Here is a 144,179-nt window from a genome sequence, read left to right as displayed (position 1 = left end):
AGTCACTGGACTAAAAAATACGCTTGGACTCCTTGCAATGGGCAAAGTCGCAAACATTTCAGTCAAGGTTTGCGATGTAGCCAAATTGAACTAAAGCTGTTCAAAGTATTTGTCTGAAAACAAACATGCAATGGTTGAAACACTTGGACAGATGTACACAAACCCCGTTCTCCGGTAGCCATTTGCTCACATCAGGACTCTGTACCTCTCCACAGCAAATTGCAGCCCAAGTTTAAAGACCGTGAACTTTTGGGATTTTTGTAATTGGACTAGTGCAGTATTACACGGTTAGCAAAGCCTGCCCAAGACACAATTATAGGCCACTAATCTGGAAACCGGTTACTGAACTTCAGAACTGAAACTGGCCCCGACAGCACTGCCCACCTTAATCAGGCAACTGAGGAGCTGGCCACTTCACTGAGGGGACTGGATGTGCCAAGGTACCAGGTGGAGTCTGTAAATCTGTTGTCTCATTAAATGAAAGCAAATTAAAATTAGAGCAAAAAAATAAAATTCAAGCAAATGTTCAGAGGATTCAAACAGTTGATCAATAATTAACCACAGGAAGTGCTGTGCTAAATTACAAGAATAAGGAACTGATAGTTACTTAAACTGTTGAGATGTTATACATTCACTGGTCGGAACAATTATTTTTTTCCAATTAAAGGGCAATTTAGTGTGGCCAATCCACCTACCCTGCACATCTTTGGGTTGTGGGGGTGAAACCCACGCAGACACTGGGAGAATGTGCAAACTCCACACAGACAGTGACCCAGAACCGGGATCGAACCTGGGACCTCAGCGCCGTGAGGCAGCAGTGCTAACCACTGCACCACTGTGCTGCCCTCACAGTCACCCGAGGCTGGAATTGAACCCAGGACACTGGAACTGAGAGGCAGCAGTGCTAACCACTGTGCCGCCCCAATAAGACTTCTCCAATTCTTCTGAATTATATTGTGCAAACTAAGTGAAAGTTGTAGAGCTTCACATTGCAGCCAATTTGTAACAGAAAGAGGGTTTGATTTGACTCAACAGGGAAGAGAAACATATCATGGTATTAGTAATTTAAGAAAATGTGTTTTTTTATTGTTTATTTTAAATATAAATTTAGAGTACCCAATTCATTTTTTCCAATTAAGGAGCAATTTAACATGGCCAATCCATGCAGCCTACACATCTTTGGGTTGTGCGAATGAAACCCATGCAAACACGGGAAGAATGTGAAAACTCCACATAGACAGTGACCCAGAGCAAGGATCAAATCTGGGACCTCGGCGCCGTGAGGCAGCAGGGCTAACCCACTGCGCCACCGTGCTGCCCTATAATTTAAGAAAATTAACTACTTCTTGCTTGCAGATAAAATTCAATTTGGAGCAGGAGGCCACTCGCCCCTCGAGCCTGCTCTGCCATTCTATACAATAATGGCTGAGCTGATTGGAACCTCAACCCCACATTCCTGCCCACCCCCGATAACCTTTCACCCTCTTGTTAATCAAAAATCTATCCAGCACCGTCTTAAATATACTCAAGGATTCTGCTCCCGCTGCCTTTTGGGGGACAGAGTTCCAGAGACTCACGAATCTGAGAGAAAGTATTTCCCCTCATCTCAGTCTTAGGCCCCCCCCTTTTTTTTAAAAATCACCCACAGGATTATATTAAACTCTAATGGATACAAACACAATCTCTCCAAACTTTTCCCAAGACAACCTGCCCATTCCAGTAAACCTTCTCTGGACTGTTTCCAACACATTCACATCTTTCCTTAAATAAGACGACCATACTGTGCACAATATTCCAGACTTGGCCTCTCCAGTGCCCTGTGGAACTGAAGCATAACCTCCCGACTATAGTAATCAATTCCCCTCACAATAAACTATAACATTTGATCAGCTTTCCAAATTACTTGCTGCACCTGTCCTTTTATAATTCCTGCACTGGGACACCCAGATCCCTCTGCACCTCGCCAATCGCTCACCATTTAGATAATAAGCTTTTCTTATTCTTCCTGCCAAAATGGACAATTTCACATTTGCCCAGTTATACTCCATTTGCCAGATTTCTGCCCACTCATTTATCCCACGTGCATCCCTTTGTCTCCTGACATCCTCTTCACAATTTACTTTCCTAACTTTGCGTTGTCAGCAAATGTAGCAACCGTACCATCAGGCCCTTCATCTCAGTGATTTATATAACTTGTAAAAAGTCCCAGCACTGATCCCTGCGGCAACCCAGTCGCCAACCAGAGGAATACCCATTTATGTCAATTGTTTCCTATTAGCCAACCATTTTTCAATCCACACCAATGTTACCCCCGGCACCAGGAGCACCTTCTGGAAATCTAAGTACAGTACATCCACTGGCTCCCCTTTATACACAGCACACGATTCCTTCAAAGAACTCCAATAAATTAATTAGACATGATTTCCCTTTCACAAAACCACATTGACTCTGCCTGATTCCAAGTGCCCTGCTATAACATCTTTAACAATGGCTTCTAACACTTTCCCTCTGACAAATGGTTTTCCTCTGGCCTGTAGTTTCCTGCTACAGTAGTACTTTGGCCTGAAGTATGTTTTAAAGTCGGAATTGGATGTTGTCAAGCTGCCAGAGACTTCTACTTTTGACTCAAAATCCGCTAAATGTTTGTAACAGAGGGCGTGACGCCACACTGCGGGCTCGACGCCACACTTTCTGCATTGGTTATGCAGAAAAGAAAAATGACACTATCAAGTTCTTCATTTTATTTTCATCCTAAATGCACCATAACAAGGAGAATGCAATTGTTTCTGCCCTAAATAAATGTGTTGAAGGCGTTATAAATGGCACGTTTAAATTGACACTAAAATAGACCCTGGTTATGGCCATAAACTGCTGCCTGCTTTAAAGATGGCTGTTTGAAGTGATGGGGTTTGCATGAACGTGAAAGAGGCAGATGTGACACTGGTCACAAACACCTGGGGTCTTTTGGCTTTTGACTTGAACAGCTATGCGATTACATAGTCAGCTGCATACAAGTCGAGAGATAATTGCTTTAGGAATATCACTGGTGGAAATACTTCATGGCAAAGACTTGGGAGTCTAAATTACAATCTAAATTTTAAACAGTGGTCATAGCTTTCAAATTTAAGTTGTCTAACAAGACAGAAACATTTAACCCTGTTAACACAAGTTTTAGATCAAGACCCTTTAATAAAGGTCACTACACAAGCAGTTGCTTTATGTATATGCCCAATGCTGCAGACCATCACACTTCAACTGGAACAACAGGAACCAGACTGAACAAGGAAGAGGAGCCAGGCACGTATACACACTACATACAAAGCACTCTGTGGGGATAGCTTTAAACACAGTAGTACAGATACATTGAAAACTCTGCTTACAAACTGGCAATAGGTTGAACACCAGAGTAGGTAATTAAATGTTAATATTGGGGATTTCCTCATTCTGCAATACCGGTTGGCAGGTTAAGCAGGAGGTTCCGAGTTAACTAGCGGCTGAATATCAGAGGTGACAACAGAGTTATTCAGAGCCACCCCATTGCCTGGTTCACTGAGTTACCTATGGTTGCTCTGATGAGTGGAGAGGCGTCGCCAATGTTATTTAAACATTCCTGTTTGATGAAGTCAGCAACTCCCTGTGGGAAACTCTGGTAATGAGCCTTGACATTGTTCTTGAGAATGAGGCCGCTGAGGGACCGTGTCGGTTCATCTGAAAAAAAAAGAGAAACGACAGAATATTACACACTAGAATGGTTCTAATACCACGACATACCACTGGACACTCACTGCAGTGCCTTTCTGTAGCTGCTCAATAAAAGACAGCACTAACACATTACATAGGGTATGCAGCACATGCAGGCCATTCAGCCCAAACAGTGCACCCTTGCATTTACTCCCAACTCCAGCCCATTAAAACACCAGTAGTTTGCAATGTAGGGAGGGAGCACCCCTCACCCTAGAAAGGATTTAGCTGCAAGTCAGCAAGAACCCAGTGTCCTGCTGGGGACTTGGCCACATCTCCTGTGGATGAACCCATGTCCTGCCAAGCAGCAAATGAAGTGGAAGCAGGCACATTTTTCTAGTGAAACAGATAATGTAATTAACAAACACCTTCAGATTTCAGTCTGGTCAGAACAAAGATCAGGTAGTTGTTGAAGTCTGGATACTGGTTCAGCTGCTCCAATTTCTGAGAAGTGAAGCTCAGGATAACAAAGCAATGCAGTAGAGAAATCCTCCCCCTCGCCTGACACATGAACAACACGTGCTATATGGTGCACAAAACACAATTACACCCTTAAATTCTTATCCAGAAAATCATTATGGGTATGATTTATTTACCATTACAGCAATGTTACGTGTCTACAGGGTGAACAAGATTAGGATTTTTGTCATTTGGGAAGGATGGACGAAAGGAGGTGGCAGCACTCTTAATAAAGGACAAGTTCAGTACGTTCGTTGAGAGAGGTTCTTAGATTGAAGGATCAAGAAGTGGAGTCAGTTTGGCTGGAGTCGAGAAACAGCAAGGGGCAGAAACATTGATGGGAGTCATTTATAGGCCATCACTCTATAGTGGTAACGCATGTAATGTGTAATGATGGATGACTTATTATATATAGACTGGGTAAACATAATTAGCACTAATGCAGTGGAGGATGGGTTTGTGGATCAATATGTTGAAGAACCAACTAGGGATCATGCTATTTTCAATTTATTAGGTAATGAGAAAGGACTTTGTAGTAAAGGAGCCTTTGGGTAATAGTGACCACAATATGATTTGTGAGATATAGTTAATTCTGAAACTAGGGTTTGAAATCTGAAGAAGGGAAACTATGATGGTATATGGGGCAAATTTGGCAATGGTGGATTTGGAAAGTGCACTAAAAGATGTGGCGGTGTGCAGGCAGTATTTAAAGAATCACTACATGGTCCAACAAATATACATTCCTGTCCAGCTCGGACAAAGAGTCACCCAGACTCAAAATGTTAGTTCTGTTCGCTCTTTACAGATGCTGTCAGACCCACTGAGATTTTCAGCATTTTCTGTTTATGTTGCAGTTTCCAGAAACCACAGCAATTAGCTTTTCTATAAATATACATTTCTCTTGGAATCAAAACACCAACAGAAAAGGTGAATCAACTGCAGCCAACAAAAGTTAAAGATTGCATTAGATCAAAGGAGTGGCTTATAAATTTGCTATAAAGCGGTAAGCCCGAGGGTTAATAGTAATTTAGAATCCAGCAAAGTTTGACCAAGAAATTGATCAAGAAAGAGGACAAAGAAAATGAATGCAAGCTAGCGAGCAACACAAAGGCAGACTGTAAAAGGTTCTTTAGGTGCATGAAAAGGAAAAGATTATCTAGCACAAACGTGGGTTCATTGCAACAGGATAATTTATATAGTGGAGAAATTAAACAATTGCTCGTGTGTCTTACAGAAGATGATACATAAAATCTCAGTGAAAAGAGGCAACCAAAGTTCTTGCGAAACTGAGGCACTGAAATTATTACTGGTAAGCTAGTAGATAGAATGATAGAGAATAGGGCCTTCGAGGCTGCTTCAATATGATCATGGCTGATCCTCTCTCTTAATGCTATACCCCAGCGCTCCCCCCATACCCCTTGACACCCTCCGCACCACCCAAGTGAAGAGGTTTCCCCTAATTTCAGCCCTAAATGGCCTACACCATATCCTGAGAATGTGACCCTTTGTTCTAGACCCTCCAGCCAGAGGAAACAATATCACTGCATCCAGTCTGACCAGCCCTCTCAGATTTTATATGTTTCAATGAGATTCCCTCTCATTCTTCTGAACTCCAGTGAATACAGGACAAGTCCTGCAGGGCAGCACAGTGGATAGCATTGCTGCCTCACAGCGACAGAGACCCGGGTTTCAATTCCGGCCTTGCATGATTGTCTGCGTGGAGTTTGCAAGTACTGCCCGTGTCAGCTGGATTTCCTCCAGTTTCCTCCAACTGTCCAAAGATGTGTAGGTTAGATGGAGTTATGGGGCAAGGGCAGGGGATTGGGTCTAGGAAGGGTGCTCTTTCAGAGGGTCGGTGCAGACTTGATGGGCCCAATAGCCTCCTTCTGCATTTTAGGGATATCTATGGACAAGTTGACCCAATCTCCCCCCCTATGACAATCTTGCCATCTCAGGAATCAGTCTGGTAAACCTTCATTGCACTCAGAGGAGACCAAAACTGCACACGATAGACTAGTTGTGGTCTTGCTGAGGTCCTGTATAGCTGAAGTTAAGCCTTCCATGCTCCTGTGCTCAAGTCCTCTTGCAACGAAGGCCAACATACCATTTGCCTTCTTAACCGCTTGCTGCACCTGCATGCTTGCTTTGAGTGATTGGTATAAGAGGACACCCAGGTCCCTTGGTATGTCAACATTTCCCAATTTAAATAATTGCCATTCTGTTTCTCCATCCAAAGTGGATAATTCACATTTATGCACATTATACCACAGCTGCCATATATTTTTCCACTCACTATTCACTATTGCCTCACTATTCACATTCCCACCAAGTTTCATGTGATCAGCAAACTTATAAATACTACATTTGGTTCCCTCATCCAAATCATTGATACATATTTTGAATAGCTGGGTCTCAGAACTTGGAAGCGTTAGTTGGATTGAAGGTTCATAAACCCCATGGACCACATGAGCTACATCCCCAAGTGCTGAAGTAGTTAGTTATAGAGATAGTGGATGCATTGGCACCCACACACTACATTCACACAGCTGTCGGTGAGAAGTATCCCGTGGTGATTCAGGACAAATAGTTTGATCGCACAAAAAGCCAATGAGTGCTCTAAAGCAAGAACCAGAGCCTGGCAGGGATGCTGAACAGTCAGGTCATGGCAGGGATAAAGTAACCAAAAGCTAGCACTGTGGACAGATGCCCCTCGAGTGTTGCAGATCTTTGAACATATAGGATACTTGTTGTACTGCACGCTGCGTGGCTGTGTCTGGTGACTGAGAGTCTTTGAGCAGCTGAAGCACTTGCTGAAGACCCTGTGGATCGGGCTGCCATTCCATTGCGAACACCAAACCTGCAACAGAGGGAGAAAAAGCTATTGAGACACCATCACAAACCTGATTCAACCAAAATGCAGTAATCCACCATACCCCACATGGACAGTGACCCAGAGCTGGGTTCGAACCTGGGACCTCGGCGCTGTGAGGCAGCAGTGCTAACCACTGCACCACCGCGCTGCCCTTACAAAAGGATGTCTATCGCCAAGCTTAGGTGGTCATAATCAAGAGCTCAGCTGACATAGCTCTACAATGCTAGACAATCTAACCCATTCATTCTTCAAAAAATAAAAAAAAGGCTACCTCATCAATTCCAACTAACGATTATCATAAATACCAGGCATGATTCATCACAAGCTCTGCCTTCTACCAAGCTCGCTGGGACCTGTGCTGGATTGAGTGTGAACACCAGATGTGGACAGAATCTGGTTTCAGCGGAGGTCTCCTCACAGATGGAAAATGCTGAGTGAGGGCTTTCAAAGTCAAGAATGTGCTCGATTGGAGCAGAAACACCCACCCAGCAACCAAACTGCAGCACACCCTGCTCAGCAGCTCCAGTTAGTAAATTGTAACACATCCAAGCAGGAGGGGGATAGGTCACAAAGGCAAGAACTGAACCCGGAGACTTAAACTCCAATGTAACTGGTTTATTATAAGGGAGTGGGTGTTTATATCATATAATGCAATTCCATTATTCCACACACGCACTTTTATCAAGGCCCTATAAAGCCACATAGTAAACAGGCCCGAGGCCACCCAGGCTTCATCATTACTCTCACAAGTTTCTTCCATCGGTTTCCTCCGGGTGCTCCGGTTTCCTCCCACAGTCTAAAGATGTGGTTAGGTGGATTGGCCATGATAAATTGCCCTTAGTGTTGGGTGGGGTTACTGGGTTATGGGGATAGGGTGGAGGTGTTGACCTTGGGTAGGGTGCTCTTTCCAAGAGCCAGTGCACTCGATGGGCCGAATGGCCTCCTTCTGCACTGTAAATTCTATGATTCTAAGTTTTTCATTCCATACAACCAATCACACATTTTTTAAAGGCATGATTTGCTAACTTTCACAGGAGGTCTGCCTGGGCTAGTAGCTAGTCATCTGCCTGGGATAGTAACTAGTCGGAGTGGACATTTTCTACCAGGTTGTGCAGACATTTTTGAAACTTGGATTTGCACGCTCAACTGTTATCAATCTCTCAGTACCATGGGGTCCTACAAATCAGATGTTTCAGTCTCTCAGCCTAGCCCCAGAGCAGAAGGATGAGGCTGGTGAACATGTATCCCCGAAACCTCTTCATGAGTGAGAAATGCTCACTCGCCACCCAACCAACTATAGATTCAGAACAGGAACCTCGGGCAGTAGGTGCGAGACCCAGGTTGCCAAGAGACTGATGCTGAAGTGGATGTCGCACCCCCATCACCGTCCAGAATCACACTTCAGTTCCCCCACCCCCACACACAGACTACCTGGCTACAAACCCCACCCACATCCCCTCCTCTAGACACCCGGCTATACCCTCCCAAGCCTGTACCCCGCCCAGGTTTAACCTGCCCCCAGGTGATAACTCTGCCTCCCCAGCATTACCCACCCCCTCAGATGACCCTCTCCAGCTTTACCCCCACCCAGACCCCAAATTTCCCCCCCCCACTGACCCCCAGCTTTACCATCCCAGACCCCCAGCTTTACCTCCCCCAGACCCCCAGCTTTCTCCCCCCCCAGACCCCCAGCTTTACCTGCCCAGACCCCAGCTTTACCCCCTCAGACCCCCAGCTTTAACCCCCCAGACCCCCAGCTTTACTCCCCCCAGACCCCCAGCTTTACCTCCCCCAGACCCCCAGCTTTGCCCCCCCAGACCCCCAGCTTTACCCCCCCAGACCCCCAGCTTTACCCCACCCAGACCCCCAGCTTTACCCCCCCCAGACCCCCAGCTTTACCCCCTCAGACCCCCAGCTTTACCCCCTCAGACCCCCAGCTTTAACCCCCCAGACCCCCAGCTTTACTCCCCCCAGACCCCCAGCTTTACCCCACCCAGACCCCCAGCTTTACCACCCCAGACCCCCAGCTTTACCCCCTCAGACCCCCAGCTTTACCCCCTCAGACCCCCAGCTTTAACCCCCCAGACCCCCAGCTTTACTCCCCCCAGACCCCCAGCTTTACCCCACCCAGACCCCCAGCTTTACCACCCCAGACCCCCAGCTTTACCCCACCCAGACCCCCAGCTTTACACCCCCCGACCCCCAGCTTTACCCCCCCCCCCCGACCCTCAGCGTTACCCCCCCCCCCGACCCCCAGCGTTACCCCCCCCGACCCCCAGCGTCCCCCCCCCCCGACCCCCAGCGTTACCCCCCCCCCCCGACCCCCCAGCGTTACACCCCCCCCCCGACCCCCCAGCGTTACCCCCCCCCCCCGACCCCCAGCGTCCCCCCCCCCCCCCGACCCCCAGCGTCCCCCCCCCCCCCCCCGACCCCCCAGCGTTACCCCCCCCCCCCCCCCGAACAACAGGCCGCGCAGCCCGGGCCTCCCGCACTGATCAAAGCGGCTCTTAGCTCCGCGATCCGGGGGAATCGGGCCTCGGGAGGAGCTGCGGGGCTGGAGGCCGACACACGGACTGTGCGGGGCCGAGAGCGCTGACCGCGGGCCCGGGCCTCCCCACAGGCCCCGGGCCTACCCACCCACATTCTCCCTATCTTTACCTCTCTCTCACACATTGTGTTTACCTCTCTCATTCTCTCCTTACCTCATTCTCTCTCACACATTCTCCATTAACTTTACCTCTCTCTATCCTTACGCCTCTCACTTTGTTTACCTCTCAAATTCTCCCTTTACCCCTCTCTCACATTCTTTACCTCACACATTCTCTCTATCACATGCTCTCCCCTCTCACATTCTCCCTTTACCTCTCTCTCATTCTCCATCACATGTCTATCTTTATCTTTCTATCTCTATCTTTAACCCTCTTTCACATTCTCTCCATCATTAACCCTCTTTCACATTCTCTCCATCATTAACCCTCGTTCACATTCTCTCCATCATTAACCCTCGTTCACATTCTCTCCATCATTAACCCTCTCACATTCTCTCCATCTTTAACCCTCTTTCACATTCTCTCTTTACCTCTCTCACAGTCTCTCTTTACCTCTCTCACAGTCTCTCTTTACCTCTCTCACAGTCTCTCTTTACCTCTCTCACAGTCTCTCTTTACCTCTCTCACAGTCTCTCTTTACCTCTCTCACAGTCTCTCTTTACCTCTCTCACAGTCTCTCTTTACCTCTCTCACAGTCTCTCTTTACCTCTCTCACAGTCTCTCTTTACCTCTCTCACAGTCTCTCTTTACCTCTCTCACAGTCTCTCTTTACCTCTCTCACAGTCTCTCTTTACCTCTCTCAGTCTCTCTTTACCTCTCTCACAGTCTCTCTTTACCTCTCTCAGTCTCTCTTTACCTCTCTCACAGTCTCTCTTTACCTCTCTCACAGTCTCTCTTTACCTCTCTCACAGTCTCTCTTTACCTCTCTCACAGTCTCTCTTTACCTCTCTCACAGTCTCTCTTTACCTCTCTCACAGTCTCTCTTTACCTCTCTCACAGTCTCTCTTTACCTCTCTCACAGTCTCTCTTTACCTCTCTCACAGTCTCTCTTTACCTCTCTCACAGTCTCTCTTTACCTCTCTCACAGTCTCTCTTTACCTCTCTCACAGTCTCTCTTTACCTCTCTCACAGTCTCTCTTTACCTCTCTCACAGTCTCTCTTTACCTCTCTCACAGTCTCTCTTTACCTCTCTCTCTCTGACACTCGCTCACATCTCTATCTTTAACCCTCCTCACATTCTCTCCATCTCTCCCATTCTCACCCCCGCCCCCCCACATTCTCTCCATCTTTACCTCTCTCACATCTATCTTTAACCCTCTTTACCTCACATTCTCTCTTTACCCCCCTCACATTCTCTCTTTACCCCTCTCACATTCTCTCTTTACCCCTCTCACATTCTCTCTTTACCTCTCACATTCTCTCTTTACCTCTCACATTCTCTCTTTACCTCTCACATTCTCTCTTTACCTCTCACATTCTCTCTTTACCTCTCACATTCTCTCTTTACCTCTCACATTCTCTCTTTACCCCTCACATTCTCTCTTTACCCCTCACATTCTCTCTTTACCCCTCTCACATTCTCTCTTTACCCCTCACATTCTCTCTTTACCCCTCACATTCTCTCTTTACCCCTCTCACATTCTCTCTTTACCCCTCTCACATTCTCTCTTTACCCCTCTCACATTCTCTCTTTACCCCTCTCACATTCTCTCTTTACCTCTCTCTCTCTCTCTGACACTCGCTCACATCTCTATCTTTAACCCTCTTTCACATTCTCTCCATCTTTACCTCTCCCATTCTCACCTCCCCCCCCACATTCTCTCCATCTTTACCTCTCTCACATCTATCTTTAACCCTCTTTACCCCTCACATTCTCTCTTTACCCCTCTCACATTCTCTCTTTATCCCTCTCACATTCACTCTTTACCTCTCTCACATTCACTCTTTACCTCTCTCACACATTCTCTCTTTACCTCTCTCTCACACACACATTCTCTCTTTACCTCTCTCTCACACATTCTCCATCTTTACCTCTCTCTCTGACTCGCTCACATCTCCATCTTTAACCCTCTTTCACATTCTCTCCATCCCTCTCACATGCTCTCCTTACCTTTCACATTCTCTCCTTACCTCATTCTCCATCTTTACCTCTCACATCTCTATCTTTAACCCTCTTTCACATTCTCTCCATCTTTACCCCTCTCTCACATTCTCTCCATCTTTACCCCTCTCACATTCTCTCCATCTTTACCTCTCTCTCTCACACACATTCTCTCCATCTTTACCTCTCTCACACACATTCGCCATCTTTACCTCTCTCTCACACACATTCTCTCCATCTTTACCTCTCTCTCACACACATTCTCTCCATCTTTACCCCTCACATTCTCTCCATCTTTACCTCTCTCTCACACACCCATTCTCTCCATCTTTACCTCTCTCTCACAGAGTTCTCTCCATCTTTACCTCTCTCTCTCTCACACACACATTCTCTCCATCTTTACCTCTCTCTCTCACACATTCTCTCCATCTTTACCTCTCTCACACACATTCTCTCCATCTTTACCTCTCTCACACATTCTCTCCATCTTTACCTCTCTCTCACACACATTCTCTCCATCTTTACCCCTCTCACACACCCATTCTCTCTATCTTTACCCCTCTCTCTCACACACACACATTCTCTCTATCTTTACCTCTCACACACACATTCTCTCTATCTTTACCTTTCTCTCACACACATTCTCTCTATCTTTACCCCTCTCTCTCACACACACATTCTCTCTATCTTTACCTCTCACACACACACATTCTCTCTATCTTTACCTCTCTCACACACACACATTCTATCTTTACCTCTCTCACACACACATTCTATCTTTACCTCTCTCACACACACATTCTCTCTTATCTTTACCCCTCTCTATCTTTACCCCTCTCCCACACACACACACATTCTCTCTATCTTTACCCCTCTTTCTCTCACACACACATTCTCTCTATCTTTACCTCTCTCACACACACACATTCTATCTTTACCTCTCTCACACACACATTCTATCTTTACCTCTCTCACACATTCTCTCTTATCTTTACCCCTCTCTATCTTTACCCCTCTCCCACACACACACACATTCTCTCTATCTTTACCCCTCTCTCTCACACACACATTCTCTCTATCTTTACCTCTCACACATTCTCTCTATCTTTACCTCTCACACACACATTCTCTCTATCTTTACCTCTCTCACACACACACACATTCTATCTTTACCTCTCTCACACACACATTCTCTCTTATCTTTACCCCTCTCTATCTTTACCCCTCTCCCACACACATTCTCTCTATCTGTACCCCCCTCTCTCTCTCATACACACATTCTCTCTTATCTTTACCCCTCTCTATCTTTACCCCTCTCCCACACACATTCTCTCTATCTTTACCCCTCTCCCACACACATTCTCTCTATCTGTACCCCTCTCTCTCACACACACACACACATTCTCTCTATCTTTACCTCACTCTCACACACATTCTCTCTACCTGTACCCCTCTCTCTCTCTCTCCCACACACACATTCTCTCTATCTTTACCCCTCTCTCACTCTCACACATTCTCTCTATCTTTACCCCTCTCTCATTCTCACACACATTCTCTCTATCTGTACCCCTCTCTCTCTCATACACACATTCTCTCTATCTGTACCCCTCTCTCTCTCATACACACATTCTCTCTATCTGTACCCCTCTCTCTCATACACACATTCTCTCTATCTTTACCCCTCTCTCATTCTCACACACATTCTCTCTATCTTTACCCCTCTCTCACTCTCACACATTCTCTCTATCTTTACCCCTTTCTCTCCCACACACATTCTCTATATCTTTACCCCTCTCTCATTCTCACACACATTCTCTCTATCTTTACCCCTCTCTCTCCCACACACATTCTCTCTATCTGTACCCCTCTCTCTCCCACACACATTCTCTCTATCTGTACCCCTCTCTCACACACACACTCTCTCTCTCTCTCTCTCTCTCTCTATCTATCTGTACCCCTCTCTCTCCCATACACACACACATTCTCTCTATCTTTACCCCTCTCTCCCACACACATTCTCTCTATCTGTACCCCTCTCTCTCCCATACACACATTCTCTCTACCTTTACCTCTCTATTTTCTCGCTCTCTCTCTCTCGCGCCGCTCCCCCGGCCCCGGGTTTAAATTCCCAGCCGCCAATCGCCGCCGCCGCCCGTGCCCCACGTGACCGGGGTTGTCCCCTCCCAGCGGCAACCGCGCGTCTTCCCGGCCTGCCCCGCGCGCCACCACGGGGTTTCCCGGCCCTTGGCCCCGCCCCCGGCCATGCCCCTGTTACCATGGAGACCGGGCCTACTCGGCGGGCTGGAGCCTCGGGCCAGAGTGTGGCTGCAGGTAGGAGCCTCAGGGCCGGGCTGAGCCAGTCAACAACCCCCAGCAAATGTACTCTCATACCCTCTTATAAAATACTGAGTGTGGTAGTCAGCACTGTTTGTATATGAGGTGCTTTACGGTAAGGCCCCTGTACTACAGGTAGGGGGTAGATCCCTGCCTGCTGGCTCCGCCCAGTAGGCAGAGTATAAATGTGTGTGCACACCGAGCTGCTGCAGGAGGCAACACATCTCTGCTTAATAAAGCCTCCATTCCTCTCTACTCTCGTCGTAATTGATAGTGCATCAATTTATTAAGCAGAGATTTCACAGCGATGGACCTGCGCATCAAGCCAGATCGCCTGCAGCTGCACACAACGCCACGTCGGTCTTCGACCACAGGCTAGCTTGTTTTGAAGCCTACATCAGATCAGCGACAGAACAACCCTCAGAAGCACAGAAACTCCAGATCCTGTACACACGGTCGAGCTCTGATATTTTTCCCCTTATCCGGGACGCGCCCACTTACGCTGAGGCTATGGCGTTTCTGAAAGAGAACTACACCCGGCCGATCAACAAACTCTACGCCAGCCACCTCCTGTCCACACGGCAACAACTCCCCGGTGAGTCATGGGAAGATTTCTGGCGTGCACTGCATGCCCTGGTGAGGAACAGCGATTGCCAGGCAGTTTCGGCCGATGAACATTCCGAACTCCTAATCAGGGACGCTTTCATTACGGGCATAGGGTTGGCGTACATCCGCCAGCGCCTCTTAGGAGGGGGTACGCTCAACCTCACGGCGGCCAAGAAACTTGCAACCTCATTATCGGTAGCCTCCCATAATGTACAAGCGTACGCCTCCGACCGCACTGCACCCCCCTCCTGGACATCTTGGACCCCACCAGTGACCGCCCCAGCCAACTCCAAGCCTGCGTCGCGCGGCAGCCAGCCAAACCCGGGGTGCCTAAGTGCAATCTGCAAGGCCTGCGGGAAGAAGGGACATTTCACTGTGGTGTGCCAGGCCCGGTCGATCTTCGCTGTAACCCTGCCCATTGTTCCTACACACCCCACGTGCGACCCGTGGGCGCCGACATTTTCGTCCCCGCAACCCACCTGCGGCCCGTGCACGCCGCCATCTTCCTCGCATCAGAACACGTGCAGCCCGTGGGCGCCGCCATCGTCCCCCCATCAGACCTTGTGCGGTCCATGGGCGCTGGCTATCTTTAACGTCGCCCGCCACGTGGGCACCGCCATTTTCCCCCATCAGACCTTGTGCGGCCTGTGGGCAGTGCCATCTTTAATGTCGCCCGCCACGTGCGCCCCATGGGCGCCGCCATCTTCCCCATCAGACCTCGTGCGGCCCGTGGGTGCTGCCATCTTTAAAGCTGCCCGCCATGTGCACTCCGTGGGCGCCGCCATCTTCAGCGCCATGTTGGACGGCGCCTCAGGACCCCTGATCGTCGGGCACCTCATCGAGAAGCTCATCGGCCGCAACCACCGCCGACCAGCCCGGGGGCACCACACCAGCCGCAGCTCACCTCCATCATGCTCACCTACTCCATGCAAACCCGCAGTACGTCTATGTGGCGTGCCCGACGGCCGCCAAGATACAGTCTCCCTCAGGGACCTGGCAACAGCAGGCTACCCCCCTCCCCCAACTGCCCTGGCACCACCCATCCTCCTCCTAGCGCACCTCACCACCGCCCCCACTCCAGGACGATCCGTCCTCCCCTTGGTCCCACCCAGGGATGAAGATGAGGACTGCACTCTCCCGGAGTCACCGGCGACCAAGCCAGCACCTGCATTGCCACCGGGACTGTGGCGCTCACAACGGAGAATCAAGGCACCCAACTGGCTAAATTTGTAAACTTTCCCCAAAATGTACGCTTTAAAAATGCTCACATACATATAAATCGTTTTTCCACCACCCCTGCTGGACTCTTTTTTTAAACAGGGGGTGAATATGGTCGTCACCACTGTATATATTACGTATATGAGAAGTAATACGGTAAGGCTCCTGTACTACAGGTATGGGGGTAGATACCTGCCTTCTGGCTCCGCCCAGTAGGCGGAGTATAAATGTGTGTGCTCACCGAGCTGCAGCCATTTCGGCAGCAGCTGCAGGAGGCAACACATCTCTGCTTAATAAAGCCTCAATTACTCTCTACTCTCGTCATAATTGATAATGCATCACTGAGTCTGTGAACAGCACCCAGCAAACGTGCTCTCATACCCTCTGATAAAATACTGAGACTGTGAACACCCAGCAAACATGCTCTCATACCCTCTGATAAAATACTGGAAATTGGAAATAAAAACACAGAATGCTCGATCAACTCAGCAGCATCTGTGGAGAGAGAAACAGAGTTAACGTTTCAAGTCCACATGACTTAAGAGAGACTCCACAGATACATTTTATGCTGTCTGCTTTGCACTCAAATATCGTCACAACCTGGAGGGAATGCCACACTCTGTCCACCACCAACCTTCATCCCTGCTAAGTCAGGGGACTGGACAAAGTAGATCGGGGTTGTGAGGGGGAAACTGATACCCATTGGCGAAAACGTCACTTATCACAGAACGCCGACTTAAGGTCACTGACAAAAGAAAAAAAAATCACAGGATTGCCACAGCACAGAAGAGACCATTTGGCCCATCGGCCTCTGCGCCAGCTCTCCGAATGGACAATCCCTTTGTGCTATTCTCCCAGCTTCTCCCCGTAATGCTGCACATTCCTCCTTTTCAGATCACAGTCTGCCACTGTTTTGACTGCATTGATTGAACCTGCCGCTGCCACACTCTCAGACAGAGCATTACAGATCCCAACCAAACGCTTTTCTTCTTGTTGCTTTTGCTGCCTTTGCTGCTGTCTCAATCTCGATCAATTCACAAGCGAGAGCAGTTTCTGTCTGCTCTGCCCAGATGCCTCATGATTTTGAATACTTCTATCAAAAATCCTCTCACCTTATCTTCTCTAAGGAAACAGCCACAATTCTCCAATTTATCTTTAATAACTGAAGTTTCTTAGCCCAGACACCATTCTTGTGAATCGTTCCTGCAGTCTCTCCAATGCTTTCACATTTATACCAAAGTTTGGCACCCAGAACTAGATACAGTATTCCAACTGAACTGAGGCTGAACTAGTGACTTATGAAAGTTCAACATAACCTCCTTGTTCTGGTCTTCTATTACCCTATTAATAAAGCCTAGGAAACTGCATGCTTCATCAACTGTGCTCTCAACTTGTCCTTCTACCTTCAATGACATGGGCTATACACTATGCCATTACACCCAGGTCTCTCTGCTCCTCCGCCCCCTTTAGAATTGTACACATTTTATATTGTATCTCCATGTTTTTATTGCCAAAATGAATCACTTCACATTTCTCCACATTAAATTTCGTCTGCCCATTCCACCAATCTTTCCTTTTGAAGTTCAACAGAATCCTCCTCAAGCTTCACAATGTTTCCAAGTTTCTTATCATTCACGAACACCTGAATTTGTGCTCTGAATGCCAACCTCTAGGGCATGATTATATATCAGGAAGACCAAGGGTCCTAACACCAACCCTGGGAAACTTCACTACAAATCTTCCTCCAGCCTGCAAAACATCCATTAACCACTTCTCGAGGGGCTGAATGGTCTTCTGCTCCTAATTCCTACGTTCTCCCTGTTTCCTGCCACTCCAACAATTTCATATCCATGTTGCTACTGTCTCTTTTATTCCATGAGCTGTAACTTTGCTCACGAGTCAGTTGTACAGCCCTGTATCAAATGCCTTTTGGAAATCCATGTACACCACATCAACAGCACTGCCTTCATCAACTCTCTCTGTTACCTCTTCAAAAAACACAATTTTCCCTTAATAACTCCATGCTGGCTTTTCTTAATTCACCCACATTTATCAATGTGACTTAGTTTTGTCCCAGATTATTATTTCTAGAGGTTTTCCTACCACTGACGTTAAAATGACTGGCTTGTATTTACTGGGCTTATCCTTACACCCTTTCTTGAACAAGCATTTGAAATTCTCCGATCTTCGTGCACCACCCAAGTCTATGGAAAGACTGAAACATTATGGCCGGTGACTCTGCAACTCCCCCTCTCATGTCCCTCAGTATCCTTAGATACATCCCGTCTGGTCCTGGTGGTTTATCAACTCCAATATCATCCCCTTAAAAGGGAGGCAATAGCGTAGTGGTATTGTTGCTGGGCTAGGAATCCAGAGACCCAGACTCATGCTCGGGGGTCCCGGGTTCAAATCCTGCCATGTTGGAATTTTAATTCAATAAAAATCTGGAATTAGAAGTCTAAAGGTAACCATGAAACCATTGTCGATTGTCGTTAAAACCTATCTGGTTCACTAATGTCCTTCAGGGAAGGAAATGTGCCGTCCTTACCCCGTCTGGCCTACATGTGACTCCAGGTTCACAGCAATGTGGTAATGGGCAATGAATGCTGACCCAGCCAGCGACGTCCACATCCCAAGAACAAATAAAATGTTTTCAAAATAATTCTGGTGTATTGATTCATAGAATATTTACAGACCACAAGGAGACCATTCAGCCCATCAAGTCTGCATCGACCCTCTGAAAGAGCACCCTACTTAGGCTCACTCCCCCACCACATTGGATTGGATTGGACATTGGATTTGTTTATTGTCACGTGTACCGAGGTACAGTGAAAAGTATTTTTCTGCGAGTAGCTCAACAGATCATTCAGTACATGGAAGAAAAGGGAATTAAACACAATTCAAGAAAATACATAATAGGGCAACACAAGATATACAATGTAACTACATAAGCATTGGCATCGGATGAAGCATACAGGGTGTAGTGTTAATGATGTCAGTCAATAAATAAGAGGTCATTTAGGAGTCTGGTGACAGTGGGGAAGAAGCTGTTTCTGAGTCTGTTCGTGCGTGTTCTCAGACTTCTGCATCTCCTGCCCGATGGAAGAAGTTGGAAGAGTGAGTAAGCCGGGTGGGAGGGGTCCTTGATTATGCTGCCCGCTTTCCCCAGGCAGCGGGAGGTGTAGATGGAGTCCATGGATGGGAGGCAGGTTCGTGTGATGGAGTGGGTGGTATTCACGACTCTCTGAAGTTTCTTGCGGTTCTGGGCCGAGCAGTTGCCATACCAGGCTGTGATGCAGCCCGATAGGATGCTTTCTATGGTGCATCTGTAAAAGTTGGTAAGGGTTAATGTGGACATGCCGAATTTCCTTAGTTTCCTGAGGAAGTATAGGCTCTGTTGTGCTTTCTTGGTGATAGCGTCGACGTGAGTGGACCAGGACAGATTTTTGGTGATGTGCACCTCTAGGAATTTAAAACTGCTAACCATCTCCCCCTCTGCCCCGTTGATGCTGACAGGGGTGTGTACAGTACTTTGCTTCCTGAAGTCGATGGCCAGCTCTTTAGTTTTGCTGGCATTGAGGGAGAGATTGTTGTCGCTGCACCACTCCACTAGGTTCTCTATCTCCCTCCTGTATTCTGACTCGTCGTTATTCGAGATCCGGCCCACTATGTGTTGCACGTTTTACTTGAGTGTATTACGCGTTTATTGGAGTGTATTAACACGCCTCCGTTTAAAGGCCGTGTGCTTAACACTACTACAGCTCTGTGTATGTAATTTCAGCTCGGAGTCGCCAGGTGCCGTATTTAGACACCTCACAAGTATATCAAGGTCAGGTTCAAAGTAATAAAACTGTACACCGATTAGTAAGTTCAAACGATTAATATTTATTATAACCAATATAATAAATACGCATGCATACGCTAAAGACTAATACTTATTTCTACTATTAAACGACTAAATACTTATCTAAGTAGGAACCAGCAAGGTCAGGGGACAAGGCCTTTGTTCCTTTCTGGACTGCACCTTCTGTTCACTAATAGTCGGCTAGAGTATAAGCAATGCCGGGTTCACGTAGCGAGCGTCGTTTTGGCACTTACTGATCGATGGCTGGTGCTCAACGGCCGGTGATGAAAGACAGGATCTGGAGGCTGGGGTCGGAGTCAGGATGCAACAGAGCCGGAGCAAAACAGCAGATCTGGGCCGGAGTCAACAGACAGAACCATGTGCGGGGTCTACCTTTATAGGTCCCCCAAAGTCCGTGCCTCTTCGGGGCGGGCCTTTACCTGCCATGTATCAATTGGGTCTTTTCCCAATCGATATTTTCCAAACCCCCAATCTGAGGGTCTCTTCTCGATGGGTGGGGCGGTCTCTAGGGTCCTTTGTGATGGATACTTCTGGTGCCATTTCGTCTGGGCGTCCACTCAAAGTATCCATTCAAACTCAAATGTTTCTATTGTGTGGGCCCAGATCTGGATCACCTCATTACTATGCAAATCGTTGTTGCCATTTACACCTTAAGCTGAGATCTTGCACCTGGCCATAAACTAGTTTCGATACGTGCAGAATGCTAATTAGCCTTCTGCAAACTGCTTGTCCTGGCTAAGACTGTTTTCTCCCTGCAGCCTTAGCAGTTCTCCATTTTAGTAGCCCAGTGTCCATCTTAGGTGGCTACATATGTTCGTATCGTCAGCAAACTTGTAGATGGAGTTGGAACCAAGTTTTGCCACGCAGTCGTGTGTGTACAGGGAGTAGAGTAGGGGGCTAAGTACGCAGCCTTGCGGGGCCCCGGTATTGAGGACTATGTGGAGGAGGTGTTGTTGTTCATTCTTCTGATTGTGGTCTGTTGGTCAGAAAATCAAAGATCCAGTTGCAGAGTGGAGAGCCAAGTCCTAGGTTTTGGAGCTTTGTTATGAGCTTGGCTGGGATTATGGTGTTGAAGGCGGAGCTGTAGTCAATAAATAGGAGTCTGATGTAGGAGTCCTTGTTTTCGAGATGCTCTAGGGATGAGATGAGTGTAGGGCCAGGGAAATGGCGTCTGATGTGGACCGGTTGCGACGGTATGCGAATTGAAGTAGGTCAAGGCGTTCCGGGAGTACGGAGGTGATGCGTTTCATGATCAGCCTCTCGAAGCACTTCATTACAACTGACGTCAGGGCCACCGGGCGGTAGTCATTGAGGCACGTTGCCTGGTTCTTCTTTGGTACCGGTATGATGGTGGTCTTCTTGAAGCAGGTGGGGACCTTGGAGTGGATTAGGGATAGGTTAAAGATGTCTGTGAATACCTCTGCCAGCTGGTCCGCGCAGGCTCCGAGTGCACGACCAGGGATCCCATCCGGGCCCGTCGCCTTCCAAGGATTCACTTTCAGGAAGGCTGATCTGACTTCGGAAGCTGTGATGATGGGTATGGGCGAGCTATGGGCTGCTGGGGCACTCGACAGCGGATTGTTGGTTACTCTATATCACAGAATTTACAGTGCAGAAGGAGGCCATTTGGCCCATCGAGTCTGCACCGGCTCTTGGAAAGAGCACCCTACCCAAGGTCAACACCTCCACCCTATCCCCATAACCCAGCAACCCCACCCAACACTAAGGGCAATTTTGGACACTAAGGGCAATTTATCATGGCCAATCCACCTAACCTGCACATCTTTGGACTGTGGGAGGAAACCGGAGCACCCGGAGGAAACCTAGCACACACGAAGAGGATGTGCAGACTCCGCACAGGCAGTGACCCAAGCCGGAATTGAACCTGGGACCCTGGAGCTGTGAAGCAATTGTGCTATCCACAATGCTACCGTGCTGCCCCTAAGTGCTCGAACCGAGCATAGAATGCATTAAGTTCATCGGGGAGGGGTGCGCTGCTGCCAGAGATACTGCTCGGCTTCGATTTGTAGCCTGTTATGTTGTTTAGTCCTTGCCAAAACCGCCGAGAGTCTGTCTGTGACTCTAGCTTAGTTTGATATTCTCTCTTGGCATCTTGGATGGCTTTGCGGAGGTTGTACCTGGATTTCATGTATAGGACAGGGTCGTCTGCCTTGAACGCCTCAGATCTGTCCTTCAGTAGAGAGTCAATCTCGCGGTTGAGCCATGGTTTCCGGTTAGGGAACGTACGTACTGCTTTCTTTGGCACGCAGTCGTCCACACATTTGCTGATGAAGTCTGTGACGGTGGTGGCATACTCATTTAAGTTAGTCGCTGAGTTCTTAAATATGGACCAGTCCACTGGATAAATATGGACCAGTCCCATAACCCCACCCAACCTGGACATTAAGGGGCAATTTTAGCGGCCAATCTACCTACCCTGCACATCTTTAGACTGTGGGAGGAAACCAGAACACTAGGAGGAAACCCACACAAACACGGGGAGAAAGTGCAAACTCCACACAGACAATGACCTGAGGCCGGAATTGAACTTGGGTGTTTGGCACTGTCGATTGGATTTTGTTTATTGTCACGTGTGCCAAGGTACAGTGAAAGGTATTTTTCTGTGAGCAGCTCAACAGGTCATTAAGTAAATGAAAAGAAAAGGAAATAAAAGAAGATACATAATAGGGCAACATAAGGTACACAATGTAACTACATAACACCAGCATCGGGTGAAGCATACAGGGTGTAGTGTTAATGAGGTCAGTCTGTAAGAGGGTTATTTAGGAGTCTGGCCTACATGGCAGGCAGCAGTGCTAACCAGTGTGCCACCCGTGCTGCCATCTGGTGTGAATGGCATCTTCACACACAAATAATTCATTTAATACTTAAGCTGTTCCCTCTGCCTTCACAAATAAATTCCGTTTTGGATTTAAAAATTTTTTTTGATGGGACGTGGGTGTCGCAGGCTGTGCCAGCATTTACTACCCATCCCTAATTGCCCTCAAGGGGCAGTTAAGACTCAGCCACATTGCTGTGGGTTTGGAGTCAAATATAGGCCAGACCAGGTAAGGACGGCAGATTCCCTTAAAGGGCATTCGTGAACCAGATGGGGTTTTGACAACAATCGACAATGGTTTCATGGCCATCACTTGACTTTTAATTCCAGATTTTATTTGATTGAATTAAAATTTCACCATTTGCATTGGCGGGATTTTAAACTGAGACCCCAGAGCTGTACTCCTACTCTCTGGATTACTAGTCCAGTGTAAATCCCACTACGTTACCGCCTCCCCATCAACCCTAATGCTCATTTTCCAGCCCTTTTACTATTTTTGTGCCTGTAGAAGACTTTGGAATTTTCTTTTATGTTAGCTGTCACTCCCTTTTCATACTCTGTCTTAGCTTCTGCTATTTGCATTTCCACCTCTCTGATCATTCTCTGTTCAGCTTGGTCCTCAATTGCATTTACTACCAGCATCCTGTGGGCGGCACGGTAGCACAGTGGCTAGCACTGCTGCCTCACTACGTCAGAGAGTGGAGTTTGCACCTTCTCCCCGTGCCTACTTGGGTTTCCTCCGGGTCCTCCGGTTTCCTCCGGCAGTCCAAAGATGTACAGATTCTGTGGATTGGCCATGGTCAATTGTCTGTTGGTGTCGAGGGATGTACAGGTTAGGTTACAGGGATAGGGAGGGGGAGTGGGCCGAGGTGGGGGGCTCTTTCAGAGGTTTGGTGCAGACTCGATGGGCCGAATGGCAGCCTCCCGCACTGTAGGAATTCTGTGGTTCTATAAGAACACTTTTTCTTTTATCTCTTTGGTCATCCGGAGACCTCTGGATTGTTTGCCCTGTCTTCCCTGTCTTTCCCTTTCTGGGAAATATATTTGAGTTTGCCCAAACTATCCCTTTTTGCAGGCAGCCCATTGTTCAACTCCCGGGTTCTCTGCCAATCTTTCATTCCACTTTATCTGTCCCAGATCCATTCTTACCGCATTGAAGTTGGCTTTCTCTGGATTGCTCCCTGTCCTCTGCCATCGTCTGCCTGAAATGTGCCCTACAATGATCCCCAAATTGTTCCCCTGCTGTCACTCAATCTACTCGGCCCACCTCATTTCCAAGGAGCAGGTCCAGCGGCCACTCTTTTCTCATTGGACTGGAAGCATACAGCTGAAGAAATGTTTCCTGAACACAACCCAGGAACTTTTGCCCCTTCACACTCCTACTATCCCAGTATACATTTGGTTCATTCAAGTCCCCCATTATAACCACTCTGTGATTTGTTTGCATCTCTTTATAATTTCCATGTCAATTTGTTTCTCTACATTCTCCCCAGTGCTTGGTGGCCTGTAGTCTACACTACGCAATGTAATTGCACCTTTTCTTTCTTCCTTCAGGCAGCACGGTGGCACAGTGGTTAGCACTGCTGTCTCAGTGCCAGGGACCCAGGTTAACACTGCTGTCTCACAGTGCCAGGGACCCAGGTTAACACTGCTGCCTCACAGTGCCAGGGACCCAGGTTAGCACTGCTGTCTAACAGTGCCAGGGACCCGGGTTAGCACTGCTGCCTCACAGTGCCAGGGACCCGGGTTAGCACTGCTGCCTCACAGTGTCAGGGACCCGGGTTAGCACTGCTGCCTCACAGTGCCAGGGACCTGGGTTAACACTGCTGCCTCACAGTGCCAGAGACCCGGGTTAGCACTGCTGCCTCACAGTGCCAGGGACCCGGGTTAGCACTGCTACCTCACAGTGTCAGGGACCCGGGTTAGCACTGCTGTCTCACAGTGCCAGGGACCCAGGTTCACACTGCCTCACAGTGCCAGGGACCCGCGTTAGCACTGCTACCTCACAGTGCCAGGGACCCGGGTTAACATTGCTGTCTCACAGCGCCAGGGACCCGGGTTAACACTCTGCCTCTCAGTGCCAGGGACCTGGGTTAACATTGCTGTCTCACAGCGCCAGGGACCCAGGTTAACACTGCTTCACAGCGCCAGGGACCCAGGTTAACACTGCTGCCTCTCAGTGCCAGGGACACGGGTTAACACTGCTGTCTCACAGTGCCAGGGACCTGGGTTAGCACTGCTGCCTCACAGTGCCAGGGACCCAGGTTAGCACTGCTGCCACACTGTGCCAAGGACCCATGTTAGCACTGCTTCACAGCGCCAGGGACCCAGGTGTGGTGAATGAGATTCACACAGTGTTATAAGTTACCAATGTCACTCTGTTCCCATTGTATATATGTACCGATATTGTAAGTGCAGTTGCACTACCTGACCACCAGGAGGAGTAGCTCTGGGAGTACTCGAGAGTTTGTACTTGGCTCCTCCCTTGGCTCCGCCCAGAACTCCTCCCCCTGGAGATGCTGTATAAAGATCCGTTGAACTTTCGATGAACTGGCTGGCTGGCTCTGTTGTAAGTATATTAAAACCGCTATTCTAATCCTACAAGCATGTGTCCGTAGAATCGATGGTTCCATCACCGGGTTTGATTCCGACCTTGGGTAACTGTGTGGAGTCTGTCCGTTCTCCCCGTGTCTGCATGGGTTTCCTCCGGGTGCTCCGGTTTCATCCCACAGTCCTGAAAGACGTGCTGTTGGGTGAATTGTACATTCTGAATTCTCCCTCTGTGTACCAAAACAGGCGCCGGAGTCTGGCAACTAGGGGATTTTCACAGTAACTTCATTGCAGTATTAATGTAAGCCTACTTGTGACAATAAAGATTATTATTATGAGATAAATATACACTTGGAGAAAAATAAGTTAATACTAGACAGTCAGCATGACTTTGTCAAGGCAGGTCATGTCTGACAAATTTAATTGAGTTCTTTGACGAGGTGACACAGGCAATGGATGGAGGTGGTGCTGTGGATGTTGTACATTTGGACAAGGCATTTGATTCAGTGCCACATGGCAGCTTGGTTAGCATTAAAAATGTTTGGGATGGATGTGTCCTTGGCAGCATGGATTAGAAGTTGGCTCAGAGATAGGAAACGGAGGGTAGGTATAGATGGCATTTCTCAGACTGGAGATGAGTTGAAAGTGATGTTCCCCAGGGCTCAGTGTGGGTCCCTGGCTTTTTCTGATTTATATAAATGATTTAGAATTGGGTGTTGAGACCAGAATTTGCAGATAATACTAAGTTAAGGAGAATAGGGAAGTGTGAGGATGATGCTGAGTGATTTCAGAGGGATATTGACAAGTTGGCCAAATGGACAGACACCTGGTAGATGAACTTCAATGCAGTGAAATGAGGTAATGCATTTTGGGAGAAGAAACACGGGGAGACAATACAGGCTCAATGGTACAGCTTTGAGGGGAGTACAGGGGCAGAGGGACCTCGGGATTCAAGAGCATAATTCTCTGAAGGTGGCCAGACAAGTTGAAACAGTTGTTAAGAAGGCTTAGAGCATCCTTGGGTTTATAAATAAAGGCAGAGAGTATAAAAGCAAAGAAGTGATGCTGCATCTCTACAAATCATTGGTCAGACCACATTTGGAGTATTGTGTTCAGTTCTGGGCACCTTACTTAAGGAAGGATGTTAAAGCCCTGGAGAGAGAGCAGAGGAGATTTACTAGAATGATACCAGGAATGAGGAGTTTTAGATACAGGGAAAGATTGGAGAAATTAGGCATGTTCTCCTTGGAGCAGAGAAGATTAGGAGGTGACCTTATTGCGAGGTTCACAATTCTGAACAATTTTGACAGGGTAAAGAAGGATATTCTGTTTCCACTAGTATGTCAGTGACTGGGGGCCACAATTTCCAGATGGTCAGCAAGAAGGGCACAGTGGTTAGCACTGTAACCTACGGCACTGAGGACCCAGGTTCGCATCCCAGCCTTTGGTGACTGTCCGTGTGGGTTTTGCACATTCTTCCCGTGTCTGCGTGGGTTTCACCCCCACAACCCAAAGATATGCAGGGTAGGTGGACTGGCCACGCTAAATTGCCCCTTCATTGGAAAAAAATATAATTGGGTACTCTAAATTTATTTTTCACAAAAGGTGGCCAGCAAGAGAGCTCGGAATGAGATGAGGAGAAACTTCTTTATGTGCTGTGTGGGGGAGTGGTGGAGGTGGATTCCACAGGTTTCAAAACAGCTGGATATGTATTTGAAAGTGATAAATTTAGAGGATTAGGAGATAAGGCTGGGGAATAGGACTAGCTGGGAAACGGGACTAGCCGGGAATGGGACTGGCTGGGGGAGATGGGACTAGCTGGGAAATGGGACTAGCTGGGAAACGGGACTAGCCGGGAATGGGACTAGCTGGGAATGGGACTAGCTGGGAAACGGGACTAGCTGGGAAACGGGACTAGCTGGGAAACGGGACTAGCTGGGAAACGGGACTAGCTGGGAATGGGACTAGCTGGGAAACGAGACTAGCTGGGAATGGTACTAGCTGGGAATGGGACTAGCTGGGAATGGGACTAGCTGGGAATGGGACTAGCTGGGAAACGAGACTAGCTGGGAATGGTACTAGCTGGGAATGGGACTAGCTGGGAATGGGACTAGCTGGGAAACGGGACTAGCCGGGAACGGGACTAGCTGGGAATGGGACTAGCTGGGAAACGGGACTAGCTGGGAAACGGGACTAGCTGGGAAACGGGACTAGCTGGGAATGGGACTAGCTGGGAATGGGACTAGCTGGGTATGGGACTAGCTGGGAAACGGGACTAGCTGGGAAACGGGACTAGCTGGGAATGGGACTAGCTGGGAAACGGGACTAGCTGGGAATGGGACTAGCTGGGAAACGGGACTAGCTGGGAATGGGACTAGCTGGGAAACGGGACTAGCTGGGAAATGGGACTAGCTGGGAATGGGACTAGCTGGGAACGGGACTAGCTGGGAATGGGACTAGCTGGGAAACGGGACTAGCTGGGAAACGGGACTAGCTGGGAATGGGACTAGCTGGGAAACGGGACTAGCTGGGAATGGGACTGGCTGGGACACAGGACTAGCTGGGAATGGGACTGACTGGGAATGGGACTAGCTGGGAAACGGGACTAGCTGGGAAACGGGACTAGCTGGGAATGGGACTAGCTGGGAATGGGACTAGCTGGGAACGGGACTAGCTGGGAAACGGGACTAGCTGGGAAACGGGACTAGCTGGGAATGGGACTAGCTGGGAATGGGACTAGCTGGGAATGGGACTAGCTGGGAAACGGGACTAGCTGGGAAACGGGACTAGCTGGGAATGGGACTGGCTGGGAATGGGACTGGCTGGGAAACGGGACTAGCTGGGAAACGGGACTAGCTGGGAAATGGGACTAGCTGGGAATAGGACTAGCTGGGAAACGGGACTAGCTGGGAAATGGGACTAGCTGGGAATAGGACTAGCTGGGAATGGGACTAGCTGGGAATGGGACTAGCTGGGAAATGGGACTAGCTGGGAATGGGACTAGTTGGGAATGGGACTAGCTGGGAATGGGACTAACTGCGAATGGGACTAGCTGGGAAACGGGACTAGCTGGGGATGGGACTAGCTGGGAATAGGACTAGCTGGGAATGGGACTAACTGCGAATGGGACTAGCTGGGAAATGGGACTGGCTGGGAATGGGACTAGCTGGGAATGGGACTAGCTGGGAAACGGGACTAGCTGGGAATGGGACTAGTTGGGAATGGGACTAGCTGGGAAACGGGACTAGCTGGGAAACGGGACTAGCTGGGAATGGGACTAGCTGGGAAACGGGACTAGCTGAGAATCGGACTAGCTGGGAATGAGACTAGCTGGGAACGGGACTAGCTGGGAAACGGGACTAGCTGGGAATGAGACTAGCTGGGAAACGGGACTAGCTGGGAAACGGGACTAGCTGGGAATGGGACTAGCTGGGAAACGGGGCTAGCTGGGAATGGGACTAGCTGGGAATGAGACTAGCTGGGAATGGGACCAGCTGGGAAACGGGACTAGCTGGGAATGGGACTAGCTGGGAATGAGACTAGCTGGGAAACGGGACTAGCTGGGAAACGGGACTAGCTGGGAATGGGACTAGCTGGGAATGGGACTAGCTGGGAAACGGGACTAGCTGGGAATGGGACTAGCTGGGAAACGGGACTAGCTGGGAAACGGGACTAGCTGGGAATGGGACTAGCTGGGAATGGGACTAGCTGGGAAATGGGACTAGCTGGGAAACGGGACTAGCTGGGAAACGGGACTAGCTGGGAATGAGACTAGCTGGGAATGGGACCAGCTGGGAAACGGGACTAGCTGGGAAACGGGACTAGCTGGGAATGAGACTAGCTGGGAAACGGGACTAGCTGGGAAACGGGACTAGCTGGGAATGGGACTAGCTGGGAAACGGGACTAGCTGGGAAATGGGACTAGCTGGGAAACGGGACTAGCTGGGAAACAGGACTAGCTAGGAATGGGACTAGCTGGGAAACAGGACTAGCTAGGAATGGGACTAGCTGGGAAACAGGACTAGCTGGGAAACGGGACTAGCTGGGAATGGGATTGCTGAGAATGGGACTAGCTGGAAATGGGATTGCTGAGAATGGGACTAGCTGGGAAACGGGACTAGCTGGGAAACGGGACTAGCTGGGAAACGGGACTAGCTGGGAATGGGACTAGCTGGGGAATGAGACTAGCTGGGAATGGGACTGGCTGGGAAACGGGACTAGCTGGGAATGGGACTAGATGGGAAACGGGACTAGCTGGGAAACGGGACTAGCTGGGAAACGGGACTAGCTGGGAATGGGACTAGCTGGGAAACGGGACTAGCTGGGAATAGGACTAGCTGGGAATGGGACCAGCTGGGAAACGGGACTAGCTGGGAAACGGGACTAGCTGGGAATGAGACTAGCTGGGAAACGGGACTAGCTGGGAAACAGGACTAGCTGGGAATGGGACTAGCTGGGAATGGGACTAGCTGGGAAACAGGACTAGCTAGGAATGGGACTAGCTGGGAAACAGGACTAGCTGGGAAATGGGACTAGCTGGGAACGGGACTAGCTGGGGATGAGACTAGCTGGGAAACGGGACTAGCTGGGGAACGGGACTAGCTGGGAAACGGGACTAGCTGGGAAACGGGACTAGCTGGGAAATGGGACTAGCTGGGAACGGGACTAGCTGGGGATGAGACTAGCTGGGAAATGGGACTAGCTGGGAAACGGGACTAGCTGGGAATGGGACTGGCTGGGAATGGGACTAGCTGGGGAATGAGACTAGCTGGGAATGGGATTGCTGAGAATGGGACTAGCTGGAAATGGGATTGCTGAGAATGGGACTAGCTGGGAAACGGGACTAGCTGGGAAACGGGACTAGCTGGGAAACGGGACTGGCTGGGAAATGGGACTAGCTGGGAACGGGACTAGCTGGGGATGAGACTAGCTGGGAAATGGGACTAGCTGGGAACGGGACTAGCTGGGAAACGGGACTAGCTGGGAATGGGACTGGCTGGGAATGGGACTAGCTGGGAATAGGACTGGCTGGGAATGGGACTAGCTGGGAAATGGGACTAGCTGGGAACGGGACTAGCTGGGAAACGGGACTAGCTGGGAAATGGGACTAGCTGGGAACGGGACTAGCTGGGGATGAGACTAGCTGGGAAATGGGACTAGCTGGGAAACGGGACTAGCTGGGAAACGGGACTAGCTGGGAATGGGACTGGCTGGGAATGGGACTAGCTGGGGAATGAGACTAGCTGGGAATGGGACTGGCTGGGAAACGGGACTAGCTGGGAATGGGACTAGATGGGAAACGGGACTAGCTGGGAAACGGGACTAGCTGGGAAACGGGACTAGCTGGGAACGGGACTAGCTGGGAATGGGACTAGCTGGGAAACGGGACTAGCTGGGAATGGGACTAGCTGGGAAACGGGACTAGCTGGGAATGGGACTAGATGGGAACGGGACTGGCTGGGAACGGGACTAGCTGGGAATGGGACTAGCTGGGAAACGGGACTAGCTGGGAAACGGGACTAGCTGGGAATAGGACTAGCTGGGAAATGGGACTAGCTGGGAATGGGACTAGCTGGGAACGGGACTGGCTGGGAAACGGGACTAGCTGGGAATGGGACTAGCTGGGAAACGGGACTAACTGGGAATGGGACTAGCTGGGAAACGGGACTAGCTGGGAATGGGACTAGCTGGGAATGGGACTAGCTGGGAAACGGGACTAGCTGGGAATGGGACTAGCTGGGAAACGGGACTAGCTGGGAAACGGGACTAGCTGGGAATGGGACTGGCTGGGAATGGGACTAGCTGGGAAACGGGACTAGCTGGGAAACGGGACTAGCTAGGAATGGGACTAGCTGGGAATGGGACTGGCTGGGAAACGGGACTAGCTGGGAATGGGACTAGCTAGGAATGGGACTGGCTGGGAATGGGACTAGCTGGGAAACGGGACTAGCTGGGAATGGGACTAGCTGGGAATGGGACTAGCTGGGAATGGGACTAGCTGGGAAACGGGACTAGCTGGGAACGGGACTAGCTGGGAATGGGACTAGCCGGGAATAGGACTAGCTGGGAAACGGGACTAGCTGGGAATGGGACTAGCTGGGAATGGGACTAGCTGGGAAACGGGACTAGCTGGGAATGGGACTAGCTGGGAATGGGACTAGCTGGGAAACGGGACTAGCTGGGAACGGGACTAGCTGGGAAAGGGACTAGTTGGGAATGGGACTAGCTGGGAAACGGAACTAGCTGGGAAACGGGACTAGCTGGGAATGGGACTAGCTGGGAAACGGGACTAGCTGGGAATGGGACTAGCTGGGAATGGGACTGGCTGGGTTGCTCTCTTGGGCACCAGTGCAGACACGATGGGCTGAATGGTCTCCTCTCTGCTGTAAATAGGGGCTGGTTTAGCGCACTGGGCTAAATCGCTGGCTTTTAAAGCAGACCAAGGCAGGCCAGCAGCACGGTTCAATTCCCGTACCAGCCTCCCCGAACAGGCGCCGGAATGTGGCGACTAGGGGCTTTTCACAGTAACTTCATTGAAGCCTACTTGTGACAATAACGATTTTCATTTCATTTCATTTCGAATAACAAACAAACATTACCAACAGTTTTTTGAAATCTATATTGTGCTGTTCATAGATGTTTGAGAGCCTACATTAACATTTTATTGTTAAAATACCGATTCAAGCAAATTACTACTTTTTTCTCATTTGACTTTATTCAATATTCAACTTGAAGAATTTACAATCATATACGAAATATGAAGCTGGTGATCACAATCGGATGCTGAGAAGCATTGTCAAGCCACCAGTCTGAGTTTTGGAAAACAGAAGGGGGGCTGGTTGGGGTGTCAGGAAAGACTGGAGGATGACAGGCTCTCAGTCCCGAGAACAGGTAGCTTGTTGACAACTTCTCAAAGGTATGTAAAGCATGTGGCATGGCGCGAAACATTTACTCCCCTTGAAAGTAATGGATGAGTAAAAGAAGAGAGTTGGTGACCAGCTTCAGGAGGTCACAGAAAGACCAGACACAGTCTCAGTCAAAGAATGAGGTACAAATCCTGGAATTGTGTCCGGAAAGGTTGGAGAACATAGATTTCCATGGAACACTGAGGTTGACAGGCCCAATGGCTTCCCTTATCCCTCCTGCTCATCTTCTTTGATTAGATTTGCTAATCTGGTGCCTTCATGGGGCTGAGGCGAGCAGCAACAGAGGCTGGTTTATGTTATGTGTCGAGGTTCTCTGTTACCTCAGTCCACTGAGGTTGAAAGGTCACCAGCGATACCTCCCAATCCGAGCCACTCCTCTCAGTTTTCTAACAGCCATTCGTTATTGAGCAGTTCTTCCTCTGATGGCATGAAATGTTTCTCATAACCGGAGATAAAAGGGGCTCCTCCCCCCAGTAATCTTGTGCTGCTGGGTGTCTGATCCACGTGGCTCTCACCCAGAAAACGGGAGGCCTCTGGAGGTTTCTCCACACCTGGAGATGGAGTCTGTGACTCGGGAGTTTTAATTGTGGTACAATGTTGATCTTCCATGCTGGGCTCCCTGTCTGTTTCCAGAATGGAATTGTTTCTGTTTATTGACGGAGCCTCAAAGTTCTCATTTTCAATCTCTTCCACTGCTGCTGGCACTGGCTCATCCAGCAGGTAAGGTTGGTTTGGAATGTAATTGTCCTGATGATAGATAGAGAAAAAACAAAGATTAGAACTCATAGTTAACAGCAGTTTCTCCTTGATTTTGTCAAAAAAAGGTTCAGTCATAAAATGTTGTAAAAGCTCATTTCATAATGGTTCAAAATCGCCATTATGCAAAGTGTAATCCGGTAGAGTGTGGCTCTCTGAGGCACCTATAATTCGGAATTTTCACACAAACATTCTCTGGTGCAGAGAGTCCAGGTTCCAGCCCCGGGGTATACAATAGTGGGAGGACACGAGACAGTGGCTTTCTCAAGCTGTAATGTGTCTCTGAGCACAAAGACCTAGACCGTGGAATGTGCCAGTTGGCAACACTTGGTTGTCAACAACCCTTTGTACTGGAAGGTTACAGAGACCAAAGAGCATATTCACTGGCCCTCCAGTAGCAGTTGACGTTTGTCTCGCTGGGCGTCCCTGGGAACAGCCCGTAGAGCATACAGTCCTGTGTCACAGAGTTACCCAAGATGAGTCTCGACAAAAACTACTGCATCTCTTTGCAGACCTTCTTTGCAGAATGACATTCTGGAAGGAAGTGGATAATGGTCACAGCCACCTTGAGGGTATCATGAGGCGCCCTGTGCATAAAGGATCTGACAGGGAGTGCCCTTCCTACCACCTGCCAAACTAATTCTTGGGCCAGTTTGAACTGATAGCAGAAGCTCATCAGTCAACAGACAGTGAGCTGAAGATGGCAACATCATCCATGTACAGGAAGGCTTGGACCCGAGTTCCTTCCCTGCTTGGGGTTGTCAGTCTCTTATGCCCTTATCTTTTTTTTAAAAAATATTTTATTGAGGTATTTTTGGTACAGTAACAACAACAAAATAAACAATATACATGAAACCATAAGCATAGTGCAAAAGCCATTTACCTCTCGTACAGGTCCCACCATTATTGACCCCCTACTCTAACCTAATACTCCCCCCTGGCCATGCAGGTCCCACTCTTATTGACCCCCTACTCTAACCTAATACTCCCCCTCCCCCGCCGTGCAGGTCCCACCCTTATTGACCCCCTACTCTAACCTAATACACCCCCCCCGCCGTGCAGGTCCCACCCTTATTGACCCCCTACTCTAACCTAATACTCCCCCCCGGCCGTGCAGGTCCCACCCTTATTGACCCCCTACTCTAACCTAATACTCCCCCCCAGCCGTGCAGGTCCCACCCTTATTGACCCCCTACTCTAACCTAATACTCCCCCCCCCCAGCCGTGCAGGTCCCACCCTTATTGACCCCCTACTCTAACCTAATACTCCCCCCCCCCCCGCCGTGCAGGTCCCACCCTTATTGACCCCCTACTCTAACCTAATACTCCCCCCCAGCCGTGCAGGTCCCACCCTATTGACCCCCTACTCTAACCTAATACTCCCCCCCGGCCGTGCAGGTCCCACCCTTATTGACCCCCTACTCTAACCTAATACTCCCCCCCGCCGTGCAGGTCCCACCCTTATTGACCCCCTACTCTAACCTAATACTCCCCCCCCCCTCCCGTCTGCTGACGATTAATATCCCGCAAAGAAGTCAACAAACGCTTGCCACCACCCATATCTTTCCTGATAGACTCAATTAAATGTTGAATACAGCACAAGAACATGTGATGAATGTAGGAAGTTTTTATATAGAGTGCAGTATATATCTGTTGCAGTAATATTATTGAAAGCCTGGGTTAAGATATGTAAATAGATATTTGTTGCAGTGATATTTTCAAAAATCCTAGTTTAAAATACAGGCAGGCGGTGAGACTGCAAAAGATGAAATTAAGATGTTAGAGATAGAGAAATACAGCACAGAACAGGCCCTTCGGCCCACGATGTTGCGCCGAACTTTTTGTCCTAGGTTAATCATAGAATTTTGGACAATTTTTCATGGCCAATCCACCCAACCTGCACATCTTTGGACTGTGGGAGGAAACCGGAGCACCTGGACGAAACCCACGCACACACGTGGAGGATGTGCAGACTCCGCACAGACAGTGACCCAAGTCGAAATCGAACTTGGGACCATGGAGCTGTGAAGCAATTGTGCTATCCACAATGCTACCGTGCTGCCCTTAAGAAGTTAACCTACACTCCATTATTCTACCCTAATCCATGTACCTATCCAATAGCCGCTTGAAGGTCCCTAACGTTTCCGACTCAACTACTTCCACAGGCAGTGCATTCCATGCCCCCACTACTCTCTGGGTAAAGAACCTACCTCTGACATCCCCTCTATATCTTCCACCATTTATCTTAAATTTATGTCCCCTTGTAATGGTGTGTTCCACCCGGGGAAAAAGTCTCTGACTGTCTACTCTATCTATTCCCCTAATCATCTTATAAACCTCTATCAAGTCGCCCCTCATCCTTCTCCGTTCTAATGAGAGAAGGCCAGCACCCTCAACCTTTCCTCGTATGACCTACTCTCCATTCCAGGCAACATCCTGGTAAATCTCCTTTGCACCTTTTCCAAAGCTTCCACATCCTTCCTAAAATGAGGCGACCAGAACTGCACACAGTACTCCAAATGTGGCCTGACAGTGGGATAATTATTAATTTCAACCATTTACTTGTTTACAAAGAGATGCTTAATGGAACTTTGTTATGATTGCTGGAGTTTCCCTGGAGAGTAGATAATTTGAGACATTGTGTTTAAACTTAGGTAAGCAGGTCATGGAGCGTCTGAGTGAGATAGAGATTATGTAATCAATGGGAGCAGCCAAGTCTGTCTGTAGTTTTGCAGATTGATATACGTTTTGCAGTCTGCTAAGAGTTTTTAAATTGAGCAGCAGTTTTGCCAAATGTTGTCAGGTTGAGCAGGAATCTGACAAAGGCAGAAGCATTTGCAGGTTGTGCCTGGAAAGTTCTCTCTCTACTTTTCAGAAAGTCCAAAGATGTGCAGGTTAGGTGGATTGGCCATGATAAATTGCCATTTGTGTCGAAAATTGCCCTTAGTGTTGGGTGGGGTTACTGGGTTATGGGGATAGGGTGGAGGTGTTGACCTTGGGTAGGGTGCTCTTTCCAGGAGCCGATGCAGACTCGATGGGCCGAATGGCCTCCTTCTGCACTGTAAATTCTATGAAAAGGAAATCTCTACATAAGAGGACAGGAAGTATCCCCGTGTTTGCTAACTTTATTTACCAGTGGCTTATGACCTGTAATAGGCTTTGCTTAATTGGAGATAGAGAAGGAATAAGTTCGTAGTTGAAGGGTTTCCTTTGAGTTTTCAGAATTGTTGAACTATTAAAGCTATTTTCTGTCATATTAATGTGGTTACTCCTGTGTTAATAACATTTGTTGACTTCCGGTGGCGGCCATAGAGTGAGTGGTCGCTCATTTGGTGGCTCCCACTCAAGGCGGATTGTTTTGGTCGTTTTCCTGTGCTAACATAGAACATAGAACGATACAGCGCAGTACAGGCCCTTCGGCCCTCGATGTTGCACCGACATGGGAAGTCCAAAAACTAAAGGCCATCTAACCTACACTATCCCATTATCATCCATATGCTTATCCAATAAACTTTTAAATGCCCTCAATGTTGGCGAGTTCACTACTGTTGCAGGTAGGGCATTCCACGGCCTCACCACACTTTGCGTAAAAAACCCACCTCTGACGTCTGTCCTATATCTATTACCCCTCAATTTAAGGCTATGTCCCCTCGTGCTAGCCACCTCCATCCGCGGGAGAAGGTTCTCACTGTCCACCCTATCTAACCCTCTGATCATTTTGTATGCCTCTATTAAGTCACCTCTTAACCTTCTTCTCTCTAACGAAAACAACCTCACGTCCATCAGCCTTTCCTCATAAGATTTTCCCTCCATACCAGGCAACATCCTGGTAAATCTCCTCTGCACCCGCTCCAAAGCTTCCACGTCCTTCCTATAATGAGGCGACCAGAACTGTACGCAATACTCCAAATGCGGCCGTACAAGAGTTTTGTACAACTGCAACATGACCTCATGGCTCCGGAACTCAATCCCTCTACCAATAAAGGCCAACACACCATAGGCCTTCTTCACAACCCTTTCAACCTGGATGGCAACTTTCAGGGATCTATGTACATGGACACCGAGATCCCTCTGCTCATCCACACTACCAAGAATTTTACCATTAGCCAAATATTCCGCATTCCTGTTATTCTTTCCAAAGTGAATCACCTCACACTTCTCCACATTAAACTCCATTTGCCACCTCTCAGCCCAGCTCTGCAGCTTATCTATGTCCCTCTGTAACCTGCAACATCCTTCCGCACTGTCTACAACTCCACCGACTTTAGTGTCGTCTGCAAATTTACTCACCCATCCTTCTGCGCCCTCCTCTAGGTCATTTATAAAAATGACAAACAGCAACGGCCCCAGAACAGATCCTTGTGGCACGCCACTCGTAACTGAACTCCATTCTGAACATTTCCCATCAACCGCCACTCTCTGCCTTCTTTCAACTAGCCAATTTCTGATCCACATCTCTAAATCACCCTCAATCCCCAGCCTCAGTATTTTCTGCAATAGCCGACCGTGGGGAACCTTATCAAACGCTTTACTGAAATCCATATACACCACATCAACTGCTCTACCCTCGTCTACCTGTTCAGTCACCTTCTCAAAGAACTCGATAAGGTTTGTGAGGCATGACCTACCCTTCACAAAACCATGCTGACTATCCCTAATCATATTATTCCTATCTAGATGATTATAAATCGTATCTTTTATAATCCTCTCCAAGACTTTACCCACAACAGACGTTAGGCTCACTGGCCTATAGTTACCGGGGTTATCTCTACTCCCCTTCTTGAACAAAGGGACCACATTTGCTATCCTCCAGTCCTCTGGCACTAATCCTGTAGCCAATGATGACATAAAAATCAAAGCCAAAGGCTCAGCAATCTCTTCCCTGGCTTCCCAGAGAATCCTAGGATAAATCCCATCAGGCCCCGGGGACTTATCTATTTTCACCTTGTCCAGAATTGCCAACACTTCTTCCCTACGCACCTCAATGCCATCTATTCTAATAGCCTGGGTCTCAGCGTTCTCCTCCACAACATTATCTTTTTCCTGAGTGAATACTGACGAAAAGTATTCATTTAGTATCTCGCTTATCTCCTCCGCCTCCACACACACAACTTCCCACCACTGTCCTTGACTGGCCCTACTCTTACCCTAGTCATTCTTTTATTCCTGACATACCTATAGAAAGCTTTTGGGTTTTCCTTGATCCTACCTGCCAAAGACTTCTCATGTCCCCTCCTTGCTCGTCTTAGCTCTCTCTTTAGATCCTTCCTTGCTTCCTTGTAACTATCAAGCGCCCCAACTGAAACTTCACGGTTCATCTTCACATAGGCCTCCTTTTTCCTCTTAACAAGAGATTCCACTTCTTTGGTAAACCACGGTTCCCTCGCTCGACCCCTTCCTCCCTGCCTGACTGGTACGTACTGATCAAGAACACGCAATAGCTGTTCCTTGAACAAGCTCCACATATCCAGTGTGCCCAACCCTTGTAGCCTACTTCTCCAACCTACACATCCTAAGTCATGTCTAATGGCATCATAATTGCCCTTCCCCCAGCTATAACTCTTGCCCTGCGGGGTATACTTATCCCTTTCCATCACTAATGTAAAGGTCACCGAATTGTGGTCACTGTCTCCAAAGTGTTCACCTACCTCCAGATCTAACACCTGGCCTGGTTCATTACCCAAAACCAAATCCAATGTGGCTTCACCTCTTGTTGGCCTGTCAACATATTGTGTCAGGAAACCCTCCTGCACACATTGTACAAAGAACGACCCATCTAATGTACTCGAACTATATCTTTTCCAGTCAATATTTGGAAAGTTAAAGTCTCCCATAACAACTACCCTGTTACTTTCGCTCTTTTCCAGAATCATCTTCGCCATCCTTTCCTCTACATCTCTAGAACTATTAGGTGGCCTATAGAAAACTCCCAGCAGGGTGACCTCTCCTTTCCTGTTTCTAACCTCAGCCCATACTACCTCGGAAGAAGAGTCCCCATCTTGCATCCTTTCTGCCACCGTAATACAGTACTGTCCTTGACTAGCAGCGCCACACCTCCCCCTCTTTTGCCCCCTTCTCTGATCTTACTAAAACACCTGAACCCCGGAACCTGCAACAACCAACCCTGTCCCTGCTCTATCCATGTCTCTGAAATGGCCACAACATCGAAGTCCCAGGTACCAACCCATGCTGCCAGTTCCCCTACCTTATTTCGTATACTCCTGGCATTGAAGTAGACACACTTCAAACCACCTACCTGAACACTGGCACCCTCCTGCGAAGTCAAATCTGTGCTCCTGACCTCTATACTCTCAATCTCCCGTACCCCAAAACTACAATCCAGGTTCCCATGCCCCTGCTGAATTAGTTTAAACCCCCTAAGGGCATAGTATTTGAGGGGAAAAGGTACAGCCATGCCTGGGGAAGGTAATACTCTTCTGGTATGGTTGGTGGACAAGGAGTGGTGCAAGAAAGAAAGAGCAGTAGGAGCAGGAGAGTCTTCATGCTGCATCATAGGAAAAGAAGCCGGAGGACAAGGGGGTGCGCTGCCTGCCTAGTGGTCATTGCAGCAGTCCTTGAACAACGAGTTCCAGCAGCAGAGGAACGAGGCCCTGGACGTCCTGACCGAGGTGGTGGAGCCTCTAGGATTGAGCGAGTTTAGCAGAGGCTCGGGTCCCAGGGCCAAGTGGAGGAGGTGGTGGGGGAGCACGCGAAGCAGGTGGCCTTGTTGGCGGCAGAGTTGGGAGTGATGCGGGACAGCCACAAGAGGCTGAGGGAGAAGGTGGAAGATCTGGAGATTCGCTCCAGAGGCAAAACCTAAGGATTGTCGGGATGCCTGAAGGCTTTGAAGGCACGGAGGCTGCTGTGTATGTGGCAGGGATGCTGGAGACGCTGATGGGGGAGGGGGCCTTCGATCAGCCTCGCGAGGTGGACCGAGCGCACAGGGTGCCGAGGAGGAGGCCCCAGGAAGGCAGGCGAGCCACTGAGGGTGATGGTGGTGCAGTTGCACCGCTTTCTGGAGAAAGAGAAGATCGACGGGCAAGGCAGACTACGAAATGTACATGGGAAAGGAACGAGCTGTGGGTGTACCAGGAGCTGGTGAAGAGGAGGGCCGGGTTTAATTGGATGAAGGCTGTCCTCTTTGAAAAGGGGGTGAAGTTTGGGGTATTGTACCCGGCCCGCCTGTGGGTGACTTTCCAGAAGAAAGAGCCTTATTTTGACACTAGAGTCAGCGGTGGAATTTATGAAGGACAATGGACCGGGAGGAGTGTGAGGACGTTGGATTTTGGAAGCGTTTTGTGCGCTTCTGAAGTGTTTGTTGGTGGGTTTTCTGGGGCAGGTCCTTGGGAGGGAGCAGTGAAAGTGAGTGGGCTTTTTGTTACTCTTTAGAGGTTGGCGGTTGAGTTGGTTGTGGTGGGGGGACTGAACTAAGGAAGGGTGGTTGGAGGCCTTGGGCTCACAATGCTCTCTGGGGGGCTAGTTAATGGGAAGTGGGGGTTGCCAGGAGGAAGGCATTACAGGGGGGGTTGGTGGAGTTGGTTCTTTGTTTGAGGGTGGGAGGAGGAGGGTTAGTGACATGGGTGTGGCACAGCTGGGAAGGGATCGATGATGGTGGACATGGAGAGTGGGCCTGGGGGACCACGAAATGCAGGCCTGTTGAGCTCAAAGCAATGGTTAATTTGAACCTGCTTCGTTGTCCAATGTTACTGTCTAATATGTCCAAAAAACAATATGGCTGATCGGCAGAGGAAGGGGGCAGAGAGCTCCCCGACTAGGCTGGTCACATGGAACGTGAGGTGGCCGGTGAAACGGTCGCATCTGAGGAGTTTGAAGGCGGACGTGGCTCTTTTGCAGGAGACGCACCTGAAGCTGGGGATCAGAAGAGGTTGAGAAAGGGATGGGCGGGGCAGGTGTTTCATTCGGGTATGAAGACAAGGGATGGTGGTTAATAAGCGGGTTGTGTTCGAGGTGGGGAGTATTGCAGCTGATCCAGGGGGATATATGTGATTGTCAGTGGGAAGCTGGAGGAGATGCCGGTGGTTCTGGTGAACATTTATGCCCCAAATTGGGATGCCATAGATTTTATGAGGTGGGTGTGAGGGAAGAATCCGGACTTGGACTGGCGTTAGTTGATTATGGGGATGATTGTAACATGGTCATAGATCCAAGCTTGGACCGGTCGAGTCCCAAGTCATCAAAGGCGTCGGCAGTGGCGAAGGAGCTCAGGGGGTTTATGGAGCACATGGGGGGGAGGGGGGGGGGGGGGCATGGAGGTTTGGGAGGCCGAGGGTGAAAGAGTTTTCATACTTCTCCCATGTGCACCGGTTGTACTCCCGGATTTATTTTTTTGTGTTGGACAATGCGATACTGGCAGGGTGGCCGACTCGGAGTATTCGCCGATTGTGGTTTCCAACCAAACGCCACACAGGGTGACTTTGCGGATGGCCAGGGGGGGAGTGCCAACGACCACAGGGAGGGCTGGATGTGGAGTTGTTGGCGGATGAGGAGGTGTGTGAGCGGGTGAGGGCTGCCATTCAGGGCTACGTGGAGCTGAACAACACGGGGGAGGTCACAACCGCCACGCTGTGGGAGACACTCAAGGCTGTAGTCGGGGCGGGGGGGTAGGGAGGGGTTTCTATCAATTCAGCCGCATAGGGAGAAAACGGAATGGGAGGAGAGGGCAAGGCTGGTGGTCAGGATTTTGAGGGTGGACAGGAGAGATTCAGAGGCAGGGTTGCTGTAGGAGAGGCAGAGGCTCCAGATGGAGTTTGGGCTAGTTTCTACAGGGGTGGTGATGGACCTGGAGGTGTTCAAGGCGTTCTATAGGAGGCTCAGCAAGTTAGAGCCCCCAACCGTGGGAGGAGGGGATGAGGTTCCTGGATGGATTAAAATGGAGGAGGGGCTGGTTCAGGGACTGGGGGCTCCAATTGGGCTGAGGGAGGTGATGGAGAATATTGGGACGGTGCAGGCAGGGAAGGCCCCGGGGCGGATGGGTTCCCGGTGGAGTTTTATGGAAAGTTTGGGGCGGACCTTGGCGATAGAGCCACTGGCATTGGCACTTAGGGCGTTGAGGGGCTGGAGAAGGATTGAGTGGGGCAGCGTCCAGCAGAGGGTCTCATTGTATGCGGACAAACTGTTATTATATATTTCGGACCCGGTAGGCAGCATCGGAGGCATCATGGAGATCCTGGGGAAATTTGGCCTATTCTCGGGATACAAACTGAACATAGGAAAGAATGAGGTTGTTCCCGATTGAGGCCAGAGGGCGAGAAAGGAGATGAGGGGAGTTGTCGTTTAGTGTGGTGGGGGCGAGTTTCAGATATTTGGGTATCCAGGTGGCACAGAGATGGCGCAGTTGCATAAACTGAACTTGGCTCAGCTGGTGGAGCAGATGAAGGGGGTCAGTGAAAATGACGGTTCTGCCAAGGTTTCTGTTTGTATTTTGTTCCCAAGTTGTTTTTTAGCAGGTCAGTGTGTTGATCTCTGGGTTTGTGTGGGCGGGGAAGACACCGTGGTGTGACGGTCTTTCTTGGAGCAGGAGCGAGGCGGGAGGGGTTGCTGGCATTGCCGAGCATAATGAGCTATTATTGGGTGGTGAACATTGCTATGGTAAGGAGGGGTCGGTGTGGGGGTGAGTGGAGGTGGCATCGTGCAGGAGTACGTGTTTGCAGTGTTATTGTTGCTGCCTTTACCGTTCTCGCCGGCCAGGTACTGCGCGAGCCCAGTGGTGGTGTCGGCCCTCAGGGTGTGGGGCCAGTGGAGGCAGCACTTGGGGCTGGAGGCTGCCTTGATGTGGGTGCGGATCTGTAATAACCATAAGTTTGTGCCGGTGGGGCTGGATGCAGGTTAGGGGGGTGACGGCAGGCAGGGATTGAGCACTTCGGTGACTTGTTTATAGGGGGTGCCCGGGGGGCGGGGGGGGGGGAGCCGTGAACCACGTCCACATGTTCTGGGCATGCCCAAGACCGAGGGGGTTCGGGGATGTGATGTCCGAGTTGCTGGGCGTGGAGGTGGGTCCCAGTCCGGAGATGGTGATATTTGGGGTGTCGGAAGATCCGGGAGAGAGGCCGATGTTTTTGCCTCCCTGATAGTCCGGAGATGGATTTTGCTTGGGTGGCGGGACACGGAGCTGCCGAATGCAGGGGTGTTTGGTTCACAGAAGGTGGAAGCAGTTTATTCATTTCTTTGAGGAGGTTTGAGGGGTCAGCAAGTCGGGGGGGGGGGCGGTTAAGGGGGTTAAAATGGGGAAGGCGGGATGTGAGGTAGGGGTGGTGTCGGGGAGCAGGTGGGATGTGGTTGTTTGTTTATTGAATTGTTTTGTTCTAATTCTTTTTGTATATGTCTTGAATAAAAATACTTTAAAATAATGTTTGTTTAGATATATAAGATCCCAGCCAGGGCAAATCTTAATCCAATTGGCCATGGGAGAATTCTATAGCCTACAGTAAGCAATGAAATGAGTCTCCACTTTCTAATCTCAATCCCATACTCCAGCGTTCTCTCCAAACCCCTTAACACCTTTAGAGTTCTATTCACCTACCCTGCACATCTTTGTGTTGTGGGGGTGAGACCCACGCAGACACGGGGAGAATGTGCAAACTCCACACAGACAGTGACCCGGGGCCGGGATCGAACCAGGGTCCTCGGCGCCGTGAGGCAGAAGTGCTAATCACTGTGCCACCGTGCCGCCCAGACAGCTTTAGAGTTGAACAGATTTTTGATAGACAAAGGGTGTCAGAGGTTATGGGGGGGGTCAGGCAGAAAAGTGGAGTTGACATCACAGTCACATCAGCCATGATATTATTGAATGGCAGAGCAGGCTCGACGGGCCGAGTGGCCTAATCCTCCAATGTTCATCCTGTTTCATGGAGCAGATGCTGGACCAGAGATGATCTTGGAGGCCTCGGAGTCAAAGAGTGAGGCTTGCTGGCTATCCGCCTCTTAGTGATCTTCTCTGACATCAACCTTCTTCAACTCCAAACGGAGCAGATTTGTACTGCTTTTCTCGATGTCGGACAGTTCCCTCTGTCACTTTCACCTCCTGAACACCTTTGAGATTGAAAACCTCTTTACGTTCCCCTTGATCAGCTTCCTACCAGCATGTCCGGGTCTCAAAAAGATGTTTCATTGTTCTCCAAATCTTTCATGAATCAGTCCTCAGGAGTCAAAAGCAGTTATGGAGGATATAGCAGAACCAATAGTTCAAGCCTTCTCTATTTGTGCTTCCCTGTTATCAAGCTCACTTTTATTGACAATGCTCACATTTAATGTCATGATGTGGAGATGCCGGCGTTGGACTGGGGTGAGCACAGTAAGAAGTCTTACAACACCAGGTTAAAGTCCAACAGGTTTGTTTCAAACACGAGCTTTCGGAGCACGGCTCCTTCTTCAGGCTCCTTCATTCACCTGAAGAAGGAGCCGTGCTCCGAAAGCTCGTGTTTGAAACAAACCTGTTGGACTTTAACCTGGTGTTGTAAGACTTCTTACTGTGCACATTTAATGTGGTGACCCTCCCTGGGGTATAGATTCTGGGATACAAGTCACCCACTGCACCTTGTCCATTCTCACATAGGATCAGGCAAATATTTGGTTTCCAGCCTCTACGTGACTCACAGCACTCAATTCTCCATTCAAAGCTCAGTGACTCGCTGCACCTGTTATAGACCTGGGTCGATTTACAACAGCAAAGTCAACAACTTGCATATTGAGAGCACCTTAAATGTTCCAAAACCTTTCACAAGAACATTACCATTGAACCTGATACTGAGTCACACAAGGCTTGCTGATCAAAAGCTTGTCACACAGGTAAGTGTTTGAAGGTGGAGAAAGGTGGAGAGGGTTATGGAGGAAAATTTCAGAGCTAAGAGCTGAAGCATGGTCACCAGCGGTGGGGCAATTCAGGGGTCTGGAGACAGATGAGGCTGAAGGAGATTACAGACATTGGACCATCTAGAAACCTGAACACAAGAATGAGAATTTTAAAATCAATCAGTTCCCTGTGCGTGTAGAGTTTGGAAAGCCTGAAAAATCAACTTGGCCTATTCCTCACCACCCTGAAGGGGAAGAGGTGAAGGATGGTGGTGTGGCGGGGGGATGAGGGGGAGCTGTTCAGTTCAAGGATACTCAATGTCTTCTCCCCTGAACATTGAGAATTTTGATTAAAACAACATGGAACATGGAAGTCCTCACCTTTGGGGAGTGGCCAGTGACTCTGCTGTTTCTGGGATCTGGAATTTTCTGGCAACACCACTCAGGTAAGTAGAAGGCACCGCAGCTTTGTATCCTGAAAGAAATGCAGCAAGAACAGACAATCAACCTGTTTAACTGTCCCACCATTTACTTACTTTAGTTCAATAACCCTGAGTATCCTTGCCTCACAGAAATCTATCAATCTCAGTATTGGAATTTTCAATTGACCCTCAACCTCAACGACAGAGCGTACCAGATTTCTACTATGGAAAGGAAGGCTTCATTCCATCTAACTGAATGGCCGAGTTCAAATTTTAAGGTTTTGGCCCCTTGTTCTGTGTTAAGTAATGGGTTAAGAGATATTCCAATTAGTTGTCTCATTTATGTTAAGTGTTCAATGATTGACACTGATATGTAAAGGGGCTTCAGGTGGACTCTGGAGCTTGTGATGATCTGTAGAGTTCTGTGCAGAGTGAGTTTGAACCATTAAAGGTGTGTTGGTGGAAAAGGAGCTGAACTCTTGCCTCTTCATACCACAGCATCTAGTACATTTTACATTCTGGACTCCCCTCTCAGAGGAAATAGGCCTCATGGGGTTACATAGAAGATGTAATACGTAAAGCACAAGAACAGCCAACTTGTCAATGCTGTACTTGAACCACCTTTCGCCCTACTTCACCTCACACTACCAGAATATCCTTCTGTTCCTTTCTCCTCATGTCCCTCCCTTGTTTGACTGCCACTTAAATGCATCAATTCACCGTAACTGCTCCTTGTGCTGACAAGTTCCACTTTCTCACCACTCTCTGGGCCCTCACAGCACAAGGCGCTAGTCCAACATTCAGTGCATTGAATCACCCAGGAGGGTGGCTGACAAGCGCTGAGGGGCGAGTGGGGTGGAAGAGGCGAGGTTTGGGGCCAGGGTTCTTGACGTTTCACACAGACACAGCTAGGTAGTTGGTGACACAGATGACTGGAGAAATTATTGCCATCTCAGCATGCCTGTTCAAATGTGGTACAAATCACATCTGACAGTACCAGAGATCATTAACATACATCTTGTGTGGATACAGGCTGAGCTAACTTTTAAAATTGAACCCCTCTCTATAACTTCTCAGTATTGGGCATGGTGCAAACTCATTGCAGTACCTGTGTAATATTTCAGTAAATCAGCAAGGTATTGGTGAAGAATGATGGCAAGACCTCACCCCTGGAACTTAACTTCATCTGAAGCTCACTCAACTGGGCACCAGCGGACCACCTTCCCCCTCTGCTTTCTTTCCACTGCCTGGTACAGATATCACCCCGATATCAGAGGAAATTTGACAAAGGATGGTGTGGGCACACAAGGCTGTGAGTGCACTCACTATACAGGCACACACAAGTCACATGTTTCCCCATGACGATCAGTGTCTATTCATATGCAAGCACAAGTGTAAAGAAGAGGAAAGATCAAGGTAGCATTTGACCGACTCTGGCATCAAGGAGCCCAAACAAAACTGGAGTCAGTGGGATTCCGGTGGAGGCAGGGCCCGCTCTTGTTTGGAGTCATACCTGACACAGAGGAAGATGGTTGTGGTGGTTGGGGGTCAATAATCTCAGTTCCAGGACATCACTGAAGGAGTTCCTCAGGGTAGTGTCCGAGGCACAACCATCTTCAGCTGCTTCATCAATGACCTCCCTTCCATCATAAGGTCAGAAGTGGGGATGTTTGCGGATGACTGCACAATGTTCAGCACCATTCGCGACTCCTCAGATAATGAAGCAGCCCATGTCCAAATGTGGCAAGTAACATTCGCGCCACACAAGTGCCAGGTAATGACCATCTCCTACAAGAAAGGATCTAACCACCACCCCTTGACATTCAATGGCATTACCATTGCAGAATCCCCCACAGTCAACATCCTGGGGGTTACCATTGATCAGAAACTGAACTGGACCCAGCCACATTAATACTGTGGCTACCAGGGCAGGACAGAGGCTCGGAATCCTACGGCGAGTAACTCACCTCCTGATCCCCTCCAAAGCCTATCCACCATCTATAAGGCACAAGACAGCGGGGCAGGTGGTGCAGGAATCTCCTGTGGCCATTCCCCTGCAGAACAGATATACCGATTTGGATACTGTTGAGGGGAATGGCCTCTCAGGGGAAAGCAGCAACAGCCAAACTCGTGGCACCACAGTTGGTTCTGCTGCAGAAGGGAGGGGGTAATAAGTGTGACAGTGCAATAGTTATCGGGGATTCAATTGGAAGGGGAATAGACAGGCGTTTCTGTGGCTGCAAACAAAACTCCAGGATAGTATGTTGCCTCCCTGGTGCTAGGGTCAAGGATGTCTCGAAGCGGGTACAGGACATTCTGGAGGGGGAGGGTGGTCGTGGTACACATCGGTACAAACGACATAGGTTAAAAAAAGGGATGAGGTCCGAAAAGCAGAATACAGGGAGCTAGGAAGGCAGATAAGAAATCAGACCTCGTAGATAGTGATCTCAGGATTACTACCGGTGCCACATGCTAGTCAGAGTCGAAATGACAGGATATATAGGATGAATAAATACATGGCTGAAGAGATGGTGTCAGGGGGAGGGTTTCCGATTCCTGGGGCATTGGGACCGGTTCTGGGGGAGGTGGGACCTGTACAAACTGGACGGGTTACACCTGGGCAGGACCGGGACTGATGTCCTTGGGAGGTTATTTGCGAGAGCGGTTGGGGGTTTAAACTAATATGCCAGGGGGGTGGGAACCTACACAAGGAGTCAGAGACAGAGGGAGCAAGGACAAAAGCAAAAGGTAGAAAAGTGAATATGAAAAGTGATAGGTGGAGAAACCAAGGACAAAATTCAAACAGGGCAGTAGAGAAAAATATTGGGAGCAAGACAACCATTGTGAAAAAGACAAACTTAAAGGCTCTGTGTCTTAATGCACGGAGCATTTGCAATAAAGTGGATGAACTAATCACGCAGATAGATATAAATGGCTGTGATATAATTGGGATTACGGAGACATGGCTGCAGGGTGAACAGGGATGGGAACTGAATGTCCCAGGGTTCTCAATATTTAGGAAGGACAGGAATAAAAGAAAAGGTGGTGGCGTGGCACTGCTGGTTAAAGAGGAAATGAACACAATAGTGAGAAAGGATATTAGCTCTGACAATGTGGAATCTGTATGGGTAGAGCTGAGAAATACCAAGGGACAAAAAACATTAGTGGGTGTCATATATAGACCCCCAAACTGCACTGGTGAGGTTGGGAATGGCATTAAACAAGAAATTAGAGATTCATGTAATAAGGGAATATCGATGATCATGGGTGATTTTAATCTTCACATAGATTGGGCAAATCAAATTAGCCACAATGCCGTAGAGGAGGAATTCCTGGAGTGTATACGGGATGGTTTTCTTGACCAATATGTGGAGGAACCAACTAGAGAGCAGGCCATCTTGGACTGGGTACTGTGTAATGAGAAGGGAATCATTGCCAATCTGGCTGTACGAGGCCTCTTAGGGATGAGCGACCATAACATGTAAGAATTTTTTATCAAGATGGAGAGTGAAGTAGTTGATTCGAAGACTAGGGTGCTGAATCTTAATAAAAGGAACTATGAGGAAATGAGGCATCAGTTAGCCTTGATAGATTGGGGAGAGTTACTTAAAGGGATGACAGTGGATAGACAATGGCAAACATTCAAGGAACACATGGGGGAACTACAGCAACTGTTCATTCCTGTCTGGCAGAAAAACAAAGGGGGTAAGAGGGCCAATCCATTGTTTATAAAGGAAATTAGAAATAGTATCTGATACAAGGAAGAAGCATACAGATTGGCCAAGAAAAATAATAGGTCTGAGGATTGGGAGTAGTTTAGAATTCAGTAAAGAAGGACAAAGGGATTGATTAAAAGGGGGAAAGTACAGTACGGAAGGAAGCTTGCAGGGAACATAAAGACTGACACTAACAGTTTCTACAGATATGTGAAGAGAAAGAGATTGGTAAAGAGAAATGTAAGCCCCCTACAGACAGAAACAGGGGAATGTATAATGAGGGACAAAGGAATGGCTGAGCAATTAAATACATACTTTTGTTCTGTATTCACAAATGAGGACACAAATCAGATCCCAGAAATGTTGGAGAATGAAAGGTTTACTGAGAGGGATGATCTGAGGGAGATCAACATTAGTAGAGAAATGGTGCTGGGAAAATTGATGGGATTGAAGACGGATAAATCCCCAGGGCCTGAGAATCTGAAGATAGAACATACAGTGCAGAAAGAGGCCATTTGGCCCATCGACTTTGCACCAACCAACTTAAGCCCTCACTTCCACCTATCCCCGTAACCCAATAACCCCTCCTAAACTTTTTGGTCACCTTTATTTGGCAATTTATCATGGCCAATTCACATAACCTAACGTCTTTGGACTGTGGGAGGAAATCCACGCAGGGACGGGGAGAACGTGCAGACTCCGCACAGACAGTGACCCAGCGGGGAATAGAACCTGGGACCCTGGCTCTGTGAAGCCACAATGTTATCCACTTGTGCTACCGTGCTGCCCTAGACTGCATCCTAGAGTGCTTAAGGAGGTGGCTCTGGAAATAGTGGATGCATTGGTGGGCATCTTCCGGGATTCTATAGATTCTGGAACTGTCCCTGCAGATTGGAGAGTCGCTCACATCTCTCCGATATTCAAAAAGGGAGGTAGAGAGAAAGCAGGGAATTATAGACCAGGAAGCCTAACATCAGTAGTGGAGAAAATGCTTGAATCCATTATCAAGGACTTTATAGTGGAACATTTAGAAAACAGTGGCAGGATCAGTCAGAATCAGCATGGATTTATGAAGGGAAAATTATGCTTGAGAAATCTGTTGAAATTCTTTGAAGAGGTAACCAGTACAGTCGACAAGGGGGAGCCAGTCGATGTGGTTTATTTGGATTTTCAGAAGGCGTTTGACAAAGTCCCGCATAAGAGATTATTGCGCAAAATTAAGGGGCATGGGATTGGGGGAAATGTATTGAGGTGGATAGAAAACTGGTTGGCAGACAGGAAACAAAGAGTAGGGATTAATGGGTCCTTTTCAAATTGGCAGGTAGTGACTCGTGGGGTGCCAGGGATCGGTGCTGGGACCCCAGCTATTCACAAATATATTAATAATCTGGATGAGGGAACAAAATGTAACATCTCAAAATTTGCAGATGATACCAAATTATGTGGGGGGGTGAATTGTGACGAGGATGCAGGGATCCTACAGCAAGATCTGGACAGGTTGGGCAAGTGGGCAAACCAATGGCAGATGCAGTATAATTTGGATAAGTGTGAGGTTATTCATTTTGGAAGCAAAAACAGGAAGGCCAATTACTACCTGAATGGTTGTAAATTGGGAGAGGGGAGTGTGCAGCGGGACCTGGGTGTCCTTGTGCACCATTCGCTGAAGGTAAGCATGCAGGTGCAGCAGGCGGTAAAGAAGGCTAATGGCATGTTGGTCTTCATTGCAAGAAGTTTCGAGTATAGAAGCAGGGATGTTGTTGCAATTGTACAGGGCCTTGGTGAGGCCACACCTGGAGTATTGTGGGCAGTTTTGGTCTCCTTCTCTGAGGAAGGATGTTCTTGCTCTCGGGGGAGTGCAGCGAAGGTTTACCAGACTGATTCCAGGGATGGCTGGACTGTCATATGAGGAGAGATTGACTAGGTTGGGATTGTTCTCGCTGGAGTTCAGAAGAATGAGGGGGGAATCTCAGAGACGTATAAAATTCTAACAGGACTGGACAGGGTAGATGCAGGGAAGATGTTACCAATGATGGGTGTGTCCAGAACCATAGGTCACAGCCTGAGGATTCAGGGTAAACCATTTCAGACAGAGATAAGGAGACATTTCTTCACAGCCTGTGGGATTCATTACCACAGGACGCAGTTGATGCTAAAACTTTGAATTATTCAAGAGGCGGCTGGATATAGCACATGGGGAGAATGGGATCAAAGGCTATGGGGAGAAAGCAGGATTAGGCTATTGAGTTGGATGATCAGCCATGATGGTGATGAATGGCGGAGCAGGCTCGAAGGGCCAAAGGGCCTCCTCCTGATCCTATGTATCTATGTTATTGAGGAATGTCGTGGAATACTCTCCATTTGCCTGGATGAGTGCAGCTCCAACAACACTTAAGAAGCCGGACACCATGCAAGACAAAGCAGCCCACTTTATTTATTTTTTTATTTTCCCAATTCATTTTTTCCAATTAAGGGGCAATTTAGCGTGGCCAATCCACCTACCCTGCACATCTTTGGGTTGTGGAGGCGAAACCCACTCAAACAGGGGGAGGAAGTGCAAACTGCACACGGACAGTGACCCAGAGCCAGGATCAAACCTGGGATCTCGGCGCCATGAGGCAGCAGGGCTAACCACCGTGCTGCCTGGCAGCCTATTTTATTGGCACCCCTTCCACAGACACCCGCTCCCTCTACCACCTGCGCGCAGTAGCAGCCGTGTGCACCATCAATGGATGGACTGCAGGAACTCACCAAGGCTTCCATGCATCGCCTTCCAAATTGTTACAGTATGTCATTTTGAGTAGAGTATTCTTCTAAGCCTTTTTCTCTCCTATTTAATTGTTTTACTGGCATCTGTTGAGGGTTCTGACCATGTACGACTTTGGGTGGCTTTTTCAACCTGCAAGAGGTGCATTATAAGCCAGACCTGTTTTTACTGGAGCTCCTGTTTTCATAGTTATTACTGTTACTACTGTCCTGCTAAGTTACTGTTGCTGCTAAACTTGTTATTTATTTATATATAGAGGCTCTTTCTTTTAAGCAACACATTTTGCTACTTTTTTTGTGGTCTCAAGCTACCACTTGACTGCTACGGTCTAGAAGGACAAGGGCAGCAGACACATGAGAACACACAGCCTCCTGTCTTGGAAATATATCACCGTTCCTTCACTGTGGCTGGGTTAAAGACCTGGAACTCCCTCCCTAACAGCACAATGGGTGTACCTACACCCCACTCTGCAGCGATTCAGAAAGGCAGCTCAACACCACCTTCTCAATGGCAATTAGGGATGGGTAATAAATGCTGGCCCAGCCAGTGACGCACACATCTTGTAAATATATATTTTTTAATTCAGCGATACAAACACCTGGCTGGACAGCTTACAGACATTTTCTCCAAGGTGCCGAGTTTCAGTAAATGGGAGGAGACTGACTCACCTTTGTTCACAGTATGTGCAGAAAAGGAGACCAATCAGTCCGACCAGCACAGAGCACGATAGCAGCACCGCAGCCATCCAGAACAGGATCTGTGAACCTGAACACAAAACAAAGCAGCACTAATATTAGAATCTAAAATTCGGGGGCTCTCGCTCGAGCAAAACAAAGCCGGTGAATAGCGGGAGAGGCTGAAAACGAGAACCATGCCAGGCGCCAGTTTGCGATGCAGCCGGCCCAATCCCGTAGGCGAAATCGGGATCCCGCCGTAGCGAGGCCAGAAACCAATTATCACCACTTACGCCCTATTTCCAGACAATCAGCGAGAGCGACTCCATATCCAACGGCCTCCCGTGGTTCAGCGCCCTCCCCGGCGTGTGGTCATGCTGGCCCCAATTACTACTCCTTTTTCAAAAATTGAACTTGGCGAAAGGGCTTCTGTGGGGAGCCGAGGATGTGAGTGACCATCTTTTCTCGCAGGCAAAGAGCCCACGGGCGCTGGGATTGCTGCTTGGCGGGGTGGGGGGGACCCTGGCGGGGGGACTCTTCGCAGAGTGAGCCGCCATCAGAGGGTGGGAGGAGGGGGGTGGATCGTGCCAACCCCTGGATCGTGTTTACCCATTCCAGGGGCAACCCTGCCCGTCTACCCCACCAACCACCTATAATCCCCACCGACTGCCGAGGCCTCTGGCTGTGCGGCTGAAGGCTGTTGCTAATCGGGAATTGGCAATCGTGGTTAAATACACTTCACACAACCCAAGTGCATTCCCGTGGGTGGGTGGGCTATGTAGCATGTGGGAGTCATTGCCCAGCATCCCAATCACACCTTGATGCCTGGACATTGTGCATAAACACTGCGGGAGGCAACACCTCACACACAGCGGCCAACATCCGAACACCCAGGGGATGGGGCACAGCTCCGGGGACATGTCCATGGCCGGAGGGTAGGTGAGTGCCACGGGAAGGCGGAAGCCTGGAGAGATGGGCCAAGGGTTCGGAGGTCGGGTTGCTGGCTGCCCCTGCATCATCTGGCTCTGCCAGCCCTGGCGGTTCCCCAGGGTCCGCACCATCGTGTCGACGCCCTCGGCGATGATCCTTAGTGACTGGGCCATGCCCTGCAGTTCCTCGACAATGCCCACCTGCGAGTGGGACAAGCTCCGCAGCGCCTCAGCCATTCCCATCTGAGAGCGGGACATGTCCCGCGGAACCTCATCAAGGTCAACCTGGAACCGGGTAACATCCCCCAGAGAGGCGGACATTCTGCCAAGACCCGCAGCCATGGCCTTTACCGACAGGGTCACGTCTTGGACACCTTCACTCATGCTGCCGACGTTGTCCACCAGGCTCTTCATTGCGGTCGCCACCCTCGCAGTGTTGGCCTTGGTGTCAACATTACCAGCGACATACCTACGCCTGTAGGCTCTGGGGCTCCTCAAATCGGCTATGGACCTGCTGGAATGTTTCTGACATCTCCCTCTGAATATCACACCTGCACCGTAACATCTCCATTAACTCCAGTTATCCCAATACCAGAGGCTCAGCATCAGGCTGGGACCCAGCTTCACCTTAACATCTCCATTAACTCCAGGTAACCCTATACCAGAGGCTCAACATCAGGCTGGGACCCAGCTGCACCTTAACATCTCCATTAACTCCAGGTAACCCTATACCAGAGGCTCAGCATCAGGCTGGGACCCAGCTGCCCCTTAACATCTCCATTAACTCCAGGTAACCCTATACCAGAGGCTCAACATCAGGCTGGGACCCAGCTTCACCTTAACATCTCCATTAACTCCAGGTATCCCGATACCAGAGGCTCAGCATCAGGCTGGGACCCAGCTGCACCTTAACATCTCCATTAACTCCAGGTATCCCGATACCAGAGGCTCAGCATCAGGCTGGGACCCAGCTGGACCTTAACATCTCCATTAACTCCAGGTAACCCTATACCAGAGGCTCAGCATCAGGCTGGGACCCAGCTGGGTCCTGGGTCTAGCAGCCCTCTGACTGCTGTCTCGCCTGGGGGAGTTCCTGCCTCCCCCTGATGTACATCAGCAGCAGTGTGCTGCTCACCAGATTGTGCCCCAGAAGCCTGTGCACTAACATTTCCCACCGTTGTGTGTGTATCTGCGGTGGTGGAGGGTGAGGATGACAGCTGTGACGCCTCGATCGTGTCTTCCTCGGAGTTCCCCTCCAAAATGTTCTCCTGGGAGACTGGAGAGGATGTCGCTCAGGTTGGGCTATCAGCTGGAGGACCTGCGGGAGAATGGACATGTGGTCAGTGGGAAGGATGGGTCAGTCAGTAAGGCAATAACAACTCAGGTTTGACGGGTCTTCCGGGTGGGGCCCGGTGGTTCCTCACCTCTGCGGCATCCGCCAGCCTCCGCGTGAGTGACCCCTCTGTCCTCAGCCACACCAGCCACCTCCAGGGCCCGCTCCTCAAAGGAGGTGAGGATTCTTTTTTTAAATTTAGAGTACCCAATTATTTTTTTCCAATTAAGGGGCAATTCATTGTGGCCAATCCACCTATCCTGCACATCTTTCTGGGTCGTGGGGGAGAGACCCACGCAGACACGGGGAGAATGTGCAAACTCCACACGGACAGTGACCCAGGGCCGGGATCGAACCTGGGACCTCGGCGCCATGAGGCAGCAGTGCTAACCACTGTGCCACTCAGAGGTGAGGTTTCTTATGTCCGGCACCCCACCGTCAGTCTGGGCCCTCTCCTGGCCATTGTGAGAAGCTTTTCCTGAGGAGACACAGATAGGGCATCATTAGCCACACGCATGGTTCACAGTGGTGGTGTGTGAAGGAAGGGTGGGGGGCGGTGGGTTGAAGGGAGAGGGGGGACAGTGGAGGGAGGGTTGGGAAAGTTGAAGGAGAGGGAAGGTGGAGGGAGGGTTGGGGGTCGCATCTCCACAGACGCTGTCAGACCTGCTGGGATTGTCCAGTATTTTCTGTTTTGTTTCAGATTCCAGCATCTGCCGTTTTTTGCTTTTATCTGTCCAATAAGAGTTTGACACTGCAAAGTTGTGGCTCTGTGCTCTTCCTGGGTTACTGGGATGTCATTGGAGAACTGGTGTTTCTCCTGAATTGCTCAGGTCTTTCTGGGTTGCTGGAGGCCCCGCACTACTTTAATTTTAGAAATTTGGAAGCACCATCAATACATTCTTCCCAAACTCCCTCCCTTGGTTCTTAGCACCAACAGTATGTTGTATGAGGAACGGTTGAGGACTCTGGGTCTGTTCTCGTTGGTGTTTAGAAGGACGAGGGGGGATCTTATCGAAACTTACAGGATAGTGCGAGGCCTGGATAGAGTGGACGTGGAGAGGATGTTTCCACTTGTCGGAGAAATTAGAACCAGAGGACACCATCTCAGACTAAAGGGATGATCCTTTAAAACAGAGATGAGGAGGAATTTCTTCAGCCAGAGGGTGGTGAATCTGTGGAACTCTTTGCCGCCGAAGGCTGTGGGGGCCAAATCATTGAGTGTCTTTAAAACAGAGATAGATAGGTTCTTGATTAATAAGGGGATCAGGGGTTATGGGGAGAAGGCAGGAGAATGGGGATGAGAAACATATCAGCCATGATTGAATGGTGGAGCAGACTCGATGGGCCGAGTGGCCTAATTCTGCTCCTATGTCTTATGGTCTTAACAGTACCTTGTGTCTTGAAGTTTATGTGTGGACCTCTTTCGCCCTCTCCCACAATGGTGGACGCAGTCATCCAGATCCTGTAAGAACTGTCAGGCTCCAAGTTGAGCAATGTGTATCTGTCTACTGTATAACTTATATCCAAAGCTGTAAGAAAGAATTAAGACTTATGAAAAGGCCTGGGGTAGCAGGGTGATATTCATTGTTCCACTGTCTCTTGGGGTTGCCATACAGGATTTACAGCAGATAGTCACCCTCCATACATTATACCAGTCGCAAATCTTTAGCTGTGTGACCAGATGAGTGAGTTGTGCATCTTATTGAATGAAGGGGTCAGTAGCGCAGACATGTTGTCATCCAAGATTCACACATTCACTGTCCTGTAGACTGACTGGAGCACGATTAGGAGCCTTTTGTGTATCAGCTTCTCTAGCCTGGGGTCCTGAGGAGCTCAGTGTCACCTCAGATAACTCACCAAGGACAGGGGCTTCACACAGAGCATCCCAGAAAACTCACAGTGAGACCCCAGCAACTACTCCTGATACAATATCTTTGTAGGTTCAAGTATGAGGATTGTTGAGTGACCTGTTGCTCCTGTGGAGAGCTGTGTACACTGTTACATCAATGATACCAGCTGTCATTGTCAGGCTGAAGCAGGTGTGATCATTCAAAACAGGAGTAAGGAGGAGGCTACTCCAGGTGAGGGAGTCTCAGTTGTAGCCCACATTCCATTTGCTTTATTCATCACTTTCTGCGTCTGCACGCTCGTGTTTTGTGATTCATGTACCAGGACACCCACATCCCTCTCCATGGCTGATTTCTCCTGTCCCTCTCCATTTACATAATATTCTGTTTCTCTATTTCTTCTTTCAAAGTGGACAACCTTACGTTTTCCCACATGATCCTCCATCTGCCAGCATCCCCCCCCCCCCCCCCCCCCCACTTAACCTGTCCCAATCCATTTGTAAACCCTTTCCATCTTCTTTACACCTTGCATTCTTATCGATCTTTGTATCATCAGCAAACCTGGCTGCAATATAGTCTGTCTCTTCATCCAAATCACCGATTTAGGTAAATAATTGAGGTCCCAACAATGATCCGTGTGTATCTCCACTCGTTACAGTTTGCCAGTCTGACAATGACCCATTTATCCTGACTGTTTCTTTTTAGTGAGCCAATCCTCAATCCTACGCTAATATATCACCTCCTGCACCAGGCATCCTTACTTGGTGCAGTCAGCTTTTGCGTGCTATCTTTTTGAATGCCTTTTGGAAATCCAAAAACACTACATCTACTGGTTCTCCTTTGTTGCATTCTCAAAGATCTCTTAATAAATTTGCCAAACACCATTTTCCCTTCATAAAATCATGTTGACTCTACCTGGTTATGTTATGATTTTCTAAATGTCTTGCTACAATGTCCTTCATGGATTCCAGTATTTTTCCATTAACAGATGTTGTGTTACTGACCTACTGTTACCTGCTTTCTGTCTCCCTCCTTTCTTGAACAGAGGGTGTAACAGTTGTAGTTTTCTAACCTGTGGGAGCATTCCAAATTTTGGGGAATTTTGGATTACAATTGGGCGGCACGGTATCACAGTGGTTAGCACTGCTGCCTCACAGCGCCAGGGTCCCAGGTTCAATTCGCGGCTTGGGTCACTGTCTGTGCGGAGTCTGCACGTTCTCCCTGTGTGTGCGTGGGTTTCCTCCGGGTGCTCCGGTTCCCTCCCACAGTCCAAAGCAGTGCCGGTTAGGTGGATTGGCCATGCTAAATTGCCCCTTTTCTCCAAAAGGTTAGGTGGGGTTACAGAGCTGGGTGGGGTTACAGGGCTGGGTGGAGGCGTGGGCTTAAGTAGGGTGCTTTTTCCAAGGGCCAGTGCAGACCCGATGGGCTGAATGGCCTCCTTCTGCACTCTAAATTCTATGATCAATAGATCAAGTATCTCTGCAGCCACTTCCTTTAACACGTTAAGGTGCAGACCATCAAATCCAGAAGACTTGGCAGCCTTTCATTCCATTAGTTTTCCTGGTACTTTTTCTCTAGTGATTATTTTAGTCTTATAGAATCATAGAATTTACAGTGCAGAAGGAGGCCATTCAGCCCATCAGTTGCTCCCTCCTCTTTGCACCCTGCTTTTCCAGTGTTCCTGGACTGCCTTTTGTGAAGACAAAATACAAAATACTTGCTTGGTTGCTCTTACCCTTGTGCTTGTCGTCTCCACCTGGCTTCTTGACATAGTACAGAGTATAGTATCGAACAAACCCCTGACGCTTCTCCAGGGGGAGCATCTTCCATTGCAGAGTGACGCCAGAGTGGGACATATTTAAAATTAAAATTGCGGGCCCAGCAAGAGGAACTGTGAAAAGATGAAAGAGAGTCTGCAAGGAGTAAAACAACAGATAAATGTTTAAAGTGCTGCAATTCAGTGAGCATAATCGGATAATCAGAGATGATTTCATGTTGTTTTGGACAATTTAATGGCAGTTTGTTTATTGAAACTTGAGGTATACCAAATTGTGTGTTGGGGGGGGGGGGGGGGGGGGGACTGTAAGTGACATCACAGTAAAGTTGTGACCTGATTAGCTGGTTGAGAATCTGTTAAATTAAAAAAAAAAAATAATATTGCAAAAAAAGAACCTAATTGATTAACTAGATAGTGGAGTAACTAAACCTGAGGGCAGAGATCGGTATTTAGCATTCAATTGTGCAGTAAAAAATCATCTAGCTTCAGGGCCATATAGTTAATTGTAACTCAATTAATTTAAAATAAACTCTTGAATTATTGGTAGATTAACTAGTGCTTAAATGTCACTCAGCGGGGTGCAGTGCTCCAACTGTGAGTTGTGGCAGATCTGTGATGCTTCCAGCGTTCCGATCGACTACATCTGCAGTAAGTGTAACCAATGGCAGCTCCTCACGTGGTTCGGTTAGAGCAGCAATTGAATGCACTTAGGAGCATGTAGGTGGCGGAAAGTGTCATAGATAGGAGTTATAGAGATGTGGTCACACCCAAGGTGCAGGCAGAGAGATGGGTGACCACCAGAAGGGGCAGGCAGTCAGTGCAGGAATCCCCTGTGGTTGTCCCTCTCTCGAACAGGTATACCGATTTGGATACTGTTGGGGGGAATAGCCTATCAGGGGAAAACAGCAGCAGCCAGAGCAGTGGCACCACGGCTGGCCCTGATGTTCACAAGGGAGGGTCAAAGCGCAGAGGAGCAATAGTCATAGGGGACTCTATAGTCAGGGGCGCAGATAGACACTTCTGTGGACGTGAAAGAGACTCCAGGATGGTATGTTGCCTCCCTGGTGCCAGGGTCCAGGATGTCTCCAAACGTGTAGCAGGCATCCTCAAGGGGGAGGGCAAACAGGCAGAGGTTGTTGTACATATTGGTACTAACAACATCGGCAGGAATGGGCATGAGGTCCTGCAGCAGGAATTCAGGGAGCTAGGCAGAAAGTTAAAAGACAGGACCTCTAGGGTTGTAATCTCGGGATTACTCCCTGTGCCACGTGCCAGTGAGGCTAGAAATAGGAAGATAGAGCAGCTAAACACGCGACTAAACAGCTGGTGTAGGAGGGAGGGTTTCCGTTATCTGGACCACTGGCAGCTCTTCCGGGGCAGGTGTGACCTGTATAAGAAGGACGGGTTGCAACTAAACTGGAGAGGCATAAATATCCTGGCCGCGAGGTTTGTTAGTGTCACACGGGAGGGTTTAAACTAGTATGGCAGGGGGGTGGGTACCGGAGCAATAGGTCAGAAGGTGAAAAAATGGAGGTAGAATTCGGGAATAGGGCCAGTATAGCTCTGAGGAAGATGTTGCTGAACACAGCGGGTCTGGTGGCCTGAAGTGCATGTGTTTTAATGCAAGAAGTGTAACAGGTAAGGCAGATGAACTTAGAGCTTGGATTAGTACTTGGAACTATGATGTTGTTGCCATTACAGAGACCTGGTTGAGGGAAGGACAGGATTGGCAGCTAAACGTTCCAGGATTTAGATGTTTCAGGCAGGATAGAGGGGGATGTAAAAGGGGTGGCGGAGTTGGGTTACTGGTTCAGGAGAATATCACAGCTGTACTACGGGAGGACACCTCAGAGGGCAGTGAGGCTATATGGGTAGAGATCAGGAATAAGAAGGGTGCAGTCACAATGTTGGGGGTTTACTACAGGCCTCCCAACAGCCAGCGGGAGATAGAGGAGCAGATAGGTAGACAGATTTTGGAAAGGAGTAAAAGCAACAGGGTTGTTGTGATGGGAGACTTCAACTTCCCCAATATTGACTGGGACTCACAGTGCTAGGGGCTTGGATGGGGCAGAGTTTGTAAGGAGCATCCAGGAGGGCTTCTTAAAACGATATGTAGATAGTCCAACTAGAGAAGGGGCTGTACTGGACCTGGTATTGGGGAATGAGCCCGGCCAGGTGGTAGAAGCTTCAGTAGGGGAGCATTTCGGGAACAGTGACCACAATTCAGTAAGTTTTAAAGTGCTGGTGGACAAGGATAAGAGTAGTCCCAGGGTGAATGTGCTCAATTGGGCGAAGGCTAATTATAACAATATTAGGCGGGAACTGAAGAACCTAGATTGGGGCGGATGTTTGAGGGTAAATCAACATCTGACATGTGAGAGACTTTCAAATGTCAGTTGAAAGGAATTCAGGACCAGCATGTTCCTGTGCGGAAGAAGGATAAATACGGCAAATTTCGGGAACCTTGGATAACGAGAGATATTGTAGGCCTCGTCAAAAAGAAAAAGGGGGCATTTGTCAGGGCTAGAAGGCTGGGAACAGACGAAGCCTGTGTGGAATATAAGGAAAGTAGGAAGGAACTTAAGCAAGGAGTCAGGAGGGCTAAAAGGGGTCATGAAAGGTCATTGGCAAATAGGGTTAAGGAAAATCCCAAGGCTTTTTACACGGACATTAAAAGCAAGAGGGTAGCCAGGGAAATGGTGGACCCACTGAAGGACAGGGGAGGGAATCTATGTGTGGAGCCAGAGGAAATGGGCGAGGTACTAAATGAATACTTTGCATCAGTATTCACCAAAGAGAAGGAATTGGTGGATGTTGAGTCTGGAGAAGGGTGTATAGATAGCCTGGGTCACATTGAGATCCACAAAGACGAGGTGTTGGCCGTCTTGAAAAATATTACGCTGGATAAGTCCCCAGGGCCAGATGGGATCTACCCCAGAATACTGAAGGAGGCTAGAGAGGAAATTGCTGAGGCCTTGACAGAAATCTTTGGATCCTCACTGTCTTCAGGTGATGGTCCGGAGGGCTGGAGAATAGCCAATGTTGTTCCTTTGTTTAAGAAGGGTAGCAAGGATAATCCAGGGAACTACAGGCCGGTGAGCCTTACATCAGTGGTAGGGAAATTACTGGAGAGAATTCTTCGAGAAAGGATCTACTCCCATTTGGAAGCAAATGAACGTATTAGTGAGAGGCAGCACAGTTTTCTGAAGGGGAGGTCGTGTCTCACTAGCTTTATAGAGTTTTTCGAAGGGGTCACAAAGATGATTGATGCAGGTAGGGCAGTGGATGTTGTCTATATGGACTTCAGTAAGGTCTTTGACAAGGTCCCTCATGGCAGACTGGTACAAAAGGTGAAGTCACACGGGATCAGGGGTGAGCTGGCAAGATGGATACAGAACTGGCTAGGTCATAGAAGGCAGAGAATAGCAATGGAAGGGTGCTCTTCTGATTGGAGGGTTGTGACGAGCGTTGTTCCGCAGGGATCAGTGCTGGGACCTTTGCTGTTCGTAGTATATATAAATGATTTGGAAAATGTAACTGGTCTGATTAGTAAGTTTGCAGATGACACAAAGGTTGGTGGAATTGCGGATAGCGATGAGGACTATCAGAGGATACAGCAGGATTTAGATTGTTTGGAGACTTGGGTGGAGAGATGGCAGATGGAGTCTAATCTGGACAAATGTGAGGTGCTGCATTTTGGAAGGTCTAATGCAGGTCGGGAATATACAGTGAATGGTAGAACTCTCAATGGTATTGACAGTCAGAGAGATCTAGGTGTACAGGTCCACAGGGGAGAAGGTAGTCAAGAAGGCATACAGCATGCTTGCCTTCATTGGCCAGGGCATTGAGTATAAAAATTGGCAAGCCATGTTGCAGCTGTACAGAAACGTAGTTAGACCACACTTGGAGTATAAGTGTTCAATTTTGGTCGCCACACTACCAGAAGGATGTGGAAGCTTTAGAGAGGGTGCAGAAGAGATTTACCAGGATGTTGCCTGGTATGGAGGGCATTAGCTATGAGGGGAGGTTGAATAAACTTGGTTTGTTCTCATTGGAACGACGGAGGTTGAGGGGCGACCTGATAGAGGTCTACAAAATTATGAGGGGCATAGACAGGGTGGATAGTCAGAGACTTTTCCCCCAGGGTAGAGGGGTCAATTACTAGGGGGCATAGGTTTAAGGTGCGAGGGGCAAGGTTTAGAGGAGATGTACGAGGCAAGTTTTTTACACAGAGGGTAGTGGGTGCCTGGAACTCGCTGCCGGAGGAGGTGGTGGAAGCAGGGACGATAGTGACGTTTAAGGGGCATCTTGACAAATACATGAATAGGATGGGAATCGAGGGACACGGACCCAGGAAGTGTAGAAGATTTTAGTTTAGACGGGCAGCATGGTTGGCACAGGCTTGGAGGGCCGAAGGGCCTGTTCCTGTGCTGTACTTTTCTTTATTCTTTAATCGAACTCGGAGCTCAGCTGCTCCAGGATCAGAAATAAGCATATGTCTGGATCCCGGCAACAGTTTGAAACGTGACCATAAGACATAGGAGCAGAATTAGGCCACTTGGCCCATCGAGTCTGCTCTGCCATTCAATCATGGCTGATATTTTTCTCATCCCCATTCTCCTGCCTTCTCCCCATATCCCCTGCTCCCCTTATTAATCAAGAACCCATCTATCTCTGTCTTAAAGACACTCAGTGATTTGGCCTCCACAGCCTTCTGCGGCAAAGAGTTCCACAGATTGACCACCCCCATGGCAATGTGTAAAGACATTTCCCCAACCTCCCTGAGCACACTCTGAATCTGATGACCCTCATCACCGACACCCTGGCCAAAATAATAGTGTTTACCCCGTCACTCTATCAAAACCTTAAAACCTCTGTTAAATCTTCTCTCAGAATCGGTATTTTTGGGTCTCTTCCCATAACAGTCGGTATCATCCTTGTGAATCCGTAACATATGCTTGCTCACACTTTCATGTGCTGTCTATAATCGGATCAGAGAGCGGCACACTTTTGGCAGCCTAGCCAGTGTTCAGGAGTTGATTAATGAGGACACAGGGTGAGGAATAACACAGCATTTAGAGTACAGAAATAGGCCATGCAGCACAACTGCTCTGTGCTGTTTATGTTCCACACGAGCCTCCTCCCACCTTTCATCATTTCACTCAAACTATATATCCCACTATTCCTTTCTCCCTCATTGTTTTGCCCCAAGGAGCAGCAATGGCCTTTCTAATGGTCATTGCCCCGTTCGGTATTCGACTGGAGTAGGAAGCGGAGGAAGGAGCAGGGGGATAAATGAGTACAGCATGTGGCAAGAGAATGTAGCAAACTCACTGTTATACTCTCCCCCTTGCCTGCCTGACCCACAGTAACTACTTTACTGGATTTAGCACGGCCAATCCACCCACCCTGCACATCTTTGGGTTGTGGGGGTGAGTCCCACGCAGACACGGGTTCAATGTGCAAACTCCACATGGACAGTGTCCTGGGATCGAACCCAGATCCTTGGTGCCGTGAGGCAGCAGTACTAACTGTGGTGATAAGCCTGTGGATAATATTACCTATATTCAGCAGTGTGACGTCCAACCAGCAGGTGGCGGTACAGATCTACCAAGCGGTCTTGAGATATCAGACATGTGATATGGGATTCTGGTCAGAAGGTTGCACGGCGTTCATGAGGACAGTCGCACACAAGGGAAGTTCCAGGAGAGTCTAATTTAACTCGATGATAACTTGGACTGTATTACCATGTGTACATTAAAACATCCTAGTTCAAGGGCAGCACGATGACACAGTGATTAGCACTGCTGCCTCACAGTGCCTGGACACTGGGCGGCACGGTGGCACAGTGGTTAACACTGCTGCCTCATAGTGCCTGGGCACTGGGCAGCACTGTGGCACAGTGGTTAACACTGCCACCTTACAGTGCCTGGACACTGGGTGCCATGGTGACATAGTGGCTAGCACTGCTGCCTCATAGTGCATGGGCACTGGGCAGCACTGTGGCACAGTGGTTAGCACTGTCGCCTCACAGCGGCAGGAGTTTGCACATTCTCCCTGTGCCTGCGTGGGTTTCGTCCGGGTGCTCCGGTTTCCTCCCACAGTCCAAAGATGTGCGGGTTAGGTGGATTGGCCAGGCTAAATTGCCCTTAGTGTCCAGTGATTGGGTAGGGTTACGGGGATGGGGCAGATGCATTGGCCGAGGTGGGTGTTCTTTCGGGGGATTGGTGCAGACTCGATGGGCCGAATGGCCTCCTGCACTGGAGGGATTTTATGATTTAGAGCAACATCCTGATAGTTGAGAAGATGAGCTCTCTCTCAGTAACAGAGTGTGAGTAGACTTTCACTGACAGCAACAGGAACTTGTACCTCCTTCTTCTGCATATACAAGAGTGGACACTGGACCCCCCAATCCTCCCTGATATTGAGCATACACAGAGATCTTGTACGGAAGCAGGGGATACAGAACGCCTGAAAAAAAAATAAGGTCATGAGGACTCCTGGAAATGGTTGCATCTGCTTACAAATAAATCAGGAACAAAGATTTGTGTTATAACTTCAGCACACACGCCAATGATGGCAAGGAATCAGTTATACTGGAACCATTATTGTGTTGCTTCAGAGTACAGTCTTGTTTTGTACATCATGGGTTATGTATAGCATAAAGCTCCCGCTACACTGTCCCCATCAAACACCCCCAGGACGGGTACAGCACGGAGTTAGGTACAGAGTAAAGCTCCCTCTACACTGTCCCCCATCAAACACTCCCAGGACAGGTACAGCACCGATTTAGATACAGAGTAAAGCTCCCTCCACACTGTCCCCATTAAACACTCCCAGGACAGGTACAGCACGGGATTAGATACAGTGTAAAGCTCCCTCTACACTGTCCCCATCACACACTCCCAGGACAGGTACAGCACTGGGTTAGATACAGAGTAAAGCTCCCTCTACACTGTCTCTATCACACACTCCCAGGACAGGTACAGCACGGGGTTAGATACAGTGTAAAGCTCCCTCTACACTCCCCATCAAACACTTCCAAGACAGGTACAACACGGGGTTAGATACAGAGTAAAGCTCCCGCTACACTGTCCCCATCAAACAGTCCCAGGACAGGTACAGCACGGGGTTAGATACAGAGTAAAACTCCCTCTACACTGTCCCCATCAAACACTCCCAGGACAGGTACAGCACAGGGTTAGATACAGAGTAAAGCTCCCTCTACACTGTACCCATCAAACACTCCCAGGACAGGTACAGCACAGGGTTAGATACAGAGTAAAGCTCCCTCTACACTGTCCCCATCAAACACTCCCAGGACAGGTACAGCACGGGGTTAGATACAGAGTAAAGCTCCCTCTACACTGTACCCATCAAACACTCCCAGGACAGGTACAGCACAGGGTTAGATACAGAGTAAAGGTCCCTCTACACCGTCCCCATCAAACACTCCCAGGACAGGTACAGCACGGGGTTAGATACAGAGTAAAGCTCCCTCTACTCTGTCCCCATCAAACACTCCCAGGACAGGTACAGCACGGGGTTAGATACAGAGTAAAGCTCCCTCTACACTGTCCCCATCAAACACTCCCAGGACAGGTACAGAACGGGGTTAGATACAGAGTAAAGCTCCCTCTACACTGTCCCCATCAAAGACTCCCAGGACAGGTACAGCACGGGGTTAGATACAGAGTAAAACTCCCTCTACACTGTCCCCATCAAACAGTCCCAGGACAGGGACAGCACGGGGTTAGATACAGAGTAAAGCTCCCTCTACACTGTCCCCATCAAACACTCCCAGGACAGGTACAGCACGGGGTTAGATACAGAGTAAAGCTCCCTCTACACTGTCCCCATCAAACACTCCCAGGACAGGTACAGCACAGGGTTAGATACAGAGTAAAGCTCCCTCTACACTGTCCCCATCAAACACTCCCAGGGCAGATACAGCACGGGGTTAGATACAGAGTAAAGCTCCCTCTACACTGTCCCTATTAAACTCTCCCTGGACCAAAGCAGCACATTATGCACTATCTGTCAGGTTAGAGCTGAATCATCAGCAGTTTTGTGCTGTGGTTCCTTGCCTGCAGAGACTGAACTGAAACTGATGAACTCATTTCACATCTTTATTTTTATTTTGGTCTGGGCTTGCCTGTAAGTCTATAATCTGGCGTTTGCTCTATTTCCAATTCTAGACCTACCATCTATCCAAGTTACATAGGCAGTGGCTGCTGATATCTTTTTCCAGTCAGGTACATATTGTGAATTCATCCTATTCCATTCCACCACAAACCCGTCAGGTGTTGTGTTGGCCGGTGGCTCCCAAGACACCAGTACCGAGCGGTTTGCACTGTAAACTGTCACATTGAATGGTGCTGGATGATCTGAACAAAACACAAGCAATACCAAGAATAAGTTCATTTTCAAGTCTCGCATCCTGTGCTCTTACGAGGTGTCTGGGTCAGTTCCATGCTGCTCCTCACCCTCTGAAACAACCCAATGAGCGGCAATAATGTACCAGGCATGGAGGTGGGAGAGACGATGATGGTAAGTAAACAAATTATTGTGTGGGGGGGTTTGAGGGATTCCTGTCTGACATCGCACAGTTTGATCAGCACTGAAAACTCACATCTTCCGGTGGCGGCTATGAGGGATTAGGTCGCACATTTGGTGGCTCCCGTTTCGGTCGGACTTTTGGACCCTTTCCCCAGACCTTTTTGCGCTTTTGAGCGCGGAACTGGAAAGCAATAGTACTCAGGCACAGGACCCATACAGAATTGTATGGATGTAAGAAGCCGGAGGGACCGTAAACAGCGGAAGAAGTGGTCGAGTAAGGGCACAGCGGAGGCTGTGAGAGAGACCAGCATGGCTGGTGTTCAGAGCAAGGAGCCGACAGCCCAGCCCACAATGCAGCAGCTGCAGCCGACTATGCAGGAGGGCTTTTTGGCTTTATCATAGAATTTACACTGCAGAAGGAGGCCATTCAGCCCATCGAGTCCGCACCAGCTCTTGGAAAGAGCACCCTACCCAAGGTCAACACCTCCACCCTAACCCAGTAACCCCACCCAACACTAAGGGCAATTTTCAACACTAAGGGCAATTTATCATGGCCAATCCACCTAACCTGCACATCTTTGGACTGTGGGAGGAAACCGGAGCACCCGGAGGAAACCCACGCAGACACGGGGAGGATGTGCAGACTCCGCACAGACAGTGACCCAAGCCGGAATCGAACTTGGGACCCTGGAGCTGTGAAGCAATTGTGCTATCTACAATGCTACCGTGCTTTGAAGCGTGACAACTTGGAGCCACTTCAGAAGTCGATTGATCGGATGGGAAAAAGGCTGGATGATCAGGCTGAGGAGCTCCAGCAATTGGAGAAGTCAGTGGAGGAGCAGACTGGCTTTCAAATGGTGGCGGATGTAGTGATTCAGAGGCTGAGGGACCAGCAAAAAGTGCTTCTGGAAAGGCTGGAGGACCTGGACAACAGATCTCGCCGGCAGAAAATGAGAATCGTGGGCCTCCCGCAAGGGGCAGAGGGACTAGGCACTGCCACACATGTGGAGGGTATGTTTTAGAAGTTGCTGGGGAACGAGTTGTTCCCGCGCCCGCCGGTGGTGGACAGGGCACACAGAGTGCAGGTGAGGCAGCCACGACAAGGGGGTCCCCCACGAGCGATGGTGGTACGCTTTCACAGGTACCTGGACAAGGAATGGGTGCTGCAATGGGCAAAGAGCACACAAAGCTGTATGTGGGACAATACCACCCTGCGTGTGGACCAAGATTTGAGCGCGCAGGTTGCCAGGAGGAGGGGAGGCTATAGGCAGGTGAAGGAGATACTGTATAAAAACAAGGTGAAATTCGGGCTGCTTTTTCCGGCGCGACTGTGGGTTATGTATAAGGGTCAGCATCACTATTTCGAGGAGCCCGAAGAGGCGATGGACCTCATTAAGAAACAAGGGCTGGCCCTGAGCTCTGGGCGTTTGGACTCATGTTAGAGCTTTTAAGTATATGTGGTGTCTCTCCTGTTTTGGGATGTATCTTTTTTTTTCTTGTTTTTTGCTTGGCTTTCCTAAATGTTTCCTGTCTGGGCTCTTTGCTTAGTTGGAGTTTGGCTGGGGGGGAATTAATAAAGAAAACAGTTAAAAGGGTTGGGTTAAAATAGATGCTTCAGGGGAACTTTGTGCCATCTTTTTCTGTGTCTGTATGGCTGGGACTGAAGAGTGCCTGTTATTTCTTATCTCTTTTTTTTCTTGTTTAACTTGAATTGTGCTATTGTGGGGGTTGTTTATGACTTGTATAGAGTGTTTGCTTAAGTCAGGCTGATCTGGGGAAGTGGTGTGGAGGGGTCGGGGGTCGGGGTGACTGGGAACAATGGGTGGGAGATGAGCTGGTGCCGAGGCAGGGAGCCCCAGGCCAGCTGAGTGCAGCTAGTCAACGGGAGACGAGGTGGGGGGTGCCCATATAGAGTTAGATTAGAGCAGGGGTTAGGTGATAGGATGGTGTTGCTGGGGGGGGGGACGGGGATGGAAACTGGGCATGGTAACAGTGAGGAGGTCATGGGTGGAGCCGGCCAGGAGGCGGGCAGATGAAGCGCGACACATGGCTGGGGGGCTGGCCAAGGAAAGGGTATGGCTGATCGGCGGGGGGGGGGGGGGGGGGGGGGCATAGTGCCCCCCCAACCAGGCTGATCGCCTGGAATGTTAGAGGGTTAAATGGGCCAGTGAAGAGGGTGCGTGTGTTTACGCATCTGCGGGTTCTGAAAGTGGACATAGTCTCGTTTCAGACGCACCTGAAAGTGGCAGACCAGGTTAGGTTAAGGAAGGGCTGGGTCAGTCAGGTCTTTTATTCGGGGCTTGATTCTAAGACGGGGGGGGGGGGGGGATTGCGCACCTGACTGATTAATAAATGGGTACAATTTGAGGTGGAGGGCACAGTCATGGATGGGGGTGGCAGGTTCATTATGGTGAGGGGTAAGCTCGAAGGGGTGAGAGTAGTCCTGGTCAGTGTGTATGCCCCTAATTGGGACAATGTGGATTTTATTAGGAGGATGCTAGGAAAGATCCCCGACTTGGACTCGCGTAAATTGATCATGTGCGGGGACTTTAATACAGTCCTGGACCTGAGCCTGGACCGGTCATGCTCAAGAACGGGCAGGTTGCCAGCGATAGCAAAGGAACTCAGAGGGTACATGGAGCAAATTTGAGGAGCAGATCTGTGGAGATTTAGCCGGCCGATGGCGAGGGAGTTCTCGTATTACTCCCACGTCCAGAAGGTGTATTCCCGAATTGACTACTTTGACTACCACTGGTCGGAATGGTGGGGGCAGAATACTCGGCAATTGCCATATCGGACCATGCTCCACACTGGGTAGACCTGCAGTTTTGTAAGGACAGCTTTCAGCGCCCACCATGGAGGCTGGAAGTTGAATTACTCGCGGACGAGGCGGTGTGTGAGAGGCTGAGGAAATGCATGCAGAATTACCTGCAGGTGAACGATACTGGAGAAGTCTCGGCAGCGTTGCTCTGGGAGGCACTGAAGGCAGTGGTGAGAGGGGAGCTGATTTCAATCCGGGCGTACGGGGACAGGACGGATAGGGCAGAGACGGACCGACTGATTAAGGAAATTCTACGGACGGACAGGAGTTAGGCGGAATCCCCGAGGCTAGAGTTACTCAGGGAACGACAGAGGCTGCAGGCCGAGTTTGGGGTGCTGACTACAGGCAAGGCTGTAGTGCAGCTTAGAAAGGTAAAAGGCGCGATTTATGAGCATGGGGAGAATGCTGACGCAGCAACTGAGGAAGAGGGAAGCGGCTAGGGAAATAGGAAGGGTACTGGATGGGGAAGGTAATCTAGTGGGTGATCCAGCAGGGCTGAACAAGGTCTTTAGGGACTTTTATAGTAAGCTGTACACTTCAGAACCACCCGGGGGATCGGGGGTGATGAGGCGATTCCTGGACAGACTGACCTTCCCAAGAATGGGGAGGGGGTTGGTGGACGGACTGGGGGCCCTGGTCAGGATCGAAGAGGTATTGGGGGGGGCCTGAAGGTCATGCAGTCGGGTAAAGCCCCGGGGCCTGACGGGGATCCGGTGGAGTTTTACAAAAAATTTGCCGGGATAGTGGGGCCAGTGCTGGTCAGGGTCTTTAACAAGACAAGAGACAGAGGGAGTTTACCCCCGATGATGTCACAGGCCACCATATCGCTCATTCTGAAACGGGATAAGGACCCGGAGGCCTTTGGGTCATACAGGACGATCTCCTTGATCAACGTAGACGGCAAGTTACTGGCCAAAATTTTTGTGACCAGAATTGAGGACTGTACCGGATGTAATTGTGGAGGACCAAACCGGGTTTGTAAAGGGGAGGCAGCTGGTGGCCAAGATAAGAAGGCTGCTCAACGTGGTTATGATGCCCCCGGAGAGTAGGGAGGTGGAGATAGTGGTAGCCATGGATGCTGAAAAGGCTTTTGACCAGGTCGAGTGGGACTATCTGTGGAACGTACTAGGACGGTTCGGGGCGGGGTTCATCGACTGGGTTAGGCTATTGTATCAGGCCCCGGAGGCGGGTGTAAGGACGAACAGGATGACATCGGACTACTTTAGACTGCACCGTGGGACAAGACACGGCTGCCCTCTCTCTCCACTGCTGTTTGCGCTGACCATAGAGCCGCTGGCAATGGCACTGAGAGCTTCTAGGGGCTGGAAAGGTCTGGTCCGGGGGGGGGGGGGGGGGGGGGGGGGGGGGGGGGGGGAGCGGAACATAGAGTCTCGTTATACACGGATGATCTGCTGTTATATGTATCGGACCCAATGGTGGGGATGGACGGTATTATGGCAACCCTGAGCGAATTTGGCCGGTTCTCCGGATACAAAGTGAACATGGCTAAGAGCGAGTTGTTTGTAATTCAGGCGAGGGGGCAGGAGAGGAGGCTGAAGGGGTTGCCGTTCAGGGGAGTGGGGGAGAGTTTCCGATATTTAGGGATTCAGGTGGCACGGGACTGGGGCAGGTTGCATAAGCTCAAACTGTCCCGACTGGTGGAACGAGTGAGGGAGGAGGTCCGGAGGTGGGATGCGCTCCCGCTGTCAATGGCGGGGAGGGTGCAGACTGATAAGATGAAAATTCTCCCGCGGTTCTTGTTTGTTTTTCAGTGTCTCCCCATCTTTATCCCGCGGTCCTTCTTTAACAGGCTGAATAAAATTATTCTGGGATTTGTATGGACAGGGAAATCCCCAAGGGTGAAGAGGCTGATGCTTGAAAGGAGCAGAGGAGAAGGGGGGCTGGCGTTGCCGAACTTTGGCAACTATTACTGGGTGGCCAACAGAGCGATGATAAGGAAATGGATGGTGAGTGCGGGGTCGGTTTGGGAGCGGATGGAGGCTGCTTCGTGCAGGGGCATTAGCTTAGCAGCCCTGGTCACGGAGCCTCTGCCGCTTCCGCCGGCACGGTACTCCACCAGCCCGATAGTGGTGGCGGCTCTGCGGATCTGGGGCCAGTGGAGGAGACATATGGGGGAGGTAAGAGCATCGGTGTGGACCCCAATCTGCGGCAACCACCGATTTGCCCCGGAAAACATGTACGGGGGGGTATCGACTGTGGAGGAGGGCGGGGATTGTGAGGATGGGGGAATCTGTTCCTGGAAGGAAGCTTTCCGAGCATGAGGGCACTGGAGGAGAAGTTTGGGCTGGCAAGAGGGAACAACTTTAGATACTTGCAGCTGAGGGATTTTGTACGCAGACTGGTGCCGTCCTTCCCACGTCTCCCGCCGAAGGGGAGGCAGGACAGGGTAGTTTCTAGGGGAGAGGTGGGAGAGGGTAGAGTTTCAGACATCTACAAGGATCTAATGGGAGCTAAGGATACGCAGACCGGGGACCTGAAGCTGAAGTGGGAGGAGGAGTTGGGGTGGTTTCAGAGGACCCGGAGTCCAGGAAGAGAGACAGGCCGGCGTTCTGGCCTTTGCTTCCCTGGTAGCCCGGCGATGAATACTGTTAGCATGGAGGGTCTCAAAGCCCCCGAGGGCTGAGGTATGGCTATCGGACATGGCGAGCTTTCTTGGCCTAGAGAAAGTAAAGTTCGCCTTGAGAGGTTCGGTACTCGGGTTCGCCCGAAGGTGGCAGCCATTTATTGACTTCTTTGCGGGGGGGGGGGGGGGGGGGGGGGGGGTATAAACACTGTCCCCAAACTGCCCATGTACTTATATAAACACTGTCTCCAAACTGCCCATGTACTTATATAAACACTGTCCCCAAACTGCTCATGTACTTATATAAACACTGTCCCTAAACTGTCCATGTACTTATATAAACACTGTCCCTAAACTGCCCATGTACTTATATAAATAACACTGTCCCTAAACTGTCCATGTACTTATATAAACACTGTCCCTAAACTGCCCATGTACTTATATAAATAACACTGTCCCTAAACTGTCCATGTACTTATATAAACACTGTCCCTAAACTGTCCATGTACTTATATAAATAACACTGTCCCTAAACTGTCCATGTACTTATATAAACACTGTCCCTAAACTGCCCATGTACTTATATAAATAACACTGTCCCTAAACTGTCCATGTACTTATATAAACACTGACCCAAACTGTCCATGTACTTATATAAACACTGTCCCCAAACTGCCCATGTACTGATATAAACACTGTCCCCAAACTGCCCATGTACTTATATAAACACTGTCCCTAAACTGCCCATGTACTTATATAAATAACACTGTCCCTAAACTGCCCATGTACTTATATAAACACTGTCCCTAAACTGTCCATGTACTTATATAAACACTGTACCTAAACTGCCCATGTACTTATATAAATAACACTGTCCCTAAACTGTCCATGTACTTATATAAACACTGTCCCTAAACTGCCCATGTACTTATATAAATAACACTGTCCCTAAACTGTCCATGTACTTATATAAACACTGTCCCCAAACTGCCCATGTACTTATATAAATAACACTGTCCCTAAACTGTCCATGTACTTATATAAACACTGTCCCTAAACTGCCCATGTACTTATATAAATAACACTGTCCCTAAACTGTCCATGTACTTATATAAACACTGTCCCCAAACTGCCCATGTACTTATATAAACACTGTCCCTAAACTGCCCATGTACTTATATAAATAACACTGTCCCTAAACTGTCCATGTACTTATATAAACACTGTCCCTAAACTGCCCATGTACTTATATAAATAACACTGTCCCTAAACTGTCCATGTACTTATATAAACACTGTCCCTAAACTGTCCATGTACTTATATAAACACTGTCCCCAAACTGCCCATGTACTTATATAAACACTGTCCCCAAACTGCCCATGTACTTATATAAACACTGTCCCTAAACTGCCCATGTACTTATATAAGAAGTGTAAAAGTGATGTGTTTTGGGGAGTGTGCCGAGAATAATAGAGATGTTTGGCATATGCAGCCATTTTATTTCAGATTCACCTTCACTGGCACACTGGACGGCAGGTTTGTGCTCCCAAGTGCAGTTTTGTGCGCTCGGAAAACTCCAGTGGGGCCTGAACCTCCGCACATTGGGAATTAGAGTTGGATTGTCGCTCTGCATCCGTGAGGCCTGCAGTGGAAGGCTGCAGGAAGAGAGGTAGGATGCCATGCAGTCTCTATGGCACTGGTCCAAGAAAGCAGCTAGGTTTGAAGATGCTGCCACATTCAGAAGATGGTTTGTAAATTAAGTGGCTAGCATTCATTCGGCGGGTAGGGAGTCTGGGTGGTGTCGGTTGTGGGGAGGGGTGGGGGTAGGTGTCAGGTGGGGTCAGTACGCAGGAGTTAGAAGTGGTTTTAATTATTCCAACCTTTGTTGGGTAACTATTCTGCGAAGTTTGCGATTTAAATCAAACTGATTAATGCCCAATGGAAGTTTGAACTTCCTGGACAATTGCAGGTAATGCTTACCTGCATCCTGCCCCCCCCTCCTTCTGAAGTTCATGACGCCCCAGAACTCAGATGTTACGGGGCCATTCGCAATCCAGTGCAGTTCCCTGTTCCCTAATATATGTGCGTGATCTATACACACATCACTGTCCCATACACATATGCACAGGGTGTCAGGGTGTGAACTGTACTTGTGCACAGTTCTCTGTATGTCTATGTGGTGTGTGTGTGTTTACCTGGTATTAGGTTTAGCTTGGCTGGTTGAGTTGCTCCAATAGAGTTGTGTGCAGTGACATTCACTAAGCTGGTGCTCCTTGGCAGGCTGATGTTACAGCAGATGTCGGTGCTTGTGTTCTTCATCATTTCCCCATCCAAATAGTTCACTGAGTATCTCTGAATTATTCCTCTCGCTTGATGTTCTTCAAGAGGCTGAAACACACAGGACCAAACAGGATGGGTAAGAGACTGACGATGGACTAATGCTGACAGCTCACAGACAGAAAGAAGTGAGAGGTTTGAACTGGACAGCGTGGTAGAAGGAAGGAATATTCAGCTCTTGGACTTTGGCAAGTTGCATGCTTGGAGATAGCTTCAGCAGTGAGGGAGGTATAAGTGATCAGAGTGAGGACCAGGGCAGTAGGCTTGTGAAGCACGGAAACTGAAGAATTGTCACAAAATAGAAAACTGCCTCAGCCGTGGGCAGACACAGCAACTAAAGTCACCACTGAACCATTAAAGATAGTGATGCTGGTGGGGGTGTAACAGGAAGGAGTAAGGCGATTGGAGTGGGACCTTCAGAAAATCAGAAAGAATGATGATTGGCAGAGGGAACTGATAGAAGGAGCAGAGTATTAACATCACCCTTCATAGCCCCAGATTTATGGAAAAGAAATGAAGTAGAAACATCAGCACAGTTTGTTTGGGAAAGACGTTTATCGTGAACACACCTTGTTTAGAGGCAGAGATTTTCAAGATCTTCAAATCAAAGATTTATTAAAGAGCAGGGTTCAAGTGCAATGTGTCCCAGGCACCGATATTATATTGAATATATGTCGCCAAGCTACCCACACTGTCTGACCTGGAGAGATGGCCAGTTCATGTCGCCAAGCTACCCACACTGTCTGACCTGGAGAGATGGCCAGTTCATGTCGCCAAGCTACCCACACTGTCTGACCTGGAGAGATGGCCAGTTCATGTCGCCAAGCTACCCACACTGTCTGACCTGGAGAGATGGCCAGTTCATGTCGCCAAGCTACCCACACTGTCTGACCTGGAGAGATGGCCAGTTCATGTCGCCAAGCTACCCACACTGTCTGACCTGGAGAGATGGCCAGTTCATGTCGCCAAGATACCCACACTGTCTGACCTGGAGAGATGGCCAGTTCATGTCGCCAAGCTACCCACACTGTCTGACCTGGAGAGATGGCCAGTTCATGTCGCCAAGCTACCCACACTGTCTGACCTGGAGAGATGGCCAGTTCATGTCGCCAAGCTACCCACACTGTCTGACCTGGAGAGATGGCCAGTTCATGTCGCCAAGCTACCCACACTGTCTGACCTGGAGCGATGGCCAGTTCATGTCGCCAAGCTACCCACACTGTCTGACCTGGAGAGATGGCCAGTTCATGTCGCCAAGCTACCCACACTGTCTGACCTGGAGAGATGGCCAGTTCATGTCGCCAAGCTACCCACACTGTCTGACCTGGAGAGATGGCCAGTTCATGTCGCCAAGCTACCCACACTGTCTGACCTGGAGAGATGGCCAGTTCAGAGAAAGCGTGGCCGCTGGTTTACTATTTTAATGGCACAGTCAATGCAGACAGTTTTTTAGCTCAGCACTTTCTTTTGATATTAGCCCCTGTCCTGATCTATCTGGCAAGTCCCAATCAGTGTGCAATGAGCATCGATGTTCAAATCCAGCTCCAACATAATTCAGCTGTGATCAATGGCCCGTTACTATGCTGGAAGTTCTTTGTAAACTTGCTGTAGCTGCCAGGAAGTATTCCAGTGGAGATGTTGACATGCCCTCGGCAGCTTTCAGTCTCTGCACTATCCACAGCTCAGCCTTTCTACTCTGAGAAGCAATTGTAAAGATCTCCGGAGGTGGCCCTGCTGCATAAACTCTGAACAAATCCTCTGCACATCCCTCCCACCCTATACTCACCAGCTCCTCACACCAATTCTCATTTTTAAAATTGCCTTAATCAACTGTCTTCATATCTGAATCCAAAACACCTGACATGCAGACACTCCAGTGGTTTGCGATCAGGCTTGACACATCTGTAAAAGACACCACCTACCCCAACCTTACTGGGATTGCAGAAGAGTTGAAACCTTCCGAGGAAAGAGCAGAAATCGGCACAGTCGGAGGATGTAATCCAGACTGTTCCTGTCTGACTGCGTCACACACACAGGAGTGAGTGTATTCACCCTGATTCACACACACACACAGGATTGACTGCATTCACTCTCTGATTATGAGTCACGGTCACAGAACTCAAGGAAATTTAATAAATATCTCCTGTTCTGAATCCTGGTGATATTGGAGAAACTGAGCAGAAATTTCCAGCTATTGTACGTTACCTTCCAGATTACCATGATAGACTTTAGTCCGCCTAGTGTTGTCAGCTGCTCCACAAACCACAAGTCAAGAAATCCGACAGGCGCTGAGAATCAAGACAGCAAATAGATTAGATCATGATAGGATATATCAAAGAGTGTTACAGTGAGGGGTCTGAGGTGTATCAGAGTGTTACAGTGAGGGGTCTGGGGTGTCTCAGTGTTTCAGTGAGGAGTGTGGGACATAACAGTGTTACAGAGTGGGGTGTAGGGTATATCAGAGTTTTACATTGTGGGGTGTGGGGTATATCAGTGTGACAGTAAGAGGTGTGGGGTATATCAGTGTCACAGTAAGGAGTGTGAGATATATCAGTGTTACAGTGAGGGTTGTGGGACATATCAGTGTCACAGTGAGGGGTGTGGGGTATATCAGTGTTACAGTGAGGGGTTTGGGGTATATCAGTGTTACAGTGAGAGGTGTGGGGTATATCAGTGTTACAGTGAGGGGTTTGGGGTATATCAGTGTTACAGTGAGGGGTTTGGGGTATATCAGACTGTTACAGTGAGAGGTGTGGAGTATATCAGTGTTACAGTGAGGGGTTTGGGGTATATCAGACTGTTACAGTGAGAGGTGTGGGGTATATCAGTGTTACAGTGAGAGGTGTGGGGTATATCAGTGTTACAGTGAGGGGTTTGGGGTATATCAGTGTTACAGTGAGGGGTTTGGGGTATATCAGAGTGTTACAGTGAGGGGTTTGGGGTATATCAGACTGTTACAGTGAGGGGTGTGTGGGTATATCAGTGTTACAGTGAGGGGTGTGGGGTATATCAGTGTTACAGTGAGGGGTTTGGGGTATATCAGTGTTACAGTGAGGGGTGTGTGGGTATATCAGTGTTACAGTGAGGGGTTTGGGGTATATCAGTGTTACAGTGAGGGGTTTAGGGTATATCAGTGTTACAGTGAGGGGTGTGGGGTATATCAGTGTTACAGTGAGGGGTGTGGGGTATATCAGTGTTACAGTGAGGGGTGTGGGGTATATCAGAGTGTTACAGTGAGGGGTGTGGGGAATATCAGTGTTACATTGAGGGGTGTGGGGTATATCAGAGTGTTACAGTGAGGGGTGTGGGGTATATCAGAGTGTTACAGTGAGGGGTGTGGGGAATATCAGTGTTACATTGAGGGGTGTGGGGTATATCAGAGTGTTACAGTGAGGGGTGTGGGGTATATCAGAGTGTTACAGTGAGGGGTATGGGGTATATCAGAGTGTTACAGTGAGGGGTGTGGGGTATATCAGAGTGTCACAGTGAGGGGTGTGTGGGTATATCAGAGTGTTACAGTGAGGGGTGTGGGGTATATCAGTGTTACAGTGAGGGGTTTGGGGTATATCAGTGTTACAGTGAGGGGTGTGTGGGTATATCAGTGTTACAGTGAGGGGTTTGGGGTATATCAGTGTTACAGTGAGGGGTTTGGGGTATATCAGTGTTACAGTGAGGGGTGTGGGGTATATCAGAGTGTCACAGTGAGGGGTGTGGGATATATCAGTGTTACAGTGAGGGGTGTGGGGTATATCAGTGTTACAGTGAGGGGTGTGGGGTATATCAGACTGTTACAGTGAGAGGTGTGTAATGAGGATGGATTGAATTAAAGACAATGTCTTACTGTCCTCCCAGGTCCTGACTCTGGCTACTGCACTCCAGTCACTCCACAGCCTCCTGTTTGTTTCTTGCTCTCTCGCACATTTTACACGGAACTCATAGAGCGTGAATGGCTGCAAATCTTCCAACTCGTAATTTGTAACGTGGATTCCAATTTCATCGTGTGAAATCTTTTGTGAAACACAAGAAGTGCAATCAGTTCCTGGGGGGCTGCTGCACACAGAGAGGATGTCTCCCCTCATGATGTTTCTCGCTCACTCTTATCTCTCAATGTCACAATGAGAGGGTAGCTCCCTCGGGTCGGGTGCTCTACTTAATCCCCACACCAAATCAACACAGTCAACTTTATACAACTTTCTTGCAGCTTTCAAACTCCTGTTTGAAAAGTGATGAAGGGAACCTCCTGCAGCCCCACCCTCACAGCAGAGGAAGCAGTCTGCCACTGACAGAGTCTCTGAACACCAGTCACAGGTCTAAAAAGGCCCTTCGGCCCATTGTGTCTGCTAGTCAAATACAATCATCAGTGTGGCCTGACAGTGGAATGCTGCACGAGAGCGAGAGGTTGTGGAGAGAGTACGAGCCAGGGTGAAATGTCTGAGCGACCCACGGACTAGGCCTCAGGACCCCGATTTTCAGTAGCCTCAACCTGACAGATCATGGAGACAAGTTCCACGAATTGGCGAAGTACCCAGGTTTCAGAAAGTGTCTGGAGACCTGCACAATCTCCCGCAGAATGTGCCCTCCCCGGAGATCGCTGCAGCTTCCCAATTTCAGGAGGGGTTACATAGAACATACAGTGCAGAAGGAGACCATTCGCCCCATCGAGTCTGCACCGACCCACTTCAGCCCTCATTTCCACACTATCCCCGTAACTCAATAACCCCTCCTAACCTTTTTGGTCACTACGGGCAATTTATCATGGGCCATCCACCTAACCCGCACACCTTTAGACTGGGAGGAAACCAGAGCACCCGGAGGAAACCCACGCAGACACGGGGAGAACGTGCAGACACCGCACAGACAGTGACCCAACGGGGAATCGAACCTGGGACCCTGGAGCTGTGAAGCCACAGTGCTAACCACTGTGCTACCATGCTGCCGTGCTACTGTTGCTGAGTAAGAAGTCTTTCAACGCCAGGTTAAAGTCCAACATGTTTATTTCAAACACTAGCTTTTGGAGCTCTGCTCCTTCCTCAGGTGAATCAGGTTGAGAATCGGGTCTATTCAGTCACAGGAGAGCCCTGAGGAAGGAGCAGAGCTCCCAAAGCTGGTGTTTGAAACAAACCTGTTGGACTTTAACCTGGTGTTGGGAGACTTCTTACTGTGCTCACCCCAGTCCAACGCCGGCATCTCCACATCACTGTTGCTGAGAACGGTGGGTGCTTTGTGCAGTGTTAGTTATTGAGGATTAGAGAGACGCTTCAACAGGACAGTATGAAAGAGCCCAGTCCCTGACCATACCAATCAAACCATCATAAACACAGAAGCTCAGATGACAGCATTAATTGCTTGCTGTTATTCCTCAGTGAAATGAAGCTGATGGCCCAGTGTTTATTGAAACCTCACCTGAATGGTGAAGTGACTGATGCTGAACTGGAATATAAATACTGTGGCTACAAGAACAGGCCAGAGGCTGGGAATCCTGCGGCAAGTAACTCACCTCTTGACCCCACCAAAGCCTGTCCACCATCTACAAGGCACAAGTCAGGAGTGTAATGGAATACTCCCCACTTGCCTGGATGAGCGCAGCTCCAACAACATTCAAGAGGCTCAACACCATCCAGGACAAAGCAGCCCTGCTTGATTGGCATCCCTACCACAATCATTCAAACCCTCCAGTACTGACGCACAGTGGCAGCCGTGTGGACCATCTACAAGATGCACTGCAGGAACTCACCAAGGCTCCTTAGGCAGCACCTTCCAAACCCATGGCCACTACCATCTAGAAGGACAAGAGCAGCAGATACCTGGGAACCCCACCACCTGGAGGTTCCCCTCCAAGTCACTCACCACCCTGGCTGGGAAATATATTGGCCGTTCCTCACTGCCGTATCTACACCACATGGACTGCAGCAGGGACAAGGACACAGCTCACCACCACCTTCTCAGGGGCAATTAGGGATGGACAATGAGGGCTGGCCCAGCCTTGTTTAACTGAACAACAGAAAACCTTGTCTTGCACTCACCTACATCTCTCACCATCGAAAGAGAGCTCCAAGCGAGAGAAAGTGATGCTGGACTCCCCACATCGCCTGGAGCATACAGGGCAAAGACTGACTTACCTTCGTCCAGTCAAGGTTTCCAGCCGCTCTGAACTGAAGCTCAAACTGGAGATTGATCAGTTGGTCGAGGTTAGTGGGATTCTTCCACCAGATGCCTATGGCTTTTGGATCATGCTGCAGAGGTTCTCCAGACACTTTGGCTGGAGGCAGCGGCTTCACTAAAGGAACAATAACAATAGCTCAAAGTGTAAAACTAGAGGCATGGCACCAACAATCAGTGATGATACTGCATTTCAACACCACTGCATATCAGGTCCCGCTCTGGTACTTAAACATGTGTCAGGCACCAGATTCTATCACCGCTATGAAATACTGCGGTAGCAATAAGCTTCAATACCTCATACTTCACCATCTGAGCGATACCTGCTGCTCGAGGAAAATGAGCATCTTTGTCAGTGAGAGTACTTCTGGACATTTACCCCAGTGAGAGTCAGTGTATGTGGGACCCGTACCCCAGTGAGAGTCAGTGTATGTGGGACCCGTACCCCAGTGAGAGTCAGTGTGTGTGGGACCCCTCCCCCAGTGAGAGTCAGTGTATGTGGGACCCGTACCCCAGTGAGAGTCAGTGTATGTGGGACCCGTACCCCAGTGAGAGTCAGTGTGTGTGGGACCCGTACCCCAGTGAGAGTCAGTGTGTGTGGGACCCGTACCCCAGTGAGAGTCAGTGTGTGGGACCCGTACCCCAGTGAGAGTCAGTGTGTGTGGGATCCGTACCCCAGTGAGAGTCAGTGTGTGTGTGACCCGTACCCCAGTGAGAGTCAGTGTGTGTGGGACCCGTACCCCAGTGAGAGTCAGTGTGTGTGGGACCCGTACCCCAGTGAGAGTCAGTCTATGTGTGACCCGTACCCCAGTGAGAGTCAGTGTGTGTGGGATCCGTACCCCAGTGAGAGTCAGTGTGTGTGGGACCCGTACCCCAGTGAGAGTCAGTGTGTGTGGGACCCGTACCCCAGTGAGAGTCAGTGTGTGTGGGGCCCGTACCCCAATGAGAGTCAGTGTGTGTGGGACCCGTACCCCAGTGAGAGTCAGTGTGTGTGGGACCCGTACCCCAGTGAGAGTCACTGTGTGTGGGACCCATACCCCAGTGAGAGTCAGTGTGTGTGTGACCCGTACCCCAGTGAGAGTCAGTGTGTGTGGGACCCGTACCCCAGTGAGAGTCAGTGTGTGTGGGACCCGTACCCCAGTGAGAGTCAGTGTGTGTGTGACCCGTACCCCAGTGAGAGTCAGTGTGTGTGTGACCCGTACCCCAGTGAGAGTCAGTGTGTGGGACCCGTACCCCAGTGAGAGTCAGTGTGTGTGGGACCCCAGTGAGAGTCAGTGTGTGTGGGACCCGTACCCAGTGAGAGTCAGTGTGTGTGGGACCCGTACCCCAGTGAGAGTCAGTGTGTGTGGGACCCGTACCCCAGTGAGAGTCAGTGTGTGTGTGACCCGTACCCCAGTGAGAGTCAGTGTGTGGGACCCGTACCCCAGTGAGAGTCAGTGTGTGTGGGACCCGTACCCCAGTGAGAGTCAGTGTGTGTGGGACCCGTACCCCAGTGAGAGTCAGTGTGTGTGGGACCCGTACCCCAGTGAGAGTCAGTGTGTGTGGGACCCGTACCCCAGTGAGAGTCAGTCTATGTGTGACCCGTACCCCAGTGAGAGTCAGTGTGTGTGGGATCCGTACCCCAGTGAGAGTCAGTGTGTGTGGGACCCGTACCCCAGTGAGAGTCAGTGTGTGTGGGACCCGTACCCCAGTGAGAGTCAGTGTGTGTGGGGCCCGTACCCCAGTGAGAGTCAGTGTGTGTGGGACCCGTACCCCAGTGAGAGTCAGTGTGTGTGGGACCCGTACCCCAGTGAGAGTCACTGTGTGTGGGACCCATACCCCAGTGAGAGTCAGTGTGTGTGTGACCCGTACCCCAGTGAGAGTCAGTGTGTGTGGGACCCGTACCCCAGTGAGAGTCAGTGTGTGTGGGACCCGTACCCCAGTGAGAGTCAGTGTGTGTGTGACCCGTACCCCAGTGAGAGTCAGTGTGTGTGTGACCCGTACCCCAGTGAGAGTCAGTGTGTGGGACCCGTACCCCAGTGAGAGTCAGTGTGTGTGGGACCCCAGTGAGAGTCAGTGTGTGTGGGACCCGTACCCCAGTGAGAGTCAGTGTGTGTGGGACCCGTACCCCAGTGAGAGTCAGTGTGTGTGGGACCCGTACCCCAGTGAGAGTCAGTGTGTGTGTGACCCGTACCCCAGTGAGAGTCAGTGTGTGGGACCCGTACCCCAGTGAGAGTCAGTGTGTGTGGGACCCGTACCCCAGTGAGAGTCAGTGTGTGTGGGACCCCAGTGAGAGTCAGTGTGTGTGGGACCCGTACCCCAGTGAGAGTCAGTGTGTGTGGGACTCGTACCCCAGTGAGAGTCAGTGTGTGTGGGACCCGTACCCCAGTGAGAGTCAGTGTGTGTGGGACCCGTACCCCAGTGAGAGTCAGTGTGTGTGTGACCCGTACCCCAGTGAGAGTCAGTGTGTGTGGGACCCGTACCCCAGTGAGAGTCAGTGTGTGTGGGACCCGTACCCCAGTGAAGGTCAGTGTGTGTGGGACCCGTACCCCAGTGAGGGTCAGTGTGTGTGGGACCCGTACCCCAGTGAGAGTCAGTGTGTGTGTGACCCGTACCCCAGTGAGAGTCAGTGTGTGTGGGACCCGTACCCCAGTGAGAGTCAATGTGTGTGGGACCCGTACCCCAGTGAGAGTCAGTGTGTGTGGAACTGTATCCCAGTGAGAGTCAGTGTGTGTGGGACCCGTACCCCAGTGAGAGTCAGTGTGTGTGGGACCCGTACCCCAGTGAGAGTCAGTGTGTGTGGGACCCGTACCCCAGTGAGAGTCAGTGTGTGTGGGACCCGTACCCCAGTGAGAGTCAGTGTGTGTGTGACCCGTACCCCAGTGAGAGTCAGTGTGTGTGGGACCCGTACCCCAGTGAGAGTCAGTGTGTGTGGGACCCGTACCCCAGTGAAGGTCAGTGTGTGTGGGACCCGTACCCCAGTGAGGGTCAGTGTGTGTGGGTCCCGTACCCCAGTGAGAGTCAGTGTGTGTGTGACCCGTACCCCAGTGAAAGTCAGTGTGTGTGGGACCCGTACCCCAGTGAGAGTCAATGTGTGTGGGACCCGTACCCCAGTGAGAGTCAGTGTGTGTGGAACTGTATCCCAGTGAGAGTCAGTGTGTGTGGGACCCGTACCCCAGTGAGAGTCAGTGTGTGTGGGACCCGTACCCCAGTGAGAGTCATTGTGTGTGGGACCCGTACCCCAGTGAGAGTCATTGTGTGTGTAACTGTATCCCAGTGAGAGTCAGTGTGTGTGGGACCCGTACCCCAGTGAGAGTCAGTGTGTGTGTAACTGTATCCCAGTGAGAGTCAGTGTGTGTGGGACCCGTTCCCCAGTGAGAGTCAGTGTGTGTGGGGCCCATACCCCAGTGAGAGTCAGTGTGAGTGGGACCCGTACCCCAGTGAGAGTCAGTGTGTGTGGGACCCCTACCCTGATAAGAATCAGTGTGTGTGGAACCCCTACCCTGATAAGAATCAGTGTGTGTGGAACTCTACTCCAGTGAGAGAACGAGTTATGAAATATTAATCTTTTTCAGTGAGATTGCCATCTGGTCTGGATGGAGTGTGTTTGGTAATCTACAACTCACTAGTAGCTGCCCCGGCATTCCAATTCCACTCCATCTCTTCCTGCCAGACAGGTTGGATGTGCAGCCCATTGATCTTAGCTCTGCTTAAATTTTGGTGATAGACCCAACTAATTCACTCTGCAACCCAGTCCTGCCGTAAGGATGTGACAGAAATACGCTAATATGCCTGCCGTTGATATCCAGTTCAGCCAGTCTTACACACCCGCTGTTACAGACTATTAAAATGCTGTCTGTGAATATTAAAGCAGTCTCTGTACCTATATCATCAATGGTGAATTCCAGTCTTGATAAGCATTCCTCTCTCTGTGTCCTATTGGTCTTGACCCAGGCAACGTAGGTTGTGCCTGCAGTGAACCGCTTCCTATCCATGGTTAGTGAAAGGGAAAGTGTCGGTGTTTGAGTCAGATCAGTGCTGTGGAGCAGAAGTAAGAGCAGCTTGTTAGTGTATGAACATCACTGTTCGCTGTTATTTGTGTGCACGGTCTGTTGCACTGGTCACTTGTTTCAGGTGGAAGCGAGTGCTGGGCACGAGGCCCAGTGGGGGGTTAGCTCCTTAGGGATGTAAATATTACACACTTAAGGTTGAGAAAACTTCAAAGTTGGAAGCAGTAGATGAAAAGTTGTCGTCAATAAGAAATAGGAACATGCGAAAAGGACTAGACCATTCAGCCCCTCAGGCCTGTTTCACCGTACAACTAGATCCTGGATGACCTGTAATCTCTGCTGCATCTTCCTGACTTGCTTCTGAAACCCTTAGTGACTGTATAACCCTCACAGGACCCACGGAGACCACCCTATTGATCTTCCCATGGGCTGGTGGAATACGAGTTCCCCCATTGATGGGCTAAGGCCTAAACAAGTGAAACCAACATTTTAAAGCTGTCCCAGATTGGGATGGTATGACCGGTAGTCCCGGATGGGACCTATGTGCTGTATGCCACGTTGACGCCTTTTCTTTTGATTGGAAAATAAACCTATGTTTGGATCACCTTCTCGGGTCTGCTGAAGGTTTTACAGTGACGTTGTCTATCAAAAAACTATCAATCCCTGATGTAAAAGTTTCACTTGACCCCCAGCCTCATGTTGAAGTTTGCAGCAAGGAGAGTTCGAGATTTCCTTTGCTTTTTCAGTGCTTCCTGACATTGCCTCGTCAAAGAGATGGCTGAGGAATGAAGTGTCAGAGGTCTTTAGAATTGTTTGTTGGGTTAAATGTGGAGAAGATGTTTCCGCTGGTTAGCAAGACCAGAAAGAGACCATAAATAGAGGACTGTGACTGAGAAATCCAATGGGGAATTGAAAAGAAACTTCTTTACCTCGAGAGTGCTGAGAATGTGGAACTCGCTACCACAGGATTGGTTGAGGTGAAGCATCTCGATATTTTTAAGGAGAGGCTGGATAAACACATGAGGAATCCAGGGATGGATGTTTATGCTGAGAGGGTGAGGCAAAGAGAGGAGGAAGGAGGCCGTTGTGGGCATGAACACCAGCAGGGACCAGTTGGGCTGAATGGCTGGTTTGTGCTGGAAGTACTGGTTGAATATTCCTTATCCGAAACATTCTGAAATCCACACTTTTTCTTGAGCACCGACATGCCACCATGAGTGGCAAATCCCACAAGGCTCTGGGAAGGATCACGGACGAATCGCAGGTTCCATCATGCTGCACATGCGCAGGTCCCAACGTGCCGCACATGCGCAGGTCCCAACGTGCAGCACATGCGCAGGTCCCAAAGTGCTGCACATGCGCAGGTCCCAACGTGCCACAGGTCCCAATTTGCTGCACATGCGCAGGTTCCAATGTGCAGCACATGCGCAGGCCCCAATGTGCAGCACATGCGCAGGTCCCAACGTGCAGCACATGCGCAGGTCCCAATGTGCAGCACATGCGCAGGTCCCAATGTGCCGCAGGTCCCAATGTGCAGCACATGCGCAGGTCCCAATGTGCAGCACATGCGCAGGTCCCAATGTGCCGCAGGCCCCAATGTGCAGCACATGCGCAGGTCCCAATGTGCAGCACATGCGCAGGTCCCAATGTGCCGCAGGCCCCAATGTGCAGCACATGCGCAGGTCCCAATGTGCAGCACATGCGCAGGTCCCAATGTGCCGCAGGTCCCAGTGTGCAGCACATGCGCAGGTCCCAACATGCCGCACATGTGCAGATCCCAATGTGTCGCACATATGCAGGTCCCACCATGCCACACATGCGCAGGTCCCAATGTGCTGCACATGCGCAGGTCCCAATGTGCCGCAGGTCCCAATGTGCAGCACATGCGCAGGTCCCAATGTGCAGCACATGCGCAGGTCCCAACGTGCTGCAGGTCCCAACGTGCCGCACATGCGCAGGTCCCAATGTGCAGCACATGCACAGGTCCCAATGTGCAGCACATGCGCAGGTCCCAATGTGCAGCACATGCGGGTCCCAATGTGCTGCACGTGCGCAGGTCCCAACGTGCCGCACATGCGCAGGTCCCAATGTGCTGCAGGTCCCAACGTGCCGCACATGTGCATTATTATATTATTTTCCGAAATCCAAAAAATTCCGAAATCCGACACACACTCAGCCCCAAGCATTTTGGATAAGGATGCTCAACCTGGAATAATTTTAAGGTTATGGGCCTTGTTCTGGCTTCTCCCCCCAGAGGAAAGAATGTCTCACACACAAGTCCCGAAAGACGTGCTGTCAGGTGAATTGGACATTCTGAATTCTCCCTCTGTGTATCCGAACAGGCACCGGAATGTGGCGACTAGGGGCTTTTCACAGTAACTTCATTGCAGTGTTAATGTAAGCCTACTTGTGACAATAATAAAGATTATTATTAGTATTATTAATCATTTGAAACGTCTCTATTTGATCTGTTATACTCAAGAAACGATGTTCAAGGGTAGGGTGAAAAAACAGAAGAACGCACTAAGTCATGAAATGAAAATGAAAATCGCTTATTGTCACGAGTAGGCTTCAATGAAGTTACTGTGAAAAGCCCCTAGTCGCCACATTCCGGCGCCTGTCCACGTGGAGAGCTGGTGTAGATATGATGGGCTGAATGGCCTCTTTCTGCACCGTTACACTTCTGTGATTCTGAATACAACCTGCCTGATAACCTTTTTAGCCCAGGAACATGAAATTTAGGTTTGCAAAGCCTGAAGATGGCAGGACCAGAGGAAGATTTGGACAGGCTGAGTGAGTGGGCATATGCACGGAAGATGCAGTATAATGTGGATAAATGTGAGGTTATCCACTTCGGTAGGAAAAATAGGAAGGCAGATTATTTTTTGAATTGATTATTTTGTAAATTGGGAGAGGCGGATACTCAGTGAGACCTTGGTATACTTCTGCGTCAGTCAGTGAAAGTAAGCGCACAGATACAGCAGCTGCTAAAGATGGAAAATGGTACGTGGCCTTCATAGCGAGAGGATTTGAGTATAGGAATAGGGACGTTTTACTGCAATTGTACAGGGCATTGGTGAGGCCACACCTGGAGTACTGTGTGCAGTTTTGGTGTCCTTATCTGAGGAAGGATGTTCTTGCTATGGAGGGAGTGCAGCGAAGGTTTACCAGACTGATTCCTGGGATGGTGGGACTGTCATATGAGGAGATACTAAATTGGTTAGGATTATATTCGTTGGAGTTTAAAAGAGTGAGAGGGGATCTCATAGAAACTTACAAAATTCTGACAGGATTAGACAGGAGAGATTCAGAAAGAATGTTCCCGATGGTGGGGGATAAGGGGTAAACCCTTTAGGACTGGGGTGAGGAGAAATTTCTTCACCCAGAGAGTGGTGAATCTGTGGAATTTGTGCCCACAGAAAGTAGTTGAGACCAAAACGCTGTGTAATTTCAGGAATGGATTAGATACAGCTCTTGGGGCTAAAGGGATCGAGGGATATGGGAGAAGGTGGGATCAGGGTATTGGACCTGATGATCAGCCATGATCATAATGAATGGTGTTGCACGTTTTACTATGGGCGTAAAACGCGTTTATTGGAGTGTATTAACACGCCTCCGAGTTCGACGTGTGCTTAACACGGCTAGGCTCTGTTCTATGTAATTATTTAAGCTCTGGAGTCGCCAGCTGCCGTATAGGCAACGTCACAAGTATTCCAAGGTCAAATTCAAAGTAATAAAGACGATACACCGATTAGTCAAGTTCAAACGATCAATATTTATTATACAGTTAATAATAAATACTCATGCACACACACTAAGAGACTAAGCTACAACTAAACATAAGCAAACAGAATACTTATCTAACAGGAACAGGCAAGGTCAGAGAACGAGGCCTTCGTCCTGGTTTTGTCTGCAGCCTTCAGCAAGCGTTCTGGCACTTGGGAGTCTAGCGGGCTTGGATCGCGTAGCGAGCGTTGAACTTACGGTTTCGGCGGCTGGTGCTCAACGGCTGGAGTCAGGATACCAGGTGTCAGTCGGGGCCGGAGCACAGGTTTAACAGACCGGACAACACGAGGTCCCTATCTTTTATAGGGGTTCCGTTGTCCTTCCCTCTTCTCGGGCGGGCTCTACCTATTGGATCAATTTCTTATCGATACTGGATTAATTCCCCAATGCGAGGGGGTCTCCGTGATGGAGGGGGCGTTTCTTATGTCCTTTTGTTTGGAGGTTTCTGGTGCCTCGATGTCTGGGTCTTGATTGGAATGTGTCCATTCAGAACCAAATGTATCTATTGTGTGGGTGTTCAAGTCTGATGGCCTCATTAGCATGCAAAGCGTTTTGCCATTTGCACCTAGCTAAGGTCTCTTCACCTGAGCCCAAACTGGTTTCTGCTGCTGCAGAATGCAAACTGCTCTTTGCAGACTGCTGTTCTGGCTGAACTGTCTGTTTCTCAGCAGCCTTCCATTTTAGTTTGGCTCAGTGTCCATTTTGCGTGGCCAGCATGGCTACATTCCCTCCTTGTGATCCTCACAATCATACTATTGTGAAGGATCACCTATGTGCTTTGCCTCCTTGTGTTCTGACCTCTTGCCAGTTCCTGTTCTACTCTGTTCTAAACTATGGGAAGAAGAGAAAAAAAATTTAACTAACATTTCTACTTGGCCCTATGTCAAAGGGACATGCATTACTACAATTGGGAACCTCTACCTATCACTATTAACCTTAACTTAAACATTTAATCACTCTAAACCTTAACCATTCACACCACAACATCACACTTCCCAACTCGGCAGTCGAGTATGGAACAATATAATACATGGCTGAATTTTATTTACAGAGTGTTGTAATCAGTGAGGGGTTGAGGGGTTTGGTGGAATCCGAAGATGGGGGATTGCACTCTATAGATGGGTGAGGTGCTGGAACGAGAGGCTCTCCTCTTCCATTTCCTCAACCTGAGGGTCTGCACTAGGATGGTGAGGATCGCAATCACCAACAGTGATTCGATTATGTAGGACATGGAGTACCACGTCATGAATTTAGTACACCAGGTCTGAACCTCGCTGATCAGAGCTGAGCACTGGGGGTTTGCTGTACTAACATTTACGGTGGGGGTTGTGGGGGAAACGTGTCTTGTTTCCACACATATACATATGACATTAAATAGTAATAAGTGGGCTTCCATCATTTTGCTGTTCTTCTTCTTTCTCTTCCTTCTTCCTCCGGTATTGACAATCCTGGCTTCGACCTCTGTCTCGTCCTTTGAAACCTTTGGGATCAAGCACAGTATCTGTCAATACACAGTTTAAGACCTTTACTTGTTAGTGCATCTGTCTTTCAAAACCCAATTGACCCTTAAAAATGACTGGCTAAGTCACACCCTGTGACTCCCCTCATTTTTTTTTTCAAAAAGCGAATTTAAAGACCAGCATACACCTAACAATCCTTCCTTCTGCGAGCCGTCTCGCAGGCTTTGCTGATTTACCATCCGAATGTTCCCGGATGTAAATAGCATGTGGGATGGCGGCCGAAGGGCTACCTAACCTAAAATGAAAACAAACTTGGAAAGAAACATCCGAATGAGTTGCGTATGGGCCGCTACGGGTACGAGTTGGATGGGATCCCCGGGTAGGGCGTGCTGTGCCATACCCGAGCTTGGCTGACCAAGGGTTGGTTCTCAGACAGGGCGGGTCCTCAGTGCCGTTTGTCCACTGCCTGAGTAACCTGGAGGAAACGGGTACGAATGTGTTGACCATGACTTGCAGCCTCTATTTCGCCGAATAGAGGGGCACCTAAAAAACCAAGGGAGCCAAGATGCTCCAACTGAGGACATCCCTGAAGTTCTCAGAGATATCTGCGGACAAGCTATTTGGCGTGTGGCCTTACAACTTTGGAAAGGATCTCCAATCAAACCGAAGTTCTCAAAAGTTTCGGCAGACAAGCTAACGTGTATGTGAGGTGGTCACAATCTTTTCAGCTGAAAAGAAGATGTCCATCCTCCAGCTGAAACATTTACATTCCTGAAAACAAACAAAACATAAAACGAAGACAAACATACGTGCAGGTTCCATCAGAAAGGACATCGTTTCCCTCAAACGATTCCTATCTTACATCATCTGGACACCTCACTTTGATTCTGCCTCTGTGAACAGGGTCACAAAGGGGTTGCCGTGTCGGGAGTCAGACACCGTGTCGTCCTGCTCTCCCGGATCCCACACCCTTGTGTGGATCAGGCATGCTATTTTGGAGTTGTGTGACCGGGGGTCACTCTCATCATTGCGGACAAGTCTGTAGGAATTGTCCCTGTGCCATTGTGTAGCGTCGAGTGTGTTGTCGGGGTAGTCGGGGTCGGGTGGTGGTTCGGGGTTTTTGAGGTAAGTGACTTCCATGGGGTCACTGGAGTCGGGGTCGTAGTTGGTGCAGTGTGGGCTGTATGGCTGTGTGGTGTCGCTGTCTTCAGAGTCAGTGTCAGTCCTGCTGTCTCTGCTGTGGCAGCTTGTGGGCGTGTCGGGGCGTGGTCTGTAGTGGTCTGTGGGCGGAGTCGTGGGCGAGTCCGTTAATGAACTGGTCTGTGAGGGGGATGGTGGAAAGGTGTCTCTGGTGGGCGGGGTGGAGTGTTCTGCTGCGTCTAGCAGGACATGGTGAGCATGGTTGGCCTGTGTTCCATATGCCTTTAACTGGTTTATATGGAACCACGCGGTCTTCCCATTAGGATATTTGATCCTGTAAACGGAGGGGCTAATTTTGTCCGAAATTGAGTAGGGACCGGAATATTTTGGAGCCAAAAAACTGCTGGGGTTATAAACAGATAACATTACCTGTTGCCCAACCTGGAATTCTGTGGTGTGGACGGTCTTATTGAAACAGGCAGTACGTTGCTGTCGGCGTTTCCCTAGCTGGACTGCGGCTGCGAGCTGTGCAGACCTCACAGTCTCAACTAGATCTTTAACTGCCTTTTCATGTGTGAGGGCCGTCACTTCGGGGCTTGTCATGTCCAGTCCTAAAAGGAATTCTGTACCTTTCATAGGGCGTCCGGTCATGAGTGTATGTGGTGTGTATCCTGTCGATGTGGAGACAGTGTTCCTTATGAACATAAGTGCAAATGGGAGCACTGAATCCCATGTGGAATTGTTCTCTTGAACCATTTTCCTAAGGGTAGTTTTTAGGGTCCGATTCATGCGCTCCACAATCCCGCTGGACTGTGGATGATACGCAATGTGGAAGTTCTGTTTGATTCCGAATATTGTCAGGACGTTCCTCATGACCCGTCCTGTAAAGTGAGATCCCTGGTCCGAATCGATACTTCGGGGTAAACCCCATCTCGTGAAGATGTGGTGGGTCAGGATCTTTGCAGCTGTCTTAGCTGTGTTTGTTCGTGAGGGAAATGCCTCTACCCATTTGGTAAAGGTATCTATCACCACCAGAACGTATTTATAGCCATTCCGACAAGGGGGCAATGGACCTATAAAGTCGATCTGGAGGTTTGTCCAAGGGCCGTTAACTGGGCGAGTATGCCGAAGTTGTGCTTTCTTAGAATACCTCTCCGGGTTATTCTGAGCACAAATCAGGCAATTCTCAATGTAGTGCGTTACATCATTCCTGAGATCAGGCCACCAACAGAGTTGCCTGAGGTGCCTCGTTGTTGCATCAATTCCCTGATGCCCGTGTCCGTCATGGAACAAGGCAATCATCTGATTCCTGTCCTGCTGTGGGACCACATAAAGTCGGTCCTTAATGATCACACCCTCATGTGTGGTCAGTGCGTGTTTAAAGTGCTCGTAAGCAGGCACAAAGTTTCCCTTGAAAACCTCCCTGAGGTCTCCGTCCTGTTTTTGTGCTGCCACGAGATCTTTAATATCAGTCTGTGAGACTTGGACTGCGCTCACAGGGGCGCTAGCTGGTGCGCTAGCTGGGGGGGTCCATAAGTGTCCTCTCCTGGAACCTGCCTTAGCCAATGCGTCGGCCTTTACGTTCCCAGGGGGTGATGACCTATGGTGACTTCTTACTTTTATTATGCCGAAGGTCCTGTCCTTCGCTTTCGCTAAAATATGCTGGAGTAGAGGGGCTGATGGAAGGGGTTTCCCGTCTGCGGAGACAAAACCTCGTGTCCTCCACAGGGGCAGAAAATCGGTTAAACTGTTACAGACATATAAGCTGTCTGAATATATGTCTGCTGGGCTGGGGAAAGAATCGGGGTGGTCCACTATGTACGCTATGGCTGCTAGCTCTGCTGCCTGCGCGCCTAAGTGACCTGGTAACTTAAGAGCGATTTCTTCGAGAGCGCGCCCCTGCGCGTCCTCTACATAGATGCCGCATCCTGTGATACGCTCACCATTTAAAACTGTGGAGGAACCGTCTACATAAATCCTCAAGGGTCCACACGTGTCTGTGGGCTGGGGGCTTTGTTTCGGGTTCCCTATCTTCCTGGGGGGTGTCTTTGCGATAAAGGGTCCTGTGTTATGCAGGGGAGCTACAATTTCACAGTCATGGGGCTGTCCGGGGTATTGGAGGTTGTCTGCTAAGTATGTGTGGGTGCGTGTCCGTTTTACTGTAATGTCCCGTCCTTGTAAAAGTAGGGTCCACCTAGCTGCCCTAATCTGGCTAACTGAACCGTCCTTCAGTCGACCGTCTAGTAGTAGCTGTGTGGGTGTGTGTTCGGTTAGAATGGTGATGGGGTTTAGTCCGGTTATGTAGGAAAAGTACTGTACTGCCCAGAAGACAGCAAGGAGGTGCCTCTCACAGGCCGAAAATCCTTGTTCTACTGGGTCTAACAGTCGGGAGGCATAAGCCACTGGTCTTAGCTGCTCGTGCCGTTCCTGAAGCAACACGGCCGAGAGGGTCAGATCTGTGCTAGCTACCTCTATTGCGTACGGTGAAAGTTGGTCGGGGACTAGCAGCGCGGGTGCTGCACTAAGGGCTCGTTTCAACTCTTCCACAGCGCCTGTATGCTGCGGAAGCCATTCCCAGGGGGCTCCTTTCTTAAGGAGGTCTGAAAGTGGGGCGGCTTTTGTCGCGAATCCGTCGATGTGGTTCCGACAATAGCCAACCAGTCCTAAAAACGACCGGAGGGCTGAAACATTCTGGGGAAGGGGCAATTTGACGATCGAATCAATTCTTTTGAATTCGATCTCGCGTTTGCCGTGCGTGATGACTGATCCCAAATACATCACTTTACTTTCCAATATTTGGGCCTTTTTCGGGTTAACTTTACAGCCAATTTCTGTTAAGAGTTCCAGGAGTTCGGCCAGAAGCGAAATGTGCTCTGCCTTTGTGTCTGTCTGCAGTAGTAGGTCGTCTACATACTGTACCAGACATTCGGGTCGGGAAAATTTTTCTAATCCACTTGCCAGCTGTCGGTGGAAAATGGAGGGGGAATTGTGGAATCCTTGTGGGAGGCATGTCCACGTGTACTGCTGTGTTTTAAAAGTGAATGCGAATTTGTATTGGCACGCTTTTGCCAATGGTATTGACCAGAATCCATTACTGATGTCCAATACCGTGAAGTACTTGGCGTTGAGACCCTGCTTGAGCATGGTCTCGGGACTAGTAGCTACCGTTGGGGCTACTGCGGGGGTTACTTTGTTGAGTTCCCGATAATCGATGGTCAGACGCCATGATCCATCGGGCTTCCTCACTGGCCAAATAGGGGCATTGTTGGTGGAGGCTACCGTTCTTAGTACACCTTGGTCCAACAAGCTGCCTATAACCTTTTCTATTTCCACCTCTGCCTCGAGGGGAAATCTATACTGCTTTTGCGGTCGGGGGTCCTGTCCGGTAACATGAACTTGTCCAGTCATTCTACCACAGTCATGACGGTGACTTGCAAATGCTGTCCTGTGTTTGTTTAGTAGGGCCTTAATTTGTCTGTCGGTGTGGAGTGTAGTCAGGTCGAATGAGTACTCTCCCACTGCGCTAATCCGATTAGCGTAGTCTCCTACTGTGAGGGTGGCTGGGGCTCTGTCTGATCTCGCCATTCGCCAGACACACTGGTTCACTGGGTCGAACGACAAGCTGTGGGCGTTCATAAAATCTATCCCCAGGATGTGCTCTGCTGTCCGGGGAAGATTTACTAAAACTACGGGGTGCCTTGTGCTAATGTTCCCTAGCTGGATCGCTACGGGTGCTGTGATATGTCCCTGCTGCGAGTGTCCGGTGAACCCGCTAAGTGTGATGGTGGAGGTGGTCGGCCACGTGTCTGCGTGTGCCGTGGTTGTGGAGTTAATGGTGGTGCGGGATCCTCCTGTGTCCCACAGTAACTCTATGGGCTTCCCTTTGACTTTTGCCGTGACTACGGGCCTCCCTGATGAGTCCCATAGTGTGTCACAGACCCAAGTGGGGGAGCCCGAACACCGTCAGTTCGTCTCGTCCACATTGGTGGGTCCTGACTGTACTGCTACATTGTGGATGGGTTTTGCTTTGTTGCGGTTCAGAGTGCCTGTCTGCTGGCCTCTCTGAGATCGCTGGGGTGCATTACACTCTTTTGCCCAATGTCCTAACTGTCCACAGTTATAGCATTCCTGTCCTTTCTGTTGAGGGCTGCTCTTGCCTTCATTTACCCATGCGGGCTTCTGGTGCTCTCTGACTGCTTGGATATCTGCAGCAGCCTGAGCCTCTTCTGGGGATCTAACCTTTGCTTTTGCCTGAAGCGATTGCTCCCAAGCGCGGGACAATCTTTTGAGGACCCATTTCTCGTTATGGGCCTCTTCTGAGGGGTCGTAATTATTGCAAGCGCTCTGTCCTGCTTCTGTTGCGTGTGAGATAATTGTGCGCGTCCACTTAACCATGTTTTCGCGGGTTAAATGCGCTCTATCTAGCTGTCCGAAAACTGCGCTGAAGTGAATCCACAGCCTTCCGGCGAATGCTGTGGGGTGCTCAGATCTCTTCTGCCTGCACTTATTCAAGCCTTCTACGGGGTCACCTCTATTGTACCCGATGGCATCTAAAATGGCAGTGTGCATCTCCTCTAGGCTGCCTCCTGCCACGTTCTGTGGGTCGGGGAGGGCTGCCACTACACTCTGGTCTAAGCTCAGCACGGTGAGCTTAACCTGCTCTCTCTCATCCAGGCCGTACATGGTAGCCTGCTGTTTTACTTTAGCGAAAAACTGGTGGGGGTCTGCGGTGGGGAGGAACGGAGTGATCTTTTCACAAGCGTCCCTTAGCTGGGTTACTGTTAAAGGGGTGGTGTAAGTTATGTCTGGGGCGCCTTCTGATTCGGCTTTCCTCTGTGTGGTTACGGGATTCATGGGTGCGGTTATGATCTGAGCTGTGGGGGGTTGGGGTGCCTGTCGTTTCTGCTGAGCTGCGGGCGCACATGTTCCCTGAACATAACGCTGCGCTGTCTCGCTTAATTCCTGCCAATCTGGGGCGTTTTCCCCATCTAACTGAGCTCCAAAGGTGCTTTGGAAGCCATTCTGCACCGAAAGCAGAGATTGCAGTTCCGCAATCTGTTTTCTGCATTTCGCGTGGTCAACTGTGCTTTGTCTTTGTTCGGTTGTTGCAGCGTGGAGTGCTCTCAAAGCTGCTTTGAGATCCGAACATTGCCTCTGCAATGCCTCCACCTGCTTCTCCGATTCCTGTCTTATCAGAACGGCACGTTGCACGTCCTGATAGGCTTTCTCATACTGGGTCTGGGAACTGTTCAGATGAGCTAGACAAGACTGGTGAGCCCTCTTGGCATCATCCACCTCTCTACCCTTCTCTGCCAACTTCCCTTTAAGATCCAGGTTTTCTTTCTCGATGTCCCTGACATCGACCTTACTCATTCGGTTCCTTTCCTCTAAATCTGCCCGGAGCGTCCTGATAACCTCCTCTGCGCCTCGCAACTGTGCCAAGCAGGACACAATCGCCATCGGCTTGCGTGCTTTACTTAAACTCTTTTTGTGTATCTGAGAGAGGTTCTCCCACCAAGTATGACCTATACTTCCGGGACCTGTCTCCTCATTTGCACAAAACTCTTTCCAAAGGGGCCATCCCTTTCCTTGTAAGTATTTGCGGAGTTCCAGCTCCCACGTGGGACACTGGCCTACTCTGCTACTGCTGCTGGTCGCTGCGACCACAAACCTTTCTGGGTCCATCAGACGTTCCATTGCCTGCATGGCCATTTCCTCTGACTCTCTTTTTATAATTTGGAACAGGGGGTTGCTGGGGTGGTGTTTCGAAAAAGGGTACGGCTTGCGCTATTTTCCGATTACAAAACTACCGAAAGTTTGTCGCAACAAAAAGCTTTCAGTTTTACCTTACAGCCCTGTTAGTACGCATGCACTAAACACACTTCCGAATTTCGCTTATTATTTTGAACACCTTGAATACTTGTGATCTCTTTCTTTCTCTGCAATTTGGAGTTCTAATTCAAATTTCAGGGTCCTGGACACTGTGGTGTTTCCACTTACAACAGGGTCCCGGCGGATGTCGCCACTAAATGTGCACGAAACACAGGTCCTCAAGGGTTCAAAGTAATAAAGACGATACACCGATTAGTCAAGTTCAAACGATCAATATTTATTATACAGTTAATAATAAATACTCATGCACACACACACTAAGAGACTAAGCTACAACTAAACATAAGCAAACAGAATACTTATCTAACAGGAACAGGCAAGGTCAGAGAACGAGGCCTTCGTCCTGGTTTTGTCTGCAGCCTTCAGCAAGCGTTCTGGCACTTGGGAGTCTAGCGGGCTTGGATCGCGTAGCGAGCGTTGAACTTACGGTTTCGGCGGCTGGTGCTCAACGGCTGGAGTCAGGATACCAGGTGTCAGTCGGGGCCGGAGCACAGGTTTAACAGACCGGACAACACGAGGTCCCTATCTTTTATAGGGGTTCCGTTGTCCTTCCCTCTTCTCGGGCGGGCTCTACCTATTGGATCAATTTCTTATCGATACTGGATTAATTCCCCAATGCGAGGGGGTCTCCGTGATGGAGGGGGCGTTTCTTATGTCCTTTTGTTTGGAGGTTTCTGGTGCCTCGATGTCTGGGTCTTGATTGGAATGTGTCCATTCAGAACCAAATGTATCTATTGTGTGGGTGTTCAAGTCTGATGGCCTCATTAGCATGCAAAGCGTTTTGCCATTTGCACCTAGCTAAGGTCTCTTCACCTGAGCCCAAACTGGTTTCTGCTGCTGCAGAATGCAAACTGCTCTTTGCAGACTGCTGTTCTGGCTGAACTGTCTGTTTCTCAGCAGCCTTCCATTTTAGTTTGGCTCAGTGTCCATTTTGCGTGGCCAGCATGGCTACAATGGGGAAGCAGGCTGGGAGGGCTGAATGGCCTCCTCCTGCTTCTATTTCTCTATGTATGTTTCTATGTAAGATTGAGAGCTGGGTGATGCACAATTTCTTCACCCCTCATTTCACTCCAGGTTTGTTGAAGGCACAAACTCTCACTGAGGAACGTTTTCTTGTGGGTCAGGCAGCATTGGCGGAGAGAAAAACAGAGTCAGCATTTCAGGTCAATGACGTTACTCAGTCCCACAGTACTGCACTGGAGCAGAAACTCCATTAATGTGGTGAACATAGATAAGACAGGATAATGTCTGACCAAGTTCCAATTAAAGATTGTCAGCTGGGAACATTTAGCTTTCCGCGCACCAGGCTCACCGCCTCCATTAATATGTTGGAACCACTCACCCGTCCTTCTCTTGTATGCAGAAGGTGTACTCCGTGGGCGTCTGGGGGTCTTCACACGCACTCCAGCTACAATTAATTGCCGAATTCTTGTCCAGTCTAAAGCAGAACAGGTCTTGAGGTGGATCTGGGTAATAATGAGTCATAAAGTGAGCTCCTGGAGTTAAACACCTTCCAGCTGATGTGGGACAGCATCAACCTGTCTGGCATTGCCTCTCATCTGAGAGCTCTGGGCACATGGTGACGCTGGGGGGGGGGCTGCATGTTGCTGTGGTCAGGCTTCAAGACCAGCTGCTTCCGGAGTCCGCGTGGTCCCAAAGGCCAACATTGATCATATCAATGAGATGGAGCAGCAACTAACATTCCCAAGGGCAGCACGGTGGCACAGTGGTTAGCACTCTGCCTCATGATGCTAAGGCCCCAGGTTCGATCCCGGCTCTGGGTAACTGTCCGTGAGGAGTTTGCACATTCTCCCCGTGTTTGCATGGGTTTCGCCCCTACAACCTAAAGATGTGCAGGGTAGGTGGTTTGGCCACGCTAAATTGCCCGTTAACTGGAAAAAATTAATTGGGTACTCTAAATCTATTTTTTTTTAAAACTATCATCCCCAAACCCATAGCATATAGTCAGGCAAACTGACAGCATTTCAGGAAGGACACAGCACTGTAATGGCAATACGTTTTAATCATAATATTTTAAAAAATCTTTATTATTGTCACAAGTAGGCTCACATTAACACTGCAATGAAGTTACTGTGAAAATCCCCTAGTCGCCACATTCCGGCGCCTGTTCGGGTCACAGAGGGAGAATTCAGAATGTCCAATTCACCTAACAGCACGTCTTTCTGGACGTGTGGGAGGAATCAGAGCACCCGGAGGAAACCCACGCAGACACGGGGATAACGTGCAGACTCCGCGCAGACAGTGACCCAAGCCGGGAATCGAACCCGGGACCCTGGTATCTTGTCTTCTCCTTTAATAATATTGAACACTTCCTTTAACTCACCTAAAATTATGCCCCAATGTTTCAGGTTTTTAAATATTTCTTCAAACCAGACAGCATTGCAGTGAATCTCATGATCCTTTCAGTGATATCAAACCCAATACGGCCAACAGCTATGATCCTGCCTTTAACATGGGCTCATTACTGATTCGCTTTTATTTTTATATTTAAATCTAGAAATCGTTTTTTTACATCTGTGTCACCCGAGGGGGCTGTCTTTAATGTCCTCTCAAATATCTCGCTATTTCCACAACAATTGAGTCTATTCTAGTATTCACAGTATTATTACTGCATGAGATTATTGACTAATCCTGTCCCGTTGCACATTACCAGATGCCTGCTACCTGTTGGCTGTGGAACGTACTACTCACAGAAATTGTCCCACATATAGTCGACTGACTAATTCTTCAGGCTGCCTGAGCCAATCTATTTGTCCAATCCATATGTAGATTAAAGCCACCCAGGATTATTGTGGTACCTTTCTAACATGGCCCATTTATTTCTTCCTGTATACTCTGTCCGACTGTGTGACTAATGTTAGAGGGACCCAGGAGCTACTTCCACTACTAGAATCATAGAATTTACAGTGCAGAAGGAGGCCATTCGGCCCATCGAGTCTGCACTGGGTCTTGGAAAGAGCACCCTACTTAAGCCCATGCCTCCATCCTATCCCTGTAACCCTACCTTTTTGGACACTAAGGGCAATTTAGCATGGCCAATCCACCTAACCCGCACATCTTTGGACTGTGGGAGGAAACCGGAGCACCCGGAGGAAACCCACGCACACACGGGGAGAACGTGCAGACTCCGCACAGACAGTGGCCCAGCGGGGAATCGAACCTGGGACCCTGGAGCTGTGAGGCAACTATGCTAACAACTGTGCTACCATGCTGTCCTTAATGTCATTACTGCTCTAATGTCATCCTTAATTAATGGAGCTACCCATCCACCTTTTCCGAACTTCTTATCTTTTCCAACTGTCAAATACCTTTCAGTATTCAGCTCCTCACCTTGTTCAACCTGTAACCATAGGTGGAATTTTCCATTGTCCTATGGTGGGCAGGAACGCTGGGCAGCTGGACAGGTGCAATCTTTAACTTATTTTGCTTTAACCTTTTCTTTGGTTTTCTGGAGAATTAACACTGCATCCTTCTTTAGTGTCATTCCCAAATTTTGAGTATATCCCTCCAAGCTGATTTCCAAATTTTTAATAAAAACATTTTATTGAGGTATTTGTGGTTTTGTAACAATGACAGAGGAAACAGTGTACATACAAATATAAACACAGTGCAAAGGCCGTCTTCCTCCCTCACAGGTCCCATATTTCTAACACACTAATAGAACATAGAACATAGAACAGTACAGCACAGAACAGGCCCTTCGGCCCTCGATGTTGTGCCGAGCAATGATCACCCTACTCAAACCCACGTATCCACCCTATACCCGTAACCCAACAACCCCCCCCTTAACCTTACTTTTTAGGACACTGAGGGCAATTTATCATGGCCAATTCACCTAACCCGCACATCTTTGGACTGTGGGAGGAAACCGGAGCACCCGGAGGAAACCCACGCAAACACGGGGAGGACGCGCAGACTAATCTAAGCTAACCCCCCCACCTTCTCTGCTGACAGTTAATGTTCTCTAAAGAAGTCAACGAAGTTACCACCTCCGGACAAACCCTGACAGTGACCCTCTCATGCGAACTTGATTTTATCCAGACAGAGAAAGCTAGCCATGTCCGATAGCCAGGTCTCTGACTTTGGGGGCTTTGAGTCCCTCCAAAACTCCGAAAATCACCACCTCTGGACTCGGTGCCACCCTTGTTTTTAACACTGTGGACATGACATCCGCAAACCCCTGCCAGAATCCCCTAAGCTTCGGACATGCCCAGAACATATGAACATGGTTTGCTGGTCCTCCCGCACACCTTGCATACCTGTCTTCCACCCCAAAGAACCTGCTCATCCGGGCCACTGTTACGTGTGCCCGATGAACGACCTTAAATTGTATCAGGCTGAGCCTGGAGCACGATGTGGACGCGTTGACTCTACTCAACACGTCAGCCCAGAGACCATCCTCTATCTCTCCTCCTAACTCCTCTTCCCATTCGTGTTTCAGCTCCTCGGTCTGCGTTTCCTCTGACCCCATGAGTTCTTTATAGATGTCCGAAACCCTCCCTTCTCCCACCCATACTCTGGAAACGACCCTGTCCTGTATCCCACTTGGTGGGAGGAGCGGGAAGGTTGAGCAGCAGATCACTTTTTGTCACAAGTAGGCTTCAATGAAGTTACTGTGAAAAGCCCCTAGTCGCCACATTCCGGCGCCTGTCCGGGGAGGCCGGTACGGGAACCTGCCTACGTAGGAAATCCCACGCCTGCAGGTACCTAAACTCATTCCCTCCCGTCAATTCAAATTTCCCCTCCAACTCCCTGATTTCCAAATCTTTGATATGCACAGTGTACAGGAGTGAGCCCACACTGCATCCTCTGAGGCATCACAACCACCCTGAAAAGGGCCATCAACTCTTACTCTCTCTTTGCTCACTTCTAGCTACTTTTCCAAAACAGTTTTCTGCCCTCTCCTAATTACACACGATAATTCTATTCGGTGCCATGTTATTCCTTTGCTTTGTTCCAACAGAGAGTAAGGGGGGAATCTGGAGGTATGAAAGTAGCAGTGTACCTGTCTGCTTCACTTGCCGTATCAGGACAACGGCAATCAGTAGCACCTCATAGACCATCCTCGTGGTGTCATGAATCACCTGCCAGAGGGAAGGATTAAAACTGGTGTTACACAGAATGAAAATTGCAAGAACATTTGTCAGACATTGTGGTAAAGAGCTCTGCCCATTGCCCATATCTGCCCTTTGATTGGGAAAGAGGCGGGGGAGAAAGGTAATAATCATTCAGAGCCCCTCGCTGGAATGTGCGTACCAGGTCATGACTGATGTGAGATTCATCCTGCTGTTATATAGAGTAGAATATCTTTAAGAACACTGTTCACAGAGAGGGGAGCGGCACTCCAAGGCGAATCAGCACTTTCAGAAGAGGGGGAACTGTACCTCAGGGAGAGTCAGGAGAGGGGGAACTGTACCCCAGGGAGAGTCAGGAGAGGGGGAACTGTACCCCAGGGAGAGTCAGGAGAGGGGGAACTGTACCCCAGGGCGAGTCAGGAGAGGGGGAACTGTACCCCAGGGAGAGTCAGGAGAGGGGGAACTGTACCCCAGGGAGAGTCAGGAGAGGGGGAACTGTACCCCAGGGTGAGGCAGGAGAGGGGGAACTGTACCTCAGCGAGAGTCAGGAGAGGGGGAACTGTACCCCAGGGAGAGTCAGGAGAGGGGGAACTGTACCCCAGGGAGAGTCAGGAGAGGGGGAACTGTACCCCAGGGTGAGGCAGGAGAGGGGGAACTGTACCTCAGCGAGAGTCAGGAGAGGGGAATTGTACCCCAGAGAGAGTCAGGAGAGGGGGCACTGTATCCCAGCGAGAGTCAGTAGTGGGAACTGTACCCCAGGGAGAGTCAGAACCTTCAGGAAATGAAATGAAAATCGCTTATTGTCACAAGTAGGCTTCAAATGAAGTTACTGTGAAAAGCCCCTAGTTGCCACATTCCGGCGCCTGTTCGGGGAGGCTGGTACGGGAATTGAACCGTGCTGTTGGCCTGCCTTGGTCTGCTTTAAAAGCCAGCGATTTAGCCCAGTGTGCTAAACCAGCCCCTATTAGAGGGGGAAGTGCAGAGATCAGCCATTGAGTGGATCGAGACACAGATTCTGTGCCCATCATTCTGTGGTGCAGTAATGGACTGGAATGTGTTCCACCTCTATACTACCTCCTCTGCTTTTGACTTGACATTTTCTACTGGCATTGTCTGAAGGTGCTGTGTGCCACGAGAGGGAATGCATCCTTACCTGTGAATCAGTCAGCTCAGCTGACAAAACATTTCAAATCTTCTCTGGCTACAGGAGAGGTGCCAGAGGCCTGCAGGACGGCTAATGTTGTGCTATTATTCAGGAAGGGTTGTAGGGACAAGCCAGGAAATGACAGGCCAGTGAGTCTAATGTCAGTGGTAGGAAAACTGGAGAAAATTCTGAGAGACATAATTCATCTCCACTTGGGGAGGCAGGGATTAATCAAGGATGCTCAGCATGGTTTTGTCAAAGGGAGATCATGGGCGTGATTCTCCGACACCCTGCCGGGGGGGGGGGGGGGGGGGGGGTGAATCCCGCCTCGTCGCCGGCTGCCGGATTCTCCGACACCCTGCCGGGGGGGGGGGGGGGGGGGGGGGGGGGGGTGTGGGGGGTGGCTGGGTGGAATCCCGCCCGACGCCGGCTGCCGGATTCTCTGACACCCTGCCGGGGGGGGGGGGGGGGGTTGGGGGGGGGTAGGGGGGGGGGGGGGGGGTGGGTGCGGGGGGGAATCCCGCCTCGACGGCCGGCTGCCGAGATTCTCCGACACCCTGCCCAGTAAGAAAGGGGGGGGGGGCGGGGGGGAATCCCGCCTCGACGCCGGCTGGCCGGATTCTCCGGTGCCGATTTTTCGGCGGGGGCGGGAATCGCGCCGTGCCTGGTCGGTGGGCTGTTGGCAGCGGCCCCCCTCACCCCGGCGAGGTCTCCGGCCCGCGATGGGCCAAGTGGCTGCCCGTTTTCGGTGGGTCCCGCCAGCGTAAAATACACCAGGTCCGTACCAGTGGGGTCTGGCTCTGTGGGCGGCCTGTGGAGTCCTCGGGTGGGGGGGGGGGGGGGGGCGGGGAGATGTGGCCCCGGGGGGGGGTGGGAGGGGGGGGCGGGGAGATGTGGCCCGGGGGGGGGGGGGGGGGGGGGGGGCGGGGAGATGTGGCCCCGGGGGGGGGGGGGGGGGGGGCACGGGGAGATGTGGCCCCGGGGGGGGGGGGCACGGGAGCCTGGCCCGCGATAGCCTGGCCCGTGATCAGGACGCACCGATCTGCGGGCCGGCCTATGCCGTGGGGGCACTCTTTCCCTCAGTGCCAGCCAGTGTAACGGTCCGCCATGGCCAGCGTGGAGAAGAATCCCCCTGCGCATGCGCTGGGATGACACCAGCTCACGCTGGCGCTCCCGCGCATGCACCATCTTGCGCCGGCCGGCGGAGGCCCTTTGGCACAGGTTGGCGCAGCGCCAAGCCCTTTGATGCCAGCTGGCACGGTGCCAACCCCACTGGTGCGGAGTGGTTCACGCCACTCCTCGGCGCCGGTACGGCCACCCCGTAGGGGAGAATGGTGCCCCATGTCTTACACATTTGATTGAATGTTTTGAGGAGGTAACTAGGTGTGTAAATGATGGTAATGCCGTTGATGTAGCCGACAGAGATCAGTAAGGCTTTTGACAAGATCCCACATGGGAGTCTGATGAAGAAGGGAGGAGCCCATGGGATCCAGGGCAAATTGGATCCAAAACTGCCTGCGTCCAGAAGGCAGAGGGTGTTGGTTGAAGATTGTTTTGTGACTGGCTGCTCAGTAACTAGGGGACACAGATTGATGTACACAGGCTGCTCAGTAACTAGGGGACACAGATTGATGTACACAGGCTGCTCAGTAACTAGGGGACACAGATTGATGTACACAGGCTGCTCAGTAACTAGAGGACACAGATTGATGAATACTGGCTGCTCAGTAACAATGAGGACACAGATTGATGTACACAGGCTGCTCAATAACTAGGGACACAGATTGATGTACACAGGCTGCTCAGTAACTAAGGGACACAGATTGATGTACACAGGCTGCTCAGTAACTAAGGGACACAGATTGGTGTACACAGGCTGCTCAGTAACTAGGGGACACAAATTGATGTACACAGGCTGCTCAGTAACTAGGGGGACACAGATTGATGTACACAGGCTGCTCAGTAACTAGGGGACACAGATTGATGTATACTGGCTGCTCAGTAACTAGGGGACACAGATTGATGTACACAGACTGCTCAGTAACTAGGGGACACAGATTGATGTACACAGGCTGCTCAGTAACTAGGGGACACAGATTGATGTACACAGGCTGCTCAGTAACTAGGGGACACAGATTGATGTACACAGACGGCTCAGTAACTAGAGGACACAGATTGATGTACACAGGCTGCTCAGTAACTAGGGGAGACAGATTGATGTACACAGGCTGCTCAGTAACTAGGGGACACAGATTGATGTACACAGGCTGCTCAGTAACTAGAGGACACAGATTGATGTACACAGGCTGCTCAGTAACTAGAGGACACAGATTGATGTACACAGACGGCTCAGTAACTAGGGGACACAGATTGATGTACACAGGCTGCTCAGTAACTAGGGGACACAGATTGATCTACAAAGGCTGCTCAGTAACTAGAGGACACAGATTGATGTACACAGGCTGCTCAGTAACTAGGGGACACAGATTGATGTACACAGGCTGCTCAGTAACTAGGGGAGACAGATTGATGTACACAGACGGCTCAGTAACTAGGGGAGACAGATTGATGTACACAGATGGCTCAGTAACTAGGGGACACAGATTGATGTATACTGGCTGCTCAGTAACAATGAGGACACAGATTGATGTACACAGGCTGCTCAGTAACTAGGGACACAGATTGATGTACACAGGCTGCTCAGTAACTAGGGGGACAAAGTTTGATGTACACAGGCTGCTCAGTAACTAAGGGACACAGATTGATGTACACAGGCTGCTCAGTAACTAAGGGACACAGATTGATGTACACAGGCTGCTCAGTAACTAGGGGGACACAGATTGATGTACACAGGCTGCTCAGTAACTAGGGGACACAGATTGATGTATACTGGCTGCTCAGTAACTAGGGGACACAGATTGATGTACACAGGCTGCTCAGTAACTAGGGGACACAGATTGATGTACACAGGCTGCTCAGTAACTAGGGGACACAGATTGATGTACACAGACGGCTCAGTAACTAGAGGACACAGATTGATGTACACAGGCTGCTCAGTAACTAGGGGAGACAGATTGATGTACACAGGCTGCTCAGTAACTAGGGGACACAGATTGATGTACACAGGCTGCTCAGTAACTAGAGGACACAGATTGATGTACACAGGCTGCTCAGTAACTAGAGGACACAGATTGATGTACACAGACTGCTCAGTAACTAGGGGACACAGATTGATGTACACAGGCTGCTCAGTAACTAGGGGACACAGATTGATGTACACAGGCTGCTCAGTAACTAGGGGACACAGATTGATGTACACAGGCTGCTCAGTAACTAGAGGACACAGATTGATGTACACAGGCTGCTCAGTAACTAGAGGACACAGATTGATGTACACAGACTGCTCAGTAACTAGGGGACACAGATTGATGTACACAGGCTGCTCAGTAACTAGGGGACACAGATTGATGTACACAGGCTGCTCAGTAACTAGAGGACACAGATTGATGTACACAGGCTGCTCAGTAACTAGGGGACACAGATTGATGTACACAGACGGCTCAGTAACTAGGGGACACAGATTGATGTACACAGGCTGCTCAGTAACTAGAGGACACAGATTGATGTACACAGGCTGCTCAGTAACTAGAGGACACAGATTGATGTACACAGGCTGCTCAGTAACTAGAGGACACAGATTGATGTATACTGGCTGCTCAGTAACTAGGGGACACAGATTGATGTATACAGATGGCTCAGTAACTAGGGGAGACAGATTGATGTACACAGATGGCTCAGTAACTAGGGGAGACAGATTGATGTACACAGGCTGCTCAGTAACTAGGGGACACAGATTGATGTACACAGGCTGCTCAGTAACTAGAGGACACAGATTGATGTACACAGACGGCTCAGTAACTAGAGGACACAGATTGATGTACACAGGCTGCTCAGTAACTAGGGGACACAGATTGATGTACAGAGGCTGCTCAGTAACTAGAGGACACAGATTGATGTACACAGACGGCTCAGTAACTAGAGGACACAGATTGATGTACACAGGCTGCTCAGTAACTAGGGGACACAGATTGATGTACACAGACGGCTCAGTAACTAGGGGACACAGATTGATGTACACAGACGGCTCAGTAACTAGGGGACACAGATTGATGTACACAGGCTGCTCAGTAACTAGAGGAAACAGATTGATGTACACAGGCTGCTCAGTAACTAGGGGACACAGATTGATGTATACTGGCTGCTCAGTAACTAGGGGACACAGATTGATGTACACAGGCTGCTCAGTAACTAGGGGACACAGATTGATGTACACAGGCTGCTCAGTAACTAGAGGACACAGATTAATGTACACAGGCTGCTCAGTAACTAGGGGAGACAGATTGATGTATACTGGCTGCTCAGTAACTAGAGGACACAGATTGATGTACACAGGCTGCTCAGTAACTAGGGGACACAGATTGATGTACACAGGCGGCTCAGTAACTAGAGGACACAGATTGATGTTCACAGACGGCTCAGTAACTAGGGGACACAGATTGATGTATACAGGCTGTTCAGTAACTAGAGGACACAGATTGATGTACACAGGCTGCTCAGTAACTAGGGGAGACAGATTGATGTACACAGGCTGCTCAGTAACTAGAGGACACAGATTGATGTACACAGGCTGTTCAGTAACTAGAGGACACAGATTGATGTACACAGGCTGCTCAGTAACTAGGGGAGACAGATTGATGTACACAGGCTGCTCAGTAACTAGGGGACACAGATTGATGTACACAGGCTGCTCAGTAACTAGGGGACACAGATTGATGTACACAGATGGCTCAGTAACTAGAGGACACAGATTAATGTACACAGGCTGCTCAGTAACTAGGGGACACAGATTGATGTACACAGGCTGCTCAGTAACTAGAGGACACAGATTAATGTACACAGGCTGCTCAGTAACTAGGGGACACAGATTGATGTATACTGGCTGCTCAGTAACTAGAGGACACAGATTGATGTACACAGGCTGCTCAGTAACTAGGGGACACAGATTGATGTACACAGGCGGCTCAGTAACTAGGGGGACACAGATTGATGTTCACAGACGGCTCAGTAACTAGAGGACACAGATTGATGTACACAGGCTGCTCAGTAACTAGGGGACACAGATTAATGTACACAGGCTGCTCAGTAACTAGGGGACACAGATTGATGTATACTGGCTGCTCAGTAACTAGAGGACACAGATTGATGTACACAGGCGGCTCAGTAACTAGGGGACACAGATTGATGTATACAGGCTGTTCAGTAACTAGAGGACACAGATTGATGTACACAGACGGCTCAGTAACTAGGGGACACAGATTGATGTACACAGATGGCTCAGTAACTAGAGGACACAGATTGATGTACACAGGCGGCTCAGTAACTAGGGGACACAGATTGATGTATACAGGCTGTTCAGTAACTAGAGGACACAGATTGATGTACACAGGCTGCTCAGTAACTAGAGGACACAGATTGATGTACACAGGCTGCTCAGTAACTAGAGGACACAGATTGATGTACACAGGCTGCTCAGTAACTAGGGGACACAGATTGATGTACACAGACGGCTCAGTAACTAGAGGACACAGATTGATGTACACAGGCTGCTCAGTAACTAGGGGAGACAGATTGATGTACACAGGCTGCTCAGTAACTAGGGGACACAGATTGATGTACACAGACGGCTCAGTAACTAGAGGACACAGATTGATGTACACAGGCTGCTCAGTAACTAGGGGACACAGATTGATGTACACAGACGGCTCAGTAACTAGGGGACACAGTTTGATGTACACAGACGGCAGAGTAACTAGGGGACACAGATTGATGTACACAGACGGCTCAGTAACTAGGGGACACAGATTGATGTACACAGACTGCTCAGTAACTAGAGGACACAGATTGATGTACACAGACTGCTCAGTAACTAGGGGACATAGATTGATGTACACAGACGGCTCAGTAACTAGGGGACATAGATTGATGTACACAGGCTGCTCAGTAACTAGAGGACACAGATTGATGTATACTGGCTGCTCAGTAACTAGGGGACACAGATTGATGTACACAGACGGCTCAGTAACTAGGGGACACAGATTGATGTACACAGACGGCAGAGTAACTAGGGGACACAGATTGATGTACACTGACGGCTCAGTAACTAGGGGACACAGATTGATGTACACAGACGGCTCAGTAACTAGGGGAGACAGATTGATGTATACAGGCTGCTCCGTAACTAGGGGACACAGATTGATGTACACAGGCTGCTCAGTACCTAGGGGAGACAGATTGATGTATACTGGCTGCTCAGTAACTAGGGGACACAGATTGATGTACACAGGCTGCTCAGTAACTAGGGGACACAGATTGATGTACACAGACGGCAGAGTAACTAGGGGACACAGATTGATGTACACAGACTGCTCAGTAACTAGAGGACACAGATTGATGTACACAGACGGCAGAGTAACTAGGGGACACAGATTGATGTACACAGACTGCTCAGTAACTAGAGGACACAGATTGATGTACACAGACGGCAGAGTAACTAGGGGACACAGATTGATGTACACAGACGGCTCAGTAACTAGGGGACATAGATTGATGTACACAGGCTGCTCAGTAACTAGAGGACACAGATTGATGTATACTGGCTGCTCAGTAACTAGGGGACACAGATTGATGTACACAGACGGCTCAGTAACTAGGGGACACAGATTGATGTACACAGACGGCAGAGTAACTAGGGGACACAGATTGATGTACACAGACGGCTCAGTAACTAGGGGAGACAGATTGATGTATACAGGCTGCTCCGTAACTAGGGGACACAGATTGATGTACACAGGCTGCTCAGTACCTAGGGGAGACAGATTGATGTATACTGGCTGCTCAGTAACTAGGGGACACAGATTGATGTACACAGGCTGCTCAGTAACTAGGGGACACAGATTGATGTACACAGACGGCAGAGTAACTAGGGGACACAGATTGATGTACACAGACTGCTCAGTAACTAGAGGACACAGATTGATGTACACAGACGGCAGAGTAACTAGAGGACACAGATTGATGTACACAGACGGCTCAGTAACTAGGGGACACAGATTGATGTACACAGACGGCTCAGTAACTAGGGGACACAGATTGATGTACACAGACGGCTCAGTAACTAGGGGAGACAGATTGATGTACACCGGCTGCTCAGTAACTAGGGGACACAGATTGATGTACACAGGCTGCTCAGTACCTAGGGGAGACAGATTGATGTATACTGGCTGCTCAGTAACTAGGGGACACAGATTGATGTACACAGGCTGCTCAGTAACTAGGGGACACAGATTGATGTACACAGACGGCAGAGTAACTAGGGGACACAGATTGATGTACACAGACTGCTCAGTAACTAGAGGACACAGATTGATGTACACAGACGGCAGAGTAACTAGGGGACACAGATTGATGTACACAGACTGCTCAGTAACTAGAGGACACAGATTGATGTACACAGACGGCAGAGTAACTAGGGGACACAGATTGATGTACACAGACGGCTCAGTAACTAGGGGACACAGATTGATGTACACAGACGGCTCAGTAACTAGGGGACACAGATTGATGTACACAGACGGCTCAGTAACTAGGGGACATAGATTGATGTATACTGGCTGCTCAGTAACTAGGGGACACAGATTGATGTACACAGACTGCTCAGTAACTCGAGGATGGGGAGTTTTTTCAGTCAATTGTCGCGAGTTAAACATTCTGTCAGAAAGTGCGTTGAAAGCAGAATCAGTGGGATCTTTGAAACGTTGTTTGGGTAAATCAGGCTGTGGGGACGGTTGTGGGGATAGAGTGTTGTACCAAAGATTACAGAAGGCTGAAAGTTTAAATCAGCTCCGCCTGTACTCCATCATTCTAGACTGCTCAGAATGAACCACTAGTGTTATTGAAAGCAGTGCCACCGCATTGTCAGGGGATCTGGTTGGGCAATAAATACTGTTCTAGACAGCGGAAACCACACAAAGTGAGTGAAATGTGAAAAATGCAAATGTAGCTTCTAAGGGTGTCACATCTGCGAGCAGTCTGCGAATAGCCTACCAGGAAACCCTGCAATTTGGCACAAACCCTTCATTTACCCAGTTCTACCCACACCACACTTCACCATTCACAGTCCGCTGACCCTTCACCTCTCCCAGTCCCACTGACCCTTAACCCCTTCCAGACCCACTGACCCTTAACCCCTTCCATACCCACTGACCCTTCACCTCTCCCAGTCCCACTGACCCTTCACCCCTCCCAGTCCCATTCATCCTTCACCCCTCCCAGACCCACTGTGGTAAACCACTGTTACTGTATTGTATATATTGTGGTGATGTGACCATCAATTCACTCGAGACACGATAGGAAGTAAACTGTGGTTTTAATAGACTTACAACTGAGCCTGCCTGCGACCAGAAGAACTGCCGGAAGGCTCACAAGGCTGCAGCACTTTATACTTCCGGTAGTGGGAGGGGCCATGGGTGGAGCCGAGGGTGGAACCCTGTACAAGCTCCTCATCTCCCGCTGTGGGCAGAGCCGCGCAACGGCTCACAGACAGAGCCCACAAGGACACAATACTGTACAGTGTGAATTACATGAAGTACATTCACCCCCTGTAAGAAAATCAAGTCCGGCGGGGGTGACGGGTCTACAGGTTGAGCCGGTCCGGTGGCCAAGTCGTCCTTTGGGATCGGCGGAGCACCGGGGTTGCAGCCTCTTCGGGTGGCTGGGTGGTGATGGTCGGTGTGGATATGAGGGTGGACTCCGGGGGTGTTTCGGTCCGAGCTCAGTTCCTGACCGGTACGACGGGCGAAGGGGGGCGCAGGAAACCTATAGGCGTGGGGGCGCAGGGCGTGGGGGGTCTGGGTGGGGTGTAGTGTGAGGGGTACCTCGGCGGTGGTGTTGGTAGTGGTGGATCCTGCAGGCGCCAGGTCCCGGAGGGAGACGGTGTCCTGATGGCCGTCGGGGTATTCAATAAAGGCGTAGTGTGGGTTCAAATGTAGCAGTAGTACCCTCTCTACTAGTGGGTCCGTTTTGTGTGTCCGGACGTGCTTCCGGAGGAGAACCGGGCCCAGTGTCCTCAACCAGGATGGGAGCGAAGCCCCCGTGGTAGTGCCCTGAGGGAAAACAAATAGTCGTTCGTGAGGGGTCTGGTTGGTGGCGGTGCACAGGAGGGACCTAATTGTATGGAGCGCATCGGGGAGAACCTCCTGCCAGTGGGAGGTCGGGAGATTCCTGGACCGGAGGGTCAGTAGGACGGTCTTCCAGATCGTCGCGTTCTCCCTCTCCACCTGCCCGTTCCCCCTGGGGTTGTAGCTGGTAGTGCTGCTCGAGGCGATGCCCTTGTCGAGCAGGTACTGACGCAGCTCGTCGCTCATAAAGGATGAACCCCTGTCGCTGTGTACGTAGCTGGGGAAACCAAACAGGGTGAAGACACTGCGCAGGGCTCTGATGACTGTGTGAGAGGTCATATCGGGGCACGGGATAGCAAAGAGGAAGCGGGAGAATTCGTCTATGACGTTGAGGAAGTACACATTTCGATTGGTCGAGGGGAGTGACCCTTTGAAATCAATGCTCAGGCGTTCAAAGGGCCGGGAGGCCTTTACCAGTTGGGCCTTGTCTGGTCTATAGAAGTGCGGTTTACACTCCGCGCAGATCAGGCAATCCCTGGTGATGGCTTTTACCTCCTCGGTGGAGAAAGGCAGATTTCAGGCTTTGTCATAGTGGGCGAGCCGGGTGACCCCCGGGTGGCAGAGGTCGTTGTGGATAGCCTTTAGGCGGTCGTCTTGCCCGCTGGAGACGTGCCGCAGGACAGGGCATCTGGGGGCTCGTTGAGCTTCCCTGGTCGATATATGATGTCATAATTATAGGTGGAGAGTTCGATCCTCCACCTCAAGATTTTATTGTTTTTTATTTTGCCCCTTTGCGAGTTGTCGAACATGAAGGCAACCGATCTCTGGTCGGTGATGAGGGTGAACCTCCTACCTGTGAGGAAGTGCCTCCAGTGCCGTACAGCTTCCACAATGGCTTGAGCTTCTTTTTTGACTGAGGAGTGTCGAAGTTCCGAAGCAGAGAAGGTTCGGGAGAAGAAGGCTACTGGTCTCCCTGCCTGATTCAGAGTGGCGGTGAGAGCGACCTCTGAGGCATCGCTCTCCACCTGAAAGGGGACGGATTGGCAATGTCCTCCTTGATGCAGTTGAAGGCCTGGCGGGCCTCAGCTGACAGTGGGAAGAGTGTGGTCTTAAATAGTGGGCGGGCTTTGTCTGCATACTGGGGGACCCACTGGGCATAATAAAAGAAGAATCCCAGGCAACTCTTGAGGGCCCTGGGACAATGAGGGAGAGGGAGTTGTCAGAGGGGGCACATACGGTCCGAGTCGGGGCCCAGGACTCCGTTTTCCACGACATAGCCAAGGATGGCTAGTCTGGTTGTGCGGAAAACGCATTTCTCCTTATTGTAGGTGAGATTGAGTTTCTGGGCGGTTTGGAGAAATCGGTGGAGGTTGGCGTCGTGGTCCTGCTGATCATGGCCGCAGATGGTGACATTGTCCAAGTACGGAAACGTGGCCCGCAGCCCGTACTGGTCCACCATTCGGTCCATTGCTCGTTGGAACACCGAAACCCCATTCGTGACGCCAAAGGGAACTCGGAGGAAATGGAAGAGGCGGCCATCTGTCTCGAACGCCGTGTAGTGGCGGTCCTCCGGGCGGATTGGGAGCTGGTGGTAAGCAGACTTCAGATCCACCGTGGAGAATATGCGGTACTGGGCGATCTGGTTGACCATGTCTGGAATTCTGGGGAGGGGGTACGCATCGAGGTACGTGAACCGGTTAATGGTTCGGCTGTAATCAACCACCATCCGGAACTTTTCCCCGGTCTTGATGACCACCACCTGAGCTCTCCAGGGGCTGTTACTGGCCTCTATGACTCCCTCACGTAGGAGCCGCTGGACTTCGGCTCTGATGAATACTCTGTCCTGCAGGCTGTACCACCTGCTGCGAGTGGCTACTGGTTTACAGTTAGCCGTTAGGTTAGCGAAGAGTGGAGGGGGGTCGATTTTTAGAGTTGCGAAGCTGTATATAGTGAGAGGGGGCAGGGTTCCACCGAAGCTGAGTGTGAGGCTCTTGAGGTGGCATCGTAAATCGAGCCCGAGTAAGAGTGGGGTGCAGAGGTCTGGGAGTATGTACAGCTGGAAATGAGAGTAGCTGGCGCCCTGAATCGTTAGGGTCACGGCGGTGCACCCTTGTATTTGGACCGAGTGCGAACCCGAGGCGAGGGAGATAGTTTGCCATGCAGGGAAGATAGGGAGCGAACAGCGTCTTACCAGGTCAGGCTGTACGAAGCTCTCGGTGCTCCCGGAGTCGAAGAGGCACGGTGTCTTGTACCCGTTGATTTGAACGGACATCATCGAGCTCCTGAGGTGCTTCAGACGCGACTGGTCCAAAGTGACTGCGTTGAGTTGCGGGTAGTCGGCGGCTCGATCAGCAGTGCTGGAGTGGCCCCGTGATGACTGTCCGCGGAGGTCGTAGTCGCCGAGGTGAACATTGGGTGATAGCCAAGATGGTGGCCCCCGTTGATCGCACATGGCGGGCAATGAAGAAGATGGCCGCCCCCGTGGATCGCACGTGGCGGGCTGCGAGGAAGATGGCGCCCAAGATGGCGGCCCCCATGACTCGCACATGGCTGGCCGCGTGGGGGAGGATTGCCAAGATGGCGGCCCCCATGAGTCGCACATGTCGGGAGGAGGCGGAGTCGGCAGACACGCTGCAACATTATGGGGTCTGCGGGCCTGCGAGTTGGGGGAGAGATTGCTCTGGACTGCGGGGGAGTTAGAGGGTTTCGATTTCGACAGGCATACTTTGGCATAGTGTCCTTTTCGACCGCAGCTGCTGCAGGTCGCTTTGCGGGCCGGGCATTGCTGCCGTGGGTGTTGGGGCTGACCACAAAAATGGCACGCTGGTGCTCCATAGTGGGTGGGTGGCCGTGGGGCGCAGGCCTGGGGTAGTCGCTGGTCAGGGAATGAGTTGTGACTTTGAAACGCGACTTCCATTGTGGTGGTTAGCGCTACCGTGTCCTCCAAGTTCTGGGCCCCTTTTTCGAGTAGTCGCTGGCGCACATAGTTAGACCGGAGCCCTGCAACGTACACATCACGGACAGCGAGTTCCATATGCTGGGAGGCAGTTACAGCCTGAAAGTTACATTCCCGTGCAAGGGCTTTTAAATTGCGCAGGTAGTCCTCTAGCGACTCTGCGGGGTGCTGGCAGCGGGTGGTGAAAATGTGCCGCGCGTAGACCTCGTTTACCGGCCGCACGTATAATTGGTCGAGCATAGCCAGGGCCTCGGTGTACGAGTCGGTACTGTTGAGTTGTGTAGAGATGCGATGGCTCACCCGTGCGTGCAGTAGACTGAGTTTCTGCTCCTCTGTAGTAGCGGAGGTAGCCGATGCAGCCAGGTGGGCCTTGAAACACCAAAGCCAGTGTAGAAAGATTTCCTTCGCCTCTGCAGCCTGCGGGTCGAGTTCTAGTCGATCAGGTTTGAGGGCTGATTCCATAGTGGTTTTCTTAAGTCTATTAAATTGATGTGACCATCAATTCACTCCAGACACGATAGGAAGTAACCTGTGGCTTTAATAGACTTACAACTGAGCCTGCCTGCGACCAGAAGAACTGAGGGCAGGCTCACAAGGCTACAGCACTTTATACTTCCAGTAGTGGGAGGGGCCATGGGCGGAGCCGAGGGTGGAGCCGAGGGTGGAGCCCTGTACAAGCTCCTCATCTCCCCCTGTGGGCAGAGCCGTGCAACGGCTCACAGACAGGGCCCACAAGGACACAATACTATACAGTGTGAACGCAATACTATACAGTGTGAATTACATGAAGTACATTCACCACATGTGGTAAACACTGTTACTTTATTGTATATATTGTTTGTTGTCTCTGCTGGCTCGGCCTGTGGCTCCTCCCCTCAGGCTCTGTATAAAGGTGGCCGACCTCTGGCCCTGCCCCAGTTCGGGATCAGTTACCAGCAGGTTCTCGTTTAGCTTATTAAAGCCACAGTTTTGTTCCACAACTCGTCTTTGTTATAATTGATGGCACATCACCCATGGTCCCTTAACCCCTCCCAGTCCCATTGACCCTTCACTGCTCCCAGACCCACTGACCCTTCACCCCTTCCAGATCCACTGACCTTTCACCCCTGCCAGTCCCACTGACCCTTCACCGCTCTCAGTCCCACTGACTCTTCACCACTCCGAGCCCCATTGACCCTTCACCCCACCCAGACCCACTGACCCTTCCTTGACCCCTTCCAGACCCATTGACCCTTCACCGCTCTCAGTCCCACTGACTCTTCACCCCTCCGAGCCCCATTGACCCTTCACCCCACCCAGACCCACTGACCCTTCACCCCTCCCAGACCCATTGACCCTTCACCACTCCCAGACCCACTGACCCTTCCTTCACCCCTTCCAGATCCACTGACCCTTCACCCCTGCCAGTCCCACTGACCCTTCACTGCTCTCAGTCCCATTGACTCTTCACCCCTCCGAGCCCCATTGACCCTTCACCCCACCCAGACCCACTGACCCTTCACCCCTCCCAGACCCATTGACCCTTCACCACTCCCAGACCCACTGACCCTTCCTTCACCCCCTCCCAGACCCACTGACCCTTCACCCCTCCCAGTCCCATTGACCCTTCACCGCTCCCAGACCCACTGACCCTTCATCCCTCCCAAACCCACTGACCCTTCCTTCATCCCTCCCAGATCCACTGACCCTTCACCCCTCCAAGTCCCATTGACCCTTCACCCCTCCCAGATCCACTAACCCTTCACCCCTCCAAGTCCCATTGACCTTTCACCGCTCCCAGACCCACTGACCCTTCACCTCTCCCAGACCCATTGACCCTTAACCACTCCCAGACCCACTGACCCTTCACCCCTCCCAGACCCACTGACCCTTCACCCCTCCAAGTCCCATTGACCTTTCACCGCTCCCAGACCCACTGACCCTTCACCTCTCCCAGACCCATTGACCCTTCACCCCTCCCAGACCCACTGACCCTTCACCTCTCCCAGACTCACTGACCCTTCACCGCTCCCAGTCCCACTGACCCTTCACCCCTCCCAGACCCACTGATCCTTCACCCCTCCCAGACCCACTGACCCTTCACCCCTCCCAGACCCACTGACCCTTCACCCCTCCCAGATCCACTGACCCTTCACCGCTCCCAGACCCACTGACCCTTCACCCCTCCCAGTCCCACTGACTCTTCACCCCTCCCAGTCCCATTGACCTTTACCCCTCCGAGACTCATTGACCTTTCATCCCACCCAGACCCACTGACCCTTCACCCCTCCGAGTCCCATTGACCCTTCACCCCTTCCAGACCCACTGACCCTTCACCCCTTCCAGTCCCACGGACCCTTCACCCCTCCCAGACCCACTGACCCTTCACCCCTTCCAGTCCCACTGACCCTTCACCCCTCCCAGTCCCATTGATTCTTCCTCCTCTGTCCCACTGACCCTCCACACCTCTCTGTCCCACTGACCTATGAACCTTGTCAGTCCCACTGACCCTTCACCCTTTCCAGTTCCACTGACTATTCTTTCAATCCCACTGACCCTTCACCCCTGTCACTGACCCTTCACACCTCTCACTGACCTTTTACCCCTCCAAGTCCCACTGACCCTTCACCCCTCTGTCCCACTGACCCTTCACCCCTCTGTCCCACTGACCCTTCAGCTCTCCCAGTCCCACTGACCTTTCACCTTTTCTAATTCCACTGGCCACGTACCCCACCTGGTTGAATAACTGACCCCTCTCTCGGACGTTTGACCTCTGTCCCACCCTGGTGTCCCCAGTTGCTCGACATGGGAAGTGGGTTATTAGTACCTGCAGCAATTGAGTGCCTCCGTTACTGCTCGTGTCTGGCCGCTTGTTTCACTGTTTACGCAAGTGGATCCTTCAGTGGAGGAACTCTGTCTTTCCTGTGACTGAGCCGCAATCTCTAGAATGAGAAAAATTAAATTTACCACAAGCTGGAGTCTTCAATCTTGCAAAATGTCGTGAACTGATAAATATCCAGCCTCAGCATCAGACTGATGGATTGACTGCTGAAACACCGATATGTACAGCACTTACCCACATTCACAGAACCTCCATATTAACTAACAAAGCTAAACACACTCACTAACTGTGGAAATCATAACAGAGAGAGAGCCAGAAAGAGAGTGAGCAAGATCTGGAGATCCACAAGGGAATTTAGATTGAGAATAGAGATTATCACAGCGTTTGGCGTAAAAGAGAGATAAAGAGATAGACAATAGTAGAGAAAGTGTTGGAGAGATTGACTTCAGATGACAGAAAAAAGAAGTTTCTTTGTTGCCTGATTTCCAGAAGTTAGTCACATGCTGAGCCCTGAGATATTATTAAAGTTTCATTCTCATATATGGGTGTCAAGGGCAAGGCCAGCCTCGAGTCCAGTTCAGCTTGATTGTCAGAGGGCAGTTAAGAGGGTTATGTAGAGGCACAGAAACTATGCAATTGTTTAAATTACCAGGGGGAAGTTCCATGTCGCTGGTCCATGCTTAACTTTGTTTCCTGGCTGTTTCCTGATGAGCTGACCCACCCAGGGCAGCGGAATTGCTGATTCCGGTTTATTAATAATAATAATAATAATAATAGCATCCTGTTGCCAAAATTCCTTTGCTAGAAACTGGGCTAGTTATCAAAAGGCTGCAGAAATACTGAGCAGAGCTGGGCTGTGCAAATGAGAAATCCCCCAGCAGCTCCCAGTACCCAGCCCTGTGATACTGGAGGGGATACCAGGGGCCCAAGGAAAGGTAAACATTGCTCAGCCTCTGAGCACTGCCCACTGTTGTGCTGCAGGCTCCATGTGGACACCCACACCCCCAGTCTTCAGCTGCCCACTGTCTTGTATCTGTACAATCTCACATACTTTCGATCAGTGCATTGATCAAACGTTTTACCCAGGTGTCTTTATTGACGAAGCAAACAAAGGTCATCACAAGTATAAAATAAACCAACTTTTACTAGCAACATTTGCCCTGGAATTCACCCAATGACATTTGCTGAAGATTCCAAGATTTGTCAGACTACCTGTAAAGGTGACTTTGATCGAGCCGTGGGTCTGATTCTCTGAGTTTGTCAGGTCCGTCACGGCGATAGTTGGTCTCGAAAACAGCTTCCTTCCGTTTCTGGTCTTGATTGCTTCTGCATGGAGTCTTCCCTGGGGTGTGCCTTGGGACACCTTCCTTTACCCCCTCCCTCCCCACACTCCCACAAACCTCTCTAGCGTCCGGTCAGTGAGTTCTCAGGCGGGGGCCTAACACCCGGTGGGTCTCTTGATGCCCTTTTGACAGGGCACCGAGACCCATTCCGGGTGCCCGAGAGGCTGGGTTGGTCTGGGCTGCCCAAAACAAATCAGTGTACAACAAAAAAATCGAGGATCTTCTGATGGGCCACTGACAGGCAGGACCAGACATGGCCTGGCAGTTTGTCTGTCGGTTGTGTCTTTGACTTTTGTTGTTGAAAATACAGGAAAATGTGTCATTTGAAACATGGGAGTCTGGCAATATCTGGTCTGAGAGAAACATCAGAGGATACAGGGAAAGATCCCATAAAGGGTTAATAGCAGCTGCAAAGAACAGGATTAAAAAATGCAGATTCTTTCTCTCAAGCAGGCTTAGCAAACACACAGGATTCTTGTATTAAGCTAAAAACAATGGTTCACACCTTTATGGAAAGTATTTTAGGAAGCATCTGGAAAAGGAAAGGATTAGGTTCATTTGAATTTGGTGTCAATTCTAAGTTTGAAATTCTACTAACATCAAGTAAATTAAAGAAAATTGGAGACAACCTGTCTTCGAGAAACACAATTTAAAGTCAAAATCAAAGGCAAAGTTATGGGGCGCGATTCTCCCATATGGGGAGAAATCGTAAGGCTGGCGTCAAATCCGGGCGGGTTTGACGCCAGCGCGCCCCTTCCCGACCAGGAACCGATTCTGGTCCCCGGTCGGGGCTAGCAGCCCGACGCCGTAAACTCCGGCATCGCGGGCTTAACGAATTTTGTTAAGCCCGCTTGCCAGAGTTAGCGCCGGCTGACGCGTCATATGACGTCAGCCGCGCATGCGCGGATTGGAAGACTCCAACCCGCGCATACGCGGATGACGTCATCGCGCATTTGCGTGAAACCCGCGCATGCGCGGGCCGGGATGCCCCTCAGCCGCCCCGCGAAGTGATACAGCGGGGCGGCGGAGGGACAAAGAGTGCGCGGGCATCGGGCCCGCTGCCCGCGATCGGTGCCCACCGATCTCGGGCCCATGGCACCCTTGGCACGGCCGTGGTACTGCCGTGCCAATCGGTGCCATGGTTTTAAAGATCGAGAGTTTACGGCCGTTTTTACGAACGGCCAGACCAGGTGTGTTTCCCATTCGTAAAAACAGCCGTAAAGGGCTGGGAACTCGGCCCATCGAACAGCTGAGAATCGCTGCCGGCCGTAAAGAAACGGCGGCAGCGATTCGTATCGGGAGTCGGGCGTGGGGGGGGGGGGGGGAGAATAGCGGGAGGGCGTCGGAACAGCGTGGCCATAAAATTTTACGAGCCACGCTATTCTCCGCACCGTCGGGAGTGCGGAGAATCGCGCCCATGAGTTGGGGACAATTGGAAAATTAAACTATCGAAATGACAGGAATTAAAAATAACACCTCTTGAAACCAAAGCATTTTGAATATCACAACGGAACTTTGAAGATCACAAAGGACAATGTAATCAGATCTGAGAGGTGAGGCTATGCTCAAAATGAATACTTACTTGTATTAGAATGTTTAGATCAAAGATACTTTTTAACAATCAAAGTCAATTGACAATAAGGTAATAAAAACTTGATAATTGTTAGAAAGAGGTTATAAATCCAGGGACAAAGCGCAGAGCGGAACCAGAACTCAGAGAGAGGAGAGAGGAGAGAAGCATATTCAGCTCTCACAGCTCGGTCATGGGAAAGATGAGACAAGCAGCCGAGTTTAAACAGCTATACATCTAAGGAAGACTAGAATTTAAACAGGAATCAGAGCCAGCTGAGAGATAGCTAGCAGAGCCAGCTCTTATAGCTCAGTACATGGATCGACAAGACACAGCAACAGAGCTAACCAGCGAATACATCTCAAGAAGACCAGACTTTAAAGAGATTGATTGTCAAGGTGGGCCTGAAGGTCCCTTCAACCAACCAGAAGGATCCAGAAGCAAGATCTTTTCACCTTTCTGTAAAGAAAGTGTTTGCAGCTTTTAAAAGAAAAAAATAAATAAAATAGCTTAATTTAACCTGAAATAGTGGTTATTCCTAAAGTTTACTTTACTTACTTAGCAATGCAGGACCCAGGACATCAATGCTACTAAGTGGTAAGTAGATAAAATCTTCGGTGAAGGTATGGGTTAAACCGGGGGATAACTTGAACATATAGTTTGACCTGAATAGCACCCACCGAAGCCTGCATCGGAGTCAGGGAGTGAGAATCCTTGTTCACTATTTAGAATGTCGGCCCTTTTTGGTATAGGGGGAATTCTAAGAATAGTGGTGAGTTTTCAAAAACACTTTGGTCCAATCTGAATTTCCACCAGCCACTCTGAGGTTTGATTTAAAATGTCCAATTATTTAATTTAAAATATCCAATATAATCAGGCCTAAAACAAGGCCATGCCTGGATACCACAGTTATGTCCAGAACATGACCATCAACTGAAGCAATGTACCCCAGGGAGAGTCGGGAGAGGGGGAACTGTACCCCAGGGAGAGTCAGGAGAGGGGGAACTGTACCCAGGGAGAGTCGGGAGAGGGGGAACTGTACCCCAGGGGGAGTCAGGAGAGGGGGAACTGTACCCCAGGGAGAGTCGGGAGAGGGGGAACTGTACCCCAGGGAGAGTCAGGAGAGGGGGAACTATACCCCAGGGAGAGTCAGGAGAGGGGGAACTGTACCCCAGGGAGAGTCAGGAGAGGGGGAACTGTACCCCAGGGAGAGTCAGGAGAGGGGGAACTGTACCCCAGGGAGAGTCAGGAGTGGGGGAACTGTACCCCAGGGAGGGTCAGGAGAGGGGGAACTGAACACCAGGGAGAGTCAGGAGAGAGGGAACTGTACCCCAGGGAGAGTCAGGAGAGGGGGAACTGAACACCAGGGAGAGTCAGGAGAGAGGGAACTGTACCTAGGGAGAGTCAGGAGAGGGGGAACTGTACCCCAGGGAGAGTCAGGAGAGGGGGAACTGAACACCAGGGAGAGTCAGGAGAGAGGGAACTGTACTCCAGGGAGAGTCGGGAGAGGGGGAACTGTACCCCAGGGAGAGTCAGGGGGAACTGTACCCCAGGGAGAGACGGGAGAGGGGGAACTGTACCCCAGGGAGAGTCAGGAGAGGGGAAACTGTACCCCAGGGAGAGTCAGGAGAGGGGGAACTGAACCCCAGGGAGAGTCAGGAGAGAGGGAACTGTACCCCAGGGAGAGTCAGGAGAGGGGGAACTGTACCCCAGGGAAAGTCAGGAGAGGGGGAACTGTACCCCAGGGAGAGTCAGGAGAGGGGGAACTGTACCCAAGGGAGAGACAGGAGAGGGAGAACTGTACCCCAGGGGAGTCAGGAGGGGGGGGGAACTGTACCCCAGGGAGAGTCAGGAGAGGGGGAACTCTACCCCAGGGAGAGACAGGAGAGGGGGAACTGTACCCCAGGGAGAGTCAGGAGAGGGGGAACTGTACCCCAGAGAGAGTCAGGAGAGGGGGAACTGTACCCCAGAGAGAGTCAGGATAGGGGGAACTGTACCCCAGGGCGAGGCAGGAGGGGGGGAACTGTACTCCAGGGAGTCGGGAGAGGGGGAACTGTACCCCAGGGAGAGTCAGGGGGAACTGTACCCCAGGAAGAGACGGGAGAGGGGGAACTGTACCCCAGGGAGAGTCAGGAGAGGGGGAACTGTACCCCAGGGAGAGTCAGGAGAGGGGGAACTGTACCCCAGGGAGAGTCAGGAGAGGGGGGACTGTACCCCAGGGAGAGTCAGGAGAGGGGGAACTGTACCCCAGGGAGAGTCATGAGAGGGGGAACTGTACCCCAGGGAGAGTTAGGATAGGGGGAACTGTACCCCAGGGAGAGTCAGGAGAGGGGGGACTGTACCCCAGGGAGAGTCAGGAGAGGGGGAACTGTACCCCAGGGCGAGGCAGGAGGGGGGGAACTGTACTCCAGGGTGTCGGGAGAGGGGGAACTGTACCCCAGGGACAGTCAGGGGGAACTGTACCCCAGGAAGAGACGGGAGAGGGGGAACTGTACCCCAGGGAGAGTCAGGAGAGGGGGAACTGTACCCCAGGGAGAGTCAGGAGAGGGGGAACTGTACCCCAGGGAGAGTCAGGAGAGGGGGAACTGTACCCCAGGGAGAGTCAGGAGAGGGGGGACTGTACCCCAGGGAGAGTCAGGAGAGGGGGAACTGTACCCCAGGGAGAGTCATGAGAGGGGGAACTGTACCCCAGGGAGAGTTAGGATAGGGGGAACTGTACCCCAGGGAGAGTCAGGAGAGGGGGGACTGTACCCCAGGGAGAGTCAGGAGAGGGGGAACTGTACCCCAGGGAGAGTCAGGAGAGGGGGAACTGTACCCCAGGGAGAGTCAGGAGAGGGGGGACTGTACCCCAGGGAGAGTCAGGAGAGGGGGAACTGTACCCCAGGGAGGGTCAACTTCCTGGTGAGTCGCTGGAAGATTTCTGGCACGCCCTTCTCGCCCTAGTTAGAGGGCGTTGTGACTGTCAGGCTGTTTCGGCCACGGAACACTCGAATTTACTAATGAGAGACGCTTTTGTTACGGGCATCCGCCAGCTCAACCTCGCGGCGACCAAAAGACTAGCGCGCTCACTTACTGTAGCATCACACAACATTCAGGCCTATGCCCCCGACTGCGCGGCCCACCCCCCGTGCATCGGGGACCCCATCAGTGACCGCCCTCAGCCAACCCCACACCTGTGCCGCGCGGCAGCCAACCAACCCTGGGGGGCCCAAATGCTACTTCTGTGGGCAGTCAAAATACCCCCGACAGTGCTGCCCGGCGCGGAGCACCCTCTGCAAGGCCTGTGGCAAGAAGGGACATTTTGCTGCAGTGTGCCAGGCCCGCTCAATCGCCACTATTGTCCCGGCACCCCCCACGTGCGGCCAGTGAGAGCCGCCATCTTCCCCTCCCCAGGCCACGCACGGCCCGTGGGCGCCGCCATCTTCCCCTCCTCGGACCACATGCTGCCAGTGGACACCGCCACCTTGCTCAACTCGCAACACGTGCGGCCTGTGGGCTCCGCCATCATGTTGAGTGTTTGGCCGGTAAGAATGGGAGTGGGGCAGTGACCAATGCCCACAGGGACATCCCTACACAAGAAGGTTCTTCTGTCTGCACCCACTCTGCCCCCAGCTGCCAACCTTGCACCCTTTCCATGTTTGCCCAATAGTAGTACAGGAGGTTTGGCAGTACCAGACCCACCCCCCAAGCGACGGACCCTATGGAGGCCAGTTCCACAAATCCTGGGTTTCTACCCCGCCCACACCAAGGCCGAGATCGGTTTGTCTATCCTGGCATGAAAGGAGCGATCCGAACATGAATAGGAACCTTGGCTGGATGTTCATCTTTATCATTTGCACTCTCCCAACCCGGGAGAACGGGAGTGATTCCCACCTCCGTAGGTTACCTTTCACCTCCTCCACCAGGCTAGACAGGTTCCACTTGTGGAGGTGGGCCCAGCTCTGGGCTACCTGGATCCCCAGCTATCTGAAGTTAGTCTGGGCCAGTTTGAACAGCAGCACTCCCAGCTCCACCTCCCTTTCCTGGGGGTTTACCAGGAAGATCTTGCTCTTACTCAGGTTCGAGAAGCCTCAGGAACATCAGTATCTTTCCCATGGGGGTGGGTGCTCCCTCTCTCCTCTCTGCATGCCTCTCCACCCTGCCGCTGATCTCAGCATGATAGCCAATGGTTCAATTGCCAGAGCGAACGGCAGCATGAACAATGGAGATCCCTGCCTTGTGCCTCTGGGCAGCTGGAGGTAATTTGAGCCTGTGGCATTCGTCCAGATACTTGCCATGAAGCGCTCTACAGCAGCTTCACACACGAGGTGAACCCTGGCCCAAACCCAAACCGTTCCAGTACCTCAAAGAGGTACTTCCACTCCACTGGTCAAAGGCCTTCTCTGCGTCCAGTGAGATGATCATCTCTGGTGTCTCCTCCCTGGGTGCGGTCATGACCATGTTTAGCAGACACCTGATGTTTGCCATCAGATGTCTGCCTATGACAAACCCGCTCTGACCTTCCACGGTCATTTCTGGCAGCCGTCCAGTCGCCTCGCCAGAATCTTCGCCAGAACCTTCGCTAGAACCTTCGCCAGAACCTTCGCCAGAACCTTCGCCAGAACCTTCGCCAGAACCTTCGCCAGAACCTTCGCCAGAACCTTCGCTAGAACCTTCGCCAGAACCTTCGCCAGAACCTTCGCTAGAACCTTCGCCAGAACCTTCGCCAGAACCTTCGCTAGAACCTTCACTAGAACCTTCGCTAGAACCTTCGCCAGAACCTTCGCCAGAACCTTCGCCAGAACCTTCGCCAGAACCTTCGCTAGAACCTTCGCCAGAACCTTCGCCAGAACCTTCGCCAGAACCTTCGCCAGAACCTTCGCCAGAACCTTCGCTAGAACCTTCGCTAGAACCTTCGCTAGAACCTTCGCCAGAACCTTCGCCAGAACCTTCGCTAGAACCTTCGCCAGAACCTTCGCCAGAACCTTCGCCAGAACCTTCGCTAGAACCTTCGCTAGAACCTTCTCCAGAACCTTCGCCAGAACCTTCGCCAGAACCTTCGCTAGAACCTTCGCTAGAACCTTCGCCAGAACCTTCCCCAGAACCTTTGCCAGAACCTTCGCCAGAACCTTCGCCAGAACCTTCGCCAGAACCTTCGCTAGAACCTTCGCTAGAACCTTCGCCAGAACCTTCGCTAGAACCTTCGCCAGAACCTTCGCCAGAACCTTCGCCAGAACCTTCGCCAGAACCTTCGCTAGAACCTTCGCCAGAACCTTCGCCAGAACCTTCGCCAGAACCTTCGCCAGAACCTTCGCTAGAACCTTCTCCAGAACCTTCGCCAGAACCTTCGCCAGAACCTTCGCCAGAACCTTCGCTAGAACCTTTGCAGCAGTGTTCAGGAGTCAGATAGATCTGTATGACCCACACTCTGCAGGGGCCGGCGCGGAGGAACACAGCCCCCCCTCCCCCGGGATAAGGTCGCCCGCCGATCGGTAGGCCCTGATCGTGGGCCTGGCCAAAGTGAAGGCCCCCCGGAGTCGGATGCCCCCTCTCCCACACCAGGACAACCCCCTGCGGCATGAACGCTGAGGTCCCGCCAGGTAGGAGCACACACGAACGGCGCCAGCGGGACTTGGCCGAACTCAGTGGGCATTCAGCCTGTCGAGCGTGGAGAATTGCCGGGAGGACCGGGTTGAGCGACCCCCGACTGGCACTGCGCCGACACCATTGGCACCGATTCTCCGGTCGCCGGAGAATGGCGGACCGGAGTCAGAGTGGCATCACGTGATCCCCGCGCGGGGTTGGAGAATCCCGCCCCCTGTATCCTGGAATATTGAGCTGCCAATCCTGCCCCTCTCTCAACCATGTCTCAGCGACAGTAATGACAACCATGTCTCAGTGACAGTAATGACAACCATGTCTCAGTGACAGTAATGGCAACCATGTCTCAGTGACAGTAATGACAACCATGTCTCAGTGACAGTAATGACAACCATGTCTCAGTGACAGTAATGGCAACCATGTCTCAGTGACAGTAATGGCAACCATGTCTCAGTGACAGTAATGGCAACCATGTCTCAGTGACAGTAATGACAACCATGTCTCAGTGACAGTAATGGCAACCATGTCTCAGTCACAGTAATGACAACCATGTCTCAGTGACAGTAATGACAACCATGTCTCAGTGACAGTAATGACAACCATGTCTCAGTGACAGTAATGACAACCATGTCTCAGTGACAGTAATGGCAACCATGTCTCAGTGACAGTAATGACAACCATGTCTCAGTGACAGTAATGGCAACCATGTCTCAGTGACAACCATGTCTCAGTGACAGTAATGACAACCATGTCTCAGTGACAACCATGTCTCAGTGACAGTAATGGCAACCATGTCTCAGCGACAGTAATGACAACCATGTCTCAGTGACAGTAATGGCAACCATGTCTCAGTGACAGTAATGACAACCATGTCTCAGTGACAGTAATGGCAACCATGTCTCAGTGAGAGTAATGACAACCATGTCTCAGTGACAGTAATGACAACCATGTCTCAGTGACAGTAATGGCAACCATGTCTCAGTGACAGTAATGGCAACCATGTCTCAGTGACAGTAATGGCAACCATGTCTCAGTGACAGTAATGACAACCATGTCTCAGTGACAACCATGTCTCAGTGACAGTAATGGCAACCATGTCTCAGCGACAGTAATGACAACCATGTCTCAGTGACAGTAATGGCAACCATGTCTCAGTGACAGTAATGACAACCATGTCTCAGTGACAGTAATGGCAACCATGTCTCAGTGAGAGTAATGACAACCATGTCTCAGTGACAGTAATGACAACCATGTCTCAGTGACAGTAATGGCAACCATGTCTCAGTGACAGTAATGGCAACCATGTCTCAGTGACAGTAATGGCAACCATGTCTCAGTGACAGTAATGACAACCATGTCTCAGTGACAGTAATGACAACCATGTCTCAGTGACAGTAATGGCAACCATGTCTCAGTGACAGTAATGGCAACCATGTCTCAGTGACAGTAATGACAACCATGTCTCAGTGACAGTAATGACAACCATGTCTCAGTGACAGTAATGACAACCATGTGTCAGTGACAGTAATGACAACCATGTCTCAGTGACAACCATGTCTCAGTGACAGTAATGGCAACCATGTCTCAGTGACAGTAATGGCAACCATGTCTCAGTGACAGTAATGACAACCATGTCTCAGTGACAGTAATGGCAACCATGTCTCAGTGACAGTAATGACAACCATGTCTCAGTGACAGTAATGACAACCATGTCTCAGTGACAGTAATGACAACCATGTGTCAGTGAGAGTAATGACAACCATGTGTCAGTGAGAGTAATGACAACCATGTCTCAGCGAAAACCACACAAACACGGGGAGAATGTACAAACTCCACTCCAACAGTGACCCAGAGCCGGGATCGAACCTGGGACCTCAGCGCCGTGAGGCTGCAGGGCTAACCCACTGCGCTACCGTGCTGCCCCTACTTCTTCAAAATATATGGTGAGGATAGGATCCAGGTATTGTGATGAATTACACAGTCAAACAGCCTTTTGTCATTTCTGCCGAAATTAAAGAAAAGACTATTTGTGTTTATGATTTATAATTGAACTTTCATAACCTCCGCATCCTAGATTCCCTGCAGCCTCTGATGTCATTTTGAATTGTACTGATTGTGATACTGCAGTCAAACATTAGCACAGCAAGATCCCACAAATAGCAAGTTGAGAATTAGCACATCACATATTTTTATTGAGTGATTGTGGGATTAATATTGGACAGGACACAGGGGAGAACTCCCCAGCTTCTCTTCAACCACAACATGTCATCTTTTACCTTCAACTTCGAGGGCAGGTGGGGCCTCAGTTTCATTTTTTTTTTTTTTTTAAATAATTTTTATTGAAATTTTTCGATACAAACATTTACCCCTACTACATATCCCCCCTGGAAAATCCTCCCCACGCCCTTCCCCGCGCGCACCCCCCCCCCCTCCCCCCCCCACCCCCAACCCTCCCCCCCCCCCTCCCCCCCCCCCCCCCCCCCCCCCCCCGCCGCTACCAGTCTAGCAACCAAACCGTTTTTTTCCCTTTCTGCCGATGGCCTCGGGCAGTCATTGCCCGCGACCCCCCGCTGACGTGCTCCCTTCGTTGCTATCCCCCCCTCCCCCTCCCCCTCCCTTCCCCCCCCCCCCCCCTTCTCCCCGGGTTGCTGCTGTTTCGGCCTCCAGTTCCTATCTCTGATCCAGAAAGTCAAGGAAGGGCTGCCACCCGCCGGAAGAACCCCTGTACCGACCCTCTCAGGGCAAATTTGATTCTTTCCAATTGGATGAAGCTTGCCATGTCGTTTAAACCAGGTGTTAACACTTGGTGGCCTTGTGTCCCTCCACTGAATCAAGATCCTTCTCCGAGCTACCAAGGACGCAAAGGCCAATATTCCGGCCTCCCCTGCCTCCTGTACTCCTGGCTCCACCCCAACCCCAAAAATCGCTAGCCCCCACCCTGGTTTGACCCTGGTTCCCACCACTCTCGATACCGTCCCCGCCACCCCCTCCCAGAACTCTTCCAGTGCCGGGCACATCCAGAACATATGTACATGGTTCGCAGGGCTTCCCGAACACCTAACACACCTGTCCTCACCCCCGAAGAACCGACTCATCCTAGTCCCCGTCATATGGGCTCTGTGCAGCACCTTAAATTGGATGAGGCCCAACCTTGCGCACGACGACGATGAATTGACCCTCTCTAAGGCATCCGCCCATGTCCCATCTTCTATCTGCTCTCCCAGCTCCGCTTCCCACTTGTCTTTCAGCTCCTCTATCGATACCTCCTCCACCTCCTGCATTATTTTGTAGATGTCCGAGACCTTCCCTTCCCCGACCCAGACCCCTGACAGCACCCTATCACTCACCCCTCTATCGGGAAGCAAGGGAAATCCTTCCACCTGTCGTCTGGCAAATGCCTTCACCTGCAGGTATCTAAACGCGTTCCCCGGGGGGAGCTCAAATTTCTCCTCCAGCTCTCCCAGGCTCGCAAACCTCCCCTCTATGAACATGTCCCTCAGTTGCCTGATGCCCGCCCTGTGCCAGCTCTGGAATCCCCCGCCAGTGTTCCCCGGGACAAATCTGTGGTTCCCTCTCAGTGGCGCCGCCATCAGACCCCCCACTTCCCCCCTGTGTCGCCTCCACTGCCCCCAGATTTTAAGGGTGGCCGCCACTACCGGACTCGTGGTATACCTTGTGGGGGGGAGCGGCCATGGTGCCGTTACTAGCGCCCCCAGGCTTGTATTGCCGCAGGATGCCCTCTCCATACGTTTCCAAGCTGCCCCCTCCCCCTCCATCACCCACTTGCGCACCATCGATGCGTTCGCCGCCCAGTAGTATCCGGAAAGATTGGGTAGCGCTAATCCTCCACTGTCCCTACTCCGTTCCAAGAAAATCCTGGGGCCTCAGTTTCATGTCTCATCAGGAATATGGCACCTCTGAGAAAGAAGCCCACCCTCATGACTGTCCCTCCATCAGTGAGGCACTCCCTCGGTACTGTCCCTCCATCAGTGAGACACTCCCTCGGTACTGTCCCTCCATCAGTGAGACACTCCCTCGGTACTGTCCCTCCATCAGTGAGACACTCCCTCGGTACTGTCCCTCCATCAGTGAGACACTCCCTCGGTACTGTCCCTCCATCAGTGAGACACTCCCTCGGTACTGTCCCTCCATCAGTGAGACACTCCCTCGGTACTGTCCCTCCATCAGTGAGACACTCCCTCGGTACTGTCCCTCCATCAGTGAGACACTCCCTCGGTACTGTCCCTCCATCAGTGAGACACTCCCTCGGTATTGGCACAATCACAATACAGAGTTAAATCAGCACAGACCCTCTATTAGTTCAGTTTTCCCTCAGCACCGTCCCTCTGACATTGCGGCACTCCCTCAGTACTGACCCTCTGACAGTGAGGCACTCCCTCAGTACTGACCCTCTGACAGTGCAGCACTCCCTCAGTACTGACCCTCTGACAGTGCAGCACTCCCTCAGTACTGACCCTCTGACAGTGCGACACTCCCTCAGTACTGACTATCTGACAGTGCAGCACTCCCTCAGTACTGACCCTCTGACAGTGCGGCACTCCCTCAGTACTGACCCTCTGACAGTGTGGCACTCCCTCAGTACTGACTATCTGACAGTGCAGCACTCCCTCAGTACTGACCCTCTGACAGTGCGGCACTCCCTCAGTACTAACCCTCTGACAGTGCAGCACTCCCTCAGTACTGACTCTCTGACAGTGCAGCACTCCCACAGTACTGACCCTCTGACAGTGCAGCACTCCCACAGTACTGACTCTCTGACAGTGCAGCACTCCCACAGTACTGACCCTCTGACAGTGCAGCACTCCCTCAGTACTGACCCTCTGACAGTGCGGCACTCCCTCAGTACTGACTATCTGACAGTGCAGCGCTCCCTCAGTACTGACCCTCTGACAGTGCGGCACTCGCTCAGTACTGACCCTCTGACAGTGCGGCTCCCTCAGTACTGACCCTCTGACAGTGCGGCACTCGCTCAGTACTGACCCTCTGACAGTGCAGCACTCCCTTAGTACTGACCCTCTGACAGAGCGGCTCCCTCAGTACTGACCCTCTGACAGTGCGGCACTCCCTCAGTACTGACCCGCTGACAGTGCAGCAGCCCCTCAGTACTGACCCTCTGACAGTGCAGCACTCCCTCAGTACTGACCCTCTGACAGTGCAGCACTCCCACAGTACTGACCCTCTGACAGTGCGGCACTCCCTCAGTACTGACCCTCTGACAGTGCAGCGCTCCCTCAGTACTGACCCTCTGACAGTGCAGCACTCCCACAGTACTGACCCTCTGACAGTGCAGCACTCCCTCAGTACTGACCCTCTGACAGTGCGGCACTCCCTCAGTACTGACTATCTGACAGAGCAGCGCTCCCTCAGTACTGACCCTCTGACAGTGCGGCACTCGCTCAGTACTGACCCGCTGACAGTGCAGCACTCCCTCAGTCCTGACCCTCTGACAGTGCGGCATTCCCTCAGTACTGACCCTCTGACAGTGCAGCACTCCCTCAGTACTGACCCTCTGACAGGGCAGCACTCCCTCAGTACTGACCCTCTGACAGTGCAGCACTCCCTCAGTACTGACCCGCTGACAGTGCAGCAGCCCCTCAGTACTGACCCTCTGACAGTGCAGCACTCCCTCAGTACTGACCCCCTGACAGTGCGGCACTCCCTCAGTATGACCCGCTGACAGTGAGGCACTCCCTCAGTACTGACCCTCTGACAGTGCAGCACTCCCTCAGTACTGACCCTCTGACAGTGCAGCGCTCCCTCAGTACTGACCCTCTGACGGTGCAGCGCTCCCTCAGTACTGACCCTCTGACGGTGCAGCACTCCCTCAGTACTGACCCTCTGACAGTGCAGCAGCCCCTCAGTACTGACCCTCTGACAGTGCAGCGCTCCCTCAGTCCTGACCCTCTGACAGTGCGGCACTCCCTCAGTACTGACTATCTGACAGAGCAGCGCTCCCTCAGTACTGACCCTCTGACAGTGCAGCGCTCCCTCAGTACTGACCCTCTGACAGTGCAGCACTCCCTCAGTACTGACCCTCTGACAGTGCAGCACTCCCTCAGTACTGACCCTCTGACAGTGCAGCACTCCCTCAGTACTGACCCTCTGACAGTGCAGCACTCCCTCAGTACTGACCCGCTGACAGTGCAGCAGCCCCTCAGTACTGACCCTCTGACAGTGCAGCACTCCCTCAGTAGTGACCCCCTGACAGTGCAGCACTCCCTCAGTACTGACCCGCTGACAGTGCGGCAGTCCCTCAGTACTGACCCTCTGACAGTGCAGCGCTCCCTCAGTACTGACCCTCTGACAGTGCAGCACTCCCACAGTACTGACCCTCTGACAGTGCAGCGCTCCCTCAGTACTGACCCTCTGACAGTGCAGCACTCCCTCAGTACTGACTCTCTGACAGTGCAGCAGCCCCTCAGTACTGACCCTCTGACAGTGCAGCACTCACTCAGTACTGACCCTCTGACAGTGCAGCACTCCCTCAGTACTGACCCTCTGACAGTGCGGCTCCCTCAGTACTGACCCTCTGACAGTGCGGCACTCCCTCAGTACTGACTATCTGACAGTGCAGCGCTCCCTCAGTCCTGACCCTCTGACAGTGCGGCGCTCCCTCAGTACTGACACTCTGACAGTGCAGCACTCCCTCAGTACTGACCCTCTGACAGTGCGCGCTCCCTCAGTACTGACCCTCTGACAGTGCAGCACTCCCTCAGTACTGACCCTCTGACAGTGCAGCGCTCCCTCAGTACTGACCCTCTGACAGTGCAGCATTCCCTCAGTACTGACTCTCTGACAGTGCGGCACTCCCTCAGTACTGACCCTCTGACAGTGCAGCAGCCCCTCAGTACTGACCCTCTGACAGTGCAGCACTCCCTCAGTACTGACCCCCTGACAGTGCAGCACTCCCTCAGTACTGACCCTCTGACAGTGCGGCACTCCCTCAGTATGACCCGCTGACAGTGAGGCACTCCCTCAGTACTGACCCTCTGACAGTGCAGCACTCCCTCAATACTGACCCTCTGACAGTGCAGCTCCCTCAGTACTGACCCTCTGACAGTGCGGCACTCCCTCAGTACTGACCCTCTGACAGCGCGGCACTCCCTCAGTACTGACTCTCTGACAGTGCGGCACTCCCTCAGTACTGACCCTCTGACAGTGCGGCACTCCCTCAGTACTGACCCTCTGACAGTGCAGCATTCCCTCAGTACTGACCCTCTGACAGTGCAGCACTCCCTCAGTACTGACCCTCTGACAGTGCGGCACTCCCTCAGTACTGACCCTCCATCAGTGAGACACTCCCTCGGTACTGTCCCTCCATCAGTGAGGCACTCCCTCGGTACTGACCCTCCATCAGTGAGACACTCCCTCGGTACTGTCCCTCCATCAGTGAGGCACTCCCTCGGTACTGTCCCTCCATCAGTGAGACACTCCCTCAGTACTGTCCCTCCATCAGTGAGATACTCCCTCGGTACTGACCCTCCATCAGTGAGACACTCCCTCGGTACTGACCCTCCATCAGTGAGACACTCCCTCGGTACTGTCCCTCCATCAGTGAGACACTCCCTCAGTACTGACCCTCTGACAGTGCGGCACTCCCTCAGTACTGAACCTCTGACAGTGCGGCACTCCCTCAGTACTGACCCTCTGACAGTGCGGCACTCCCTCAGTACTGACCCTCTGACAGTGCGGCACTCCCTCAGTATGACCCGCTGACAGTGCAGCACTCCCTCAGTACTGACCCTCTGACAGTGCAGCACTCCCTCAGTACTGACCCTCTGACAGTGCAGCGCTCCCTCAGTATGACCCGCTGACAGTGCAGCACTCCCTCAGTACTGACCCTCTGACAGTGCAGCACTCCCTCAGTACTGACCCTCTGACAGTGCAGCACTCCCTCAGTACTGACCCTCTGACAGTGCGCGCTCCCTCAGTACTGACCCTCTGACAGTGCAGCACTCCCTCAGTACTGACCCTCTGACAGTGCAGCGCTCCCTCAGTACTGACCCTCTGACAGTGCAGCATTCCCTCAGTACTGACTCTCTGACAGTGCGGCACTCCCTCAGTACTGACCCTCTGACAGTGCAGCAGCCCCTCAGTACTGACCCTCTGACAGTGCAGCACTCCCTCAGTACTGACCCCCTGACAGTGCAGCACTCCCTCAGTACTGACCCTCTGACAGTGCGGCACTCCCTCAGTACAGACCCTCTGACAGTGCGGCACTCCCTCAGTATGACCCGCTGACAGTGAGGCACTCCCTCAGTACTGACCCTCTGACAGTGCAGCACTCCCTCAATACTGACCCTCTGACAGTGCAGCTCCCTCAGTACTGACCCTCTGACAGTGCGGCACTCCCTCAGTACTGACCCTCTGACAGCGCGGCACTCCCTCAGTACTGACTCTCTGACAGTGCGGCACTCCCTCAGTACTGACCCTCTGACAGTGCGGCACTCCCTCAGTACTGACCCTCTGACAGTGCAGCATTCCCTCAGTACTGACCCTCTGACAGTGCAGCAGCCCCTCAGTACTGACCCTCTGACAGTGCAGCACTCCCTCAGTACTGACCCTCTGACAGTGCAGCACTCCCTCAGTACTGACCCTCTGACAGTGCAGCCCTCCCTCAGTACTGACCCTCTGACAGTGCAGCACTCCCTCAGTACTGACCCTCTGACAGTGCAGCACTCCCTCAGTACTGACCCTCTGACAGTGCAGCACTCCCTCAGTACTGACCCTCTGACAGTGCGGCACTCCCTCAGTACTGACCCTCTGACAGTGCGGCACTCCCTCAGTACTGAACCTCTGACAGTGCAGCACTCCCTCAGTACTGACCCTCTGACAGTGCGGCACTCCCTCAGTACTGAACCTCTGACAGTGCGGCACTCCCTTAGTACTGACCCTCTGACAGTGCGGCACTCCCTCAGTACTGACCCTCTGACAGTGCGGCACTCCCTCAGTATGACCCGCTGACAGTGCAGCACTCCCTCAGTACTGACCCTCTGACAGTGCAGCACTCCCTCAGTACTGACCCTCTGACAGTGCAGCACTCCCTCAGTACTGACCCTCTGACAGTGCAGCACTCCCTCAGTATGACCCTCTGACAGTGCGGCACTCCCTCAGTACTGACCCTCTCACAGTGCGGCACTCCCTCAGTACTGACCCTCTGACAGTGCAGCACTCCCTCAGTACTGACCCTCTGACAGTGCGGCACTCCCTCAGTACTGACCCTCTCACAGTGCGGCACTCCCTCAGTACTGACCCTCTGACAGTGCAGCACTCCCTCAGTACTGACCCTCTGACAGTGCAGCGCTCCCTCAGTATGACCCGCTGACAGTGCAGCACTCCCTCAGTACTGACCCTCTGACAGTGCAGCACTCCCTCAGTACTGACCCTCTGACAGTGCGGCACTCCCTCAGTATGACCCGCTGACAGTGCAGCACTCCCTCAGTACTGACCCTCTGACAGTGCAGCACTCCCTCAGTACTGACCCTCTGACAGTGCAGCACTCCCTCAGTACTGACCCTCTGACAGTGCAGCACTCCCTCAGTACTGACCCTCTGACAGTGCGGGGCTCCCTCAGTACTGACCCTCTGACAGTGCAGCACTCCCTCAGTACTGACCCTCTGACAGTGCAGCACTCCCTCAGTATGACCCGCTGACAGTGCAGCACTCCCTCAGTACTGACCCTCTGACAGTGCAGCACTCCCTCAGTATGACCCGCTGACAGTGCGGCACTCCCTCAGTACTGACCCTCTGACAGTGCGGCACTCACTCAGTACTGACCCTCTGACAGTACGGCGCTCCCTCAGTACTGACCCTCTGACAGTGCGGCACTCCCTCAGTACTGACCCTCTGACAGTGCGGCACTCCCTCAGTACTGACCCTCTGACAAGTGCAGCACTCCCTCAGTACTGACCCTCTGACAGTGCAGCAGTCCCTCAGTATGACCCTCTGACAGTGCAGCACTCCCTCAGTACTGGAATACAGGCCTTGATGTGCTCAGATGTCTGGAGTGGAACCCATTTCCTCTCGAGACTGATGTGAATGCTCTGAACTGAAGCCAGCCTCGCAGAATATACTGGACGACTGCGCTGAGGTATTGAAGGTGGCTGCTACCATTGGCCGCTTACCTCTCTGGACTGTGTGTTGCAGTGACAGTGAAGAGGTCCATGAATTGAAAAACAGTTGTCAATACCGAGAAGCCGTCAGGCAGTATTGGAGAAACTTCTGAGAATGAAGAGGTTAGAATTCGGAGAAGTCGCGCAAGTGGCAAGCCACAAGTAACAGGAAGTGATTTAGACTGACTGACGCTGACATCCTATTCATTTAACTCCCCAGTGATGAATGTCATTTTGGGCATAGCAACAGGATGTACAAAAGCAATGTAGTGAGCCCAGATCAAAACCCTGAGTGATAGAGTGTAGGCCACCCTCCAGATTTAGCCTGGAGGCTCCGGGGATTCATTTTGGTAGAAAGAATTTGAATGCGGATTACAGGGTCAATGAGGAATGTGGAGGAACAGAGAGATCTTGGGGTTCATCTCCATAGATCTCTGAAGGTTGCCACTCAAGTGGATAGAGCCATGAAGGAGGCCTATAGTGTGTTAGCGTTTATTAACAGGGGGCTTGAGTTTAAGAGCCGCGGGGTTATGCTGCAACTGTACATGACCCTGGTGAGACCACATTTGGAGTATTGTGTGCAGTTCTGGTCACCTCATTATAGGAAGGATGTGGAAGCATTGGAAAGGGTGCAAAGGAGATTTACTAGGATGCTGCCTGGTTTGCAGGATAGGTCTTATGAGGAAAGGGTGAGGGAGCTAGGGCTTTTCTCTTTGGAGCGGAGGAAGATGAGAGGCGACTTAATAGAGGTTTATAAGATGATGAGGGGGCTAGATAGAGTGGACGTTCAGAGACTATTTCCTCGGGTGGATGTAGCTGTTACAAGGGGGCATAACTATAAGATTCAGGGTGGGAGATATAGGAGGGATATCCGAGGTAGGTTCTTTACTCAGAGAGTGGTTAGGGTGTGGAATGGACTGCCTGCTGTGATAGTGGAGTCAGACACTTTAGGAACTTTCAAGCGGTTATTGGATAGGCACATGGAGCCCACCAGAATGACAGGGAGTGGGATAGCTTGATCTTGGTTTCGGACAATGCTCGGCACAACTGTGTGCAGTTCTGGTCGCCTCATTTTAGGAAGGATGTGGAAGCTTTGGAAAAGGTGCAAAGGAGATTTACCAGGATGTTGCCTGGAATGGAGAGTAGGTCATACGAGGAAAGGTTGAGGGTGCTAGGCCTTTTCTCATTAGAACGGAGAAGGATGAGGGGCGACTTGATAGAGGTTTATAAGATGATCAGGGGAATAGATAGAGTAGACAGTCAGAGACTTTTTCCCTGGGTGGAACAAACCATTACAAGGGGACATAAATTTAAGGTGAATGGTGAAAGATATAGAGGGGATGTCAGTATAAATATGAGCTGTGGGAGGACACCGGAGCACCTGGAGGAAACCCACGAACACACGGGGAGAACGTGCAGACTCCACACAATCACCAGGGGCCGGACCGGGTCGCTGGTACTGTGGGGCAGCAGTGCTAAGCGACTGGAGGAGGGGGCAGAGATACGAGAAGTCCCAAAATTGCATTTACATCACTGGGATTTCCCCACTCATTTGTCCCTGCCCCCCAGGATTGACCTAACGGCTGGAAGCCAATTATTACATAGTTACATATGATTAGTGACCTTGCTGCCATAGAATCAGAGCAGTAGGAGGCCATTCGACCCATCGAGTCTGCACCAGCTCTTGGAAAGAGCACCCTACCTAAACCCACACCTCCACCCTGTCCCTGTAACCCAGCAACCCCATCTAACCTAAGGGCAATTTATCCTGGCCAATCCACCTAACCTGCACATCCTGTGGGAGGAAACCGGAGCACCCGGAGGAAACCCAGGCAGACACGGGGAGAACGTGCAGACTCCGCACAGACAGTGACGCAAGCTGGGAATCGAACCTGGGACCCTGGAGCTGTGAAGTAACTGTGCTAACCACTGTGCTACCGTACTGCCCATGCTGTAAAGTTCATTATGAAACCCACCCCCACAAGCGGGAGATGTCACGTCGGCAGGGTTTACAGCAGGGTTTTTAACAGTGGAACCAGCCAACAGAACACACTGGCAGTACACAAGTAGTTAATGCCCCTAACGGGGAGAAGGTCATTCCCGGGCAGCACACTGGCGAAGGGGTGTGCCAACGGTTCCGTGTTTGTGGGGTTGGAAGTAGGGGTAGATGGGGTCTGTGTCCGTGGGAACGGGGGGGCCGTGGAGTTCAGTGGTGGGAGGGGCAAGTCAGTGTGTGTGGGACCTGTACCCCAGTGAGAGTCAGTGTGTGTGGGACCCCAGTGAGAGTCAGTGTGTGTGGGACCCCAGTGAGAGTCAGTGTGTGTGGGACCCGTACCCCAGTGAGAGTCAGTGTGTGTGGGACCCGTACCCCAGTGAGAGTCAGTGTGTGTGGGACCCGTACCCCAGTGAGAGTCAGTGTGTGTGGGACCCGTACCCCAGTGAGAGTCAGTGTGTGTGGGACCCCAGTGAGAGTAAGTGTGTGTGGGACCCGTACCCCAGTGAGAGTCAGTGTGTGTGGGACCCGTACCCCAGTGAGAGTCAGTGTGTGTGGGGCCCAGTGAGAGTCAGTGTATGTGGGACCCGCACCCCAGTGAGAGTCAGTGTGTGCGGGACCCGTACCCCAGTGAGAGTCAGTGTGTGCGGGACCCGTACCCCAGTGAGAGTCAGTGTGTGTGGCACTGTACCCCAGTGAGAGTCAGTGTGTGTGGGACCTGTACCCCAGTGAGAGTCAGTGTGTGTGGAACCCGTACCCCAGTGAGAGTCAGTGTGTGTGGGACCCGTACCCCAGAGAGAGTCAGTGTGTGTGGGACCCGTACCCCAGTGAGAGTCAGTGTGTGTGGGACCCGTACCCCAGTGAGAGTCAGTGTGTGCGGATCTGTACCCCAGTGAGAGTCAGTGTGTGTGGGACCCGTACCCCAGTGAGAGTCAGTGTGTGTGGGACCCATACCCCAGTGAGAGTCAGTGTGTGTGGGACCCCAGTGAGAGTCAGTGTGTGTGGGACCCCAGTGAGAGTCAGTGTGTGTGGGACCCGTACCCCAGTGAGAGTCAGTGTGTGTGGGACCCCAGTGAGAGTAAGTGTGTGTGGGACCCGTACCCCAGTGAGAGTCAGTGTGTGTGGGACCCGTACCCCAGTGAGAGTCAGTGTGTGTGGGGCCCAGTGAGAGTCAGTGTGTGTGGGACCCGCACCCCAGTGAGAGTCAGTGTGTGCGGGACCCGTACCCCAGTGAGAGTCAGTGTGTGTGGGACCCGTACCCCAGTGAGAGTCAGTGTGTGTGGGACCCGTACCCCAGTGAGAGTCAGTGTGTGCGGGACCCGTACCCCAGTGAGAGTCAGTGTGTGTGGCACTGTACCCCAGTGAGAGTCAGTGTGTGTGGGACCCGTACCCCAGTGAGAGTCAGTGTGTGTGGAACTGTACCCCAGTGAGAGTCAGTGTGTGTGGGACCTGTACCCCAGTGAGAGTCAGTGTGTGTGGGACCCGTACCCCAGTGAGAGTCAGTGTGTGTGGGACCTGTACCCCAGTGAGAGTCAGTGTGTGTGGGACCCGTACCCCAGTGAGAGTCAGTGTATGTGGGACCCGTACCCCAGTGAGAGTCAGTGTATGTGGGACCCGTACCCCAGTGAGAGTCAGTGTGTGTGGGATCCGTACCCCAGTGAGAGTCAGTGTGTGTGGGACCTGTACCCCAGTGAGAGTCAGTGTGTGTGGGACCCGTACCCCAGTGAGAGTCAGTGTGCGGGACCCGTACCCCAGTGAGAGTCAGTGTGTGTGGGACCCGTACCCCAGTGGGAGTCAGTGTGTGTGGGACCCGTACCCCAGTGAGAGTCAGTGTGTGTGGAACTGTACCCCAGTGAGAGTCAGTGTGTGTGGGACCCGTACCCCAGTGAGAGTCAGTGTGTGTGGGACCCGTACCCCAGTGAGAGTCAGTGTGTGTGGGACCCGTACCCCAGTGATAGTCAGTGTGTGTGGGACCCGTACCCCAGTGAGAGTCAGTGTGTGTGTGGGACCCGTACCCCAGTGAGAGTCAGTGTGTGTGGGGCCCGTACCCCAGTGAGAGTCAGTGTGTGTGGGACCTGTACCCCAGTGAGAGTCAGTGTGTGTGGGAACCGTACCCCAGTGAGAGTCAGTGTGTGTGGGTCCCATACCCCAGTGAGAGTCAGTGTGTGTGGGATCCGTACCCCAGTGAGAGTCATTGTGTGTGGGTCCCATACCCCAGTGAGAGTCAGTGTGTGTGGGATCCGTACCCCAGTGAGAGTCAGTGTGTGTGGGACCTGTACCCCAGTGAGAGTCAGTGTGTGTGGGACCCGTACCCCAGTGAGAGTCAGTGTGCGGGACCCGTACCCCAGTGAGAGTCAGTGTGTGTGGGACCCGTACCCCAGTGAGAGTCAGTGTATGTGGGACCCGTACCCCAGTGAGAGTCAGTGTATGTGGGACCCGTACCCCAGTGAGAGTCAGTGTGTGTGGAACTGTATCCCAGTGAGAGTCAGTGTATGTGGGACCCGTACCCCAGTGAGAGTCAGTGTATGTGGGACCCGTACCCCAGTGAGAGTCAGTGTGTGTGGAACACCTACCCCAGTGAGAGTCAGTGTGTGTGGAACCCATACCCCAGTGGGAGTCAGTGTGTGTGGGACCCGTACCCCAGTGAGAGTCAGTGTGTGTGGGACCCATACCCCAGTGAGAGTCAGTGTGTGTGGGACCCGTACCCCAGTGAGAGTCAGTGTGTGTGGAACCCGTACCCCAGTGAGAGCCAGTGTGTGTGGGACCCGTACCCAAGTGAGAATCAGTGTGTGTGGAACTGTACCCCAGTGAGAGTCAGTGTGTGCGGATCTGTACCCCAGTGAGAGTCAGTGTGTGTGGGACCCGTACCCCAGTGAGAGTCAGTGTGTGTGGGACCCGTACCCCAGTGAGAATCAGTGTGTGTGGGACCCGTACCACAGTGAGAGTCAGTGTATGTGGCACTGTACCCCAGTGAGAGTCAGTGTGTGTGGGACCCGTACCCCAGTGAGAGTCAGTGTGTGTGGGACCCGTACCACAGTGAGAGTCAGTGTATGTGGGACCCGTACCCCAGTGAGAGTCAGTGTGTGTGGGACCCGTACCCCAGTGAGAGTCAGTGTATGTGGGACCCGTACCCCAGTGAGAGTCAGTGTGTGGGACCCGTACCCCAGTGAGAATCAGTGTGTGTGGAACCCGTACCCCAGTGAGAGTCAGTGTGTGTGGGACCCGTACCCCAGTGAGGGTCTGTGTGTGTGGAACCCGTACCCCAGTGAGAGTCAGTGTATGTGGGACCCGGACCCCAGTGAGAATCAGTGTGTGTGGAACCCCTACCCCAGTGAGAGTCAGTGTGTGTGGGACCCGGACCCCAGTGAGAATCAGTGTGTGTGGAACTGTACCCCAGTGAGAGTAAGTGTGTGTGGGACCCCTACCCCAGTGAGAGTCAGTGTGTGTGGAACCCGTACCCCAGTGAGAGTCAGTGTGTGTGGGACCCGTACCCCAGTGAGAGTCAGTGTGTGTGGACCTGTACCCCAGTGAGAGTCAGTGTGTGTGGGACCCATACCCCAGTGAGGGTCAGTGTGTGTGGAACTGTATCCCAGTGAGAGTCAGTGTGTGTGGGACCCGTACCCCAGTGAGGGTCTGTGTGTGTGGAACCCTTACCCCAGTGAGAGTCAGTGTGTGTGGAACCCTTACCCCAGTGAGAGTCAGTATGTGTGGGACCCATACCCCAGTGAGAGTCAGTGTGGTGGGACCCGTTACCCCAGTGAGAGTTAGTGTGTGTGGGACCCGTACCCCAGTGAGAATCAGTGTGTGTGGAACCCGTACCCCAGTGAGAGTCAGTGTGTGTGGGACCCGTACCCCAGTGAGGGTCTGTGTGTGTGGAACCCGTACCCCAGTGAGAGTCAGTGTGTGTGGGACCCCTACCCCAGTGAGAGTCAGTGTGTGTGGGACCCGGACCCCAGTGAGAATCAGTGTGTGTGGAACTGTACCCCAGTGAGAGTAAGTGTGTGTGGGACCCCTACCCCAGTGAGAGTCAGTGTGTGTGGAACCCGTACCCCAGTGAGAGTCAGTGTGTGTGGGACCCGTACCCCAGTGAAAGTCAGTGTGTGTGGGACCCGTACCCCAGTGAGAGTCAGTGTGTGTGGGACCCGTACCCCAGTGAGAGTCAGTGTGTGTGGGACCCGTACCCCAGTGAGAGTCAGTGTGTGTGGGACCCGTACCCCAGTGAGAGTCAGTGTGTGGGGGACCCGTACCCCAGTGAGAGTCAGTGTGTGTGGGACCCGTACCCCAGTGAGAGTCAGTGTATGTGGGACCCGTACCCCAGTGAGAGTCAGTGTGTGGGACCCGTACCCCAGTGAGAGTCAGTGTGTGTGGGACCCGTACCCCAGTGAGAGTCAGTGTGTGTGGGACCCCAGTGAGAGTCAGTGTGTGTGGAACTCTTACCCCAGTGAGAGTCAGTGTGTGTGGGACCCGTACCCCAGTGAGAGTCAGTGTGTGTGGGACCCCAGTGAGAGTCAGTGTGTGTGGAACTCTTACCCCAGTGAGAGTCAGTGTGTGTGGGACCCGTACCCCAGTGAGAGTCAGTGTGTGTGGGACCCGTACCCCAGTGAGAGTCAGTGTGTGTGGGACCCGTACCCCAGTGAGAGTCAGTGTGTGTGGGACCCGTACCCCAGTGAGAATCAGTGTGTGTGGGACCCGTACCCCAGTGAGAGTCAGTGTGTGGGACCCCAGTGAGAGTCAGTGTGTGTGGGACCCGTACCCCAGTGAGAGTCAGTGTGTGTGGGACCCGTACCCCAGTGAGAGTCAGTGTGTGTGGAACCCGTACCCCAGTGAGAGTCAGTGTGTGTGGAACCCGTACCCCAGTGAGAGTCAGTGTGTGTGGGACCCGTACCCCAGTGAGAGTCAGTGTGTGTGGGACCCGTACCCCAGTGAGAGTCAGTGTGTGTGGGACCCGTACCCCAGTGAGAGTCAGTGTGTGTGGGACCTGTACCCCAGTGAGAGTCAGTGTGTGTGGGACCCGTACCCCAGTGAGAGTCAGTGTGTGTGGGACTGTACCCCAGTGAGAGTCAATGTGTGTGGGACCCGTACCCCAGTGAGAGTCAGTGTGTGTGGGACCCGTACCCAGTGAGAGTCAGTGTGTGTGGGACCCGTACCCCAGTGAGAGTCAGTGTGTGTGGAACCCGTACCCCAGTGAGAGTCAGTGTGTGTGGGACCCCTACCCCAGTGAGAGTCAGTGTGTGTGGGACCCGTACCCCAGTGAGAGTCAGTGTGTGTGGGACCCGTACCCCAGTGAGAGTCAGTGTGTGTGGGACCCGTACCCCAGTGAGAGTCAGTGTGTGTGGGACCCGTACCCCAGTGAGAGTCAGTGTGTGTGGGACCCGTACCCCAGTGAGAGTCAGTGTGTGTGGGAACCGTACCCCAGTGAGAGTCAGTGTGTGTGGGACCCGTACCCCAGTGAGAGTCAGTGTGTGTGGAACCCGTACCCCAGTGAGAGTCAGTG

The 144,179-nt window shown here is 50.9% G+C and overlaps 2 protein-coding genes across 7 annotated transcripts in view; both read right to left on the bottom strand.

Annotated features, from left to right (window-relative positions):
- Window positions 1-7,057, bottom strand: part of LOC119957143 (transportin-2) — a 15,438-nt gene extending 8,381 nt beyond the window's left edge. For both annotated transcript variants that reach the window (XM_038784901.1, XM_038784902.1), the window contains exons 1-3: window positions 6,945-7,057; window positions 4,110-4,185; window positions 3,559-3,708 (exon numbers count right to left, since the gene is read on the bottom strand). In XM_038784901.1, coding sequence (XP_038640829.1) covers window positions 3,559-3,708; window positions 4,110-4,185; window positions 6,945-7,043 — 325 coding nt within the window. In that variant the 5' untranslated portion in view covers window positions 7,044-7,057. The remainder of the gene's footprint in view (window positions 1-3,558; window positions 3,709-4,109; window positions 4,186-6,944) is intronic.
- Window positions 7,058-31,827: 24,770 nt separating this feature from the next.
- Window positions 31,828-136,847, bottom strand: LOC119957193 (interleukin-12 receptor subunit beta-2-like). 5 transcript variants are annotated; one of them, XM_038785001.1, is made up of 16 exons: window positions 136,705-136,847; window positions 118,052-118,166; window positions 101,840-101,918; window positions 98,156-98,279; window positions 84,409-84,563; window positions 80,507-80,664; window positions 78,229-78,394; window positions 76,593-76,675; window positions 74,246-74,438; window positions 66,291-66,473; window positions 64,456-64,557; window positions 58,045-58,200; window positions 55,854-55,991; window positions 52,195-52,291; window positions 45,006-45,099; window positions 31,828-32,807 (listed from the first exon to the last, which is right to left on the bottom strand). In XM_038785001.1, exons 3-16 carry the CDS (start codon window positions 101,895-101,897, stop codon window positions 32,439-32,441), a joined length of 2,076 nt encoding a protein of 691 aa, XP_038640929.1. In that variant the 5' UTR covers window positions 101,898-101,918; window positions 118,052-118,166; window positions 136,705-136,847; the 3' UTR covers window positions 31,828-32,438. The 5 variants fall into 5 exon arrangements, with proteins under 5 accessions (XP_038640929.1, XP_038640930.1, XP_038640932.1 ...); XM_038785002.1 differs by lacking the exon at window positions 136,705-136,847 and adding an exon at window positions 118,301-118,318; XM_038785004.1 differs by lacking the exon at window positions 64,456-64,557.
- Window positions 136,848-144,179: the final 7,332 nt, after the last annotated feature.

Source organism: Scyliorhinus canicula, chromosome 25, assembly GCF_902713615.1.
Source record: "Scyliorhinus canicula chromosome 25, sScyCan1.1, whole genome shotgun sequence".
Taxonomy (NCBI): domain Eukaryota; kingdom Metazoa; phylum Chordata; class Chondrichthyes; order Carcharhiniformes; family Scyliorhinidae; genus Scyliorhinus; species Scyliorhinus canicula.
This window is presented reverse-complemented; position numbering and strand designations above follow the sequence as displayed.

Coding starts and splice junctions, on each gene's coding strand:
- LOC119957193 (XM_038785001.1), bottom strand. CDS start 101,897: ATGGTCTATGAGGTGCTACTGATTGCCGTTGTCCTGATACGGCAAGTG. Junction 80,665..84,408: donor ATTCACCATTGATGATATAG/GTACAGAGACTG, acceptor TTGTTCCTTTAG/TGAAGCCGCTGCCTCCAGCC. Junction 32,808..45,005: donor TCACTGGCCACTCCCCAAAG/GTGAGGACTTCC, acceptor ATCTATCATCAG/GACAATTACATTCCAAACCA.